This window comes from Bombina bombina, chromosome 4, assembly GCF_027579735.1.
Source record: "Bombina bombina isolate aBomBom1 chromosome 4, aBomBom1.pri, whole genome shotgun sequence".
Classification (NCBI taxonomy): domain Eukaryota; kingdom Metazoa; phylum Chordata; class Amphibia; order Anura; family Bombinatoridae; genus Bombina; species Bombina bombina.
Genome location: NC_069502.1, coordinates 320,043,000 through 320,187,178, shown reverse-complemented (window position 1 = coordinate 320,187,178; position 144,179 = coordinate 320,043,000). Strand labels below are relative to the sequence as shown.

The following is a 144,179-nucleotide window of genomic DNA, read 5'->3' as shown; positions in this document are numbered from 1 at the left end:
ATACCAGAGCTATTTAAAAGGTGCGGCCAGAAAAAAGCCAGCGTTAGCTACGCGGGTCGTTACCGACAAAACTCTAAATCTAGCCGTTATGTTCTTAAATGATTAATAAAACAAGCAAGAATAGGCTAAACTATTAGTTGCCTACTCACTACTGAATAACAACTATGTGGACCAATATATATATATATATATATATATATATATATATATAGGCAGGCGAGTTTGGGACACCAAGGGCCTGATATTCAAAACCTCTCTGGAATAGAGAAAAATCACACAAAATCTTTGGTATTTGTTTTAGACGTATTGTAATGTAAGAGTTTCTGTTTCACATAAAGTAAACTAGATAGCAACTTACATTTTTAAAGAGAAAATTTGTTTCTAATTTTATTTAAAGGGATAGAAATGTCAAAATTAAACTTGCATGATTCTGATAGAACATGATAAACATAATTTTAAGACACTTTTAAATTGAATTCTATTTTCAAATGTGCTTTGTTTTCTTGGTATCTCTTGTTGAAAATGAATACGCACATATACTACACTAGTGGGAGCTGCTGCTGATTGGTGCCTGCACACATTTGTCTCTTATAGGCTAACTAGATGTGTTCAGCTTGCTGCCAGTACAGCAAATATGTTCCTTCAGCAAAGGATAACAAGAGAATGAAGCAAATTTGATAATAGAAGTAAATAGGAAAGTTGTTTAAAATTGTATGTTCAATCCAAATCATGAAAGAACATTTTGGAGTTTCCTATCCCTTTAAGTGCCTTACCATACCAACAGGACTTCTTAAAATATTCACTCCTGAGCTCTTATGAGACTACCTAGTTTTACTCTTCAATAAAAGATACCAAGAGAACTAAGCAAATTTGATAACAGAAGTAAACTGGAAAGTTGATTAAAATTGCATGCTCTATCTGAATCATAAAAGTTTATTTTTGACTTTACTGTAGTTTTAACTATTGAATTCTAAAGTGGCACATGTACCCACTGTTTCTTCCCATGCAACCATGTATTCTGCTGGCCTTACTTCCGAAATTTAAGCCATTTAAAATAATTCTCAAGTCTTGTTCTTTATTTGATTTACTGTCAATAAAATGTAATTGAGTCTATATTTGACTTTTTTTTTCTTCCTAAATGTATACTTATACTTATTATGGTTAGATATTTTAGGTGTATCATCCGTAAGAAGATCTATGTTTCCCTGAAATCAAGTACTTTTATCTCTGTTAAATATGAAGGGCCAGATTACAAGTGGCACATATTACAAGCTGAAAGTAAATGAGTTTGATCAAGCGCAATTCAATTAAACGTGTGCCAGGATAGCATAACCTTAGAGCTCTGGTTAAGTCAAGTGTTACCCTTGAATAAAAAGTGTCATAAAATAATCAAATATACATTTCAAAGTACAATTACACTCATAATAACACTATATAAAAAATTATTATTTTTAAAAATTGCAATCAAAAGTTATAAGGGCTCAAAGATATCAAAGATATGAGGTCTCAGGTGTTAGAAAAAAAAAGGACTGCAAAGGGCATTAACATAGAGATACAATCATTGACATGTCTAAATATGTATATTTATTTATATGTATATATATATATATATATATATATATATATATATATATATATATATATATACTAGCTTGTGCCCACGGCTTCGCTTGCATGGATTTTGTGAATTATAAAAAATAGCAAAAAATGTGACCACTCGCAACGACGTATGCCCTCACGTGTGAGCCTGTTCAGGTTGCACACTCGCTAACATGAACTTCGCAAGTTTTAACTAATTCTCAGTGTTTCTCATACATGAGCACCAATCATATAAGTTGTGGGTGGGCGTCCGTATGGCACATCAAAAGTATGTTGTTATTATTATTCAGTTTACAATTACTTTAATATTAAATTGTAACTATATATTATGGCTCAACTGTCAGATGTGAAAAAGAGTATTATTTTTGTTAGTGATATCCATATCTTGAGAACTACTGATGTTAGGAACAATTTGGCATGTAAGCTTGCTTTATAATAAAGATTATAAGTTATCATTTTTACTTTTCGAACATCTTCCGTTTTTGAGATATATGTATCCTCATAAATCACCCCCCTTAAATGAATTTTTGGGAAATGGTAAAACATGTTGTCACAAATACCTCAGGATTTAGCTGCTAAGGGGTTAATTCTGTTTAGTTTGTGAACTAAAAACAGTTATTTGTTTTAAAGAAGAATTGTGCTTGTTTGTGATTGTGTTTTCTTTGAAGTGCCAGGAGCCTCATAAATGCTTTGTAGTATACACTAAATAGAGCTTTATGGCTCAAGCTGTCAGCTCCAGAGATACAACACAGTGCTTCTTCCCCATATCCTGAGGAGGTCAATAAAAGGACATTGGTATAATGTATATATGTGTTTAAAACTGTTATGACATTAAATTAGGCGAAGTATGACAACCCTGTCATATCTGGTATCAAACCATTGCTCACAATGTAAGGAAGAGATTGCCGGTCAGTATTTCTGAAAATAGATTTACCTAGCAGAAATTATAATGGGTTCTATAATTTCAGGTAAAAACTTAGTTTATTGAAGGTCATAAAGACAGGGGGGTTTCTTAGCCCGCCCAGGAGGGTGTGGTCAGGCAACTTGATCTCTGGAAAATAGGTATAAGAATCATACGCCCAGATTACGAGTTTTGTGGTAACAGGGGTGTGGTGCTAACAAGCAGTTTATGCCCACCGCTCACCTACAAACAATGCTGGTATTAAGGGTTTTTACAAACCCGGCGTTAGCCGCAGAAAAGTGAGCGGAGAGCAAAATTTAGCTCCACATCTCACCTCAATACCAGCGCTGCTTACGGTAGCGGTGAGCTGGCTAAACGGGCTCATGCACAATTTCCCCATAGGAATCAATGGGGGAGAGCCGGATGAAAAAAAAAACCTAACACCTGCAAAAAAGCAGTGTTCAGCTTCTAACGCAGCCCCATTGATTCCTATGGGGAAATACATTTTATGTCTACACCTAACACCCTAGCATGAACCCCGAGTCTAAACACCCCTAATCTTACACTTATTAACCCCTAATCTGCCGCCCCTGACATCGCCGACACCTGCATTATATTATTAACTCCTAATCTGCTGCCCCCAACCCTAACCCTAACCCCCCCTAACTTAAATATAATTTAAATAAATCTAGATAAAATTGCTACAATTAACTAAATTCCTATTTAAAACTAAATACTTACCTATAAAATAAACCCTAAGCTAGCTACAATATAACTAATAGTTACATTGTATCTAGCTTAGGGTTTACTTTTATTTTACAGGCAACTTTGTATTTATATTAACTAGGTACAATAGTCAATAAATAGTTATTAACTATTTAATAGCTTCCTAGTTAAAATAAAGACATAATAATCTGTAAAATAAAACCTAACCTGAGTTACAATTACACCTAACACTACACTATAATTAAATTAATTCCCTAAATTAACTACAATTAAATACAATTAAATACAATTATCTAAAGTACTAAAAAACAAACACTAAATTACAGAAAATAATAAAATAATTACAAGTTTTTTAAACTAATTACACCTAATCTAATCCCCATAATAAAATAAAAAAGCCGCCCAAAATAAAAAAAAATCTACCCTATACTAAATTACAAATAGCCCTTAAAAGGGCTTTTTGCAGGGCATTGCCCCAAAGTAATCAGCTCTTTTACCTGTAAAAAAAAGTACAACACCCCCCAACATTAAAACCCACCATCCACACACCCAATCCTACTCTAAAACCCACCCAAACCCCCTTAATAAAAACTAACACTAACCCCTTGAAGATCACCTTACCTTGAGAAGTCTTCACCCAACTGGGCCGAAGTCCTCAACGAAGCCGAGCGAAGTGGTCCTCCAGACGAGCAGAAGTCTTCATCCAAGCCGGGCAGAAGAGGTCCTCCAGATGGGCAGAAGTCTTCATCCAGATGGCATCTTCTATCTTCATCCATCTGGCGTGGAGCGGGTCCATCTTCAAGACATCCGACGTGGAGCATCCTCTTCTATCTTCATCCAACGACTAAATTAAGGTTCCTTTAAATGACATCATCCAAGAAGGCGTCCCTTCAATTCTGATTGGCTGATAGAATTCTATCAGCCAATTGGAAATAAGGTAGAAAAAATCTTATTGGCTGATGCAATCAGCCAATAGGATTGAAATTCAATCCTATTGGCTGATTGCAACAGTCAATAGGATTGAGCTCACATTCTATTGGCTGATTGGAACAGCCAATAGAATGTGAGCTAAATCCTATTGGCTTATTGCATCAGCCAATAGGATTTTTTCTACCTTAATTCCGATTGGCTGATAGAATATATTGAAGGGACGCCATCTTGGATGACGTCATTTAAAGGAGCCTTCATTCAGTCGTCGGATGAAGCTAGAAGAGGATACTCCGCTTCAGATGTCTTGAAGATGGACCCGCTCCGCTCCGGATGGATGAAGATAGAAGATGCCGTCTGGATGAAGACTTCTGCCCATCCGGAGGACCTCTTCTTCCCGGCTTGGATGAAGACTTCTGCCTGTCTGGAGGACCACTTCGCCCGGCTTCGTTGAGGACTTTGACCCGGTTGGGCAAAGACTTCTCAAGGTAAGGTGATCTTCAAGGGGTTAGTGTTAGGTTTTATTAAGGGGGGATTGGGTGGGTTTCAGAGTAGGGTTGGGTGTGTGGGTGGTGAGTTTTAATGTTGGGGGGTATTGTACTTTTTTTTTACAGGTAAAAGAGCTGATTACTTTGGGGCAATGCCCTGTAAAAGGTCCTTTTAAGGGCTATTTGTAATTTAGTATAGGGTAGGGCTTTTTATTATTTTGGGGGGCTTTTTTATTTCATTAGGGGGATTAGATTAGGTGCAATTAGTTTAAAAAACTTGTAATTATTTTATTATTTTCTGTAATTTAGTGGGGGGTTTTTCCGTACTTTAGATAATTGTATTTAATTGTAGTTAATTTAGGGAATTAATTTAATTATAGTGTAGTGTTAGGTGTAATTGTAACTTAGGTTAGTTTTTATTTTACAGGTAAATTTGTCTTTATTTTAACTAGGTAGCTATTAAATAGTTAATACCTAGTTAAAATAAATACAAACTTGCCTGTAAAATAAAAATAAACCCTGAGATAGCTACAATGTAACTATTAGTTATATTGTAGCTAGCTTAGGGTTTATTTTATAGGTAAGTAGTTTTAAATAGGAATTGCTTAGTTAATTGTAGAAATTTTCTTTAGATTTCTTAAAATTATATTTAAGTTAGGGGGGTGTTAGGGTTAGGGTTAGACTTAGATTTAGGGGTTAATACATTTAATATAGTGGCGGCGATGTTGGGGGCGGCAGATTAGGGGTTAATAAATGTAGTTTAGGTGTCGGCGATGTTAGAGACGGCAGATTAGGGGTTAATAAAAATGTAACTAGTGTTTGCGAGGCAGGAGTGCGGTGGTTTAGGGGTTAATATATTTATTATAGTGGCGGCGATGTCCAGTTCGGCAGATTAGTGTTTGCGATGTGGGGAGGGCCTCGGTTTAGGGGTTAATAGGTAGATTATGGGTATTAGTGTACTTTTTAGCACTTTAGTTAGGAGTTTTATACTGCGGCGTTAGCCCATAAAACTCTTAACTACTGACTTTAAAATGCGGTACCAGTCTTGACAGGAGGCTTGTCATCTTATAAATGTATAGTTAGTCCAATAAAAAAGTATCATTGCTCAATGTAATACTCTTGTTATTTTGATATCTAAATCTCTGGACTAACATGGCTACTCCAATCAACGTATATATATATACCGGTATATATATATATATATATATATATATATACACACAGGGAGTGCAGAATTATTAGGCAAATGAGTATTTTGACCACATCATCCTCTTTATGCATGTTGTCTTACTCCAAGCTGTATAGGCTCGAAAGCCTACTACCAATTAAGCATATTAGGTGATGTGCATCTCTGTAATGAGAAGGGGTGTGGTCTAATGACATCAACACCCTATATCAGGTGTGCATAATTATTAGGCAACTTCCTTTCCTTTGGCAAAATGGGTCAAAGAAGGACTTGACAGGTTCAGAAAAGTAAAAAATAGTGAGATAACTTGCAGAGGGATGCAGCACTCTTAAAATTGCAAAGCTTCTGAAGCGTGATCATCGAACAATCAAGCGTTTCATTCAAAATAGTCAACAGGGTCGCAAGAAGCGTGTGGAAAAACCAAGGCGCAAAATAACTGCCCATGAACTGAGAAAAGTCAAGCGTGCAGCTGCCAAGATGCCACTAGCCACCAGTTTGGCCATATTTCAGAGCTGCAACATCACTGGAGTGCCCAAAAGCACAAGGTGTGCAATACTCAGAGACATGGCCAAGGTAAGAAAGGCTGAAAGACGACCACCACTGAACAAGACACACAAGCTGAAACGTCAAGACTGGGCCAAGAAATATCTCAAGACTGATTTTTCTAAGGTTTTATGGACTGATGAAATGAGAGTGAGTCTTGATGGGCCAGATGGATGGGCCCGTGGCTGGATTGGTAAAGGGCAGAGAGCTCCAGTCCGACTCAGACGCCAGCAAGGTGGAGGTGGAGTACTGGTTTGGGCTGGTATCATCAAAGATGAGCTTGTGGGGCCTTTTCGGGTTGAGGATGGAGTCAAGCTCAACTCCCAGTTTCTGGAAGACACCTTCTTCAAGCAGTGGTACAGGAAGAAGTCTGCATCCTTCAAGAAAAACATGATTTTCATGCAGGACAATGCTCCATCACACGCGTCCAAGTACTCCACAGCGTGGCTGGCAAGAAAGGGTATAAAAGAAGAAAATCTAATGACATGGCCTCCTTGTTCACCTGATCTGAACCCCATTGAGAACCTGTGGTCCATCATCAAATGTGAGATTTACAAGGAGGGAAAACAGTACACCTCTCTGAACAGTGTCTGGGAGGCTGTGGTTGCTGCTGCACGCAATGTTGATGGTGAACAGATCAAAACACTGACAGAATCCATGGATGGCAGGCTTTTGAGTGTCCTTGCAAAGAAAGGTGGCTATATTGGTCACTGATTTGTTTTTGTTTTGTTTTTGAATGTCAGAAATGTATATTTGTGAATGTTGAGATGTTATATTGGTTTCACTGGTAAAAATAAATAATTGAAATGGGTATATATTTGTTTTTTGTTAAGTTGCCTAATAATTATGCACAGTAATAGTCACCTGCACACACAGATATCCCCCTAAAATAGCTATAACTAAAAACAAACTAAAAACTACTTCCAAAACTATTCAGCTTTGATATTAATGTTATTAATTAGTTTTTTGGGTTCATTGAGAACATGGTTGTTGTTCAATAATAAAATTAATCCTCAAAAATACAACTTGCCTAATAATTCTGCACTCCCTGTATATATATATATACACACATATATTTATGATTGTTAAAAATAACTTTTTAAATTATGGGTAGGTAAAAAGTGAGTTTAAAATCCTCCACTAAGCACAAAATATAAAGAAAATAACTCATTGTGTAGTTCATTTAACAAATCCAAAAAAGTCAGGAGGCTTGCTTTTCCCAGAAAACCTCTGGATACACTGTTTCCAATGGAGCAATGGATTCTGGGTAATATATGCAAATTAGGTTCAAAATGACTCACTTTTTTACTTCAGTCTGCTTTTACGTAAAAGTGGAGAAAGCAGCATTTGCTGCTTATAAAATCTCCCCCAAAGCCTCCACTCAGGGGCGTATTACCGCATAGGCCGACAAGACACGGGCCTAGCGCGGCAGTTTGGGGAGGGCGGCAGATTGGGGAGCCTAAATAGGAGTGGTGTTCCTATCCTTATTAAACGTATTCCGATAAAGCAAATTTGATATTACTGCGTGCGTGCATATCCAGCAGATTTTGCCAGGACGCCCTTTTTAAAAGAGTGCGAACATGTAGAGAACACACTCCCACCACCGGCAGATAAAATATGCTAATGAGCTATTCATCCGACCGTAAAAGCACTGAAGCTGTATCTTTCAGAATCTCACTCACAGCGTTTTCAAATCAGATCTCTTCTGCTAGTGTTAGATTATCTTGCAAATAAACAGCCTGCAATACACAGCACAGCACTAGCAGCTGCAGAAGAGATCTGATTTGAAAACGCTTTGTGTGAGATTCTGACAGACAGATACAGCTTCAGTACTTTTACGGTCGGCTTAATAATAGCTCATTGCAGACACAGCTCATTTGCATATTTTGTCTGCCGGGAGTGGGAGTGTGTGCTCTATGTTCGCACTGTCAGTGTCCATCCATTGTCATGCCTCATTGCTCTCTGGACTCCTCGCAACTGCTGGGAAGTTGGAACAAGGCACAAGCAGGCAGCAGCTTTTAAAATGCTCGGCATAGTTTTCACACGAGCAGTCAGGACTCAGCAGTGTAATCAGGAGATCCCATACCACATGTGTATAGCCAGCCCTGCCCAACAAACATAGCATGAGCAAGCAGGACACTGTAACTTGTAAGTAAAGATCTTAATGTATGTGTATATATGTATTTGTGTAATATATATATATATATATATATATATATATATATATATATATATATGTGTGTATGTACGTATATATATATATATATATATATATATATATATATATATATAAAATATAAAAAAAAAACTGAGTCTATGCACATATTTTGCAAGCCCTTATGAACATTTTCTTTGGCCATAGAAAAAATAAAATAAAAAGGTCACTTTACACCCTGCCTAAAAAATATGGAACGGTGTAAAAGCCGGAACGGAACGGAACAGGCCGGAACAGGCCTTTTATGAAGGAAATTGATTTAAAATATAATGGGATGTATTAGAGAGTCTTGAGAACAATTTTAGGAACAAGAATATTTGTGATATAATAATTAATTAACCCTTTAACTACCAGAATAGTGTCCGGAACCAAACATAACAGCCCGGAACAGCACCTTCCCAGAAAACCAGATACACCAAATTCACAAGTCACATTTGACTAAATGTAATAAGTGTAATCAGCCAAAAACCATCCACAGAAACCACGTTCCAATACCCGTTCCGGCCTGTAAAACGCTTTTTCATGAAAAGTGACGGAACAGCACCTTACCAGCAAACCAGATACACCAAATTCACCAGTCACACGTGACTTAATGTTATAAGTGTAATCAGCCACAAACCATCCACAGAAACCTCATTATGATATCTGTTAGGGCCTTTAATACACTTTTTTATAAAAAGTGACGGAACGGCGCCTACCCAGCAAAATATACAGACCAAATTCACCAGCCACAAATAACTAGATGTGGTAAGTGTAATCAACCACAAACCATCCACAGAAACCACGTTCCAATACCCGTTCCGGCTTGTAAAACGCTTTTTCATGAAAAGTGTCGGAACGGCACCTTACCAGCAAACCAGATACACCAAATTCACCAATTACACATAACTAAATGTTATAAGTTTAATCAGCCACAAACCACCCACAGAAACCACATTATGATATCTGTTCCGGCCTATAATACACTTTTTTATAAAAAGTGACGGAACGGCACATTTCCAGCAAAATATACAGACCAAATTCACCAGCCACACATAACTAGATGTGATAAGTGTAATCAACCACAAACCATCCACAGAAACCACGTTCCAATACCCGTTCCAGCCTGTAAAACACTTTTTCATGAAAAAGTGACGGAACAGCACCTTACCAGCAAACCAGATACACCAAATTAACCAGTCACACATGAGTAAATGTTATAAGTGTAATCAGCCACAAACCATCCACAGAAACCACATTATGATATCTGTTCCGGCCTTTAATACACTTTATTATAAAAAGTGATGGAACGGCACCTACCCAGCAAAATATACAGACCAAATTCACCAGCTACACATAACTAGATGTGATATGTGTAATCAACCACAAACCATCCACATAAACCACGTTCCAATATCCGTTCCGGCCTGTAAAATGCTTTTCATGAAAAGTGACGGAACAGCACCTCACCAGCAAACCAGATACACCAAATTCATCAGTCACACATGACTAAATGTTATAAGTGTAATCAGCCACAAACCAGCCACAGAAACCACATTATGATATCTGTTCCGGCCTTTAATACACTTTTTTATAAAAAGTGATGGAACGGCACCTTTCCAGCAAAATATACAGACCAAATTCACCAGCCACACATAACTAGATGTGATAAGTGTAATCAACCACAAACCATCCACAGAAACCACGTTCCAATACCCGTTTCAGCCTGTAAAACGCTTTTTCATGAAAAATTATGGAATGGCGCCTTACCAGCAAACCAGATACACCAAATTCATCAGTCACACATAACTAAATGTTATAAGTGTAATCAGCCACAAACCATCCACAGAAACCACATTATGATATCTGTTCCGGCCTTTAATACACTTTTTTTTATAAAAAGTGACGGAACGGCACCTTCCTAGCAACATATACAGACCAAATTCACCAGCTACACATAACTAGATGTGATAAGTGTAATAAACTACAAACCATCCACAGAAACCACGTTCCAATATCCGTTCCGGCCTGTAAAATGTTTTTTTCATGAAAAGTGACGGAACAGCACCTCACAAGGAAACCAGATACACCAAATTCACCAGTCACACATGACTAAATGTTATAAGTGTAATCAGCCACAAACCATCCACAGAAACCACATTATGAAATCTGTTCCTGCCTTTAATACACTTTTTTATAAAAAGTGACGGAACGGCACCTACCCAGCAAAATATACAGACCAAATTCACCAGCCACAAATAAGTAAATGTTATAAGTGTAATGAGCCACAAACCATGCACAGAAACCATATTATGATATCTGTTCCGGCCTTTAACACACTTTTTTTATAAAAAGTGACGGAACGGCACCTTCCTAGCAACATATACAGACTAAATTCACCAGCTACACATAACTAGATGTGATAAGTGTAATCAACCACAAACCATCCACAGAAACCACGTTCCAATATCCGTTCCGGCCTGTAAAATGCTTTTCATGAAAAGTGACGGAACAGCACCTCACCAGCAAACCAGATACACCAAATTCATCAGTCACACATGACTAAATGTTATAAGTGTAATCAGCCACAAACCATCCACAGAAACCACATTATGATATCTGTTCCGGCCTTTAATACACTTTTTTATAAAAAGTGACGGAACGGCACCTTTCCAGCAAAATATACAGACCAAATTCACCAGCCACACATAACTAGATGTGATAAGTGTAATCAACCACAAACCATCCACAGAAACCCCGTTCCAATACCTGTTCCGGCCTGTAAAATGCTTTTTCATGAAAAGTGACGGAACGGCACCTTACCAGCAAACCAGATACACCAAATTCACCAGTAACACATAACTAAATGTTATACGTGTAATCAGCCACAAACCATCCACAGAAACCACATTATAATATCTGTTCCGGCCTTTAATACACTTTTTTTTTTTTAAAAAGTGACTGAACGGCACCTTCCCAGCAAAATATACAGACCAAATTCACCAGCCACACATAACTAGATGTGATAAGTGTAATCAACCACAAACCATCCACAGAAACCACGTTCCAATACCCGTTCCGGCCTGTAAAACGCTTTTTCATGAAAAATGATGGAACGGCACCTAACCAGATACACCAAATTCACCAGTCACACATAACTAAATGTTATAAGTGTAATCAGTCACAAACCATCCACAGAAACCATATTATGATATCTGTTCCAGCCTTTAATACACTTTTTTTATAAAAAGTGACGGAACGGCACCTTCCTAGCAACATATACAGACCAAATTCACTAGCCACACATAACTAGATGTGATAAGTGTAATCAACCACAAACCATCCACATAAACCACGTTCCAATATCCGTTCTGGCCTGTAAAATGCTTTTTCATGAAAAGTGACAGAACAGCACCTCACCAGCAAACCAGATACACCAAATTCATCAGTCAAACATGACTAAATGTTATAAGTGTAATCAGCCACAAACCATCCACAGAAACCACATTATGATATCTGTTCCGGCCTTTAATACACTTTTTTTATAAAAAGTGACGGAACGGCACCTTCCTAGCAACATATACAGACCAAATTCACTAGCCACACATAACTAGATGTGATAAGTGTAATCAACCACAAACCATCCACAGAAACCACGTTCCAATAGCCGTTCCGGCCTGTAAAATGCTTTTTCATGAAAAGTGACGGAACAGCACCTCGCCGGCAAACCAGATACACCAAATTCATCAGTCACACATGACTAAATGTTATAAGTGTAATCAGCCACAAACCATCCACAGAAACCACATTATGATATCTGTTCCAGCCTTTAATAGACTTCATTATAAAAAGTGACGGAACGGCACCTACCCAGCAAAATATACAGACCAAATTCACCAGCCACACATAACTAGATGTGGTAAGTGTAATCAACCACAAACCATCCACAGAAACCACGTTCCAATACCTGTTCTGGCCTGTAAAACGCTTTTTCATGAAAAGTGTCGGAACGGCACCTTACCAGCAAACCAGATACACCAAATTCACCAGTTACACATAACTAAATGTTATAAGTGTAATCAGCCACAAACCATCCACAGAAACCACATTATGATATCTGTCCCGGCCTTTAATACACTTTTTTTTATAAAAAGTGATGGAACGGCACCTTCCTAGCAACATATACAGACCAAATTCACCAGCCACACATAACTAGATGTTGGAACGTGGTTTCTGTGGATGGTTTGTGGTTGATTACACCTATCACATCTAGTTATGTGTGGCTGGTGAATTTGGTCTGTATATTTTGCTGGGAAGGTGCCGTTCCGTCACTTTTTATAAAAAAAGTGTATTAAAGGCCGGAACAGATATCATAATGTGGTTTCTGTGGATGGTTTGTGGCTGATTACACTTATAACATTTAGTCATGTGTGACTGGTGAATTTGGTGTATCTTGTTTGCTGGTAAGGTGCCGTTCCGTCACTTTTCATGAAAAAGCATTTTACAGGCCGGAACGGGTATTGGAACATGGTTTCTGTGGATGGTTTGTGGTTGATTACACTTATCACATCTAGTTATGTGTGGCTAGTGAATTTGGTCTGTATATTTTGCTGGGAAGGTGCAGTTCCATCACTTTTTGTAAAAAAGTGTATTAAAGGCCGGAACAGATAATATAATGTGGTTTCTGTGGATGGTTTGTGGCTCACATATTACATTTAGTCACATGTGACTTGTGAATTTGGTGTATCTGGTTTTCTGGGAAGGTGCGGTTCCGGGCTGTTATGTTTGGTTCCGGACACTATTTTGGTAGTTAAAGGGTTAATTAATTATTATATCACAAATATTCTTGTTCCTAAAATTGTTCTCAAGAGTCTCTAACACGTCCCATTATATTTTAAATCAATTTCCTACATAAAAGGCCTGTTCCGGCCTGTTCTGTTCCGTTCCGGCTTTTACACCGTTCCAAAAAATATTATAACAAAAAAAAGGACTAAAGCCTAGGGGGTGAGGGGAGTGGGGGGGGGGCAGCAGAAGTTTAAGTGCCTAGGGCAGCACAAAACTTAAATACGCCACTGCCTCCACTAGTATCAAATGGGTATATTAAATCACCAAACCAATGTGATTCAGTGTAAAAAAACAAAGCCTATGGGGATTCGTTTATTAAAACTTTAAAAACAATAATAAAACACTGCAATGCATTTTCTACTAATATATGGTACTATGTATGTATATGATTTACTGTATATTTACTGTACATATTTCTTCACTTAATGCCCTTTTTATTCTTAAATACATATTTCTATATATGTCTTTATACCTATTCCTGCATATCTATCCATAATTTTCACATTGCATTTCTCAATTTAGATCTTAGCATATGAAAATGTTGTATTCTTAAGGCACGTTACTGAAATATTGCATATAAAATATTAAAAATTATTAAACATACTGTAAAATATATAGATATATTCTACAGATTATTTAGAATATTTCACAGAGTATTTAATTATTTTTAATAATTTAGATTATTTTTAAAAATATTTTATATATATTATTTCCAGAACGCATTTAAGAGTACTACGTTTTCATGTGTGCTAACCAGTCCAGATATTAAGATAATATTTGAGAAATGTGATACGCAAAACGCAAATTGTACATTCTCATGTTCTTCACATAGAAAATAATGTACTTTTTACTATTAAATATATGTTTCTATATATATATATACCTGATACTGTTCATGTAAAATACATATCTATACCTATATATCTATAGTAATAGATATGCAGGTATATGTATACACACACATACATATATATATATATATATAGATATATAGATAGATATATATATATATATAGATATATATATATATATATATATATATATATATATATATATATAAATGCAATGAATTTTTTTTGGTACATGTTAGCACCCAGGCGGATGACGCAGGAGGCTGGATTTACTATATGAGGGATTATATATATATATATATATATATATATATATATATATAAAACTATGTATTTACAAATAAAAAGGACATAAGTGAAGAATATTGAAATGTGAAATATGTACAGTAAATATACAGTAAAACACATAAATGCATATGTATATATATATATATATATATATATATATATATATAGATTCAGTATATTTTTATAGAAGAAAAATATTTATACATAGCAGAGCTGTATGAGAATACTATGTGTAAAGAAGGGGAATACAGCACTCAGCACAAAATACTCCTAATTGATCTGATATGCAGATTTAAGGCTGAAACATTAGTATGCAGACACAAAAAACATCTGACACACCTCGGTTAACTCAAAAAGCCGTGATATTTATTCCTTATAGAAACAAAGCTAGCATGCAATTGTCATAGCACATGTGGGGCCGGGGCCCCACTAAAGTGGATAAATAGACCACAGAATGTATGTGTATACAGATTACCGTAGGACATAATATGAGCCACAAAATAACAGAGATACATAGATACAAAGGTTAGCGGATAATGTCAACAAATAGTGACTGAGAACACTGAAAGATATATCAATCTTATTATGCAAAGTCCTGATGAAAAGACTTGATGTAGTATATTGCTTAGAGTCTCTTAGTCACTGATAAGGCATTAAACACTGCTGGTCGAAACTGACATTATCGAGGTAAGAGCATCCTCAAATATCATTTCGCCTGATATCTCCAATCTCAGCAATTTTCAGCTTGTTATCCTTGAGCAGCACATGTAATTGTAACAAATGCTTACGACCTTGTTTGTTGCAGCGTGATCCGGGTATGCTGGGCAAAGAGGCATTCAGGTAAGTGGACCGGGATTCCTCCTCTGACGTCCTTTCACTCCCAACAGGTAACGGTCTGTATCTTTGCTCCAGAGAACACAGGTCAGACTTGAAACTCCGTATGTTGGTAAGCTGATTTCTTACGCCTCTGCCACAGAAATTTTTCCGTCTCATTTTGAACATGCACTCGCCAATCTTTACAGGTGCATCTACTGCTGCTTCAATATGATTAGGTCGACGCTCGTTTCGCCCCACAATGCTGTGCGGTCGGGGCCTCGTCAGGACTGTCAGTCAGGAATGGAACTTGCTGCTTTTATTGATTGCTCACCTGCCAGTATAGAGAGGTGTGTTTATACCAGCCAATCATCTTTGTTAAAGGTGTGACACCTAGTTTTAAGAAAAGCTGTTCGTTTACCCTTCTACTTCACTTTAATATTTACCTATAAAAAACATCAACAGGCACAGGGTTGATATAGATAAAAGTACAGTGTGATATATCTCTGGCGGTTAAGCAAGGTTAGTAGCAAGTTAGGAAGGAAACAAAAAATCACGGCATTTAAAAGAAAACCGAAGTGTGCAGAGCTTGAAGCAAACTATGTCAAAATGACACACGAAGTGAAACTAATTATTTTCCTGTGTATCTAGACAAAAGGTCTAGAGTAAATTAATGATTAGACTATACAAAGTGTTAGAAAAATAATAATAGCGACTTGTTCGCATTATGCCTTAATTTAAGGAGTACCATTGTTACCACTTATAGTACTTAAATCCTATGGATTGGCTGAGATGCAGCTTGTAAGCTAAGGAAATTCTTTTCCACCTTGATTATTCCATTAATATTATTTATATAAATGGTAAAGATTGTGAATAAAATAGTATGAAGAAGTAATTATGTATTTAGCTATATAATACTATCTGTATTCGCTAGGAAAACTATTTTAGTTTAAGAAGGATCCATATTTTATTCTCTCATTCAGGCCAAGAGGGGACACTGTCTGAAGCACATATATCCATCTTGCTTCTTTTTTAAGAAGACATGCATTATTATCCCCACCTCTACCATTCATGATTCCCTGATCAATTGCTCCGAACTTTAAGGAGAAAGTATTACTATTGTGGACATCTTTGAAATTTCATGCTACACTAGTGTCTCTCTCATAAAGGATATCATTCCGGTGCTCCTGTATCCTGTCCTTGAACATGCGTTTGGTTTTACCTACATAGAACAGGGGACAGGAGCAGCTCAGGAGATATACCACACCAACGGTGTTACAATTAGAGAAGCATCTAATGTCAAAATGTTTCCCAGTATTTGCTGAAAATGTTTTACATTTGCGCATATAGGGACAGTATACGCAATGTCCACAGGGAAAGTTACCTTTTACTTGTTGGTGTCTATTCAACCAACATTTATCTGGTTCTGACCTCACAAATCTACTTTTGACTAACTTGTCCTTTAAGTTAGGAGATTTCTTTGCAGTCAAAAGAGGTTTGCTTCCAACTTTTTCTACAATTTTGTCATCAAGGGAAAGTAAATGCCAGTTGTGTGACAAAATCTCTCTTATATTTTGCCATTGGCAGTTGTAAGTGGTTATGAATCTAATATAGTTTTCATTCTTAACATTTTTCCTGCAATACAGCAGATCATTTCGCTTAAGTTTTCTTACTTTGTTTAAAGTCGATTTTATCAAATTATGTGAATATCCTCTATCTAGAACATTTTTACACATAATCTCTGCATGGTATTCAAATTTCATTTTTGAGGAACAATTCCTCTTCAGTCTTAGCAATTGGCCATAGGGGATTCCTTTCTTTAGGGACTCTGGGTGACCACTAGATGCCTCCAATAGGCTGTTAGTTGCCGTACTTTTACGATGGTTTTCAGTAGAAATGCTCAAGCCTTCTTTTTTAATGCAAATATCAAGGAACGGAAGCTCCTTTTCACTATATGCATATGTCAGTAAAATATTACGGTTGTTAATGTTGAGTGAATTGACAAATTCTTGTAGGCAGGCTTGCTACTAACCTTGCTTAACCGCCAGAGATATATTACACTGTACTTTTATCTATATCAAACCCAGCATTTCTTAAAACTAGGTGTCACACCTTTAACAAAGATGATTGGCTGTTATAAACACACCTCTCTATACTGGCAGGTGAGCAATCAATAAAAGCAGCAAGTTCCATTCCTGATTGACAGTCCTGACGAGGCCCCGACCGCACAGCATTGTGGGGTGAAACGCGCGTCAACCTAATCATATTGAAGCAGCAGTAGATGCACCTGTAAAGATTGGCGAGTGCATGTTCGAAAGGAGACGGAAAAGTTTCTGTGGCAGAGGCGTAAGAAATCAGCTTACCGACATACGGAGTTTCAAGTCTGACCTGTGTTCTCTGGAGCAAAGATACAGACTGTTACCTGTTGGGAGTGAAAGGACGTCAGAGGAGGAATCCCGGTCCACTTACCTGAATGCCTCTTTGCCCAGCATACCCGGATCACGCTGCAACAAACAAGGTAGTATGCATTTGTTACAATTACATGTGCTGCTCAAGGATAACGAGCTGAAAATTGCTGAGATTGGAGATATCAGGCGAAATGATATTTGAGGACGCTCTTACCTCGTTAATGTCAGTTTCGACCAGCAGTGTTTAATGCCTTATCAGTGACTAAGAGACTCTAAGCAATATACTACATCAAGTCTTTTCATCAGGACTTTGCATAATAAGATTGATATATCTTTCAGTGTTCTCAGTCACTATTTGTTGACATTATCCGCTAACCTTTGTATCTATGTATCTCTGTTATTTTGTGGCTCATATTATGTCCTACGGTAATCTGTATACACATACATTCTGTGGTCTATTTATCCACTTTAGTGGGGCCCCACATGTGCTATGACAATTGCATGCTAGCTTTGTTTCTATTAGGAATAAATATCATGGCTTTTTGAGTTAACCGAGGTGTGTCAGATGTTTTTGTGTCTGGATACTAATGTTTCAGCCTTTAATCTGCATATCAGATCAATTAGGAGTATTTTGTGCTGAGTGCTGTATTCCCCTTCTTTACACATAGTATTCTCATACAGCTCTGCTATGTATATATATTTTTCTTCTATAAAAATATACTGAATCTATATAATTTATTTTGGGGTCTGCACCAGGCCTATGTTCAGCTAAACACTGGCTAGGTATTAATTTCTGTTAGTTTCTTCTAATTTATAAACACTATTTACTAGGTGTTTTTGAAGAGTATAGTTTCTCTCCCTATTGCTATTTTTAGTTCTAATCAAATATAGGAGTATAAGAGAGCATTCTCAATATACTCCATTCCTTGGGATTGAGATACTATAATAACATATATTATAATTTATATATGTTGCTCCTTTTTGTTTAGGCTGAGACATTGTTCACAGACACTACAAACATGGCCTTTACCCTATCTGATGAAGTCTGGGAAGCTGAACTAAAAGAGTCACTAACTAATACAAATCTTGAAAGTGGTGATTTAGAAACCAATGTTTTCAACGCTTTCAAAAAATACAAAAATTGTATAGTAAAACAGGTTAAGGTTAGAGCTGAAAATTCAAGTTTAGCAAATTAAGTGGAGAAAAAAATTGTCCCAAGGGGCTTAAGGTTGTTTCTTGACCCAGGCTTTAATGCCAGAGAGGAAGACGGAGGTTTAGAGTTCATTGAAGAATGGAATGAGAAACTTTCAGTGTGTGCATTAGGAATGATTGAGATGCTAATTAAAAGAAATGATAAAAGATTGAATAAAATTAAGGAAGAAGTTGAAGAAGCATTACAGATAGTCAACAAGTTTGATCATGATCCCAATTTTGATAAATTAAATGAAGAAACCAAAACACATATATCTAGATTGCAAGCAGAAATTAAAATAAGAAAATGTAGAAAATTACATTGTGACCAAGAGGATTACCAAAATAAAAAGGTCTATGTATATAAGTTCGACAAGGGTTCCTATGATTCAGGAACAGATATGTCGGACTTAGATACGGATGACAGGATTTCAAAAAACGATGGAGCTACAGGCACCCAGAATTTGGGACAAGGCAATATAGGAGGAGACGAGGGGGGAGGAAGAGGAGGAGAGGCACAAACAACCCAACTAGGGAGGAGATATCCACAGCGAGAGCAGAGAGGGAGAGGGGACACTGTGAGACAGAGATCAAGAAACAGGGGAAGACCACGGAGAAGACCCTATCAGGGCTATTAAATCCTGCCCCTGCTAATGATGAACTGCAGATCATAAATTTGTCCTCCTTTAACCTCAATTTAACCCATATCCAAGTGCTTAGAAAAGGCCTTTCATTTTGCCCCACAAATAAGCTAAATAAGTTTGATCTTATTAAAGACTTACACATGTTCGCCAGAAAGCTTGTGTTACACCATACCCTTCATCAATTTTCAGAAAGTAAAAAAGAAAATGAAGCACAAAAGGCGTTAACATCACTCTTAGCTGACAGTGATGGACGTACTACATTCCGTGAAAGTGATAAAATTTTTAGAACCAAGCTAAAACCGAAATCCACATTCATGCCTTCAATTGCACAGGTTCCTGCTATTTCACTATTTGTAAAATCTGTTGAACAAGAAATTGAGCAATTACCTGATGATTGGATTTGGGTTGATAATTTATCCTTCAAGGAAAGGAATGCCCTTAAGGAACTCATGTCAGCTAAGGGAATTATTTACAAGCCGGCCGATAAGGGAGGAAATTTAGTCCTATTAGATGAAACTTACAACTTAAACGAGGCAAAAAGGCAACTTTTAGATAAGACCCAATATGAAAGACTTCAGAGAAATCCATTGACTTTGATGAAATCAAAACTCTATCACATTTTACAAAGTGCAAAAATGGAAGGGTTGATTTCTTTAGATGAGTTTAAATTCATGAATCCGGTTTGTCCAGTGATGCCCACCTTTTACATTATCCCGAAGATTCACAAGAATAAATCCCATCCACCTGGGAGACCAATTGTGTCGGGGATAGGGGGCATCAGTGAACATATCGGACAATATGTGGATTTTTTCCTAAGACCATTTCTTCTTTCCCTTCCTTCTTACGTAAAGGATACCCCAGATCTTTTGCGCAAATTGGACGATGTAACTGTCTCCCCCAATACAATCCTTGTATCCCTTGATGTGGAGAGCCTCTACTCATCAATTCCGCATGAGGCAGGAATTAAAGCCAGTGAACACTTTTTGAAAACCAGGGGTTCTGGAAGTGACCAACATACAACCTTTGTAATAGACCTATTAAGGTTTATTCTTGAGAATAATGTTTTTGAATTTGATGGTTCTATTTATAGGCAGGTCAGGGGGACAGCAATGGGAGCGGTATGTGCACCCACATATGCATGTCTGCATTTGGGAGCATGGGAGTTGGACATATTTGAGCAGTTTGAGGATGTGTTCAGCTCCTATGTGTCCCTTTGGATTAGATATGTGGACGATATCTTGATGTTTTGGGATGGCCCTCTGGCCTGCCTACAAGAATTTGTCAATTCACTCAACATTAACAACCGTAATATTTTACTGACATATGCATATAGTGAAAAGGAGCTTCCGTTCCTTGATATTTGCATTAAAAAAGAAGGCTTGAGCATTTCTACTGAAAACCATCGTAAAAGTACGGCAACTAACAGCCTATTGGAGGCATCTAGTGGTCACCCAGAGTCCCTAAAGAAAGGAATCCCCTATGGCCAATTGCTAAGACTGAAGAGGAATTGTTCCTCAAAAATGAAATTTGAATACCATGCAGAGATTATGTGTAAAAATGTTCTAGATAGAGGATATTCACATAATTTGATAAAATCGACTTTAAACAAAGTAAGAAAACTTAAGCGAAATGATCTGCTGTATTGCAGGAAAAATGTTAAGAATGAAAACTATATTAGATTCATAACCACTTACAACTGCCAATGGCAAAATATAAGAGAGATTTTGTCACACAACTGGCATTTACTTTCCCTTGATGACAAAATTGTAGAAAAAGTTGGAAGCAAACCTCTTTTGACTGCAAAGAAATCTCCTAACTTAAAGGACAAGTTAGTCAAAAGTAGATTTGTGAGGTCAGAACCAGATAAATGTTGGTTGAATAGACACCAACAAGTAAAAGGTAACTTTCCCTGTGGACATTGCGTATACTGTCCCTATATGCGCAAATGTAAAACATTTTCAGCAAATACTGGGAAACATTTTGACATTAGATGCTTCTCTAATTGTAACACCGTTGGTGTGGTATATCTCCTGAGCTGCTCCTGTCCCCTGTTCTATGTAGGTAAAACCAAACGCATGTTCAAGGACAGGATACAGGAGCACCGGAATGATATCCTTTATGAGAGAGACACTAGTGTAGCACGACATTTCAAAGATGTCCACAATAGTAATACTTCCTCCTTAAAGTTCGTAGCAATTGATCAGGGAATCATGAATGGTAGAGGTGGGGATAATAATGCATGTCTTCTTAAAAAAGAAGCAAGATGGATATATGTGCTTCAGACAGTGTCCCCTCTTGGCCTGAATGAGAGAATAGAATATGGATCCTTCTTAAACTAAAATAGTTTTCCTAGCGAATACAGATAGTATTATATAGCTAAATACATAATTACTTCTTCATACTATTTTATTCACAATCTTTACCATTTATATAAATAATATTAATGGAATAATCAAGGTGGAAAAGAATTTCCTTAGCTTACAAGCTGCATCTCAGCCAATCCATAGGATTTAAGTACTATAAGTGGTAACAATGGTACTCCTTAAATTAAGGCATAATGCGAACAAGTCGCTATTATTATTTTTCTAACACTTTGTATAGTCTAATCATTAATTTACTCTAGACCTTTTGTCTAGATACACAGGAAAATAATTAGTTTCACTTCGTGTGTCATTTTGACATAGTTTGCTTCAAGCTCTGCACACTTCGGTTTTCTTTTAAATGCCGTGATTTTTTGTTTCCTTCCTAACTTGCTACTAACCTTGCTTAACCGCCAGAGATATATCACACTGTACTTTTATCTATATCAACCCTGTGCCTGTTGATGTTTTTTATAGGTAAATATTAAAGTGAAGTAGAAGGGTAAACTAACAGCTTTTCTTAAAACTAGGTGTCACACCTTTAACAAAGATGATTGGCTGGTATAAACACACCTCTCTATACTGGCAGGTGAGCAATCAATAAAAGCAGCAAGTTCCATTCCTGATTGACAGTCCTGACGAGGCCCCGACCGCACAGCATTGTGGGGTGAAACGCGCGTCGACCTAATCATATTGAAGCAGCAGTAGATGCACCTGTAAAGATTGGCGGTGCATGTTCGAAAGGAGACAGAAAAGTTTCTGTGGCAGAGGCATAAGAAATCAGCTTACCGACATACAGAGTTTCAAGTCTGACCTGTGTTCTCTGGAGCAAAGATACAGACCGTTACCTGTTGGGAGTGAAAGGACGTCAGAGGAGGAATCCCGGTCCACTTACCTGAATGCCTCTTTGCCCAGCATACCCGGATCACGCTGCAACAAACAAGGTTGTATGAATTTGTTACAATTACATGTGCTGCTCAAGGATAACAAGCTGAAAATTGCTGAGATTGGAGATATCAGGCTTCTCTAATTGTATGTCAGGGATTCATCTCCGTTCATGCTATACCTTTAAGAAAGTGAACTCACTAGCTCTATTTAAGGCACCTCCCAACAGAACTCATTGCTTGGTAATTTGTTGCTCAGTGACAAGCTGCTTCTGAAGAGACCTTGCCGTTTATACAACTTTGTATTTCATTACATTGCTCTCTAAACTCACCCTGAGTTTCTGCCTGTTTGAATCTACCTGCTTGTGCTCTTTTGTGCTTGGAGATTTTCACCGTTTATTCCAGTCAGAGATCTCTCTGTCTCTCCTGTATTGAAGTTACTCCCTGCAGCGTGTGACGTCACGCCCGACATTCTCCCGCCGCGGCTCTGACTGAGGCTCGCTGTGGTACCGCTTGGACTGTTTGCTGTCTGGTAACAGTATTACTCTGCTCATTGCCATCTCCTGTAATACTGGTCTGTATATTTTGCATTATACGAACTGTGTGTACTACTGCAACTCCATTTATCTGCAAGCTTGCCATATTATCTGTGTAACGCACACCTGCTGGGGAATCATATATGCTACAGAAGACAAATATGCATTAATCTAATTTCTCTACTTACTAACTTGCATACAAACAACTGTGACAAAGATATATATTTCTACCATTCTTTCATAAACAGACTTCCTAAGCATGCATTGCTCTTAGTCACAGTTTACCCTCATATCTGTTTGCAAATGACTGTTTGTATAACTTCAACTTTATCTGTTTCAAGTGACCAACACAGCTTCTTATGCTTTCATTGAACAAGTTTGGATATAACTAACTTTCATTATCAAATTATGGATTATATAATGCTCTTAGCTTGATTAGTTCATTCAGATAACAAAGTGCTGTGTGATTGTTGGTGTGTTTGTTAAAGCTTGCTGTATAAACTTTATGTTTCACTGCTTGTGTGAGTGAATCAAAGCACCTGCAGTAATTAACTCTTTCACTACTGTTGAAGTTGCTTTCTCTTATGAATTACTCTCCTTTCTGCTGCTAGCAGTCATTGTTGCGTGAAGGTTCCGTATTCACTCAGCTACCCTGCTGTAGTAACCCTCAGATCAATAAGCATATCAGGGTTCCCTTAAGTTCAATCTGTGGGAATCTGAGGTAAGGTGTGAGACTGAGTGGTCCTACATTGGCAGTAAGCTGTTGAAGTAGTGTTTTCTATAATTACTTAGCAAATCCTAACATTGTAACACCGTTGGTGTGGTATATCTCCTGAGCTGCTCCTGTCCCCTGTTCTATGTAGGTAAAACCAAACGCATGTTCAAAGACAGGATACAGGAGCACCGGAATGATATCCTTTATGAGAGAGACACTAGTGTAGCATGAAATTTCAAAGATGTCCACAATAGTAATACTTCCTCCTTAAAGTTCGTAGCAATTGATCAGGGAATCATGAATGGTAGAGGTGGGGATAATAATGCATGTCTTCTTAAAAAAGAAGCAAGATGGATATATGTGCTTCAGACAGTGTCCCCTCTTGGCCTGAATGAGAGAATAGAATATGGATCCTTCTTAAACTAAAATAGTTTTCCTAGCGAATACAGATAGTATTATATAGCTAAATACATAATTACTTCTTCATACTATTTTATTCACAATCTTTACCATTTATATAAATAATATTAATGGAATAATCAAGGTGGAAAAGAATTTCCTTAGCTTACAAGGTGCATCTCAGCCAATCCATAGGATTTAAGTACTATAAGTGGTAACAATGGTACTCCTTAAATTAAGGCATAATGCGAACAAGTCGCTATTATTATTTTTCTAACACTTTGTATAGTCTAATCATTAATTTACTCTAGACCTTTTGTCTAGATACACAGGAAAATAATTAGTTTCACTTCGTGTGTCATTTTGACATAGTTTGCTTCAAGCTCTGCACACTTAGGTTTTCTTTTAAATGCTGTGATATTTTGTTTCCTTCCTAACTTGCTACTAACCTTGCTTAACCACCAGAGATATATCACACTGTACTTTTATCTATATCAACCCTGTGCCTGTTGATGTTTTTTATAGGTAAATATTAAAGTGAAGTAGAAGGGTAAACGAACAGCTTTTCTTAAAACTAGGTGTCACACCTTTAACAAAGATGATTGGCTGGTATAAACACACCTCTCTATACTGGCAGGTGAGCAATCAATAAAAGCAGCAAGTTCCATTCCTGATTGACAGTCCTGACGAGGCCCCGACCGCACAGCATTGTGGGGTGAAACGTGCGTCGACCTAATCATATTGAAGCAGTAGTAGATGCACCTGTAAAGATTGGCGAGTGCATGTTCGAAAGGAGACGGAAAAGTTTCTGTGGCAGAGGCATAAGAAATCAGCTTACCGACATACGGAGTTTCAAGTCTGACCTGTGTTCTCTGGAGCAAAGATACAGACTGTTACCTGTTGGGAGTGAAAGGACATCAGAGGAGGAATCCCGGTCCACTTACCTGAATGCCTCTTTGCCCAGCATACCCGGATCACGCTGCAACAAACAAGGTCGTAAGCATTTGTTACAATTACATGTGCTGCTCAAGGATAACGAGCTGAAAATTGCTGAGATTGGAGATATCAGGCGAAATGATATTTGAGGACGCTCTTACCTCGATAATGTCAGTTTCGACCAGCAGTGTTTAATGCCTTATCAGTGACTAAGAGACTCTAAGCAATATACTACATCAAGTCTTTTCATCAGGACTTTGCATAATAAGATTGATATATCTTTCAGTGTTCTCAGTCACTATTTGTTGACATTATCCGCTAACCTTTGTATCTATGTATCTCTGTTATTTTGTGGCTCATATTATGTCCTACGGTAATCTGTATACACATACATTCTGTGGTCTATTTATCCACTTTAGTGGGGCCCCACATGTGCTATGACAATTGCATGCTAGCTTTGTTTTTATAAGGAATAAATATCACGGCTTTTTGAGTTAACCGAGGTGTGTCAGATGTTTTTTGTGTCTGGATACTAATGTTTCAGCCTTTAATCTGCATATCAGATCAATTAGGAGTATTTTGTGCTGAGTGCTGTATTCCCCTTCTTTACACATAGTATTCTCATACAGCTCTGCTATGTATAAATATTTTTCTTCTATAAAAATATACTGAATCTATATAATTTATTTTGGGGTCTGCACCAGGCCTATGTTCAGCTAAACACTGGCTAGGTATTAATTTCTGTTAGTTTCTTCTAATTTATAAACACTATTTACTAGGTGTTTTTGAAGAGTATAGTTTCTCTCCCTATTGCTATTTTTAGTTCTAATATATATATATATATATATATATATATATATATATATATATATATATATATATATACATACATAAGTGCATAGGAGCCCTTTGCAGTTAACTAATTGGGACTATCACTCCTGCACAGGAGGCGGCAAAGAGCACCACAGCAAAGCTGTTAAAGGAACACTGAACCCAAATTTTTTCTTTCGTGATTCAGATAGAGCATGACATTTTAAGCAACTTTCTAATTTACTCCTATTATGAAATTTTCTTCATTCTCTTGGTATCTTTATTTGAAATGCAAGAATTTAAGTTTAGATGCCAGACCATTTTTGGAGAACAACCTGGGTTGTTTTTGCTGATTAGTGGATAAATTCATCCACCAATAAAAAATTGCTGCCCAGAGTTCTGAACCAAACAAAAAGCTTAGATGCCTTTTTGTTCAAATAAAGATACCAAGAGAACAAAGAAAAATTGATAATAGGAGTATATTAGAAAGTTGCTTAAAATTGCATGCTCTACCTGAATCACAAAATAAAAAAAATTGGGTTCAGGGTCCCTTTAAATATCACCTCCCGACTGGGAATGGAGATGGCAGCATAATTGAGCTGCTCCGTGCAGGACACTGATAAAGGTGGCTGAAAAAAAGTAACTAAGACTTAGCGAACTGACCTAGACTGTCAGCGGACATTAAGCTGACTGCCAGGGAGGAGGATGTGACTCATTTGCAGCTGGGTAAAGTGTTTGGTGTGGAGACATAGAAGTGAGGCTTTACCGGGCTCTGTGAGAGGAGGCACCATCTTGACAGCCCGCATGGGAGATAAATACGAAACAGACAAGTGAATTACTACGGAGCTCCTGATCGTAAGTTTACTCAAGACTTAAAATCATTTTTATTAGAGACCGGAACGCAGTGTGAATGTAAATTCAAGGCTGTCATCCAAGTTGCACATGCGAAAGGTCAATATCTATTACACATCAGATGCGGTCTGACATTGGTATAGACGCAGATTTTACCGCATAGTGAGGCAGTAATAAGCTTGCTAAATGAGATCCAGGCAGTGTTAAGTAGCGAAGAGGGGAAAATAGCACCCTTTGAGGGATCAGGCAGCCTGACAGGGTGAAGTCACTGCATGTTAAAGATTGAGAGACTCTAGTCGCGACCATGCAGGCCTGTCTGAAGTCCTTCAAGTATACAGCCCTAACTCCTGTAAATGTCCGGATAACTACATAGGGAAACTTAGGCTGTATATCAGGCTCCCCTCTACCCATGGACAGAGCTAACTACTAAAGAGATAAGTTGTGACCCTATACTCTGTGTTACTCTTGGATACTAAAGAGCTCAGAAATTATATATATGGAACAGCTAAGACATTAGCCCCATATTCAAAGTATTTGGTTGTCTACTGGTTCGTTATAATGTAAGACTGATATTCTGCATTCTGTTATTAGTAAGCTAATGCCTGCCATATTAAGAAGAGTTGAATATTTTGATATATACCGGGGAGACAGAAGGATTAAACAAAACAAGAGGCAATGGCAGCCAGAAAATTAAACAAACCTTCCGCTATAGGGAAAGCAGCAGCAGCCAACTTGTTTTCTAAAGGGGAGAAAACAGTGGAACCCCTGGATTCAGAACAAGTGGGGGACATGGAAGAAGATTTAGACTCTCAGACATGTGAAGCTGACTCAATCCCGGTTACCCGGGCTGATATTAAAATGATAGTCTCAAAGCAAGATATTGATAAGAATTTTGAAAAATTGTGGACTTAAATGGATTCCTTTCAGACCACCATTACCAACAGTCTCACAGAACTAAAGCATGAGATGCAGGATTTGGGAGCTAGAGTTTCCACGTTGGAAGATAATGAGAATAATATAGAGGAGAAAGTGACCGCTATGACCCAAAGATCACAAGACCATCAGCTAGAAATAGATTCTAAACAAGACAAGATGGAGGATTTGGAGAATCGCTTGCGGAGAAGCAATTTGAGGCTGATAGGAATCCCGGAGACCATTTCGCAGCCAGACCTTCAGTGCTACTTAAAGCAATTGTTCAGGGCGGTCACTGGATCCTCAGAAGAAGACAACTTTCAAATAGAGAGGGCTCATAGAGCCCTGAAAGCAAAACCAAAGGGTGATTTCCCGCCCAGAGATGTAATAGTGAAATTGCTTCGTTTCCCAGAAAAAGAGGCAATTCTTATGGCGGCCAGGAAGAACTCAACCTTCAAATATCAAGGAGTGGTAGTGCAGTTTTATCAAGATTTGTGTACACGCACATTGATGAGAAGAGGCTCACTCAGGCCCCTCACACAACTGCTCCAGAAGCAACAAATTAACTATCGATGGGGATTCCCCTTCGCCCTACATATCATGCATGAGGGGAAAACCCTCTCAATAAAAGAAAGGAAGGATATCCCGGATATCTGTGAATATCTTGGTCTGGAACCACCGGATCTTCCATCCACCCACAGCGACTCGGAAGCAGAACAACAACCACATAGAGATAACATCCACAAAAGAGCCAAATGGATCAAAGTCACCAAAAAGAAACCAAAATGACTTAATGCATAGCTGTTGTTTCTGGAACTCTAAGATGACACGAGGTCGGTCTTCACGGTCAGACAGGTGGCAGATGCGTATACAAAGTTAACTGTTTTACACTGTTTTCTTTTTAAGGTTAAGCTGCAATAGCAAAGACTCTGTTGATACGATTATAGACACTGTTTTACCTGGCACGCTGATGCATTGAACATTTTGAACTTTACCCAGTGACCAGGTCCTTGTATTGCTATAGATTAAAAATAAACCTTTATAGTTAGTTTAGCTGTATTTAAGATGTTTAGATTTCCTGCACGAAGCTATTTACCTAAAGTAGGTATCCCATTTTGGTGTTCTCTCCCTCTGAGTTTATTCCCTTTTGACATTTTTTTTCTTTACAGGGGTTAGATGAACAACAACTGTTATAATTGGGCAATGAGCCTGCACAATTATTATGTTATACTTAAAATGTTCAGTTTTTCATTTTTTTAGGTTATTCAGTCTGTGTGGTATAACGGGCTCTTTGGGTTGGCACAGGTTGCTATTGGTCCAGGCAAGTACACCACTAATATAACAAATGACACCTACACTCACAATCCTCTCGCATAATGTGAGAGGCTTAAATACAAATATTAAGCGCAAGACGGCAGTTAATCAATATTTGAGGCTAAAGGCGAAGATTGTTTTCCTTCAGGAGACACATTTTACCCAAGCATTGATTACCAAATTTTGGCACAGGCATTATCCAACACATTATCATACCACCACAAACCAAAGGGGAGTTTCAATCTTAATCCACTCATCTTTACACTTTATAAAAGAAGAAGTAATAACAGACCTGGAGGGGAGGTTTCTTATAGTGAGAGGGAGGATACATAATACGAGGGTAATGCTCTGTAATGTATACGCCCCGAATGAACAGCAACACTCATTTTTCAAACAGATTTCATATCACCTTACCCAATGGTCCCAGACTAGAACAATCATGGCTGGTGACTTTAATATCTCACTATCACCACATGTCAGAGACTTGACAAACAAAATATCTAAGAAATTGAATAGACAAAAATCAATAGCCAAATCAATAAGAGATTCATTGGCCTCACATAATCTAGTGGATACTTGGGAGACCCTTTACGGAGACCATTCTATGGTACAGGTGGAACTAAAGGGAATACTTAATTATCAAAGACAAAGATCCTGGACATATGACCCACAAACTATTGGTAATGCTCATGCCCTTGCTCAGATGAACAAACTACTTAAAGAATACTGGGAATTGAATAGGGGGTCCACATTAAATCAACTTTCCGCCTGGGCAGCACATAAGCCTTATATGAGAGGAATGTTTATACAAGAAAAGGCTAGGATTAGGAAACTTTCTCATAAGACTATAGACCAACTCCAAGAGGAAATCCATACACTAGAAACACAACATAAACAAACCTTATCGGTAGCCACTTTTAAATTATTACAGACTAAAAGAAAGCTATTAGCAAAGATTTTAAATGATTCGGCCACGAGAGCTATCCAAAAACTAAAGACCTCTTACTTTGTTTATTCAAATAAACCTGATAAATATTTAGCCAATAAATTGAGAGAAAGAGTGAAAATGCATTCTATCCCGACCATTCAGACTAAAGAAGGCACTAAAACATCGAATCCACAGGTGATCACGGATACTTTTGCAAACCCAAGTCAGGAAAATTTCCACCGCAAATAAAGAGAGTTTGAATGTAGAGATAACTTCCCAGGAAATCCTTAATGTTTTGAAGGATCTTAAGGTGGGTAAGGCAGCGGGCCCTGACGGCCTAACCAGTGAATATTATAAGGCCTTTAAAAACGAGTTAGTCCCACACTTAAAAACATTCTGTAATGATATCATGAAAGGAGTGGAGATCCCTATGGACTTACTAAGAGCCAAGATTGTAGTTATTCCCAAGCCTGGGAAAGATCCTACACAATGCAAAAACTACAGACCGATTTCATCAATTAACCAGGACATAAAAATACTAACAAAAATACTGGCTAACAGACTTAAGACAGTGCTCCCGGGGATTATTCACCCTGATCAGGTGGGGTTCATTCAAGGAAGGGAAGCTCCAGATAATGTCCGAAGAACAATAGACTTGACGGAATGTTTAAAAATAGGGGAAATGCCTTCTCTGCTCCTATCACTGGACACAGAGAAGGCGTTCGACAGAATTGATTGGTCATACATGTTGGAGGTCCTGACAAGTTATGGATTTGAGGGCAACTTTGTATAGGCAATTAAGGGAATCTACTCAACACCATCGGCAACAATAAGCGCTGCGGGATACCAATCTAGATCTATACCAATATTGAATGGTACCAGGCAGGGTTGTCCCCTGTCCCCACTACTGTTCGCTCTTTGTATCGAACCGCTAGCTTCCAGAATTAGGAGATCGGATGATATTAGTGGAGTTAAGATAGGGAAAAAAGAATATAAATTATAGTTGTTCGCAGATGACATCCTATTGACAATAACTAAACCTTTAAATTCCATGACGCATCTATACAAGATATTACAAGAATTTTCGGAAATATCTGGCTACCAGGTCAATATAGATAAGTGCGAGGCCTTGCCAATATCACTCCCCTCACACATAAAAAAGTTGTTAGAGATCAACTTTGATATCTCTTGGGTCAAGAAATTCCTTACATACTTGGGGATAAAGCTAGCAGACTCGTGCCATAAGCTCTATCAACTAAATGATATCCCTTTATATCACACAATTAGACAGGAATTACATAATTGGAAGAAAGGCAACTTCTCGTGGTATGGCCGTCTGTCATCAATAAAAATGAATATACTTCCCAGACTTCTGTACTTGTTTCGTGCCTTACCAATTAAGGTCCCCCATCAGGACCTAAAGAAACTACAAACGGATCTCCACTCCTTCTTGAGGGGAAATAGGGGAGCAAGAATTGCGTCACAGATTTTAGCTCAACATAGACAGAGAGAAGGGGTTGGTGTACCAAACTTAGCCGATTACTATCAAGCTGCAAGGACAGCTCAAACGACACTTTTAAGTAAACAGTCGAGTGAAGTAGTGTGGACTAAAATAGAGAGAGACCTGGTAGAACAAGAAAATTCGGATGGTATCTTATGGGATTCAGGTAAAGAGGGAAGATATCGCTTAGGTTTATTCCCTACCATACTAGAGTCACAAAGGTGTTGGAATCTGGCCATGAAATCCCAAACACTCCTACCTACTCACTCATGGATCAGGCCCATAAAGTATCTTCTACCGAAAGAGCTACATAGTTATGTAGGTAAATGGACAAACAAGGGATTATATAGGGTAGCCGACCTAGTGGTACAGGGAAATGTAGCAACCTATAACCATTTAAGTGACATACTACAGCCGATCAAACTGCATTGGTTTGCATATCTTCAGATTTCCTCAGCATTAAACAGCTACATTAAACTTCACAACAGACAACTTACCACTAGTTTAGAAAGAATATGCAAATCAGAGCTTAGAGAAAAAGGAGTAATTTCCAAGATATACATGGATATTCAAGCTGATAAGCTTAATACCAAATCCAACATCATTCTGAGGTGGGAGGCAGACTTAGGTCTTATACTCCCGAGGGAAGAGTGGGATCAGATATTCCACGAGTCCTGCAAAGGCCTGACAAGTGCAGATTTACAGGAAAACACTATAAAAACAATATTTAGATGGTACTTAATCCCGGCTAACACATCTCATTATTCAACTAATAAGAGCAAACTATGTTACAGAGGATGTGGAGAAAGGGGGTCTTATAGGCACATGTGGTGGGACTGTATAATAATTAGGAATACTTGGACTAGGTTAAATGATCTACTAAGCTATCTACTAGACGAACAAATAACATTTACCATGGACCAAGCACTTTTAAATAGAGACCTGCCAGGATTTATACCGTCAATAAAAAAGTTCTCTAAAATATTGTGTACAATAACTAGAATATGCATAGCCAAGTATTGGAAAATAGGTAACCCGACTTGGAAAGAAGTCACAGATAAGATTCAGGATATATACTCTTTCTCAGAGGGAGCTTCACGACTGCAAGGAAGTACGGGCCAATTTCAGAAAATATGGTATTACTGGATTCTAAAGGGGAACAACCCAAAGAGATAAGGGGGGGTTATGGGATAAGGGATACCCTCTGAGTGGAGATATCAATATAGAAAGAGGACCACCTTTTGAGTTAAGGGACCTTTATCATGGTGCTAACCCAATACCCACCTGACAATACTAATAAGCTACTATAAAATGTAAAATAACCACTCAGACAAATGTTTTTTCTTTTTTCTTTTTCCTATTTTATTTTTCAGTTTTTTTTTTTTCTTGTTTTTTTTTAGTTATGAACAAGTTAGTGGTTAGGTTATTTGTTTATTCAGTTGCAATGTTAAACAAGAATATGATAAAATTCATTTCCAGAGCACAAAGGAACTTAATTGCTATTAATCTCTCAGTCTCAAGATACAGTGACACTCAATATAGCTGTGGTCTATAAGAGAATGAGCAAAAATGTATTACGGAGTTGCATGCAGTGTCACAAAACAAAAAGGACTTGAGCAAAGACATGTAAAGCAATGATGATAAACTGAATGGTAATCTGTATAAGAAGTATAGACCTTTATTGACAATGTAACTGTCGGATGACAAGTATTTGTATTTGCTTTTGGAACTGAAATAAAAATTCTTTTAACATAAATATCACCTCCCTTCCCTCCAACCCCAGTAATTCGACCGAAGCAAAGGAGAGAAAGGAAGCAACAAGGTGCAGAGGTGTCTGAAGTTAATAACATACCAACAAACCCTGTCCAAAAAGAACAGGGTGGGCCGTGGACTCATTGTGTCAAGAAAGAAAGAAATTTAAAATGTAAGCATAAATTTTGTTTTCTTTCTAATGACACAATGAGTCCACGGATCATCTAATTACTATTGGGAATCAATACCCAAACTAGAGTACACAGATGATAAGGGAGGAACAAGACAGGGAACCTAAACAGAAGGCACCACTGCTTGAAGAACCTTTCTCCCAAAGGAGGCCTCAGCCAAAACAAAAGTGTCAAATTTATAGAAATTTGAAAAAGTGTGAAGAGAGGACCAAGTTACAGCCTTGCAAATCTGATCCACATAAGCTTCATTTTTGAATGCCCAGGAAGAGGAAACAGCCCTCATAGAATGAGCCGTAACTCTCTCAGGAGGCTGCTGTCCAGCAGTCTCATAGGCAAAGCGAATGATACTCTTCAGCCACAAAGAAAGAGAAGTAGCCATAGCTTTCTGCCTCTTACGTTTCCCAGAGAATACCACAAACAGAGCAGAAGACTGACGAAAATTCTTAGTCGCCTGTAAATAGAATTTTAATGCACGCACCACGTCCAGATTGTGTAAAAGTCATTCCTTCTGAGAAGAAGGATTATGACACAAGGAAGGAACAACAATCTCCTGATTAATGTTCCGATCTGAAACTACTTTAGGGAGAAACCCTAACTTAGTATGCAATACTACCTTATCCAAATGAAAAATAAGGTAAGGAGGCTCATACTGTAATGCCGAGAGCTCTGACACTCTACGAGCAGATGAAATAGCAACAAGAAACAAAACTTTCCAAGATAACAACTTAATAGCTAAGGAATGCATAGGCTCAAATGGAGCCCATTGAAGAACCTTAAGAACTAATATAAGACTCCAGGGAGGAGTAACTGGCTTGAACACAGGCCTGATCCTGACCAAGGCCTGTCAAAACGATTGCACGTCTGGGAAGTCCGCCAGACGTTTATGTAACAAAATAGACAGGCTATGATTACGGATGTTATCTGAAATGCGTAAGCCGTTCTAGGACTACACACCAGTATGTATGATGTGCTTGAAGGTTTTGGATGTACCCCCCTATTTGGTTTAAACCATAGACTAATACAATTTGAAGATTTTACCTTACAGATTGAATCATCCATTTTTTTGTTCTATAACTCTATGATAACACCATGGATGTATTCATTGGCTGAATGCTGGAGGTATGTGCCGGTGTATGTAACTAGCATAGGCAGAAGAAGGATCACATGTTGGTGACGTCACAGTGGATGTCGGAGGCACACAGAGGGACGCCAAACTACCCAAGAGCAATCGACTGACTGACGGAGGTTTTGCGGAGAGAGCATTATAGGAGAGTTCCTGCTTTCATCGGCTAAGTGGCTCAAGATATGGGGGTTCCAAGGTGGTTCATATAAGCAAATGTTGCATTGTGTGAATATATATTTCTAAAACTCTGGCATTGGATTCTGTGTAATATGTACTGCTTCACAATTGTTTGGTGAGGAGGAAAGCCTTGCATAGTTACCAAATACACTGTGAACTTATTTGATTTAAGATATTGGATTGCTGGGTATTTCTCATAATTTGTACGAAACAGACAAGATATTTGACCCCTTAGGGAACTTGCTGATAAACGCTTCTCCAAACCTTCTTGGAGAAAGGACAGAATTCTTGGAATCCTAGCTCTACTCCAAGAGTAGCCCTTGGATTCACACCAATACAGATATTTATGCCATATTTTATGGTAAATTTTCCTAGTCACAGGTTTACAAGCCTGAATCATGGTATCAATGACCGACTTCGAAAATCCATGATTGGATAAAATTAAGCATTCAATCTCCAAGCAGTCAGCTTCATTGAAACTAGATTTGGACGAAGGAAGGTCCCTTGAAGTAGAAGGTCCTTCCTCAATTGAAGTTTCCAAGGTGGAAGAGATGACATGTCCACCAGGTCTGCATACCAAATCCTGAGAGGCCACGCCAGAGCAATGAGGATCACCAATGCCCTCTCCTGCTCAATTTGAACAATGACCCGAGGTAGAAGAGCGAATGGAGGAAATAGGTATGCGAGACTGAAATTCCAAGGTACCACCAGGGCATCTATCAGTACAGCTTGAGGGTCCCTTGACCTCAACCTGTACCACAGAAGCTTGGCATTCTGCCGAGATGCCATGAGATCCAATTCTGGCTGACCCCATTTGAGAATCAGGCTGGAAAATACTTCTGGATGGAGTTCCCACTCATCCGGGTGAAAGGTCTGTCTGCTCAGGAAGTCCGTCTCCCAGTTGTCCACTCCTGGGATGTGGATTGCCGACAGATGGCAATTCTCGGTCTCCGCCCACTGAATTATCTTGACTACCTCTGTCATGGCCAAGGAACTCTTAGTTCCTCCCTGATGGTTGATGTAAGCCACCGAAGTTATGTTGTCTGACTGGAACCTGATGAACCGAGCCAAGGTTAACTGAGGCCAGGCCAGAAGAGAATTGAAGATTGCTCTCAGCTCCAGAATGTTTATTGGTCTAGAAAAACAAACCTCAGAAACTTGTGATGGTCCTTGTGGATGGGAACATGCAGGTATGTGTCTTTTAAATTGACTGTTGTCGTAAATTAACCCTCTTGAACCAAGAGAAGAATGGAACAAATAGTTTCCATCTTGAAGGATGGTACTCTGAGGAACTTGTTTAGGCTTTTGAAATCTAGAATTGGTCTGAAAGTTCCCTCTTTTTTGGGAACCACAAACAGATTGGAGTAAAATCCCAGACCCTGCTCCTGTCTCAGGACAGGAACTATCACTCCTAGGTCGGAAAGATCTTGAACACAGTGTAGGAACACCTCTCTTTTTGTCTGGTCTACAGATAATCTTGAGAGAAGGAACCTGCCCCTGGGAGGAAAGGTATTAAACTCTAGTTTGTATTCCTGGGACATGATGTCCACCGCCCAGGGATCCTGAATATCCTGAACCCAAGCCTGAGCAAAGAAAGAAAGTCTGCCCCCCCCCCCAGATCTGGTCCCGGATCGGGGGCAGACTCTTCATGCTGTCTTTGAGTCAATTGCAGGCTTCTTGGATTGTTTTCCCATGTTCCAAGATTGGTTAGGCCTCCCGGAATGCTTATACTGTTCCTGCTTGGGAGAAGGAGAGGAGGGCTTATTTTTGAAGTTTCGAAAGGAACAAAAATTGCTCTGATGTCCCTTCTGCTTATTTCTCTTGTCCTGAGGGAAGAAATGACCCTTTCCTCCCGTAATGTCAGAAATTATTTCTGCCAATCCCGGCCCAAACAAGGTCTTCCCCTTTTAGGGAATAGCCAAAAGCTTAGACTTAGATGACACATCCGCAGACCAAGATTTTAACCATAAGCACAGCAAAAGCAGATTTTTTTTGCTCCCAGTTTAATAACCTGTAGGGAAGCATCTGTAATAAAGGAATTGGCCAACTTAAGGGCCTTGATCCTATCATGGATCTCTTCAAGAGGGGTGTCTGTCCTAATAGAATCAGACAACGCATCAAACCAGTAGCACTATTGACAGTAGCAATGGTGTACATACATCTTCTTGAGTAACCCCTGTAATTTTTTGGCCATAGGATCCTTAAAAGAACAGCTATCCTCTATGGGAATAGTGGTCCTCTTAGCCAGAGTGGAAATTGCCCCTTCCACCTTGGGTACTGTCTGCCAAGACCCCTTAATAGAATCAGCTATAGGAAACATCTTTTCTCCTACATTGGTGTATCCGGTCCACGGCTTCATCCTTATTGTGGGATATTCTCAATCCCTACAGGAAGTGGCAAAGAGAGCACACAGCAGAGCTGTCCATATAACTCCCCTCAGGCTCCGCCCCCCCAGTCATTCTCTTTGCCGCTCTAACTAGTAGCATCTCCACGGGGGTGGTAAAGAGTATGTGGTGTTAGTTGTAGTTTTTTATTTCTTCTATCAAGAGTTTGTTATTTTAAAATAGTGCCGGCTTGTACTATTTAATCTGCAGCAGAAAGTGATGAAGATTTCTGCTGAGAGGAATATGATATTAGCACCAGTAACTAAAATCCATTGCTGTTCCCACGCAGGACTGTTGATTACCAGAGAACCTCAGTTGGGGGGAACAGTTTGCAGGCTTAACTGCTTCAGGTATGATCAGTCATTTTTCTAACAAGACCAAGTAATGCTAGAAGACTGTCAGAAATCCCCTCAGGGATAGGTAAGCCATTTTTCTTAGACTCTGTATAAAATGATGGCTTATATTAAGGGCTCTATGCTGGTTGACACTATTGTGGGCTAAATCAATTGCTTTTTAGCATGTTTTCAGTATAAATAATGTGTTTTTTCAGACTTTGAAACACTTATGGGGTTTAATATTGCGCCTGGCACTTATTTGGACACCTAATCTAGTCTAAAAGGCCCCTCCACTCTGGAATGAAGAGGGAGGAGGCCTCATTTTCGCGCCTTAATTGTGAAGTTGTTTTCACTAGGCAGTTCATGCAGCTTCACGTGGGGAGTCCAGAGACATCAGAAAGGACTTCAGAGAGGCTTATTTCCTACTTAAATAATCCCTAAGGAAGGTAAAAGCAATAGTAGAGGCTGTGGCATTGTACTGTAGTGTTTTTAACCGGTTAACTGCTGTTATTAGCTCCGGTTTGGGCATTTAGGGGTTAATTGGTCTGAAAATGTTTGTGCAATCTTTTCAAAGCATTAAGACACTGTGGTGAAAATTTCATTAAAATCGGATGTTTATTTGATGTTTTTTTGATGTTTCAGTAATAAAGTGTGCACTTTTATTATTTAAAGAGACAGTAACGTTTTTGTCAAAAATAATTTTTATTGCATTGAAGTTCTGTCTAAGTCTTTTAAACATGTCTGACCCTTCAGATAGCCTATGTTCTGTATGTTTAAAGGCCAAGGTGGTTCCCCCATTAAATTTATGTGTGAAGTGTGCCATAGCGTCCAAACAGCTTAAGGACCGTACAATCACGCTTAAAGATGTAGCCCAAGATGATTCTTTAGTTGAAGGTAGTGAGGATAGCCCGCTATCCCCCCTTCTGTGTCAACACTAGCTATGCCCGCGCAAGCGATGCCCAGTACATCTAGCGCTCCAATTGCTATTACTATGCAGCAGTTAGCAGCAGTAATGGATAATTCTCTTGCAGCATTTTTATCCAAACTGCCAGCTTTTCCAAGGAAGCGTGATTGCTCAGTTTTAAATACAGAAAATGAGCAAGCAGACGCAGAGGATAATTTATCTGTAGTGCCCTCACATCAATCTGACTTGGCGGTGAGGGAGGGCCTGTCTGAGGGAGAAATTTCTGACACAGGAAAGGTTTCTCAGCAGGCAGAGCCTGATACCATAGCATTTAAATTTAAGCTAGAACACCTCCGCGCCCTACTTAAGGAGGTCCTAGCTACACTTGATGATTGTGACCCCTTGGTGGTCCCAGAAAAATTGTGTAAAATGGACAAATTCTTAGAGGTCCCAGTACACACTGATGCGTTTCCGATACCTAAGAGGGTGGCGGATATCGTGAATAAGGAGTGGGAGAAGCCAGGTGTACCTTTTGTTCCCCCTCCTATATTTAAGAAAATGTTCCCAATTGTTGACCCCAGAAGGGATGCGTGGCAGACGGTCCCTAAGGTAGAGGGGGCAGTTTCAACGCTAGCTAAGCGCACGACTATACCAATAGAAGACAGTTGCGCTTTCAAAGATCCTATGGATAAAAAATTAGAAGGTTTACTTAAGAAAATTTTTGTTCAACAAGGTTTTCTTCTTCAACCAATTTCTTGCATTATTCCTGTAACCACTGCAGCGGCTTTTTGGTTTGAGGAACTAGAAAACTCACTCCAGAAGGAGACTTCTTATGATGAAGTCATGGACAGAATTCACGCCCTGAAGTTGGCTAATTCTTTCATTACAGATGCCGCTTTGCAGTTAGCTAAATTAGCGTCGAAAAATTCTGGTTTCGCAATCGTGGCGCGCAGAGCGCTTTGGCTAAAATCTTGGTCGGCGGATGTGTCGTCCAAAACAAAATTGCTTAATATTCCTTTCAAGGGTAAGACCCTATTCGGGCCAGAGTTGAAAGAAATTATTTCAGATATCACTGGGAGAAAGGGCCATGCCTTTCCACAGGATAGACCTTTCAAAGCTAAAAATAAGTCTAATTTTCGTTCCTTTCGCAATTTCAGGAACGGACCGGCTTCTACCTCTACAGCCACTAGGCAAGAGGGTAACGCATCCCAGCCCAAACCAGCATGGAAACCATTGCAAGGCTGGAACAAGGGTAAACAGGCCAAGAAGTCAGCATAAAGGGGTAGCCCCCGATCCAGGACAGGATCTAGTAGGGGGAAGACTTTCTCTCTTTGCTCAGGCTTGGGCAAGAGATGTTCCGGACCCCTGGGCACTAGAAATTGTCTCTCAGGGGTATCTTCTAGAATTCTAGGACTTTCCTCCAAAGGGAAGGTTCCACATGTCTCGCTTATCTTTAGACCAGATAAAGAGACAGGCATTCTTACATTGCGTAGAAGACCTTTTAAAAATGGGAGTGATACCCTCAGTTCCAACAGCAGAACAAGGACTGGGTTTTTACTCAAACCTGTTTGTAGTTCCCAAAAAGGAAGGAACTTTCAGGCCAATTCTGGATTTAAAAATCCTAAATAAATTCCTCAGAGTTCCATCATTCAAAATGGAAACCATTCGGACTATTTTACCAATGATCCAGGAGGGTCAATATATGACTACCGTGGACTTAAATGATGCGTACCTGCATATTCCTATCCACAAAGATCACCATCAGCTCCTAAGGTTCGCCTTTCTGGACAAGCATTACCAGTTCATGGCTCTTCCCTTCGGATTGGCCACTGCCCCCAGAATTTTCACAAAGGTGCTAGGGTCCCTTCTAGCGGTGCTAAGGCCAAGGGGCATTGCAGTAGCACCTTACCTAGACGACATCTTAATACAAGCGTCGTCCTTTCACAAAGCAAAGGCTCATACGGACATTGTTCTAGCCTTTCTAAGGTCTCACGGGTGGAAGGTGAACATAGAAAAGAGTTCTTTGTCCCCGTTCACAAGGGTTCCCTTCCTGGGAACAATAATAGACTCGGTAGAAATTAAGATCTTTCTGACGGAGGTCAGGAAGTTAAAACTTTTAAACACTTGTTGAGTTCTTCAATCCATTCCTCAACCCTCAATATCTCAGTGCATGGAGGTAATAGGACTAACGGTTGCGGCAATGAACGTGGTTCCCTTTGCTCGAATTCATTTAAGACCACTGCAACTGTGCATGTTCAAACAGTGGAATGGGGATTATGCAGATTTGTCTCCCCAGATACAAATGGACCAGAAAACCAGACACTCACTCCTCTGGTGGTTGTCTCAGGATCACCTGTCTCAGGGAATGAGTTTCCGCAGACCAGAGTGGATCATTGTCACGACTGACGCCAGCCTCTTAGGCTGGGGTGCGGTCTGGGAGTCCCTGAAAGCTCAGGGTCTTTGGTCTCGGGAAGAATCTCTTCTCCCGATAAACATTTTGGAATTGAGAGCCAGCCGTGCCAGATGTTCAGGCGTTCGTGCAGGCTTTAGTCAGAATCAAGCCTGTCTACAGACCTGTGGCTCCTCCATGGAGTCTAAATTTAGTTCTTTCAGTTCTTCAAGGGGTTCCGTTTGAACCTCTACATTCCATAGATATTAAGTTACTATCTTGGACAGTTTTGTTTTTGGTTGCTATTTCTTCTGCTAAAAGAGTTTCTGAATTGTCTGCTTTGCAGTGTGATTCACCCTATCTGGTGTTTCATACAGATAAGGTCGTTTTACGTACCAAGCCTGGTTTTCTTCCAAAAGTGGTTTCCAATAAGAATATTGACCAGGAAATAGTTGTTCCTTCTCTGTGTCCTAATCCAGTTTCTAACAAGGAACGTCTGTTACACAATCTTGATGTGGTTCGTGCTTTGAAGTTTTATCTAAAAGCAACTAAAGACTTCAGACAAACATCGTCCTTGTTTGTCATCTATTCTGGCAAGAGGAGAGGTCAAAAGGTGACTGCGACCTCTCTGTCTTTCTGGCTGAAAAGCATCATCCAGTTGGCTTATGAGACTGCTGGAAGGCAGCCTCCTGAACAAATTACAGCTCACTCTACTAGAGCTGTGGCTTCCACATGGGCTTTCAAAAATGAGGCTTCTGTTGAACAGATCTGTAAGGCAGCGACTTGGTCTTCACTGCATACATTTGCCAAATTTTACAAATTCTATACTTTTGCTTCTTTGGAGGCTATTTTTGGGAGAAAGGTTTTCCAAGCAGTGGTGCCTTCCGTTTAGGTTACCTGACTTGTTCCCTCCCTTCATCCGTGTCCTAAAGCTTTGGTATTGGTTCCCACAAGTAAGGATGAAGCCGTGGACCGGATACACCAATGTAGGAGAAAACAGAATTTATGTTTACCTGATAAATTTCTTTCTCCTACGGTGTATCCGGTCCACGGCCCACCCTGGCATTTGGTCAAGTTTAAATTTTATTTTTGTAAACTACAGTCACCACTGCACCCTATGGTTCTCCTTTTTCTCCTAACCGTCGGTCGAATGACTGGGGGGGCGAAGCCTGAGGGGAGCTATATGGACAGCTCTGCTTTGCGCTCTCTTTGCCACTTCCTGTAGGGATTGAGAATATCCCACAAATAAGGATGAAGCCGTGGACCGGATACACCGTAGGAGAAAGAAATTTATCAGGTAAACATAAATTATGTTTTTAAATATAGGGGATGGAGAAAAAGGGATACCCAGTCTCTCCCATTTCTTAGCAATAATCTCTGTAGCTCGATCTGGTACAGGAAAAACCTCCACCATGGATGGTACATCAAAATATTTGTTTAGCTTACTGGATTTCTTAGGATTGATTACGACCATGGTGTCACTGTCGTCCAGTGTAGCTAAACCTCCTTAAGTAACAGACAGAGGTATTCTAGCTTAAACCTGAAGGATACAACTTCAGTATCAGCAGAAAGAATTACACTGTCTGAGTCTGAGATTTCAGCCTCAGATGCTACCGAAGTATCCTCCTCCTCAGGCTTCTGGGAGGGGGCATTCGAAATAGCAACAACTGCATCAGTAACCTCACTTACTGATTGTTTACTGATTCCCTGCAGCATGGAAAAAGCAGATAATGCATCAGAAACTGCAGAGGACATGAGGGAAGCGAAGCCAGGTAAGAGTAAGAGAGGAAACGCAGGGCACTGGAAGAGTGGACAATAAATTTTGGGACATATGAGGAGAAAGCTGCGGCATATCTTCAACAATGTCAGAAGACTCCTGAACAGCATCCACCCGAGACAATGTTGGCTCAGAAAAAAGTCTATCCCTATAATGTAAAGTTCTCTCAATACATGAGGAACAGAAAGGGATTGGTGGTTCAACATTAGCATCAAAACATAAAGAACATGTAACATGTTGCAGGACCTACTGGTTCATCTTTATATACCAACCAAACTGAATAAATAGATAGATAACTGATATTTTATTAAAGGGACATAATACTCATATGCTAAATCACTTGAAACTGATGCAGTATAACTGTAAAAAGCTTACAGGAAAATATCACCTGAGCATCTCTATGTAAAAAAGGAAGATATTTTACCTCACAATCTCCTCAGCTCAGCAGAGTAAGTTCTGTGTAAAAAGTTATACTTAGCTGCTCCCAGCTGCAGGTAAAAATAAAAAAAATGAAGAAATGAACAGCAGCCAATCAGCAACAGCAGTGCTGAGGTTATGAACTCTTACTGTGATCTCATGAGATTTGACTTAACTCTCATGAAATTTCATAGTAAGCTTCCTTTACCTGATTGGTGAAATAATATGAGAGTTCACGAGGCTCATCCTTTCAGCTGTCCAAGGACATACACACTAAAATGCTGCTTAGAATTCCTTTACAATGGGAGGTGGCTACTGAGGAACTTTTGAGGTAAAATATATTTCTTTTTTTACATAGAGATGTTCAGGAGATATTTTCTAGTCAGCTTTTTACAGCTATGCTGCATCACTTTCATGTGTTTAAACATTTGGGTATTAGGGCCCTTTAAGAAAATACCTCACAAAAAAAACATTACTGTTCCTTTAAATTTTTAAAAATAAACTGCTTTATTTTTCAGCAAAAAAATAATCTAACATAAGGTAAAATTAAATACTCCGGACACCATTACACCTCAGCTTAACTTTGTTGAGGTGATTACCTGCCTGACAAACACCGGAGTGTATACACTGTTAGCTGATCCGGACTCAACCTCTTTATTTTTCAAATGGAGTCCGTACTACTGCCAAAAACTGTGACAAAGCTTTCCTTGCCACGGAACACAGGAAGTATGAGGGAGAAGTGTGCAACAAAAATTTGCTGCTTCCGGTAACCCCGCCCATCATGGGCGTTACAAGAAAAAACTTCCTTCTGACCAAAAGTAAAGTAATGCCCTTATATCATTACTAAAGTAAAAAACACCACCTCTAAGCCTGCTCCTCGTCCCCAGTGACTGCTATATTCTCCAAGTCATAGGAGAACTTTTCTTTTGTCCCAGAATTTAATTAATTTTATTTAGTGCCATCTTTTATTCTGAATAAAGTTCCCAGAAAATAAAAAGTCAGCACTTACCTTTATAAATTTGCCAGGCAGCAAGGCAGCTCACTAGGCTTGAGAGGCAAGATCCTTCACATGAACCTGTGGAAAAAAATGCAAAGGCTGAATCTTACTCAGGCTTTAGAAATAGGGCAGCATTAGTATATTTGAGGCGCAGTGATGATTATACCCCACAAGTTCCCATTGCTCTAAAGCCACCACTGCTCTACTGAAGAGACTGATATGGACTACGGCTACACCCTAGGACAAAGCCGCACAATCTTACACTACTTAAAAAATAATAAAATCTTGCTTGAAGAATCTTTTCTAACACCTAACTTTACCACTTCCTTGCGCTAACGTAGGCAAAGAGAATGACTGGGGTTGGAGGGAAGGGAGGTGATATTAACCAGCTTTCATGTGGTGCTCTTTGCCACCTCCTGATGGGCAGGAGTGATATTCCCAATAGTAATTAGATGATCCGTGGATTCATCGTGTCATTAGAAAGAAATAATTTTTATGCAATATTCATATTTAATAAAGTGTTTAACTTTGTATTTACAGTAAATAATTCACAGTCCAATGCTCTTCACATAGGGGAATATGTTCAATGTATTTATAAATATATATTCCTGTATATATCTTTATATATCTATACCTATATAATTCATGTTTAACATTTGCACTCCTTACCTGTGACCAACCTTCAGAACTGCAAACCGTAATCATAGACATTGTTTACAATATACAGTCTGTGTAATATACGGATGTTCTAATTGTAGTTGTTCTTTGTAAACCCCTGTGATTTTAACACATGTTTTAATTAATAGTTTTAACATTTATCTGTGTTCACTTCTATCTGCTCCTGCTCAAGACTCTCATTGCTTTTATATCTAGAGCTTGGTGTGAAGCTCTGCAGTATGTCAGTATACAACTTACTTATGAATTAACCCTTTAGTCTCACAGGACTTCACCATTTGCAGCATTGATCTGTTTTATTTGAGTTTAATCCTTGGAGTTCGACTGCAGTATTCATTTCCACTAAGATGTAATCCCTGGGATCACTTATGCACATTTGGAGTTGGGATTTAGTCTCCAATTTACTTTTTTGGACATATCCTTTTTTCACTAACACACATTCACCTAGATTCCGAGTCTTGCGTTAGCATTAAAAAGCAGCGTTGAGGGGTCCCAACGCTGCTTTTTTAATGCCCGCTGGTATTACGAGTCTTGCAGGTACAGGTGTACCGCTCACTTTTTTTCTACGATTTTAGCATACCGCAAATCCCCTTACCTCAATTGCGTATCCTATCTTTTTAATGGGATTTTCCTAACACTGGTATTACGATCGCTTGAAAAAGTGAGCGGTACACCCTCTACCTCCAAGACGCCTACCGCATTTTAAAGTCAGTAGTTAAGAGTTTTATGGGCTAACGCCGTAACATAAAACTCTTAACTAAAGTGCTAAAAAGTACACTAATACCCATAAACTACCTATTAACCCCTAAACTGAGCCCCCCCCCCCCACATCGCAAACACTAAAATTAAATTATTTAACCCCTAATCTGCCGACCGGACATCGCTGTCACTGTAATAAATGTATTAACCCCTAAACCGCCGCACTCCCGCCTTGTTAAATTTTAATAACCCCTAATCTGCCGTCCCTAACATAGCTGACACCTAACTACATTTATTAACCCCTAATCTGCCGCCCCCAACATCGCTGCTACTATATTAAATGTATTAACCCCTAAACCTAAGTCTAAACCTAACCCTAACCCCTTCTATCTTAAATATAATTTAAATACATCTAAATAAATTATTCCTATTTAAAACTAAAGACTTACCTATAAAATAAACCCTAACGCCTAGATTTAGAGTTCTGCGGCCAAAGGGGTGCATAGCTAACGCTGGCTTTTTTCTGGCCGCTCCTTTTAAATACCGCTGGTATTGAGAGTTCACAGAATGGCTGCGTTAGGCTCCAAAAAAGGAGCGTAGAGCATATTTAACGCAACTTCAACTCTCGATACCAGCGGTGCTTACGGACGCGGCCAGCTTCAAAAACGGGCTCGTGCACGATTCCCCCATAGAAAACAATGGGGCTTTTTGAGCTGAAAAAAACCTAACACCTGCAAAAAAGCCGCGTTCAGCTCCTAACGCAGCCCCATTGTTTGCTATGGGGAAACACTTCCTACGTCTGCACCTAACACTCTAACATGTACCCCGAGTCTAAACACCCCTAACCTTACACTTATTAACCCCTATTCTGCCGCCCCCGCTATTGCTGACACCTGCATATTTTTTTAACCCCTAATCTGCCGCTCCGTAAACCGCCGTTACTTACATTATCCCTATGTACCCCTAATCTGCTGCCCCTAACACCGCAGACCCCTATATTATATTTATTAACCCCTAATCTGCCCCCCACAACGTCACCTCCACCTGCCTACACTTATTAACCCCTAATCTGCCGAGCGGACCGCACCGCTATTATAATAAAGTTATTAACCCCTAATCCGCCTCACTAACCCTATAATAAATAGTATTAACCCCTAATCTGCCCTCCCTAACATCGCCGACACCTAACTTCAAACATTAACCCCTAATCTGCCGACTGGAGCTCACTGCTATTCTAATAAATGTATTAACCCCTAAAGCTAAGTCTAACCCTAACACTAACACCCCCCTAAGTTAAATATAATTTAAATCTAACGAAATTAATTAACTCTTATTAAATAAATTATTCCTATTTAAAGCTAAATACTTACCTGTAAAATAAATCCTAATATAACTACAATATAAATTATAATTATATTATAGCTATTTTAGGATTTATATTTATTTTACAGGCAACTTTGTATTTATTTTAACCAGGTACAATAGCTATTAAATAGTTAAGAACTATTTAATAGCTAAAATAGTTAAAATAATTACAAAATTACCTGTAAAATAAATTCTAACCTAAGTTACAATTAAACCTAACACTACACTATCAATAAATGTATTAAATAAAATACCTACAATTACCTACAAATAAATACAATTAAAGTACAAAAAATAAAAAAGAACTAAGTTACAAAAAATAAAAAAATATTTACAAACATCAGAAAAATATTACAACAATTTTAAACTAATTACACCTACTCTAAGCCCCCTAATAAAATAACAAAGCCCCCCAAAATAAAAAAATGCCCTACCCTATTCTAAATTACAAAAGTTCAAAGCTCTTTTACCTTACCAGCCCTGAACAGGGCCCTTTGCGGGGCATGCCCCAAAGAATTCAGCTCTTTTGCTGGAAAAAAAACACATACAATACCCCCCCCCAACATTACAACCCACCACCCACATACCCCTAATCTAACCCAAGCCCCCCTTAAATAAACCTAACACTAAGCCCCTGAAGATCTTCCTACCTTATCTTCACCATACCAGGTTCACCGATCGATCCAGAAGAGCTCCTCCGATGTCTTGATCCAAGCCCAAGCGGGGGGCTGAAGAGGTCCATGATCCGGCTGAAGTCTTCATCCAAGCGGCAGTTGAAGAGGTCCATGATCCGGCTGAAGTCTTCTATCAACGGCATCTTCAATCTTCTTTCTTCCGGAGCCATCATCTTCCAGCCGACGCGGAACATCCTCTTCTCCCGACGCCTACTCGCCGAATGACGGTTCCTTTAAATGACGTCATCCAAGATGGTGTCTGTCTAATTCCGATTGGCTGATAGGATTCTATCAGCCAATCGGAATTAAGGTAGGAAAATTCTGATTGGCTGATGGAATCAGCCAATCAGATTGAAGTTCAATCCGATTGGCTGATCCGATCAGCCAATCAGATTGAGCTCACATTCTATTGGCTGTTCCGATCAGCCAATAGAATGCGAGCTCAATCTGATTGGCTGATTCTATCAGTCAATCAGAATTTTCCTACCTTAATTCCGATTGGCTGATAGAATCCTATTCGCCGAATGACGGTTCCTTTAAATGACGTCATCCAAGATGGCGTCCGTTGAATTCCGATTGGCTGATAGGATTCTATCAGCCAATCGGAATTAAGGTAGGAAAATTCTGATTGACTGATAGAATCAGCCAATCAGATTGAGCTCGCATTCTATTGGCTGATCGGAACAGCCAATAGAATGTGAGCTCAATCTGATTGGCTGATCGGATCAGCCAATCGGATTGAACTTCAATCTGATTGGCTGATTCCATCAGCCAATCAGAATTTTCCTACCTTAATTCCGATTGGCTGATAGAATCCTATCAGCCAATCGGAATTAGACAGACACCATCTTGGATGACGTCATTTAAAGGAACCGTCATTCGGCGAGTAGGCGTCGGGAGAAGAGGATGTTCCGCGTCGGCTGGAAGATGATGGCTCCGGAAGAAAGAAGATTGAAGATGCCGTTGATAGAAGACTTCAGCCGGATCATGGACCAATAGAATGCAAGCTCAATCTGATTGGCTGATTGGATCAGCCAATCGGATTGAACTTGAATCTGATTGGCTGATTCCATCAGCCAATCAGAATTTTCCTACCTTAATTCCGATTGGCTGATAGAATCCTATCAGCCAATCGGAATTGAGGGGACGCCATCTTGGACGACGTCCCTTAAAGGAGCCGTCATTCGTCGTAGTCCGTCGGTGAAGATGGTGGTTCCGCGTCGGCGGAAGGAAGATTCAAGACCCGGCTTGGAAGATGACTTCGCCCGGATAGAAGACCTCTTCAGCACCTCTTTGAAGATGACATCGGCCGGATCGAAGACTTTTCTTCAGCGCCGCCTGGATGATGACTTCATCGGATGGAAGATTTCTTCAGCGCCGCTTGGAGGATTAACTTCTTCCGCTCCGGATGTCCTCTTCAGTTCCATCGGTGGCTCGGCTGAGTGAAGACAACTAAAGGTAGGATGATCTTAAGGGGATTAGTGTTAGGTTTTTGTAAGGGGGGTTTGGGTTAGATTAGGGGTATGTGGGTGGTGGATTTTAATGTTGGGGGGGTTGTATTTTTCTTTTACAGGCAAAAGAGCTGTTTTCTTTGGGGCATGCCCCCACAAATGGCCCTTTTAAGGGCTGGTAAGGTAAAAGAGCTTTGAAATTTATTTAATTTAGAATAGGGTAGGGCATTTTTTTATTTTGGGGGGGGTTTGTTATTTTATTAGGGGGCTTAGATTAGGTGTAAGTAGCTTAAAATTGTTGTAATATTTTTAACATGTTTGTAACTTATTTTTTTATTTTTTGTAACTTAGCTTTTTTTATTTTTTGTACTTTAGTTAGTTTATGTAATTGTATTTAATTGTAGTTATTTGTAGGTAGTTTATTTAATTAATTTAATGATAGTGTAGTATTTGGTTTAATTGTAACTTAAGTTAGGATTTATTTTACAGGTAATTTTGTATTTCTTTTAGCTAGGTAGTTATTAAATAGTTAATAACTATTTAATAACTATTCTAACTAGCTAAAATAAATACAAAGTTACCTGTAAAATAAATATAAATCCTAAGATAGCTATAATATAATTATTAATTATATTGTAGCTATCTTCGGGTTTATTTTACAGGTAAGTATTTATTTTTAAATAGGAATAATTTATTAAAGTATAGTGTAGTGTTAGGTGTAATTGTAACTTAGGTTAGGATTTATTTAACAGGTACATTTCTCTTTATTTTAGCTAGGTAAGCTATTAAATAGTTAATAACTATTTAATAGCTATTGTACCTAGTTAAAATAAATTGAAAGGTACCTGTAAAATAAATATAAATCCTAAAATAGCTAGAATATAATTATTATTTATATTGTAGCTATATTAGGGTTTATTTTAAAGGTAAGTATTTAGTTTTAAATAGGATTCATTTAGTTAATAAGAGTTAATTTATTTAGATTTATTTAATTAATATTTAAGTAAGGGGGGCGTTAGGGTTAGACTTAGGTTTAGGGGTTAATAATTTTATTACAGTGGCGGCGGCATAGTGGGGGGCAGGATAGGGGTTAATAAATTTATTATAGGTGGCGACGGTGTAGGGGGGGCAGATTAGGGGTTAATAAATTTATTATAGGTGGCAACGGTGTAGGGGGGGCAGGATAGGGGTTAATACATTTAATATAGGTTGCGGCGGGTTCAGGGAGCGGCGGTTTAGGGGTTAATACATTTATTATAGTTGCGGTGGGCTCCGGGAGCGGCGGTTTAGGGGTTAATATGTATAGAGTAGCTTGCGGTGGGCTCCGGGAGCGGCGGTTTAGGGGGTAATAACTTTATTTAGTTGTGGCGGTGTAGGGGGGACAGATTAGTGGTGTTTAGACTCGGGGTACATGTTAGGGTGTTAGGTGTAGACAGCTCCCATAGAAATCAATGGGATGTCTGTCAGCAGCGAACTTGTACTTTCGCTATGGTCAGACTCCCATTGATTCCTATGGGATCCGCCGCCTCCAGGGGTGGCGGATTGAAAACCAGGTATGCTGGGCCGTAAAAGTGCCGAGTGTACCTGCTAGTTTTTTGATAACTAGCAAAAGTAGTGAGAATGTGCCGCACTTGTGTGCGGAACATCTGGAGTGACGTAAGAATCGATCTGTGTCGGACTGAGTCCGGCAGATCGATGCTTACGTCACAAAATTCTACTTTTGCTGGTCTCGAGCCTTTGATAATTAAGGTGTATCAGCCTCGCCACAAATACGATGCGGAATTCCAGCGTATTTGAGGTTGACGGCTTGATAACTAGGCCCCTTAGCCAGCTCACCGCTGACTTAAGCAACGCTGGTATTGAGGTGAGATGTGGAGCTAAATTTTTCTCAACACTCACTTTTCTGAGGCTAACGCCGTGTTGCAGAAAACTCGTAATACCAGCGCTGTCTTAAGTGAGGTGAGAAAAAAGGCTTGTTAGCCTCGCACACCATTAGCGACAAAAACTTGTAATCTAGGCGATTGTTTTTGGTTTGTATTAACGTTTTGGGCTTTCATTGGAAACCTGGTGTAAATTATCAATTAACGGCTTCTAATACTTTTATGGGACACAAAAATATTTTTGTCGTCCGACCAATATTGTGGTATAACGCGCCATTGAAAGCACTTGATACACGAAATTGCTTGCATTAGCATATTTATTGGTTGTGATCTTGCACAAACCGAATTAAGTCTAAGTGGAAATGAGCCCTTAGATGGGACCCACTACACCTCTATATTAAGAGGTTTATCTGTTTTACATATCTATTTATACAAGACTGCTTCACAGCCCTAGGCAACACATATAAATATTTAGCTCATAGCCTCCTAAAAAATACTGCATAGTAGGTAAAATGGTGGGTGGGGACCTTCCACTGATTTGTAACAGCCAGGGCCGTCTTCAATATTGACTGGACCCTGGGCAAACATTTTCTTGCCCCCCCCCCCCCATGCAATTTCGCTCTCCACACCAACATCCCAAAAAATAACTACATCAATTTATTTTGTAAAAATGTTTTAAATTATTAGCCCAGCAGTGGATCATCCACTGCTGGGCTAATAATTAAAAATAATGAAATAAATGGCAATATGTGAAACTGGACCTAAGCAGTACTAATAAGTAAATACATATATAAATTCCTCCACTGTGGATTAATTTAATATGCTTTTGAATGTGATTCTGCTGTGAGGTTAGCTGGTTAAAGAGATTTAGGGCAGCCAACAGGAGCAAAGCAAGGTAAAGACTGAGGAGGAAGCATGGAGGTGCAGCCAAATATAAGTTTACTGACTGGAGCAGCAGAACTACTATGGGAAGATGTAAAATCTGAGAAAGAGAGAAAAAAATATATAAAAATAAACTTTACCTTAATGTGTGAAGTATCAGCATGACACTTAACATCAGTCACAGCAGCACATGTCACTTGTTTGCTAGGAACAAGTTCCCTCTCACCCTGCACTAGACAATGCTGCATGGGGGTGGGACGTGTGTGCACTCACTTATTCTTCCCATTGAAACCTTTCTACAAAGCACTGTTCCCCCTAACAAACTTTAGTTAGTTGATCTTAGGGCCACAGCAGAAAGAGCAGGGCTAAGGGGACCAGCTGACTGGATGCTGTCTTCCCAAGGCTGCATGGATACAGTGTGAGATGAGTCACACAGAATCAAGACTGAAGAGAGCAGTGTTTTCAGCTGCACAGATGCTCAAATCCTCACGTGCCTGCCACTACAGCTTTCTGCTGCATGCGCCTATAGTCAGCCCTACCCTGAACACTACCCACCACCAGAACAGTTACCTGGTAACAGTGGTAACCCCAGAAGGACCTTTTCTGATGCAGTGTGATTGACTGAATGCCGAGTTAGGGCTTAGCATTCAGTGCAGCACATTGCACATCTGAAATAGCACATGGCACTAGCTTGGCATGTCACATGACACCGGCACGGTCTGGCACAGTTTCTCACAAATAAATATAAGCAGAGAACGTTTGACTGTGACAGTATTAGGAGTGACTGTGTGTGTGTCTGATGTCACATGACATCAGCAGTCTGGCAAAAAAAAATATATATATTTTTTAGGACTCTTGGGCCCCTCATCAAAGACTGGGCCCTGGGCAGCTGCCCCTTTTGCCCTGTGTTAAAAATGGCCATGGTAAAAGCATGTGCTTCAGCCTGTTCTTTTACTGAATTTAACATGTAGGGACATTTACACTACTAGGCATACTTAGGTGGCCTTTATGTTTATCATAGATCGCAAGGTCAGTTCAGATATAAATGAGTAAGCCAACACACTTTTTCTATTGTTTCTCTTTTAGAGGGCTCAAGTGTAGCTTTCACAGTTCTTGAGAAGGACAATAAGAAATGGAGGTATAGCTAATTTTATCTTCTGCTTTAAATGTTTAATACTAGCAAGTCAACTCCTTATATATATAGTTTAAATGCTGAATATTGAGGTCCATCCTATTGTTGTTATGTCATTATTGAATGTTCCTCCTCTGTGAAAAGCACCATTAGGCTAAAAGAGGCTGCTCCTAGGTGGTAACTCACCATGGAATAAGCTACTGAGCTGTTATTCGTTCCTAGTAGAGCGCATCTCTTTCTGTATTTATTTGCAACATTACCTTTGGAAAGTCTCCCTAAGGGTGATGGGGGAAGCCATTTTATTGTTCACCTGTTTGATATCAATTTCACTCCTCCTCGCAGATGCTCATAAGTATGGCGAGGTCTAAGAGTGGCCTCATAAATATTAGATGGATTCCTAGAAGTAGCATAGGGGCTGATTCTGTAAAGCTCTCTGGACTTATGAGATTCTATAAGAAATCTTTCCAGTACTATGAAGTTCCTAATTCTATTAAGGCAGTTTTTACCTTTGTAGACACAAAGGGTCTCTCTAAGGGTTGTTCCCTGCAATTAGGCATGTGAAGGGATGCATACATTACAAAAGGTATCAAAAAGAAATGTGATTTAAAAATGATAAAAAAACATATCATGCGTATAAATGAATTATTGAAATTAAATTATATAGAAAAAAATTATATTGTTTAATCCCATTAAAAACAAGTTTTATTAAAAATATCGTATTTTAAGAAAAAAAATAAATTTGTTTTGAAATTTTGAAGAACAGCAATTTAATTAATGAATTAATTAAATTGTAATATCTACACTGCACATAAGTATTTATAATAAGAAATTCAAAACATATTCCTTATTCTAAAATGAGTTTGCCACCTCTGCCAGTGGGCTGAACAGGGGCGTTTCATGGGTGTAGCTAAGATTTCTCCACTAGGTCTGTCATATTCTGTAAACTTTTTCTCCTGCAGTGCTCACTGGTTTTTTTTCATCCAAAATATTTTATTGAATTTGTTCATGAATATAACAAGAAACAAGTGTTCAACATTGCACACAGGGAATACAGTAATAGCAGTTCTGCAATTAAACATAGTCATTTTGCATATAGTATATATATGTTGGCACTTGTGCATTTATCAATCATAACTATTTAAACAAAATCAAGCAATGAGGTCTACCACTTTTTTTCCTATTCATTAAGGCATATTTATTCTGCACCTTCTTTTGTTGCTGCATATTTATTAAATGTCCGTCGGACCTGATCCGACAGTGCGGATCAGGTCCGACAGACATCGCTGAATGCGGAGAGCAATACCAGCCACCAGCAGGGGGTTTCAATCAACCCGATCGTACTCGGTCTTTGTGACCTCTGCTTTATAACTACTGTTTCTGGCGAGTCTGAAGACTCGCTAGAAACACGGGCCCTCAAGCTCCATTCGGAGCTTGATAGATAGGCCCCATTGTCTCATGGTAGGTATGGTTTTGATGATATGACCTTTTCAGGTTTTAGGAAAGCGGTAAGAGACGCTTTACCTATTATATTATATTATTTAGTAATCCCACGCTAGAGATCACGGGTTCTGAGCAACATGAACAAGGGAATATCTGTTTTTAGTGTTGCTTTTTTGTATCACTCCTTTAGGGTGCATAGTGAAGGGGAGGAGTGAAGAGAAGGGGGAGGTTACCAAGTTATCAGGGATGAGGTTGTTACTCCTAAAAATACAGAGTTGCCTGGGTGTTTTTAAGTGAATAAGCTAACACTGCATTCTATTGCACTATATTTTTATTTAGTAGAAAAGTCTCCCAGGGTTCCCATATCAGGCAATAGGTGTCTGTCTGCTTCCTAGTTCTGTAGACATAGTCTTCCATGCTTTTTACATAATTAATACAATCTACCACTTCCTGCCATCTAGGGGGATTTGTTTTTTTTTCAATTCCTTGCTATTAGCATTTTGGCTGAGGTTATTATATACAGAAGCAGAGATTGTTTATGTGCAGAGAGCTTCTTGAAGCCTAGATGAAGTAAGGCCTGGGCCGGGAGAGTGCTCACTGTTTTTATCTTGCATGGTGAGATTGTGTTAAAATACGCAAAACACTTATTACTGTAAAAACAAAATGTACTGTATATAAAAAAACATAATTTATGTAAGAACTTACCTGATAAATTAATTTCTTTCATATTAGCAAGAGTCCATGAGCTAGTGACGTATGGGATATACATTCCTACCAGGAGGGGCAAAGTTTCCCAAACCTCAAAATGCCTATAAATACACCCCTCACCACACCCACAATTCAGTTTAACGAATAACCAGGAATTGGGGTGATAAGAAAGAAGTGAAAGCATCAAAAATAAGGAATTGGAATAATTGTGCTTTATACAAAAAAATCATAACCACCACAAAAAAGGGTGGGTCTCATGGACTCTTGCTAATTTGAAAGAAATGAATTTATCAGGTAAGTTCTTACATAAATTATGTTTTCTTTCATGTAATTAGCAAGAGTCCATGAGCTAGTGACGTATGGGATAGCAGATATCCAAGATGTGGAACTTCCACGCAAGAGTCACTAGAGAGGGAGGGATAAAATAAAGACAGCCAATTCCACTGAAAAAATAATCCACAACCCAAATCAAAAGTTTTAATCTTAATAATGAAAAAAAATGAAATTATAAGCAGAAGAATCAAACTTAAACAGCTGCCTGAAGTACTTTTCTACCAAAAACTGCTTCAGAAAAAGAGAAAACATCAAAATGGTAGAATTTAGTAAAAGTATGCAAAGAAGACCAAGTTGCTGCTTTGCAAATCTGATCAACAGAAGCTTCATTCCTAAAAGCCCAGGAAGTAGAAACTGACCTAGTAGAATGAGCCGTAATCCTTTGAGGCGGGGACTTACCCGACTCCACATAAGCATGATGAATCAAAGACTTTAACCAAGACACCAAAGAAATGGCAGAAGCTTTCTGACCTTTCCTGGAAACAGAAAAGATAACAAATAGACTAGAAGTCTTTCTAAAATCTTTAGTAGCTTCAACATAATATTTCAAAGCTCTTACTACATCCAAAGAATGTAAAGATCTCTCCAGAGAATTCTTAGGATTAGGACACAATGAAGGGACAACAATTTCTCTGCTAATGTTGTTAGAATTCACAACCTTAGGTAAAAATTGAAATGAAGTCCGCAACACCGCCTTATCCTGATGAAAAATCAGAAAAGGAGATTCACAAGAAAGAGCAGATAACTCAGAAACTCTTCTAGCAGAAGAGATGGCCAAAAGGAACAAAACTTTCCAAGAAAGTAATTTAATATCCAGAGAATGCATAGGTTCAAACGGAGGAGCCTGTAAAGCCCTCAGAACCAAATTAAGACTCCAAGGAGGAGAGATTGACTTAATGACAGGTTTGATACGAACCAAAGCCTGTACAAAACAATGAATATCAGGAAGATTAGCAATCTTTCTGTGAAAAAGAACAGAAAGAGCAGAGATTTGTCCTTTGAAAGAACTTGCAGACAAACCTTTATCCAAACCATCCTGAAGAAACTGTAAAATTCTAGGAATTCTAAAAGAATGCCAGGGGAATTTATGAGAAGAAAACCAAGAAATGTAAGTCTTCCAGACTCAATAATAAATCTTCCTAGACACAGATTTACGAGCCTGTAACATAGTATTAATTACTGAGTCAGAGAAACCTCTATGACTAAGAATCAAGCGTTCAATTTCCATACCTTCAAATTTAATGATTTGAGATCATGATTGAAAAATGGGCCTTGAGATAGAAGGTCTGGTCTTAACGGAATTGTCCAAGGTTGGCAACTGGCCATCCGAATGAGATCCGCATACCAAAAGCTGTGAGGCCATGCTGGAGCCACCAGCAGTACAAACGAACGTTCCATTAGAATTTTGGAAATCACTTTTGGAAGAAGAACTAGAGGCGGAAAGATAGAGGCAGGATGATAATTTCAAGGAAGCGACAACACGTCCACTGCTTCCGCCTGAGGATCCCTGGATCTGGACAGATACCTGGGAAGTTTCTTGTTTAGATGAGAGGCCATCAGATCTATTTCTGGAAGTCCCCAGATTTGAACAATCTTAAGAAATACCTCTGGGTGAAGAGACCATTCGCCCGGATGTAACGTCTGGCGACTGAGATAATCCGCTTCCCAATTGTCTACACCTGGGATGTGAACCGCAGAAATTAGACAGGAGCTGGATTCCGCTCATACAAGTATCCGAGATACTTCTTTCATAGCTTGAGGACTGTGAGTCCCACCTTGATAATTGACATATGCCACGGTTGTGACATTGTCTGTCTGAAAACAAATAAACGATTCTCTCTTCAGAAGAGGCCAGAACTGAAGAGCTCTGAAAATCGCACGGAGTTCCAAAATGTTGATTGGTAGTCTCGCCTCCTGAGCTTCCCAAACCCCCTGCACTGTCAGAGATCCCCATACAGCTCCCCAACCTGAAAGACTTTCATCTGTTGAGATTACAGTCCTGGTTGGACGAACAAAAGAGGCCCCTTGAATTAGACGATGGTGATTCAATCACCAAGTCAGAGAAGATCGAACATTGGGATTTAAGGATATTATTTGTGATATCTTTGTATAATCCCTGCACCACTGGTTCAGCATACAAAGCTGAAGAGGTCTCATGTGAAAACGAGCAAAGGGGATCGCGTCCGATGCAGCAGTCATGAGACCTAGAATTTCCATGCACAAAGCTACCAAAGGTTTCGACAAGCTGAAACCAACTTCAGACGTCTCTTTTCTGTTAGAGACAAAGTCATGGACACTGAATCTATTTGAAAGCCCAAAAAGGTTACCTTTGTCTGAGGAATCAAAGAACTCTTTGGTAAATTGATCCTCCAACCATGTCTTTGAAGAAACGACACAATTTGATTCGTATGAGATTCTGCAGAATGTAAAGACTGAGCAAGTACCAAGATATCGTCCAAATAAGGAAATACCGCAATACCCTGTTCTCTGATTACAGAGAGAAGGGCACCGTGAACCTTTGAAAAGATCCTTGGAGCTGTTGCTAGGCCAAATGGAAGGGCAACAAACTGGTAATGCTTGTCTAGAAAAGAGAATCTCAGAAACTGATAGTGATCTGGATGAATTGGAATATGAAGTTATGCATCCTGTAAATCTATTGTGGACATATAATGCCCTTGCTGAACAAAAGGCAGAATAGTCCTTATAGTCACCATTTTGAATGTTGGTATCCTTACATAACGATTCAATATTTTTAGATCCAGAACTGGTCTGAAGGAATTCTCCTTCTTTGGTACAATGAATAGATTTGAGTAAAACCCCAGACCCCGTTCCAGAACTGGAACTGGCACAATTACCCCAGCCAACTCTAGATCTGAAACACATTTCAGAAATGCCTGAGCCTTCACTGGGTTTACTGGAATGCGAGAGAGAAAAAATCTTCTCACAGGTGGTCTTACCTTGAAACCTATTCTGTACCCTTGAGAAACAATGTTCTGAATCAAAAGACTGTGAATCGAATTGATCCAAATATCTTTGAAAAATCATAACCTGCCCCATACCAGCTGTGCTGGAATGAGGGCTGCACCTTCATGCGGATTTGGGAGCTGGTTTTTACTTTCTAAAAGGCTTGGATTTATTCCAGACTGGAGAAGGTTTCCAAACGGAAACCGTTCCTTTAGGGGAAGGGTCAGGCTTCTGTTCCTTATTCTGACGAAAGGAACGAAAACGATTAGCAGCCCTGTATTTACCTTTAGATTTTTTGTCCTGAAGCAAAAAGGTTCCTTTCCCCCCAGTAACAGTTGAAATAATAACTTTTTTTTTTAAAAGCAGGAGGCAGGCACTACAACGAGGAATCCATAAAAATTATAAATCCTTTATTGGTCAAAGTTAAAAAGAACACAGCAACATACACTGTATAACACGCACATAGACAAAAACAGGAGAGCTGTAGACACATAGAATTGTCTATGTCTACAGCTCTCCTGTTTTTGTCTATGTGCGTGTTATACAGCGTATGTTGCTGTGTTCTTTTTAACTTTGACCAATAAAGGATTTATAATTTTTATGGATTTAAAAAAAAAATAATTTTTAAGCAAATTAGTTAAGTTCAATTGTTTGTTTTTTTTCGTATCCTTTCGTTTTTTCGTATCCATTCTTTATTCATATTCATTATTCTATTCTGAAGTTTAGAATAGAATAATGCATATGAATAAAGAATGGATCCAAACAAACAGAAGGATCCGAAAAAACTATTTAATTTAACATAACTAATATGCCGGTGATTGCTGAAACAAAATTATTTAAATCAGCAGCGGTCACCCACATCGCCAACATTACCTAAACACTAAATAAAGCTATTAACCCCTAAACTGCCATTCCCTGACATCGCCAACACTAACTAAACACTAAATAATCCTATTAACCCCTAAACCGCTGTTCCCAAACATCGGCAACACTAACTAAACCCATTAACCCCTAAACCGCAGTTCCTAAACATCGCCAATACTAACTAAACCTATTAACCCCTAAACTGCAGTTCCCAAACATCGCCAAAACTAAATAAACCTATTAACCCCTAAACCGCTTTTCCCAAACATCGTCAACACTAACTAAACCTATTAACCCCTAAACCGCAGTTCCCAAACATCGCCGACACTAACTAAACGTAATATATATATATATATATATATATAAATATATATATATATATATACTATAATTGCGTTTGTAATGTCCGTCGCCATCGGCAGTTGCGCACGCATCCTCAATGGAATGTTGGCAGCGTGAGGACAACATCATTCACCTGGATGCAGCGAAGCCACCGGGATGCAGCAAAGGCAAACGGAGCATTACAAAAGCAACAACTAATCGCCCACATTAAAGTATTTTTCTTAAAAAACTAACCGTCTGCATCAAGTATTTAAAAAAAATAAATAAATAACCGCCCGCATCAAGAATTAAAAAAAAAAAACACCGCCCGCATGAAATATAACAAAAAAATCCTACACAAAGTATTAACCCCTAAACCGCAAAACCCCCACATCGCAGTAAACCTATTTACCCTATTAACCCCTAAACCCCTACATCGCAATAAACCTATTTACCCTATTAACCCCTAAACCCCACATTGCAATAAACCTATTTCACTTATTAACCCTTAAAACCACCACAACCCACAACGCAAATAACTATTTAAATAACTAAGTACAATATACTAACCTAATACCCCCTAACCTAACACCCCCTAACCTAACAACCCCCAACCTAACAACCCCTAACCTAACATCCCCTAACCTAACAACCCCTAACCTAACACCCCATTAAATAAACCCATAGTACCTAAACTAATACATTCTAAAGTTACAAAAAAAGTTTACAAAAAAATAAAAAAGCTAACATTACAGAAAATAAAAAAATCAAATTACCAAATTTAACAAAATTAAACCTAATCCCTATGAAAATAAAAAAGACCCCCCAAAATAAAAACACCCCCTACTCTAAGAATAAATTACCAGTAGACCTTAAAAGGGCTTTTTTCAGGGCATTGCCCCAAGATAATCAGCTCTTTTTCAAGAAAATACACAAAGCCCCCCCTAACAGTAAAACCCCTCCACCCACCAAAACCCCCCAAATAAAATAACCTAACACTAAAAATCCTAAACTACCCATTGCCCTGAAAAGGGCATTTGTTTGGGCATTGCCCTTAAAAGGGCATTTAGCTCTTTTTCTCCCCATCCCTAATCTAAATAAAACAAATCCCCCCAAAAAACCTTAAAAAATCCTAAGTTTAACCCCCAGGTTGGTACTCACGGTTCCTGAAGTCCGGCGGAGAAGGTCCTGTTCCAGGCGGTGAAGTCTTCTTCCAAGTGCAACCTCTTCTTCTTCCAGGAACATCCTGCGCGGAGCGGAGATGAAGACTGAAGACCACGGAGCTGAAGACCGGCGACCCTGGAACTGAAGACAGGCGACCGCAGAGCCATGGAGCGTGGAGGATCCTCTTCGTACGATTTCCGCCGTACACTGAATAGTGAATTCAAGGCACACGATTAAAGATGGCGTCCCTTGGATTCCTATTGGCTGATTTGAATCTTCCAATTCAAATCAGCCAATAGGATGAAAGCTACTCATTGGCTGTTTAAATTAGCCAATAGCATAAGAGCAAGTGAAATTATATTGGCTGATTTGAATAGCCAATAAAATTTCACTTGCTCTCATCCTATTGGCTAATTTAAACAACCAATAGGATTTGAGTAGCTTTCATCCTATTGGCTGATTTGAATTGGAAGAATCAAATCAGCCAATAGGAATTCAAGAGACGCCATCTTTAATCGCGTACCTTGAATTCACTATTCAGTGTACGGCGGAGATCGTACGAAGAGATCCTCCATGCTCCATGGCTCCGAGGTCGCCATTCTTCAGTTCCAGAGTCGCCAGACTTCAGCTCTACGGTCTTCAGCTCCACTCTGCGAAGGATGTTCCTTGAAGAAGAAGAGGTTGTGCTTGGAAGAAGACTTCACCGCCTGGAACACAACCTTCTCCGCTGGACTTCAGGAACAGTGAGTACCAATCTGGGGGTTAGATTTAGGATTTTTAAAGGTTTTTTGGGGGATTTGTTTTATTTAGATTAGGGATGGGCAGAAAAAGAGCTAACTTCCCTTTTAAGAGCAATGCCCAAACAAATGTCCTTTTCAGGGCAATGGGTAGTTTTGTTTTTTTAGTGTTAGGTTATTTTTGGGGGGGTTTGGTGGGTGGGGGGATTTTACTGTTAGGGGGAGCTTTGTGTATTTTCTTAAAAACAAGCTGATTATCTTGGGGCAATGCTGGTAATATATTCTTAGAGTAGGGGTGTTTTTATTTTGGGGGGTCTTTTTTATTTTCATAGGGATTTGGTTTAATTTTGTTAAATTTGGTAATTTGATTTTTTTATTACTGTAATGTTATCCTTTTTTATAGCTATTTAAAGTGTTGCTATAACAATATCATTATAACAAAAATAAATATTATTTCTACATCAGTAGCCTTATTATCTATACTATATTTGGCATATATTTAGGACAACAGTCCATCCAGATAAGGTTGTCACTGTACCTGTTGGTTATATATATATACCTTGTAAGTTTGAGGACGGGCAGTTTATTGCCCGAAAACGTTCACTAATTAAAGGTGACATTATTTGAAAGTCTTCTGGAGTGCTTCTTGTTTTTTGATATATCCTATTTTTGCTAGCACCCGAAGCGGCTGACTGTTTGAATCTGGAGTGCACTTTGCTTGTACATATATATATATATATATATATATATATATATATATATATATATATATATATATATATATATATATATATATGTATATATATATAAATATATATATATATATATATTTATATAAATAAATATATATATATTTTTTTTTTTTTATTTTTTTTTTCAATAAGTTTGGCAAATAGGGTTTGGCTAAACTGGTATATTTATTATATATATATATTATTCATGTGGCGGATAAGGGAGGTTCCATTGTAGTTCAAAATTATACTGACTATAGAGAGGAAGCCTTTAGACAGCTGACTGATACTCGTATCTATTGTAAACTTAGAGGGAACCCAAAGAATACATTTAAGAAGGAATTGGATCTTATACTGAAATGTGGGCTGGAATCAGGTATGATTGATGAAAATGAATTTGAATATATGACTACTACATTTCTGGTTATTCCGGTATTATATCTGTTGCCCAAAGTACACAAGACTCTGGTCAAACCGCCTGGCAGACCCATTGTGTCTGCCCGGGATTCTTTGTGTTCTAATGTGGCCATTTTCATAGATCACTTCCTGCAGCCAGTTGTAAAGGAATCATATTCCTTTATACTTGATTTTCCCTCACTCATTCGTAGGTTACTTGCTTGGAATGACCTTGGTCCGGATGATCTACTGGTTACAATGGATGTTGATAGCCTGTACACCATCATCCCACATGATGGTGGTGTACAGGCAGTCAGATCCATGTTAAGTGAATCATTGGCGTATGCGGGACCACCCATTGAGTTCCTACTGGAACTACTGAAGTTTTGTTTGGAAAAAAACTTTTTCAAATTTGAAAAGGAGTTCTTCTTACAAGTGTCAGGAACTGCAATGGGTTCAAATATGGCTCCCGCATACGCCAATCTATATATGTCCTGGTATGAGACTATGGTTATGCGAATTCGTGCAATTGATAACATTAAATTGTATGTCAGAAATTCATTATTGCTATCCACAAGTTTTCACCCTGAGCATCAGAAAAAGAGTGTTGTCTCCTCTCAACTCACGCGGGTGGCCCGCAATAACACGCTAAGGCCTAGATTTAGAGTTTAGCGGTAGCCGTCAAAACCAGCGTTAGAGGCTCCTATCGCTGGTTTTAGGCTACTGCCGGTATTTGGAGTCAGTCAGGAAAGGGTCTAACGCTCACTTTTCAGCCGCGACTTTTCCATACCGCAGATCCACTTATGTCAATTGCGTATCCTATCTTTTCAATGGGATCTTTCTAACTCCGGTATTTAGAGTCGTGGCTGAAGTGAGCGTTAGAAATCTAAACTCCAGCCGCAGAAAAAAGTCAGTAGTTAAGAGCTTTCTGGGCTAACGCCGGTTTATAAAGCTCCTAACTACTGTACTCTAAAGTACACTAACACCCATAAACTACCTATGTACCCCTAAACCGAAGTCCCCCCACATCGCCGCCACTCGATTACATTTTTTTAACCCCTAATCTTCCGACCGCCACCTACGTTATACTTATGTACCCCTAATCTGCTGCCCCTAACATCGCCGACCCATATATTATATTTATTAACCCCTAAGCTGCCCCCCTCAACGTCGCCTCCACCTGCCTACACTTATTAACCCCTAATCTGCCGAGCGGATCTCACCGCTACTATAATAAAGTTATTAACCCCTAATCCGCCTCACTCCTGCCTCAATAACCCTATAATAAATAGTATTAACCCTTAATCTGCCCTCCCTAACATCGCCAACACCTAACTTCAAGTATTAACCCCTAATCTGCCGATCGGAGCTCACCGCTACTCTAATAAACTTTTTAACCCCTAAAGCTAATTTTAACCCTAACCCTAACACCCCCCTAAGTTAAATATAATTTTATTCTAACGAAATAAATTAACTCTTATTAAATAAATTATTCCTATTTAAAGCTAAATACTTACCTGTAAAATAAACCCTAATATAGCTACAACATAAAATATAATTATATTATAGCTATTTTAGGATTAATATTTATTTTACATGCAACTTTGTATTTATTTTAACCAGGTACAATAGCTATTAAATAGTTAAGAACTATTTAATAGCTAAAATAGTTAAAATAATTACAAAATTACCTGTAAAATAAATCCTAACCTAAGTTACAATTAAACCTAACACTACACTATCAATAAATAAATTAAATAAACTACCTACAATTATCTACAATTAAACCTAACACTACACTATCAATAAATTAATTAAATACAATACCTACAATTATCTACAATTAAACCATAACACTACACTATCAATAAATTATTTAAATAAAATATCTACAAATAATTCCGATCAGCCAATAGAATACTAGCTCAATCTGATTGGCTGATTGGATCAGCCAATCGGATTGAACTTGAATCTGATTGGCTGATTCCATCAGCCAATCAGAATATTCCTACCTTAATTCCGATTGGTTGATAGAATCCTATCAGCCAATCGGACTTCGAGGGACGCCATCTTGGATGACGTAATTTAAAGGAACCGTCATTCGGCGAGTAGGCATCGGTTGAAGAGAATGTTCTGCGTCGTTTGGAAAGAAGATGGCTCCGCTCCGCTCCAGAAGAAAGAAGATTGAAGATGCGGCTTGATAGAAGACTTTATCCCGATGATGGACTTCCGACTTCAGCCCGATGATGGATTTCTTCAGCCGCCGCTTGGATCCAGACTTCAGCCCGAGGATGGATGTCACTCTTCAGCCCCCCGCTTGGGCTTGGATCAACACTTCCGAGGACCGATCGGTGAACCTGGTATGGTGAAGATAAGGTAGGAAGATCTTCAGGGGCTTAGTGTTAGGTTTATTTAAGGGGGGTTTGGGTTAGATTACGGGTATGTGGGTGGTGGGTTGTAATGTTGGGGGGGGTATTGTATGTGTTTTTTTGCAGGCAAAAGAGCTGAATTTCTTGGGGCATGCCCCGCAAAAGGCCCTGTTCAGGGCTGGTAAGTTAAAAGAGCTTTGAACTTTTTTAATTTAGAATAGGGTAGGGCATTTTTTATTTTGGGGGGCTTTGTTATTTTATTAGGGGGCTTAGAGTAGGTGTAATTAGTTTAAAATTGTTGTAATATTTTTCTAATGTTTGTAAATATTTTTTTATTTTTTGTAACTTAGTTCTTTTTTATTTTTTGTACTTTAGTTAGTTTATTTCATTGTAGTTATTTGTAGATATTTTATTTAAATAATTTATTGATAGTGTAGTGTTAAGTTTAATTGTAGATAATTGTAGGTAGTTTATTTAATTTATTTTTTGATAGTGTAGTGTTAGGTTTAATTGTAACTTAGGTTAGGATTTATTTTACAGGTAATTTTGTAATTATTTTAACTATTTTAGCTATTAAATAGTTCTTAACTATTTAATAGCTATTGTACCTGGTTAAAATAAATACAAAGTTGCCTGTAAAATAAATATTAATCCTAAAATAGCTATAATATAATTATAATTTATGTTGTAGCTATATTAGGGTTTATTTTACAGGTAAGTATTTAGCTTTAAATAGGAATAATTTATTTAATAAGAGTTAATTTATTTCGTTAGAATAAAATTATATTTAATTTAGGGGGGTGTTAGTTTTAGGGTTAGACTTAGCTTTAGGGGTTAATATATTTATTAGAATAGCGGTGAGCTCCAGTCGGCAGATTAGGGGTTAATGTTTGAAGTTAGGTGTCGGCGATGTTAGGGAGGGCAGATTAGGGGTTAATACTATTTATTATAGGGTTAGTGAGGCGGATTAGGGGTTAATAACTTTATTATAATAGCGGTGCGGTCCGCTCTGCAGATTAGGGGTTAATAGGTGTAGGCAGGTGGAGGCGACGTTGTGGGGGGCAGATTAGGGGTTAATAAATATAATATAGTGGTCGGCGGTGTTAGGGGCAGCAGATTAGGGGTACATAGGGATAATGTAAGTAGCGGCGGTTTACGGAGCAGCAGATTAGGGGTTAAAAAAAATATGCAGGGGTCAGCGATAGCGGGGGCAGCAGAATAGGGGTTAATAAGTGTAAGGTTAGGGGTGTTTAGACTCGGGGTACATGTTAGAGTGTTAGGTGCAGACGTAGGAAGTGTTTCCCCATAGACAACAATGGGGCTGCGTTAGGAGCTGAACGCGGCTTTTTTGCAGGTGTTAGATTTATTTTCAGCTCAAACAGCCCCATTGTTTTCTATGGGGGAATCGTGCACGAGCACGTTTTTGAAGCTGGCCGCGTCCGTAAGCACTGCTGATATCGAGAGTTGAATTTGCGTTAAATATGCTCTACGCTCCTTTTTTGGAGCCTAACGCAGCCATTCTGTGAACTCTCAATACCAGCGGTATTTAAAAGGTGCGGCCAGAAAAAAAGCCAGCATTAGCTACGCACCCCTTTGGCCGCAAAACTCTAAATCTAGGCGTTAGAGAGACGAGAAGAATACAGGAGGATGAAATGATTATGAAATTGGAACAGCGAGGATACACAAAGAAATTGATAACACAGGTGAAAACCAACTTGGCCCAGGATGATCAAATGACTTTGTTATAACCACGTGATCCGATTGACAAGGTGGAAAACAATGGTGATATCATTAATTTTGTAACCACTTTCAACCCCGTATCCAAGATACTGTCTGAGTCTGTCAAGAAGAATTGGGACATTATTAGTAGTGACAAAACACTACCATTCTTGCATACAACTGCCCCACGGATGGCTTATAAAAGAGCACCCAATCTGAAGGATCTCCTGGTCCATAATGATCCTGTAAAGTGCTACGAAAAAAGCACATGGCTGGACACCAGGAGGAAAGTTGGCTGCTACAGATGTGAGAATTGCACGACGTGCAATAGTATGCTAACAGGGATGTTTTTTTCACCAACCACATACTGGGAGAAAGTACAAGATTTTGCACAGATTGTCATGTATGAGCACCTATGTGGTTTACATACTAATGTGCCCATGCTCGCTAGTATACGTGGGTAAGACCTCCACTACATTTCGCGAGAGGATGGCTAATCATCGCCATGCGTTTAGACAGGCGATAGATAAGAAATCAACTGACCAACCAGTTGCTAGTCATTTTCTCCAGGCAGGACATACAGTGGCTAGTTTGAGAACTATACTCATTGACCATGTGCCCCCCTTACGGAGGGGAGGTGATAGGAATACGAAATTACTACAGGTTGAGACCTCCTGGATCTACCGTCTGGATACAGTGGCTCCTAAGGGACTAAATATGTAATTGGACTTTAATGTCTTTCTCTGAATGAGATGTCCATGATTAATCGGTCTAGGTCATCAATATCTAAGAAGATGGACTTGTCCATACTACATATATATATTCATAAAGTCTCTGAATGAACTGTGTTCAGTGTATTTCTGTGGCCTCAATAAAGTTTCCTACTATACTCCATTAGACATGAAAGATCTATATGAGTTACTGATGATTATAACTTGTTACATCTATTTAGAAAATTCGACACTAATGACATTATTGATTTAGCCATTAATGGGTTATCTAGTAATATACCTGAGAATGTAAAGTGTTTGAATAATATAGCTTTGATGATATAGGTATAAGGTCTGTTTTGAGACCTCAAGTAATGTGAAATTTTTAACATTTTTAATATGGTTAAGGTATTTTATTTTGTTTTTTCACTTTGGTGATTATATTAGTTGTACTTGTATTAGTTAGTCCGATGTTATCGGAACTTCCGCCACCCAGACATGCACAGTTGCTAGAGTGGTTATGCGCAGTTGAAGCGCAAACGTCATTACGTCATTGAGCATGCAAATTAGCCATATGGCTAGTGAGTGGCTGGACACATGCGCGTGGTGGGCGGCTTCCGATACACCAGAAGTGACAGAGACGCATTACAGGTACTTATAGGTGAGTGGTTTTGGGTTAGTTTTAGGAACCTTCTTTTGGGATAAATATGTTTTGATTGCCCATTGACAAAGATACCAACTGGTATCGAAACGTTTGGGGGATTTTTTGATTGATGCTGGATACCTAAAAAAGGAACTTTGCCAAGACCGGAGAGTGAAGCATTTTCTCTACCTTCTGGGGTTGATTGATATTGCCATATGTTTTCTATGCAGCACCCCGGCGGATGCCTTAAGTCACAGTGAGTGCACTTGTTGTGGATACTTATAAATATATATATATATATATATATATATATATATATATATATATATATATATATATATATGTATATATATATGTATATATATATATATATATATATATAGGACAGTTGAACATAAAAAAGGCTGTCACTACACCTGTAGAAATATTTATATAGATTAAAGCAGTTTTCACAATACATTTTTGCTACTTTGGTAGCTTTATTATATATTATGTTGTTTTATTAGAAATTTAATATTTTTATATATTTAAGACAGTAGTCCATTCAAATAAGGGTGTCGTTACACCTGTAGCTTAAACACTTAGATAAATGAAGAGTTACAAAATAGGTTGTTTCTACATCTGTAGCTTAAAAAATAATTAGACTGTCCTGTGGGCAGGCTTATTGACTAGTGTATATATATATATATATATATATATATATATATATATAGGGGGCGCCCTTGGTCAAACACAAGTTATTAGTCAAAAATACCAATAATAAAAGCAATAAACATAAGAACTATTACTGTATAGTTATTTGAAATCAGTATAGTACAGTATATTATGATATAAGTATATCACAACAAGAGATTCTAGAGTACTAGGATAAGGAGGATTATCTGAAGAATAAAAAATAAAAAAAATCAGGAGTGGTTGTGATAACAGGTCCAGGCAGCTGTCTGTAGGTGGATCAAGGCTGCGATCCAAGGTCAGTTCTCTGTAGACAATATAAGAAGACAGAAGCGCCATATGGCCTAGTATTGTATGTATAGGTAATGAAAAATATGTGATATATCACACTCACATTTGGTGAAGCACCCCTATTGGTGCAGATAAGGCAGGCTGGACTCAAACAGTCACCCAGCAGACTGACCTCTGGTGTTTATACAGCAGTCTATAGAAGGTATAAAGAGGCAAACAAAAGTGTCAATATGGCCTAGTATTGCATGATAAATGAGAAATGGTATCAAATAAGGTTTCACTCACATTTGATGGAGCACCTCTCATGGTGCATTGGGAGAAGGCAGAGGATCAGGAAACAAATAGTCCAGAGTTACAGTTTATCGATCCAATTAATAAAATAAAATAATATAAAAGAAGTATTGCAGCAAGCCGTAAGTTTATAAACTTACTTTATTAAAATAAATGAAAACAAGCAAGGCGTTTCTCAACCAGTGGCTGTTTTCATCAGGCCATTTTTTTTATTTTTGGGGTGTATTTTTTTTTTTAGATTAAGCATTTTGTAATTTTAATGAACTGAAATAGAGCTGAACACCCCAAAATAAAAAAACCCTAATATAAGCATTGCCCTGAAAAGGACATTTATATGGGCATTGCCCTTAAAAGGGCATTCAGCTCTTTTTTGGCCCATTAAAAATAAAAAATGCCTAATCTAAAAAAAAGAAAAACACCTCAAAAATAAAAAAAATCCCATTACAAAAAATAACAATCGAAATTATCCAAAATAATAAATATTATTCCTCCGAAAATAAAAAAACCCTAATCTATAATAAACTACCAATAGCCCTTTAAGGGCCTTTTGTAGGGCATTGTCCTAAAGTTAAACAGCACTTTTGCTAAAAAATTAAACAAACACCCCCTAACATTACAAACCCCCCCCAACCCACAAAATAAAAAAAAATGAACTAAAGAAAACCTAATCTACCCATTGCCCTGAAAAGGGCATATGTATGGGTATTGCCATTAAAAGGGCAGTCAGCACTTTTTCAGCCCATTAAAAGCCCTAATCTAAAAAAAAGGAACGCCACCAAAAAAAAAAAAAAAAACTAACACTAACTCCAAAATCGGTACCCACAGTTGTTGAAGTCCGGTGAAAGATTTTCATCCCAGCAGCAAAGCATCTTCATCCAGACGGCTCCATCTTCATCCATCATGGGACCGGCATCTTCTTCATCCATTGGAAGGTAGAGCAGTTGATACTCAGAGGTGGAGGTTCATCGGTCTGACGTGGAGGTCCTCTTCATGTGATCATCCGTCGCACACTGAGGATTCAATGCAAGGTACTCCTTTTATATTGGGGTACCGTTGCATTCCTTTTGGCTGAAAAATTAAAATCAGCCAATAGGAATTAGAGCTGCTCAAATCCTATTGGCTGATTTAAACAGCCAATATGATTTAAGCACCTCTCATTTCTATTGGCTGCCGATCGCATGAAGAGGACCTCCACGTCAGACCGATGGACCTCCGCATGGACCTCCATCTCCGCGCATCGACCGCTCCACCTCTGCAGGGATGAAGAAGATGCTGATCCTGCGATGGATGTAGATGGAGCCACCTAGATGAAGATGCTTTGCCATTGGGATGAAGATCTTTCGCCGGACTTCAGCAACTATGATTACCGATTTTATGGTTAGTGTGGTTTTTTTTAGTAAGGTTTTTTTTATTTTGTGGGTTTGGGGGGTGGGGGTTTGTAATGTTAGGGAGTGTCTGTTGACTTTAGGGTAATGCCCTACAAAAGGCCTTTTTAAGGGCCCTTGGTAGTTTATTATAGATTAGTTTTTTTTATTTTGGGGTGTTTATTTTTTTATTATTTTTAAACATGGTATTAGAATAGGAATAGTGATGTCCCGAACTGTTCGCCCGCGAACGGTTCCCATCGAACATAGCTTGTTTCGCGTTCGCTGCTGTGGGCGAACACATGGCGATGTTCGATCCGCCCCTATGTGTCATCATTGAGGAAACTTTGACCCTGTATGTCACAGCCGTCTGACACATTAGAGCCAATCAACATCAGACACTCCCTCACAGACCCTCCCAGCTACTCGGAATCCTCCATTTTAGACTCATAACGACCTTGCTTTCTTAATGAAAGTACGTGTTGTGTTTTTGCTCCTGACATTAATAGGAAATACATAGCTAGGCTAGTGTATTTAGTGTCCACTACAGTCCAGAAGGACTCCATTCATTTCTGCTGCAAGGAGAGCACCCCAAAAAGCCCTTTTAGGGCTTTATTTCGTGCCGTTTTTTTTTTTTTCCGTATTTTTATTAACATTTGCCTGGCTTTCAGCCTGTGTGTTTAAGGCTCACAGCATATGCTGTGATTACTGCCACCACTGATATCTCCCTAACAACATTAGTTTAAATTTAACTAACCAAAAATATTAATTATTTTGCTAGTGTAATTTTTTTCATTTTCTATCAGGCCTGTGTCACACAGCATATACTCTGGTTCATTGCTCTGTGTCAGCCACCAGTGTTAATATCCGTTTATAACATAATTTTAAATTAAAAAATTAATAATAATTTTGCTAGTGTAATCTAATTACATTTTCTATCAGGCCTGTGTCTGCCAGGCTCACTCAGCATTAATATACCTCATTTTTTTAAGTCTTTTGGTTAATTGGTCTGTGCCAGGCAGCCACCACTCATATCTTCTTCACCTTAATTTAAATATAAAAAAAAAAAGTTTAAAATGTTTTGATAGTGTAATCTAATATCATTTTCTATCAGGCCTATGTGTTTTGCTGACATACAGAGCCTACTGTGTTTACTTGCTGCCCTCCCTAGTCTATGAGCCACAACCTTTTTTTAATTCCCCCCCCAAAAAAATAATTTAAATCATTTTTCTAGTGTAATCTATCTAATAGTATTTTCTATCAGGCGTGTGTGTATCTGACGTACAGAGCCTACTGTTTTTAATAGCTGCCGTTCCAAGGCTATCAGCCACGACTCATATGTATGTGCTTAACCTTTTTCTTTAAATTCCCCCAAAAAAGTCTTTAAATCATTATGCTAGTGTAATCTAATTTTATTTTCTATTAGGCCTGTGTCTAACTGTCTATCTGACTTACACAGCATACTGTTGTTAATTGCTGCCCTACGTAGCAGCCAGCCAGTGCTACCACTCATATGTGCATTGCACTTCTTAACATAATTTTAATATTAAAATCTAAAAATTTTAAATATTTTGCTAGTGTAATCTAACTTAATTTTCTATCAGGCCTGTGTTTTTGTCACTTACACAGCATACTGTGTTAAATTGCTGCCCTATCTACCATCCACGACTCATATCTGCCAGCCTGTGTGCCAGGCCCAACTAGCCAATTAGTGGCACCAATCATAATTCTTGTTACAGTATCAAAAAAATTAAAAATCCTAATTTTTTGGACTGCAAATATTCAGTCTACTAGTGCCATTGAATTGCAGTTTCCTCCTGCCTGGCAGCCTGTGTGCCAGGCACAAACTAGCCAATTAGTGCCACCAATCCTAGTTGTTGTAAAAGTATTGTTAATCTTTAAAATTCCAAATTGATCGCTTGTGATTCATCAGTTTGCTCGTGCCATTGAATTACACTTTCCTCCTGCCTGCCAGCGTGTTTTCCAGGCCCAACTAGCCAATAAGTGGAACCAATCATAATTCTTGTAACAGTATATAAAAAAATAAAAATCATAATTTCTTGGACTGCAAATATTCAGTCTCCTAGTGCCATTGAATTGCATTTTACTCCTGCCTGGCAGCCTGTGTGCCAGGCCTACTTGAAAAATATTTACACCAATCATATTTGTTGTCACAGTATTCTTAATAATTAAAAATTAAAATTTTTGGTAAGTGTTGTTCAGAATCCTCAGTTTGCTCGTGCTATTGAATTGCACTTTCCTCCTGCCTTGCAGCCTGTGTGCCAGGCCCACCTAGCCAATTATTCCCAGCAATCATATTTTTTTTAACAGTATTGCAAAAATTGTCAATCATCACTGTTTTGACTGTCAGTATTCAGTCTCCTAGTGTCCTTGAATTGCATTTACCTCCTGCCTTGCAGCCTGTGTGCCAGGCCGTCTTGCCAACTATTGACACCAATCATAATTGTTGTCACAGTATTGTTACTAATTAAAATTAAAAGTTTTTTTATTCTTGTTCTTAATCCTCAGTTTGCTCGTGCCATTGAATTGCACTTTTCTCCTGCCTGGCAGCCTGTGTGCCAGGCCGACTTTCAAAATATTTACACCAATCATATATGTTGTCACAGTATTCTTAATAATTAAAAAATAAAATTATTGGTAATAGTTGTTCTCAATCTTCAGTTTGCTCGTGCCATTGAATTGCACTTTCCTCCTGCCTTGCAGCCTGTGTGCCAGGCCCACCTAGCCAATTATTCCCAGCAATCATATTTCTTTTAACAGTATTGCAAAAATTGTCAATCATCACTTTTTTGACTGTCAGTATTCAGTCTCCTAGTGTCCTTGAATTGCATTTACCTCCTGTCTTGCAGCCTGTGTGCCAGGCCGTCTTGCCAACTATTTACACCAATCATAATTGTTGTCACAGTATTGTTACTAATTAAAATGAAAAGTTACTAATTAAAATTAATCATGCAGGCCATATAGAGCTGCCTGCATTCAGTGTTGTATCATCTATTAAACTTATAAGAACAGAACTACCAAAATACAGCCTATGAAGGGCCTTATGAAGACTGAACAAAGGTTGTATTGTAGTATTTGGTTTGGCTAATCATGATGGCCATGTAGACCACCACCGAGAGGCCTGGAAGTAACAGGGATGACATGAAAGTGCTAAGAATAGTACTACTTGAAACAACCGAGTTAGCCATGGGTGTTAATCCAAGACCGCTTGGCTTTTTTTTGGGTTTGGGTGCGGCTAATCATGAAGGCCAGATAGACCTGCCACCATTCGGTGTTGTAACAGGTATTAAACTGCTAAGAACAGTACTACTGAACACAACCTAGTTAGTTACCATGGGTCCCAGAGCATATGTTTTGTTATTATATTTTGTAAGGGTAATCATGCAGGCCATATAGAACTCCACCAATAGGGTGAGTAACAGGTATTGAAATGCTAAGAACAGTACTACTTAACACAAAGTTAACATGGGTCCTAGAGCATATGTCTTATTATTATATTTTGTTAGGGTAATCATGCAAGCCATATAGACCTCCCCCGATAGGGTGAGTAACAGGTAGTAAAATGCTAAGAAGAGTACTACTTTACACAACCTAGTTACCATGGGTGCCAGACCGCATGTCTTGTTATTCTATTTTGTAAGGGTAATCATGCAGGCCATATAGACCTCCACCGATAGGGTGAGTAACAGGTATTAAAATGCTAAGAACAGTACTAATTAACACAAGCTAGTTACCATAAGTCCCACACCGCGTGTCTTGATGTTATACTTTGTCAGGGTAATCATTCAGGCCATATAGACCTCCTCCAAAAGGGTGTAACAGGTAGTAAAATGCTAAGAACAGTACAAATTAACACAACCTAGTTACCATGGGTCACAGACCCAGAGCAGATGTCTTTTTATATTTTGTATGGATAATCATGCAGGCCGTATAGACCTCCCACGATAGGGTGAGTAACAGGTATTAAAATGCTAAGAAGAGTAATACTTAACACAACCTAGTTACCATGGGTCCCAGACCGCATGTTTTGTTATTATACTTTGTAAGGGTAATCATGCAGGCCATATAGACCTCCCCTAACAGGTATTAAAATGCAAAGGAAATTACTACTTAAAACAAACTAGTTACCATGGGTCCCAGACCGCATGTTTTGTTATTATATTTTGTAAGGGTAATCATGCAGGCCATATAGACCGCCACCGATAGGGTGAGTAACAGCTATTAAAATGCTAAGGACATTACTACTTAACACAACATAGTTAACATGGGTCCAAGACCCAGAGCAGATATCTTATTATTATATTTTGTATGGGTAATCATCCAGGCCGTATAGACCTCCCCAAATAGGGGGAGTTACAGAGATTAGAGTGCTAAGAATGGTACTACTTAAAACACAACCTAGTTAACATGGGTCCCAGACCGCATGTCTTATTATTATATTTTTTCAGGGTAATCAGGCAGGCCATATAGACCTCCCCCGATAGGGGGGGTAACAGGGATTAAAGTGCTAAGAAAAGTACTAATTAACACAAGCTAGTTACCATGGGTCCAACACCGTGTGTCTTGTTGTTATACTTTGTCAGGGTAAACATGCAGGCCATATAGACTGCCCTTGATAGGGGGAGTAACAGGGATTACAGTTCTAAGAATAGTACTACACAACATAGTTAACATGGGTCCAAGACCCAGAGCAGATGTCTTATTATTATATTTTGTATGGGTAATCATCCAGGCCGTATAGACCTCCCCAAATAGGGGGAGTTACAGAGATTAGAGTGCTAAGAATGGTACTACTTAAAACACAACCTAGTTACCATGGGTCCCAGACCAGATGTTTTCTTATTATACTTTGTCAGGGTAATCATGCAGGCCATATAGAACTCCAACAAAAGGGTGGGTAAGAGGGATTCAAGTGATAAGAAAAGTTTTACTTAACACAACAAAATTACCATGGGTTCCAGAACGCGTGTCTTGTTATACTTTGTCAGGGTAATCATAACCGCCATATAGACCTCCACCAATAGGGGGAGTTACAGGGCTGAAAGTGCAAAGAATAGTACTACTTAACACAACCTAGTTGGGTCCAAGACCGCTTGTTTAATTATTAGACTTTATCATGGTAATTATATATCTAAAAAATCTATCTATTTTTCTTCTGTCGATTCTATCTAACTATCAATCTATGTATATCTATCTATCCTATCTATCTATCTATCTATCTATCTTCTGTCCTGACTGTTTGGAGACAGCCACTTGTGTTTCTGACAAATTTGAAGTAGGAGGACAGAACAATCATCTTCTTCCATCTCCCAGTTCAAAAAATGAAGGCCATATAGACCTCAACCGATTGGGGGAGTAACAGGTTGTAGTAAAATGTTAAGAATAGTACTACTTTACACACTACGGGTCACAGACCACATGTCTTATTGTTATACTCTGTCAGGGAAATTATATATATTTCAAATCCATTTATTTATATATCAAATCAATCGAACTAACAAACGTATCGATCAAATGTACATTGCATCTTTTGATCGATGTAATTCGTATCTATAAAATGTATATTACATATTTTGGTTGATGTCATTCGTATCTATAAAATGTATATTGCATCTTTGATTCGATAACATTCGTATCTATCAAATGTATATTGTATCTATTGATCAATGTAATGCGTATCTATCAAATGTATATTGCATCTATTGAGCTATGTACAGTGTATCGATCGTATGTATATTGCATCGATTGAGCTATGTAATCTATGTATCTATCTATCTATCTATCAAATCTACCTATCTCGTGGTTCCGCAAGTGGACTGTTTGCAGTTGATTGCGGTTCGTTACACTTGGAGTTTGCTCTGTCACTGTGATGCGGCCGTAACCCTTACACTACCTGATAGATACGACATCATTACTGATGTTTTAAAGCACGTTATTGCAAACAATTTGGGAATGTTAGGTGATTTAGGCCCTTTATGGGTTAAAAGCAGACTCTGCATAAACTATGTAATTTTACATGGGAGTTTTGCCAGGGATCCCCCTCCAGCATGCCACAGTCCAGGTGTTAGTAACCTTGAAACAACTTTTCCATCACTATTGTGGCCAGAAAAAGTCCTTGTAGATTTTAAAATTTGCCTGCCTATTGAATTCAACGGCGGTTCGCGGGTTCGCGAACAATACCGGAAGTTCGAGTCCGCCATTCGCGAACCGAAAATTTTAAGTTCGCGACATCACTAAATAGGAATAATTTTTATTATTTTGGATCATTTTGTTTGTTATTTTTTGTAATGTTAGGTTTTTTATTTTTGTAATGTTAGTTTTTTTTATTTTTAGTAATGTTAGGTTTTAGTGTAAGCTTAGGTTTTATTTTTATTTCACAGGTAAGTTTGTATTTATTTTTAAATAAGTAGTTAGTTAATAATTGTAACTTTAATTTAGGTCTATTTTAATTATGTTTCAGTTAGGGGTGTTAGTTTTTGAGGTTAATATAGTATAATTTAGGTTGTTGCGATGTGGGGGCCGGTGGTTTAGGGGTTAATAGGTTTATTTAGTGTTGGCGATGTGGGTGTATGGCGGTTTAGGGGTTAATTGGTTTAGTTAGTGTCGGCAATGTAGTGGGAATGCTGTTTATGGGTTAATAGATTTAGTTAGTGTCGGCGATGTCAGGGAACTGCGGTTTAGGGGTTAAAAGGTTTAAGTAGTGTCGCCGATGTTTGGGAACTGCGGTTAGGTGTTAAAAGGTTTATTTTGTGTTGGCGTTGTCTGGGAACTGCAGTTTAGGGGTTAATAGGTTTAGTTTGTGTCGGCGTTATCTGGGAACTGCGGTTTAGGGGTTAATAGGTTTAGTTTGTGTCAACGATGTCGGGGAACTGCGGTTTAGGGGTTAATAGGTTTAGTTAGTTTTGACGATGTTTAAGAATGGTGGTTTAGGGGTTAATAGGTTTAGTTAATTTAGGCGATGTCGGGAAACAGCGGTTTAGGGGTTAATAGGATTATTTAGTGATTTAGTTAGTGTCGGCGATGTCGGGGAACTGCGGTTTAGATTAGAACAATGAAACATTCCGAATATGAATAAAGAATGGACCTGAAAATTCAGAAACTGATTTATTAATTTTCGGAAATTTTCAGGATTTTAGTTATGGTATCGATTCGGAAATTCGGATGCATTAGAATTTCAGAATCAGCCAAAATTTGGCCGAAACGAAATGCACATGTCTTGTCTGTACCTTAATTAAAAAAAATAGAACTGTTGGGGATAAAGATTTGATTTGAGGCAGCAGACTCCCCAGTGCCTAGGGCAGCACAAAAAAATTAAATAATGCACCACTGTTTGGAGTGATTTCAAATTACAATACAGAGGATACATTTAAAAGTTTAATTTTGGTTAAATACATTTGTACTTCAAACAAAAAATAAAGAAATACTTTCTAACAAGTGAGGGTCAATAGAAAGTGTTAAAGATTCAGTAAAACTGACATTTTTATTTTACGTTTGCATATAATTCAAGAAATACAACAAGCAAATAAAGGGACCTCCTAGATACATTTTAAATGAAGTGCTATTTAAATACTGTTATAAATATTTATGAAATATACTTTCACTAGCCGTGTTACTGGTGGAGAATACAGTGCATGTTCTGCAGGTCATGTCCACAGTAAACATTCTAACATAAGCAGTGATAGCTCTTTGCTAGAAACAAAAAAAGAATATAAAATGTGTTTTTAAAATTCCACCAGAATGTCCCTTTCACACAAAGCAAAGGACGACTATGCAAATGGAAAAAAATAAATGGATAAATATATTAGAATGTTAAAATCTAAAATATGAAAAGTGATCAAAAGAGATGATGGGAAAAAAACAACTGATTTTTATATAATGTCCCTCTGTTTACACAAGGGAGTAACTGGTGTTTAGGATAATTAAGGAATATAGAAATGCAACACTCATTTTACATGGTCCTATCACACAGTTTTTCTCCCTAAACACATCACATCAGCAGGCACCAAGACAACATCACATGGTGTGGGGGCAGGGAAGGCTGCAGGTCAGCTGCTGGGGCTCCCTCTGAGTTCAGGAGTTTTTTAGGAGGTAAAGAAATCTGATCTAAAAACCTTTTGCTGACTGTCTGAGACATTCCCCCCTAGAGCTGAAAACAGCAGAGTCAGCCTCCGGCATACTTTGTTTTCATTCAGTTTGTCTGCTGTGGAGCAGATTATGGATGGCATATGTGGCATGTGATTTACAGTGTGTAGGGCTGATGACCTAAGGATGAATACTGTTATGGAAGGCTGAAAATAATATGTTATTCTTAGTTAATTAACCACAAGATTTATTAAATAAATTGTTATAGCCATGGTTATATTTTAGTTTGTTTAGCTTTCTGTCATTTGTTTTTCTTTATGAGAATTGGCATCCTTGTTATGTGGAATGGGCCATGTTTTAGTGATTGTTTTAATATGTGTGCTACCAGGGGTACAACTATATTGTGAAATATATTCCAATAGACGCCTCAACATGATGATACATGCACTTACTGCTATATTTCTATTTTTAATATAAAACCTGTATAACAATGTTTTGAATGTTTCTTTCATTAGAGGTAGGTACTGCAGTTTTAGATTAACTTTGCCCAGGTGGACATAGACTTGATCAACACAAAAAGTAAAAAAAAAAAACATCAACTATACAACAAAAATGCAAGTATTAAAAATAAAACTCTCTGTAATACTAATAATATAATTGATTAATTAGCCCATATATTTTTCAAGGCTCTTAAATAGCAAATTATTCTGTTCTGGACGACAAAAAAAAGATATATATATATTTTTTTTTTTACAACATTTATTTGCATGAAATCAATAGAAATACAATATTTACAATGTGTATATGCTTTTTAATAATATAGAAATAAAAAATAAAAAAGCTACAAACTGAAAATAGGACACCAATAAAGAATATGATAGATTATATATATATATATATATATATATATATATATATATATATATATATATATATATATATATATATATATACATATACATATAGAGTAAAGAGATACTTTGATTTAAAATACCATGAAAAATTAATTTATTATTTTTACAAAGATAAAATTAAATTAAGTAAAATCAAATAAAATGCTTAAAAAAATCAAACACACCTTAGATAGTACAGGAAACTCAGCATAATACATGCATGGGAACCCCAAATTATTTTACAAAATCTGTTTAATGTTTCTTACAAAAACAAACATAGTTGCTGTCATAAAAAAAACCATTAAAACTAATTTCACAGGATACATTTACAATATCCCTTTGTTGCTGCCAAAGCTACAAAATAAGAACACACAGTAATTTAATTGTTTAGCAAATATAAAATATAGGGTGTTCTAATCTTCACTAGAAAAAAAGTGTGAAAACCCATAAAGTAACTATTGCATTCTGGGAGGGTGGAATGAAGATTTCAAGGCATAGTTGTTGTATGATGTGTACTAAAGTATTTCAACTTTTGATTTAGAAATTCACAGGTTGACTTGCACATTTTATAAATTGTCATCAAGCCAAGCTAAGTATTTGTTTGTAATGTGATGTGCTAAAGAGAAATCAAAAGGCCAGGTATTTAGTAGCATAATACCATGGAATGTATTGTCATAATGAGCATGTTCAACTTGGACTCCAGCTTTTTTCAGTCTTGCAGCATACATGACACCATCATCTCGTAAGACATCATACATACATGTAATTATATAAGTTATTGGGAGACCTTTTAACTTTTCATCTTCTACTAAAAGGGGTGATGCTCTCACGTCTAAAAGTCCTGGGTATTTTTTAACAAAATTCGAATGACCTTGAGCAGGTACTGAGTAGACATGATTCTTTTTCAAATTTTCAGGCAGCAAAGTGCTCCAGTTTACAAATTTAAACACATCTGCTTCATCTGGTGATATGTGACTATTGGACATCATTGCTGTGTTTAAAGCTTTATCATTAGTGAAATATTCACTCCAGAAACGCACCATAAGCTCCCTGGAAAGTAGAGGCATGTTCCCGTTATCTTGATAAGATGGTGTGTTTAAATCAATGTTCTGTAAAACTGGGTAGATTAACCCTTGAATTTTGATTTTAACATTGACTTCAGAGTCTTGGAGCAACTGAAAGAAAATCAAATAAAGGCTTTAGTAAGCAATAAAAAACAGTGATTCTGGTTAAATGAACAATAATTCCAAATTGTGTAAAATAAATTAATGGGATAGTAAGCATTTTCATATAAAATGTTTAGCTATGTTTAATGAACTTTGCAATATACTTTTATTTGTAAAATGACTATGAGCTCTGGTCAAAGGTATCAGCATTTTTAATATAACTTGAAATTTTAGCTGTTTGTGCTCTGTACCACTGAGCAGGGTTTAGCTCCCTCTGAGATTAGAACTACCATGTATTGCTTAAAGGGACAGTGTATTGTAAACATGTTTCCTCTTTAAAGGGACAGTATACACTCATTTTCATATAACTGCATGCAATTGACACTATTATAAAGATTAAGATGCACAGATACTGATTTACAAATCCAGTATAAAACTGTTTAAAAACTTACTTAGAAGCTGTCAGTTTGGCTCTCAAAAACTGAGCTTCTTATTTTCCACCCTTCTTCCAAAATCTCCACCCCCCCATATCCCTAAAACTGTTGATAACTCCATCATTACTCCAACCTCACACGCTCAATGTCTTGGGGTCACACTTGACTCAGATCTTTCTTTCACTCCTCACATTCAGTCCTTGGCTAAAGCCTGCCTTAAAAACATCGCTAAAATCAGACATTTCCTTACACCAGACACAACTAAGATTTTAATCCACTCTCTCATCCTTTCCCACCTTGACTACTGCAACTCGATCCTCTCTGGTCTCCCAAGCTGTCGCCTAGCTACTTTACAATCCATAATGAATTCCTCTGCCAGGCTCATCTTCCTTACACATTGCTCTTCATTTGCCGCACCTCTCTGCCAATCCCTTCACTGGTTTCCTCTTGCCTCAAGGATTAAACACAAAATTCTCACTCTGACACACAAAGCCCTCAATTACATTGCTCCCCCCTACATCTCAGACCTTGTCTCTAGATACTCTCCCTCCCGACCCCTTCGCTCCGCTCATGATCTCCTACTCTCCTCCTCTCTTGTTACTTCCTCACATTCCCATTTACAAGATTTCTCCAGACTAGCTCCCATCTTATGGAACTCTCTGCCTTGCTCCACAAGACTCTCCCCTAATTTTAAAAGCTTCAAGTGCTCCCTGAAGACTCTAGTATTCAGGGATGCATAGAACCTACACTAACCTTCCTATCTCCACTGCTATCCCCTTAAACCCCATAGAATGTAAGCCTATTAGCCCAGCTGTTTGCAGTCCACCTTCATAAGAGCTGAGTACAACAGTGCAACTCTCGGCAGGACCCTCTACCCATTTGATCCCTGTAATTGTTTTTTATATACCACCTATGTTCATAGCGCTGCGGAACCTGTTAGCGTTCTACAAATACCTGATAAAAATAATAATTATGATAATACTAAGTTCCCTCCCTTACAGATACAACTGCAACCTCTGAGCATGGGTTGTTCCTCTCCTTGAAAATTAACCTGCCTAAACACAATTCCCAATCCATAATTAATTAAAAGCACATATAAACTATGGCATATCAAGTATATGCTTGTATTTTCGTCCTATGCAATAAAATATGAAGGGTATTCATAACTGGAGTTTAGAAATATAGCAATTGTGGATTTATAGCTCAACAATCTCACATGTATGGTACATTTAATTAGCTCATATACACAAAATAGGACGAATTAAAGGGACACTGAACCCATACTTTTTCTTTTGTGATTCAGATAGAGCATGCAATTTTAAGCAACTTTTTTAATTTACTCCTATTATCAATTTTTCTTCGTTCTCTTGCTATCTTTATTTGAAAAAGAAGGCATCTAGGGGTTTTTTTGGTTCAGCACTCTGGACAGCACTTTTTTTATTTGTGGATGAATTTATCCACCAATCAGCAAGAACAACCCAGGTTGTTCAACAAAAATGGGCCAGAATCTAAACTTACATTCTTGCATTTCAAATAAAGATACCAAGAGAATGAAGAAAATGTGATAATAGGAGTAAATTGGAAAGTTGCTTAAAATTTCATGCTCTATCTGAATCATGAAAGAAAAAAATTGGGCTCAATGTCCCTTTAAGCTTAATTATGGTTACAACTTTATATGACTGTTTCAGCTTTACAATATCATTGGCCATAAACAATGTCAAAAAAGTTAATTATATTGGCTATGGATACATCTTTTTAAGAAATGTTGTTTATACAATACATTTAATAATGTATATAAATTTATAAAACATAACATTGGGAGTGATATATTATGGATTGTTTACTAAACTCTCTTCTTTCTTTTATTTAAAGAATTCTGATTTGTTAAATGTACTCAAGGATGATTGGTCTATATTGCCGTCAATAATACTTAGTTTCACCTGATTGGATAAATCATATAGTGGATTCCTTATTTGTAAACAAGTTGGCTTCTTATCAAAATGCCACAGTCTTGAGAGGTCTATTAATATTATATCCAATAATGTAAATGAAAAGATCATGTGATTAATATCAAATAATTGAATATTAATTATAATAGCAGTTAGTCTTACCTGTTGTGTTACTGCAGCAGCTAGGTTCCCCCCTGCACTGTCTCCTGATATAGAAACTCGCTTTGGATCCACAGAATATTTTGCAAGAATTTCTTTATCTAGGAAATATTTAACTACATCATACACATCTTCAAATTGTGTTGGGAAGTGAACCTTAGGTGCCAATCGATAGCTTGAAAATGGATAAAGAAAGACTCATTATTTCATAAAATTCAGCTGTTTATTATTTGTAGTTATTAAAGTAATAACTGAAACAAATCTTTAAAATATTGTATACAATTGTAAATATTTTAAAAAAATTTATAACACATTAATTCCAAGTTTTCAGCTCCCATTAAAGTTAAGAGGAGCAAACAAAAGATAATTTGCTCTTAGCTTACATTGAGCTCATTGATAAAGCCTGTTGTATGTTGTTGGTAATAGTTTTGGGCTTTCTCTACTAGACATTTAGGGCCTCAATGACCTTAGAGTGATAGTAAAGTCAAATGTTCATGATTTAGATTGACCATGCAATTTTAAACATTTTAATGTATTTCTATTATCACATGTGCTTTGCAAATCTAGTTAGGCTGCTAGGTGCTTAAGAGTGTTCACGTGTCTTTAGCATTCTATGGCAGCAGTGTCTGCAACTATGTATAACATTGCTATAAATATTGTTGCAAACTGCTGCTAGGTGGCTAAAGACACACACTTCTGAGCTCACCTAGGATTTCTCTGTAACAAAAGAATACCAAAAACACTAAGCAAAATGAATTACAGAAGCAAACTGGTAAGTTGTTTAAAACGGTATGCTCCGTACAACCAATTTAAAGGAATAGAATGGTCACAAATAAAATGTGAATGGGTGACTTTCAGTTTTAAATAGAAGCATTTTGCAATATATGTCCATTACCAAACATGCATCTAATAAATGTTATTACTGTTTTTCAGCAGCATATGCACATATGCTGTGGGGGGGGGGGTCGAGTAATAACATTTACTAGGAGCACTTTTGCTAATGTAAGTAGATCTCACAAAATATCTATCTATCATATTATTGAATGGGGGAGGGGTTACACTTAAAGGGATAGTAAACATTTTGTAATTACACAACATTTCTGTTACTATAGAATAACATATCAGCCAAATCTTAAAATGTTTACAATAAATTGACATATATTTTACTGCAATTAACCAAACTCCACCCACCTGATAGGTGGGGATATAGCGCCAAAAGGGATAGTCCCACCTGTGGCTCTGACCGTCGGCTATCTAGCTAGCCCAAAGAAGTGAATTGGATGTATGTGAGAGTGATAGTACAGAGCGCCTCAAATCGGGCTGGGTGGAGGGAGAGCTTGTGAGAATTAAAATGTTCAAGCTGTTATTACAGTGGATAAAAGCTTTATAGAATAAAACTGGACAAATAAATAAATAACAATAGCAAATAAATGCACATATAGTTAAAAAATTGTGGATCCACAATGTACAGTGTACAAAATTACAGATGGATACAATATGTTCTTGAAATTGACCAATGTATACTCTTAATTGGGGTGCCTGGAGCTATGGGCCGTTAGGGCTGTGTCCTTTGGCCAATTGCAGTGGATACAATGTGGACATTTAGACCTGTAGACCAACTTCAATGGATGAAGTATAGGCTGACTATGGATATGGTGTAAAAATGATCTATACTGTTAAAACAATTGATACCGTGGCTACTTTAGTGTCAAATGTGTCATTGTGGTGTAAACTCAATATACAATGGTATTGATTGTGGCATCAAATAATGTTTGTGGCATCAAATAATGTTGGAATAATGTTTGGGATATTGATTGCGCAGTGTGGTAATAGTTTAGGGTCTGGCAATAATTGAGGATGCCTTTGACTCTTGTGGACAAGTGAATAAAAATGAGGAATTGTGCAAACAGGGACACTTGGCAATAATGTGACACAGTGAATATATACACACAGTGAATCTAAACCCTTGATAGGTTAGGAAAAAAAAATCTGATTGTGTCTCAAAAAGTCAAATATAAAAATGAAAAATTGCAAAAACAAAAAATAGTGAAAGCAATGCTTTTGTGCACAAAAAAATATAATAAAAATGTAATCCAATAGTCTGTTATGTAGGTTGAGGATAGAAATACAGTTTTGGTTAAAAAAAAATTGGATGGAAATGACCTTGTTTTAGATGGTGAGAATCCCTTTTCAGTCCTGATGGTGAGAACCACAATATATATTCCCAAGCTTCACCCAAGGAGCTGGTAAGCATATTTTCATTTTTTATAACTGTTTGAAACAAATGACACTAAGGAAATGTATCCCCATCAGGAGAATTAAACATTCACCTTTGGGTGAAGCTTGGGAATATATATTGTGGTCATTTGCATCCAATTTTTTTAACCAAAACTGTATTTCTATCCTCAACCTACAAAAGCATTGCTTTCACTATTTTTTGTTTTTGCAATTTTTCATTTTTATTTTTCATCCATTGTTACGGTCACATTTGTGACATTTTATATTGTATTTTACTGCACCATTAAACTATGGTATTTTAACTCTTTGCTGAGAGCCTGAGCTTGATTGAAATCTACCCTGGAGTGATTTGTTACACTGCCTTGGTCAGTGAACTGGGACACTGTGAACTCCCAGTTTGCCTCTATAAGCACAACAGAGTGCTGCTTTACTTGTGAGTATAAAATCTGTATTCACCTATTTTTACATTTGTCCAAACTATATCACACGAGGAGGCGCCCTTTTCTTTGTGATTTTCTTTGCACAGAGAGAGTATTTACCCCGACTGGTTTTGTGACAAGGAGCTGACTTCTGGATCTAAGGGAGAATCTTATATATGTGCTACCCAGGAGGACTAATTAACCTCTGAAGTGCCCTCCTAATCTTGGGACTGCCTGAGCATCAATATCATATACAGATAAGAACTTATTAGAGACTTAATACTATTTATTTATTATATATTGTTTTAAGCTGCATTTTCTGTTTATATTGATCACATCACATTTGATGAGAGTCCATGTCTCATTTTTTCTGTAATTGTCATTATTATTTTGTCTTTATACATTATTATCTGATCATTTTATATTATTTTTAAGTTTTTATTGTTTTTACTATACTTCAGTATTATCCTACAGATTGTTTTATATATTTCTTCTAGCGCCCCCTAGAGTTACGCTTGCATAGTGTAACAGGTATTCCAGTTTTTATTCTATAAAGCTTTTATCCACTGTAATAACAGCTTGAACATTTTAATTCTCACGAGCTCTCCCTCCACCCAGCCTGATTTGAGGCGCTCTGTACTATCACACTCACATACATCAAACTCCACCCACCATTTGCCTTATTTGGAGGAGCCAATCAGGGCCTTGGTCCATAGACAACTAGGCTAGCGACTGTCATAAAATTAGAATTAAAATTAGTTGTTATCTGATACAGCCTGTTAGGGACATATATGTAGCAGAGTTAGCCTTGAGAAGTTATTATACATTTCAAATTCTGAGCATTGGAAATTGCTCAGTATTCAAAGCTAAAATACATGTAAAGGGGCAAAATAAATAATTTAATTGTATTGCAAAGTTGTTTTATAATACATACATAAACATTTTATTCACAAATCTAAAGGTGTTACTCCTTTAACATCTGACAAAACATTTGTGCACCTAATATCAAAAGTTAGCTCACAGCCTGGTTCACTTAAAACACTTGTACTAAATAGCACTAGTAAAGCATGAGTGTAGTAAATAATAACAACATTCTATGAATCCCATGAAAGAGTGTGCACTGTTCTAACAACAGATTAATAAAACTATTTTGTGCACCTGTAAAACAGAATACATCTACAGCAAAATTGAAACTGAAAGCACTTTTCACAAGGGTTAATAATTTGAAGCTTAGTTTTTGTATCAGAAATGTAAGCTCAGCCATAGATTTTTTTCTGTCATGATTAAGATAGATCTCTCCAATATACTTCCATTATTAAAATGTGCACATTCTTTATATATGCACACTTTGTGAAGCTCCAGCTCATACATACTAAACATGTGCAAAATGCACAGCATATACATATATGCATTTTGTTATTGGCTGATGACTGTCACATAGTACAGGAGAGGGAAATTTGGATTAAAGAGGAAAAAAAAATAGTCCAAAATAAACTTTCATGGTTTAGATAGGACATGTCATTTTAAACAACTTTCCAATTTACTTTTATCACACATTTTGCTTGGTTCTCTTGGTATTCTAAGTTGAAAGCAGGTTAATATGCCAATTTCTGCCTCTTATCTGAATGCATTTTGACAGTTTTGTTACCACTAGAGGGTGTGAGTTCATGTTTGTCATATAGATAACACTATGCTGATGCACATGGAGTTAATAGGAATCAGCACTGATTGGCTAAAATGCAAGTCTGTCAAAAGAACTGAAAGAAGGGGGCAGGTTGCAGCGGATTAAATACAAGGTAATCACAGAGGTAACACATATATTAATATAATTGTGTTGGTTATGCAAAACTGGAGAATGGAAAATAAAAGCATTATCTTTCTTTTATAAAAATAAAAATTATGGTGTAGGCTGTCCCTTTAACTTAGAAATTTGACAGAGAATATTCTACTGCTCATTTTAAATTAAAAATATGTGCTATTACATATATTTTTTTTTAATTTGACAGTTATTAAATTCTACTGTATTTAGTTGTCCTTTTATATATATTTTCCTAGTAGAAGGATGAAGTAGAGGAGAAATATAAATTTGGAGCCAACAAGAGAGACAAATCCGAGCGTTTAACAATCAATTCAAACACTCAATAAAAATAAAGTTGAGTTTAAGTGATCAATTATTAAAAAAGTGTGCTAAACTCACCCTGACTGCAGGCCCGGACTGGCCATAGGGCATACCGGGCATATGCCCGGTGGGCCGCCCTGAGTGCTGGGCCGCCCTGAGTGCTGTGCCTGTGACTAGCTTCTGTCTTAGCTTTGTTTGCCCCAAAATTTTATTGTGACTCTGTGCGTGTGCAACATAATATACAGTGCGGCGTGCCAGTGCCGCAGCTGCTCACTGTCTGAGACTGACTCTGAGTACTCTACTGAGCTCAGCCCTAACACACAGACACGGCCGCACTAGTGTAATGTTGCCTGCCGATGCTGGGGGCCCAAATCTGACTGCGCTGCGGCCGCACGCTGACTACCGGTCTTTCTGTCTGAGGTCATGAGTCTGACAGTGTGAGGTGGAGCTGCTGCACTCTGCAGTGTTAATGGCGCGAAACACTTTACAGCTGCGCAGGCCAGGCAGCACAGCCGCAGCTAGGTCTTGTCTCTCCATCCTTGGCAATGGCATGTTGCGGTCAGACATTTGCTGTAGTGGCGTAATGGCATTCCTCCTGATGTTCCTGGCTCCGTCCTGATGTTTATGGGGAAGGGGATAGGAGTACCAGCATATGCCATACCTGTATGTAGCCCTAGTAGAAAAGTCTGATAAGAAGCTGACATCGATCTGCGATCTCATGTATGTACTGTTACAGTTTAATGTGCATCTCAACAACTTTTTAATGTGCATCTCAACGACTTTATGTTTTTGTCTACTAGAAGTAATCCTGTACTTGAGAGGTTGTACTTTATTTGGAGTGTACGGCCCGGGTAGTTGGGAGCAGCACTGTGTGCTATGACCTGTTTGTCTTAGGTGCTGTTATAGTTAAACTTATGGGATAAACTAGGGGTGGTGATAGTAAGGGATTTATATGCTGTGGCAGCCAGGTCACAATTAGTATTTTGTCATGGGGAGGTATGGGGTACAGGGTGTTAGAATAGATCAGTTAAATAAATGTGGTGACTATGGGATAAGAGGCTAAGGCAATTGGAGGATCAAGGGGTTAAAGGCAGGTGTAATAAGGGGAGGTTGTATTTTGGTTTACTTGAGTGGTGTAGGGGTTAATTTCAGTTCATGGGCTCTGATGTTTGGTTAATGTGTTAGTGCTATTTACTGCTATTATCAATTTTACTTTGTTCCTTTGGTATAATTTTTTTTGAAAAGCAGGTAGGAAGGTCAAACAGGATAATTCTAATTATTTATTAATTTATTTATTTTTACATCTATTCATGCACCATTTTGTAACTGTAACTGAAATTAATATAATTTTTATTACTATATAAGTATCACTATAAATATAAATTTAAATATTTCCTCTCACAAGTATCTTCACAGAATGTAATCTATATGGCACACATGAACTAACACCCTCTAGCTGTGAACAACTGTCAAATGCATTCAGATAAGAGGTGGCCTTCAAGGTCTTAGAAATTAGCATATGAGCCTATCCAGGTTTAATTTTCAACTAAGAATACTAAGAGAACAAAGCAAATTTGATGATAAATGTAAATTGTAAAATTACATGCCCTATCCGAATCATGAAAGTTTAATTTTTACTAGACTGTTCCTTTAAATAAGAAATGGTGAGTGGGGGGGGGGGGGGGGGGGAGTGGGCCTCTTTGCCCTAAAATGCCCGGGCCTCTTTTTGGTCCCAGTCCGGCCCTGCCTGACTGTGACAGCACTCTTCTACCATTGAGGTGATATTTGCGCCTCTAAACCAATAGCCGTGCTAGCATACAAAACACTGTCAGCTGACACGCACAGCTATTGGTTTAGAGGCGCAAACGTCACCCCATTGAAGGAGAGCGCTGTCCCGTGGGCAGCCAGAAATGCTGAGTTTAGACACAGTCAGAGTGAGTTTAGCATCCTTTTTTTTTTATAATTAATCACTTAAAGGGACAGTCTACACCAGAATTTTTATTGTTTTAAAAGATAGATAATCCCTTTATTACCCATTTGCCAGTTTTGCATAACCAACACAGTTATAATATACTTTTAACCTCTGTGATTATCTTGTATCTAAGCCTCTGCAAACTGCCCCTTTTTTCAGTTATTTTGACAGACTTACAGTCTAGCCAATCAGTGCCTGCTCCCAGATAACTTCACGTGCACGGGCACAGTGTTATCTATATGAAATACGTGAACTAACACCCTCTAGTGGTGAAAAACTGTTAAAATGCAATCTGAAAGAGGTGGGCTTCAAGGTCTAAGAAATTAGCATATGAACCTCCTAGGTTAAGCTTTCATCTAAGAATGCCAAGAGAACAAAGCAAAATTGGTGATAAAAGTAAATTGGAAAATTGTTTAAAATTACATGCTCTATCTGAATCATGAAAGTTTATTTTGGCCTAGACTGTCCCTTTAAACTCAGCTATATTTTTAGTGATGTTAAATCCTAGCGTTTGTTAAACGCTCAAATTTACCATCACTTTAATATGAACTTTAATTCTAACCGTTAAGATAAATAAAATACATCAGTTTTTAAAGCACAGTCCTTAAATGGCTACAGGCTATTACCAAAAACATGTCAAGGACATCAGTGTTATCATTTGCCTAACAAACATCTCTTACTCTATTGATACAACCACTCCATTAAGCTTTTGCGCTGTCATTCTTGCCAAGAGATCATAGGGCTTCATGGCTGCAAGAGAATAATTAAACAGGTTTTTAATTGTTGAAATAATTTAGCTCAAATCAGTACAATTACATACATTGTAGAGAAAACAATATATCTAGGGCTTTGTGATCTTGGTAACATAGAACAATATGACAATTTTAGAAATTCAGCATAAAGCCCTGCTTAAAGGGACAGGTAGCCCCACATTTTTATTTAATGATTTGGATACAACATACAATTTTAAACAACTTTCCAATTTACTTTTAATATCAAATTTGCTTCATTCTCTTGTTATCCTTTGCTAATGGAACAGCATGTATGTATGGGGTACTTGTAAAGCGTGGCTAATCACTTTTAAGGGTCTCAAGGCGCTGCTCATTTTATCGACCTCGGAAGGATGAAAGGCTGAGTGGACCCTATTGGGGATCGAACTTGCAACCCTTGGGTTGCTACAGAGCTCAGCCACAGTGCCTTAGCATGCTTGATGTTTTAGCATATGTAGATACTTTAGCCTTTTTGGCTCTCCCTCCTACCTTCATATCTATTCTCTTTGGGAATTTGTTGATGATTGGTGGCTGCACATATAAGCCTCTTGTTGTTATTGGCTCACCAGATGTGTTCAGTTAACTAATAGTGCCTTGCTGCTCCTTCAACAAATGATACAAAGAGAATGAAACATATTTGATAATAGAAGAAATCGGAAAGTTGTTTAGAATTGTATGCTCTGTCAGAATCATGAAAGAAAACATTTGGGATTCATGTCCCTTACACAACTATATATGTTAATGACACTAATGCTCAATAGCAAAATACTAGAAATGATAGGTGAAAAAAGCTTTAATGATTAGCCTTAGCAACAAAGGCCTTCAGCCGCTACCTTACATCCATGAATATAATCCAGTGACTTGGGTAATGCCGCCTCTTACTGATCATATTTAAAAAAAGATATATATATATATAAAGCATCAATGAGAGCAAGTTAAAGACTGTAAAATAGATTGAGTTTCATTTAAAATAAGCAAAAACAAGGCATTCATATTTTATATGACACCCTTATTAAAGGGATAGGGAAGTCCTAATTAAACTTGCATGATTCAGATAGAACATGTCAAACTAAGACACTTTTTAAATTCGCTTCTATTTTCAAATGTGCATCTTTCTCTTGATATCCCTTGTTGAAAATGAATATACACATATCCTGCACAAGTGGGAGCTAGCTGCATTTGTCTCTTGGCTAGCTAGATGAGTTCAGCTAGCTGCCAGTAGTGCAATGTATTTATAACAAAAAATACATATAATAGGGTACCCTATACACAAATCAAAAGGAATAAAGGCAATAGTTTAGGAGTAAGTTAGTCCTCAAGATACGTGTCCTTAAATTGGTGAGTAAATGTTATAACCAGTAATAACTGTGGCTATAAATGTGTCCAAAAAATAAGTGTCCAAAAGATGCAATGGATATGGGTGTTCTCTGTAAGTATCCAAAAATGTCCATTGTGTCCAAAATGAATCCTAATTACGTGATAGTGATCCCAGAAAAATAAAATAAAAATATACAAAAATAGTGAACCAAAAATTAATGAACCAAAAATTGATGAACCAAGATTCCAATAAAGTTGATACCTGTAAAAACAAAAGCACTATGTGAATTTTGTTTTTACAGGTGTCAACTTTTTTGGACACATTTATAGCAACAGTTATTACTGGTTATAACATTTACTCACCAATTTAAGGACACATCATGAGGACTAACTTAGTCCTAAACTATTGCTTTTATTCCTTTTGATTTGTGTATAGGGTACCCTATTATATGTAATTATTTTTGTAATAAATGCATTTTTTTTAACTATATATTTCTAACCTTGATATTTTAGTATATGTAGATACTTTAGCCTTTTTGGCGCTCCCTCCTACCTTCATATCTATTCTTTTATAGGGATCTCATTTTGGGAGCTTGTATCTTTTTATGTTGGCGCTGTATATAATTTAATTTTATTGTAGCAACAAGCTCCCAGTAGTGCATTGGCACTCCTAAGCCTACATAGGTATGATTTTCAAAAAATGATACAAAGAGAACAAAGCAAATTAGATCATAGGACCACATTAGAAAGTTGTTTAAAATATGTTCTTTCTGAATCATGAAAGAAAGAAAAAAAACATAATTTATGTAAGAACTTACCTGATAAATTCATTTCTTTCATATTAGCAAGAGTCCATGAGCTAGTGACGTATGGGATATACATTCCTACCAGGAGGGGCAAAGTTTCCCAAACCTCAAAATGCCTATAAATACACCCCTCACCACACCCACAAATCAGTTTAACGTATAGCCAAGAAGTGGGGTGATAAGAAAAAAGTGCGAAAGCATAAAAAATAAGGAATTGGAAGAATTGTGCTTTATACAAAAAAATCATAACCACCACAAAAAAGGGTGGGCCTCGTGAACTCTTGCTAATATGAAAGAAATGAATTTATCAGGTAAGTTATTACATAAATTATGTTTTCTTTCATGTGATTAGCAAGAGTCCATGAGCTAGTGACGTATGGGATAATGACTACCCAAGATGTGGATCTTCCACGCAAGAGTCACTAGAGAGGGATAAAATAAAGACAGCCAATTCCGCTGAAAAAAATCCACACCCAAAATAAAGTTTAAATCTTATAATGAAAAAAACTGAAATTATAAGCAGAAGAATCAAACTGAAACAGCTGCCTGAAGTACTTTTCTACCAAAAACTGCTTCAGAAGAAGAAAACACATCAAAATGGTAGAATTTAGTAAAAGTATGCAAAGAAGACGCTGCTTTGCAAATCTGATCAACTGAAGCTTCATTCCTATATGCCCAGGAAGTAGAAACTGACCTAGTAGAATTAGCTGTAATCCTTTGAGGTGGAGTTTTACCCGACTCGACATAGGCATGATGAAACAAAGATTTTAACCAAGATGCCAAAGAAATGGCAGAAGCCTTCTGACCTTTCCTAGAACCGGAAAAGATAACAAATAGACTAGAAGTCTTTCGGAAATCCTTAGAAGCTTCAACATAATATTTCAAAGCTCTAACTACATCCAAAGAATGCAACGACTTTTCCTTAGAATTCTTAGGATTAGGACACAATGAAAGAACCACAATTTCTCTACTAATGTTGTTAGAATTCACAACCTTAGGTAAAAATTTAAAAGAAGTTCGCAACACCGCCTTATCCTGATGAAGAATCAGAAAAGGAGACTCACAAGAAAGAGCAGATAATTCAGAAACTCTTCTAGCAGAAGAGATGGCCAAAAGAAACAAAACTTTCCAAGAAAGTAATTTAATGTCCAGAGAATGCATAGGTTCAAATGGAGGAGCTTGAAGAGCCCCCAGAACCAAATTCAAACTCCAAGGAGGAGAAATTGACTTAATAACAGGTTTTATACGAGCCAAAGCTTGTACAAAACAATAAATATCAGGAAGACTAGCAATCTTTCTGTGAAAAAGAACAGAAAGAGCAGAGATTTGACCTTTCAAGGAACTTGTAGACAAACCTTATCCAAACCATTCTGAAGAAACTGTAAAATTCTAGGAATTCTAAAAGAATGCCAAGAAAAATGATGAGAAAAACACCAAGAAATGTAAATCTTCCAGACTCGATAATATATCTTCCTTGATACAGTTTTATGAGCCTGTAACATAGTATTAATCACAGAGTCAGAGAAACCTCTATGACTGAGAATCAAGCGTTCAATCTCCATACCTTCAAATTTAAGGATTTGAGAACCTGATGGAAAAAAGGACCTTGCGAAAGAAGGTCTGGTCTTAACGGAAGAGTCCACAGTTGGCAAGTGGCCATCCGGACAAGATCCGCATACCAAAACCTGAGAGGTCATGCTGGAGCCACCAGCAGAATAAACGAACGTTCCTTTAGAATCTTGGAAAAAGAACTATAGGCGGAAAGATATAAGCAGGATGATACTTCCAAGGAAGTGACAATGCATCCACTGCTTCCGCCTGAGGATCCCTGAATCTGGACAGATACCTGGGAAGCTTCTTGTTTAGATGAGAAGCCATCAGATCTATATCTGGAAGTCCCCATATTTGAACAATCTGAAGAAATACCTCTGGGTGAAGAAACCATTCGCCCGGATGTAGCATTTGGCGACTGAGATAATCCGCTTCCCAATTGTCTATACCTGGGATATGAACCGCAGAAATTAGACAGGAGCTGGATTCTGCCCATACAAGTATTCGAGAGACTTCTTTCATAGCCAGAGGACTGTGAGTTCCTCCTTTATGATTGACATATGCCACGGTTGTGACATCGTCCGTCTAGAAACAAATGAACGAATCTCTCTTTAGAAGAGGCCACGTCTGAAGAGCTCTGAAAATTGCACGGAGTTCCAAAAATGTTGATTGGTAATCTCGCCTCCTGAGATTCCCAAACCCCTTGTGCTGTCAGAAACCCCCATACAGCTCCCCAACCTGTCAGACTTGCATCTGTTGAGATCACAGTCTAGGTTGGAAGAACAAAAGAAGCCCCCTGAACTAAACGATGGTGGTCTGTCCACCACGTCAGAGAATGTCGAACAATCGGTTTTAAAGATATTAATTGAGATATCTTTGTATAATCCCTGCACCACTGGTTCAGCATACAGAGCTGAAGAGGTTGCATGTGAAAACGAGCAAAGGGGATCGCGTCCAATGCAGCAATCATAAGACCTAGAATTTCCATGCATAAGGCTACCGAAGGGAAAGATTGAGACTGAAGATTTCGATAAGCTGAAACCAATTTCAGACGCCTCTTGTCCGTCAGAGACAGAATCAAGAACACTGAATCTATCAGGAAACCTAAAAAGGTTACCCTTGTCTGAGGAATCAAACGAACTTTTTGGTAAATTGATCCTCCAACCATGTTCTTGAAGAAACAACACTTATAAAAGACTGGAAAGGTTCTTTCTAGGGAAAATGAGCAAAGGGAATTGAATCCAATGCTGTGGCCATAAGACCTAAAACTTCTATGCATATAGCAACTGAAGGAAATAATAGAGACTAAAGGTACCGATAGACGGAACCCAATAACATTATCCCTTGTCTGATAGAGACAAGGACAGTGACACAAACTATCTGGAAACCTAAAAAAGGTGACCCTTGTGTGGGGAATCAAGAGCTTTTGAAAAGAAGATCCTCTAACTATGTCCTGAAGAGTAAGTGAATCATATGAGATTCCGCATCCTCAGAAAATAATCTGAATGAAAACAGAAAAATGAAAATATGCATTTATTGTATCTAATGAAAACAAATAATGCTATCAATGACCATAAAAAGGCAAAATAGTTTGAATAAAACTCCAAAACCCGGTTCCTCAAAAGGAACTGGAAGAAATACCCCAGAAGATTCCAGGTCTGAGCAGCGCTTGAACCCCATGGGTGCCCAGCCATGCTTCAACAGTACCCAAAATATATAGGACAGAAACACAGTTAAAGAAAGTGTTAGCCATACTGGAATAAAATCAAAGAAATTTGGACAAAATAAATTTCAAAGAAGCCTTAACCTGCCCCTTACCAGCCAAGCTGGAATACGGCACATACATCGCAAAATTAGGGAGCTGATTTCAAACTCCAATTATAGACATGTTACTTGGGAAAGAACTCAGGAATTCGTTCCTTAATAAGAACAACCAAACCAGTATAAGCTTAAAGTTTTAGTCTTAGAACTCAACCTTGAAGCCCAGAGTAACAAATAATTGATTATCTTAAAACGAAAGAAATATGGATTTTTTTTTTATTTTTTTATTAAAAATCACAAAATTCTTCTAGCTAAAAAAGCTAAAGACATAGATTAACCCTCATTTGCGAAAATATTCAATAAAATGAAGACACAAATGAAATTATTAGCATGATAGTCCAGTTTAAAGGACCAGCCAATACAGTGGACTTGCATAATCAATAAATGCAAAACAACAAGACAAATGCAACAGCACCTAGTCTAGTAAATGTTGTCCCTTAACAATGCTAAAATAAATCATAATCTGATACTTGATCTTAAAGTAAACAGAGAAAATAAAGCAATTGCAATATCCAAATAAATCACAGGACCAAGAAAAGTACCTGAAACTAAATAATTTTCCATAAATAAGATACAACTATCTAAAGGAAAATAAATACTATTTTGCTATAGAAACAATAGCATAATTAGTAGAATTAGAGATAGCCCCAATAAATTGGAGAACCCTCCAAATTGAGTTTAACTGCTGGCAAAGAATATAGTTTAAAACCTTTGAAGAAGGAATAAAAGAAAATTCTCAGCCTATTCCATTCCCTAGTATAGGGAATTTGGAAAGAAAACCACTGAAAACACAGAAGAAATAAATAGGCAGAAATAATGTCAGCTAGTCTTAAAGAACTAGTTACCTTAATATCCAAAATAATCAACACCTTTTCAACAAAGAACAAATGTACTTTAATAATAGAAAAATAATAAAAAAGTAGATTTGTTAGTGTCAATATCTGATGAAGAAAATTTCTGAAAGAGAAAAAAACATCATCAGAGAAGGATAAATCAGTATGTTGTTGGTCATTTGAAACTTCAATAATTAAAAAAGAAGTAAAAAAAGACCTAAAAATGTTATTAGAAGGCACGAAGTCAGACAAAGCCTTTAACATAGAATCAGAAAAATATTTCTTATAAGTCTTCTAAATATTTCTTGTAAGAAAAGAAAATATATAAAGCATAAATACTAATGGATTCCGCATGTAAAAGTATAACAAAATAACTTATTACAAACCATAGCTAAAGATAAACATTTATAACATTAAAATAAATGAACTTAGCTTTGGTAGAACTGAAACTCAGTTAAGCGTTTTTCCAGAAGTGGCTTCTGATTCAGAGTCCATCTGAGACATCTTGCCATATGTAATAGAAAAAACAACATATAAAGCAAAATTGATCAATTTCCTTAAATGACAGTTTCAGGAATGGGAAAAAAATGCCAATGAACAAGCTTCTAGCAACCAGAAGCAATAAATAATGAGACTTAAATATTGTGGAGACAACAATGACGTTCAAATTTTTTAGCGCCAAAAAGCCGCCCACATTATTTGGCGCCTAAATGCCTTTGGCGCCAAAAATGGCGCCACATCCGGTAACGCCGACATTTTTTTGGCGCAAAAACGTCAAAAAAAGGATGCAACTTCCGGCGACACGTATGACGCCGGAAATGACAAGAAAATTTTTGCGCCAAGAAAGTCCGCGCCAAGAACGACGCAATAAAATGAAGCATTTTCAGCCCCCGCGAGCCTAACAGCCCACAGGAAAAAAGTCAAATTTTAAGGTAAGAAAAAATTGAATTATTCATATGCATTATCCCAAATATGAAACTGACTGTCTGAAAATAAGGAACGTTGAACATCCTGAATCAAGGCAAATAAATGTTTAAACACATATATTTAGAACTTTATATAAAAGTGCCCAACCATAGCTTAGAGTGTCACAGAAAATAAGACTTACTTACCCCAGGACACTCATCTACATGTAGTAGAAAGCCAAACCAGTACTGAAACGAGAATCAGTAGAGGTAATGGTATACTGTATATAAGAGTATATCGTTGATCTGAAAAGGGAGGTAAGAGATGAATCTCTACGACCGATAACAGAGAACCTATGAAATAGACCCCATAGAAGGAGATCATTGAATTCAAATAGGCAATACTCACTTCACATCCCTCTGATATTCACTGCACGCTGAGAGGAAAACCGGGCTCCAACCTGCTGCGGAGCGCATATCAACGTAGAATCTAGCACAAACTTACTTCACCACCTCCACAGGAGGCAAAGTTTGTAAAAAACTGATTTGTGGGTGTGGTGAGGGGTGTATTTATAGGCATTTTGAGGTTTGGGAAACTTTGCCCCTCCTGGTAGGAATGTATATCCCATACGTCACTAGCTCATGGACTCTTGCTAATTACATGAAAGAAAGTGGTATTAATATCCATTTAAAAGTCTACCTAATTTACTTAGATGAACTTTACAAAATAAATCATTACATTTTTGGCACAACAGTTTTGTGTTATTCTTGTTTACAACACTTTAATGGGAATCTGACATTCTCATCTGCAAACAGAAAAATAAAATTAAAAATAAATCTTTTTATGGTGTCATTCTTTCATCTGAGTACTGTGTATTTGAGGTGGAGTGCAGAATTTATTCACAGTAACCTATGATGCACTTTCCATTAAATAAGGGATTTGGCAGCAATTAATTTAAATATTTGACACCAAAGTACACTTTTGATGAGAGCAAGGTGCCAACCCCTCCACCCTGCCTGTTAACATGTCACTATAGAAAAGTGCAGCAGGAAAGAACTTGTTGTTGTGAGCCAGTTATCAGAGAAAGGAAACTCAGTCACATTCAAAACATATTCCTTTCCAATTATTTTAGTGTGTGCTTATTTGTGCGTTTGTGTGTAGGTGTGTTGCGTGTGTGTTTTTGTGAATGTGTGTTTTTATGTGTGTGCATGTGTGTATATATGTGTGTGTGCATGTGTGCGTGTCTGCATAAGTGTGTATGTGTTTGTGTCTGTGTGTATTTATGTGTGTTTTTGTGTGTATGTATGTGTGTGTGTTTATGTTTCTGTATATGTGTGTATATGTGCGTGTGTGTGTTAGTGTATGTGTCTGTGTGTTTTTGTGTGTGTATGTATATGTGTGTGTGTTTATGTTTCTGTATATGTGTGTGTATGTGCGTGTGTGTGTTAGTGTATGTGTGTGTATCTGTGTGTGTGTCTGTCTGTGTGTATTTGTGTGTGTATGTGTGTTTATATTTCTGTATATGTGTGTGTATGTGCATGTGTGTTTGTGTGTGTGTTAGTGTGTCTGTGTTTATGTTTCTTTATATGTATGTGCGTGTCTGTATTTGCGTGTGTGTGTATATGTATGTATGTGTGTCTGCATGTATGTGTGTGTGCAAAATTAAATTCAGAACACAACAATTTCTATGCCCTGGCTGGCTCATAACCATAGACAATCAGTCAAAAACAAAGATAGCCCCTAAAGAGGGATGAAGGGAACTAGGTTCCTCCAGGCAAGGAGGAGAAGTACTTTGGGGTTTAGTTCATATCTGGTGATTATTAAATTTCCAAGCTAGATTAACTGTCCTATCAGCTATCATCTACCACGGTAATAAAATATACCAAAGCATCACAAAGCAATAAAACATGTTTAGTGTGTTCTCTTTTATAGCGGAAGTAGCACTATTTTAATGTATAGCGCATAGAGCACTATTTTATTGCATAACACATGGAGCACTATTGACGTTATATGTCATGCTTCAGCCCAATCCAAAATACCGCTGCAAAATTTTGTGCTTTTCAATATCTGAAGTAAACAATTATTATTAATAATGTAGCAAAGAACTAAGCTAATAGTAGCCTTAGCCTACTATTAGCCTAGTGCACCATCAGCTTAGCATACCCCTAGTGCACCATCAGCTTCCTGTACCATTAGCCTAATGCACTGTTGGCTTACCGTACCATTAGCCTAGTGCACCATCAGCTTACCGTACCATTAGCCTAGTGCACCATTGGCTTAGCCTACTATTAGCCTAGGGCACCATCAGCTTACTGTACCATTAGCCTAATGCACTGTTGGCTTACCGTACCATTATCCTAGTGCACCATCAGCTTACCATACCATTAGCCTAGTGCACCATTGGCTTAGCCTACTATTAGCCTAGGGCACCATCAGCTTACTGTACCATTAGCCTAATGCACTGTTGGCTTACCATACCATTAGCCTAGTGCACCATCAGCTTACCGTACCATTAGCCTAGTGCACCATTGACTTAGCCTACTATTAGCCTAGGGCACCATCAGCTTACTGTACCATTAGCCTAATGCACTGTTGGCTTACCGTACCATTAGCCTAGTGCACCATCAGTTTACCATGCCATTAGCCTAGTGCACCATTGGCTTTCCATACCATTAGCCTAGGGCACCATCAGCTTATCATGCCATCAGCCTAGTGCACCATCAACTTACCGTTGCATTAGCCTAGTGCACCATCAGCTTAGCATGCCATTAGGGTGCACCATGGTCTTAGCATACCGTTAGTCTAGTGCACCATTGGGTTAGCTTACAATTAGCCTAGTGCACCATCAGGTTAGCATATCATTAGCCTAGTGCACCATTGGCTTAGCATACCATTAGCCTAGTGGACCATTGGCTTAATGTACCATTCGCCTAGTTCACCATGAGCTTACCATATAAATTAGCCTAGTGCACCATTGTCTTAGCAAACCATTAGCCTAGTGCATTATCAGCATAGCGTACCATTAGCCTAGTGCACCATCATTTTAGCATACCATTAGCCTAGAGCACCATCTGCTTAACATACCATTAGCCTAGAGCACCATTGGCTTACCGTACCATTAGCCTAGTGCACCATTGGCTTAACATTCGAGCTATGTCCAACATTAATTTTACAGGGCACCCCAACAGAAGTCTATTATGGAGATGCATTTACTAGCTCACCCTTGACCATAACTTTAGTAATAAAAAATAACTTTGAACTTGTAATATGAAAAAAAAGAAGCGTTATAGTGTTTGAACATTGTTACCTCCAACAAGTGGCGATAGTTTTACTCTTCTTTTCCCTTTATTAATTATGTAATGGACTTTGTCATATGTAAGTGATATATACATTTTACATGACATATTTTGGATACTTTTGTCACTTACCTGAGCTTCCTAAACACCATCCACCACCGTGAATGTAGATATTTGCTCTCATTAATTTCTCAGTCTTTTTTTTGGATATAAAGAGCCGCACTGGAACATTGTTAAATATTGTGTCAGTGACACTGACATGTTCATCAGATGTTACTTCAGTATGTTCAGCAAGTGTTAAAAGCATCATAACATCCATATAGTGCTTTATCCCAAGCAGCTCAGCCAGATTAGCCTAATAATGACACAAACAAATAATAATCTAGAATACCAATACAGTTTTAGATTTAAGCACTTTTAAATTATTTCCTATCATTTTATAAAACACAAAACTACAAATATGAGATCATATGTTTTTACTTCCTTCCATGTAGTAAGGGACATGTTATTGTCTACTGACTGACAAAGAAGTCCACTGTGGCTACAACAGTAGCATTTTTGCACAGTAAATTCCAGAGGTTACAATAAATAAATATCACAGTTGTATAGTCTGTCACAAAGTATAACCTATTTGTCATCTCTTTCACTGGATTTAAGCTTTCATTACCCCCAGTTGCCACCTGGGAACTGGAAAATGGCTGTGGATGAAATGGGCAGGAGGTTCTTGCAGAGAGGGTACCCAAAACAGATGGTAGAGGATAGTGCACACCTCTAGAAACAGAATAAATCAGGCTATGAATTGTGAATCTACATATGTTGTTTATGTTATCAAGTGCCAATGTGGAGAACTGTATGGCAGTACACAGGTCCAACAGACAGGCTTTGGATTCAGGCAAAGCAGACCAACCTGTTGCACAGCATTTTTTAGATCACAATCACCCAGTTTCCTGCTTGAGATGTAGTCCTATTGACCAGATTCCAAGATTAAAGGCTTAACGGCCAGCGTCGTACAGAGAACTGTGCTGGTCGTTAAGGGGTTAACAGTCCTGGTGTCACCATATTAAAGCTAACATTTCCAGCATCTCCATGTATTTTCTATTAAAGGGACATGATACTCAATTATTTAAGCACTTGAAAGCAATTTAGCATAGCTATAAAAAGCTGTCTAGAGAATATCACCTGAACATCTCTATGAAACAAATGAAGATATTTTACCTCAACATTTCCTCAGTAGCCACATCACATTGTAACGGGATTTTAAGCAGCCAGTCAGGATGCTAGTCATGGGACTTGCAAGGGAGCCCGCATCTGGCATGTGCATGCACAGTCCTGTTATTTCCTTCCACAGTTAAAGGAAGTTTACTATGAAATCTCATGAGATTTCAGTGAAATCTAATGAGATGACAGTAAAGCAAACAGTGACATCAGCACTGATGAGGCTGCTTGACTGTTATTTTTTCAACATGCAGTTGATAGTAGCTGAAGTAAAACTGTTCACAGAGCACATACTATTGAGAGCTGAAGAAATGTTCAGGGAAAATATCTTCCTTTTTAACATAGAGATGTTCACGTGATATTTTTTTGGCAACTTTTTACAGTTATGCTGCATCACTTTGAAGTGATTTAGCATATGGGCATATGACCCTTTAAAGCCTGGGACCACAGAGTTCACATCTGTTTTTTTTATTAATCTCATGAGAACTGTGGGATGAAAACTTTGTGAGGTGTACTTGCTGCTAGAAGGAAATTCATCAGATGGAGGTTAGTAATAAAATACTAATTAGTGAATGAATAATTAGTATAATTAACAAGAGTTCCAATCTCGCTTTCTCTTTGTAAACCTAATTATAATTTAGTTGATCTGTTCCTGTTTCCCAGGATGTATTTAAATACCAATAGATTATTCATTGGGTTATTGATATTGTGCCGCAGGTTTTGTGTGTCAGTTTTTGAAAAGTGTTTTTTAAAACTCGGTCTACGGGAAATTCTTTATGTTGTTATTTATTGGCTCGAAAAAGTGCTCTTTAGTTCTAGCCAAGAAAACTTGTTTATATTGTGCTATAGAATTTTCAGTTTTTCATTCAACACAAAGATATTCAAGTAACCATGACAAGTTATATTCATCTAAAACTGACTAATCAGTAACTTTGTTTTCGCTACACAGTATGTAGCAATCCCTTTCCTGTTAAGGATAAAATAGTAGTTATGCCAAGAATCGCTCTATTATAAAAAAAACTGCCTTAAATGAACTTTTGCCCAGTGCATTCAAACCATAGTTTACATTGGGTTGGGTAAAATGTATCAAAGATGAAGGTTCTTTAATAACAGGTACAGGCAATAAACACTTAAGTCAAAATTAAATTTGCATTATTTAGACAAAGCATACAATTCAAAAAACGTTTCCAATTCCCTTCCATTATCTAAAAGTGCTCAGTCTTTCTATACACACCCTTTCTGAGGCTCCAGCTCCTATTGAACATGTGCAAGAATTCACAGTATATGCATCTTGTGATTGGCTGATGGCTGTTACGTGATGCAATGGGAAGGAAAATGTAACTATTTGCCAGAAAAATATCTACTTCAAACTTAATTTAAACTGTGCACTTATTATTATTATTATTATTATTATGTATTTCTTGATTAGACAATTCTATTGTGTTTAATGATCCTTTAAGGAAGGTAAAATGAACACTACTGTATGTATTGACTTTAAAGGCAGTATAAAGTTGCAAAAGGTCCACTACGCGCTATATATCCCTTTCATGAAAGCGAGATTAGCGCGCCACTGTGTAATACCAGCGCACGCTAATGTGCACTGGTATTACAAGTTAACAGCAATGCAAGCACAAGCTCATGTTCACATTGCATCACAAGAGCGTGCTTCCATAGGCTCCAATAGGAGTCAGCTCCAATAGGAGTCAGAGATGACATCCCAACCTTGCACAGTGAAGGGGTAAGTAGCGCAGCGATGGCAGCAATTTGTAAATATAAATGTATATGACTATATATATATATATATATATATATTAATGTGTTAATATGTGTATATACATATATTAACACATAAATATATATGTATATAATAATATACATATACATTTACCGGGAAAACACATTACCTATAGACTGCAATGTAAAGGTACTTTTCAGTGCCATTTTTTTCTAACACCCTACACCAGTCAACTTTAGCCCCCAAAATACTACCTAGTGCAGATGTTTTTAATTAAAAAAAAATGTTGTTTTTTTAATTAAAAACATCTGCACTAGGCAGTGTTTTTGGGGGCTAAAATTACAATGCCCTATATTATAAGAACTTTTAGGGCACTTTTAAAAAATTAACTAGAGATCGGAACTATAGTTAATTTTATAAACTCTAATTATTACTGCGAGCTTGCGCCTACAAACTAGCAAATTTGCCCTTTTGCACATGAGCGATGATTTAACCCTCCTCTTGTAATCCAGCCCTTTATATTTACAGTTAAAGGGCCATGATACCCAAATGTTGAAATACTTCAAAGTGATGCAGCATAGCTGTAAAAATCTGACTAGAAAATATCACCTTAACATCTCTATGTAAAAAAGAAAGATATTTTACCTCAAAATGTCCTAAGTATTCACATCCCATTATATAGGACTTTAAGCAGCAAATCAGTATGTCTGTCCCGGGACAGGCAAGGGAGCGAGCTTCATGCACACTCATGTTATTTACCTATTCAGTTTAAGGAAGCTTACTATGAAATTTCATGAGAGTTAAGTGAAATTGCATGAGATTTCTAACAATACAAAGCACCAGCAATGTCCTTATATATAAAGTGCACATAGAAGCAGAGGTTCACTGCAATGCCTCAAAGGTGTCCAAGTATACAGAGTAGTTTCCCAGCACAAAAACAGTAACACTGTTGCAAAATCAACTCTAGTATTTTATTGGCAGAATGCAGATCCAACTGGAATACAGCAATGTTTCAGGCTCTCAACCCTTAGTCATGCTATACATTGTATCCATTCCTAATGCCCTTATATACCATCATTTCTATCAACAAGTACATTACATCAAAATCTCTTCATTATGCCACCTAGTGGCTCAAAGAATATCTTACATTAGTAGCATTATTAATACATTGTTCCTATGTTGAGTACATCCTATATAATAAAAGGCCAGGTATGTTTGTCAGATGCAGTCATGCTCAGTAGAGACTGCGGGGCCTAGTTATCAAGCCGTCAACCTCAAATACGCTGGAATTCCGCAGCGTATTTGTGGCGCGGCTGATTCGCCTTAGTTATCAAAGGCTCGAGACCGGCAAAAGTAGAATTTTGTGACGTAAACTTCGATCCGCCGGACTCAGTCCGACACAGATCGATTCTTACGTCACTCCAGATGTTCCGCACACAAGTGCGGCACAATCTCACTTTTGCTAGTTATCAAAAAACTAGCAGGTACGCTCGGCACTTTTACGGCCCAGCGTACCTGGTTTTCAAAGCGCCAGCCTGGAGGCGGCGGATCCCATAGGAATCAATGGGAGTCTGACCATAGCGAAAGTATAAGTTCGCTGCTGACAGACATCCCATTGATTCCTATGGGAGATGTCTACACCTAACACCCTAACATGTACCCCGAGTCTAAACACCGCTAATCTGACATTTAATATAGGTTGCGGCGGGTTCAGGGAGCGGCGGTTTAGGGGTTAATACATTTATTATAGTTGCGGTGGGCTCCGGGAGCGGCGGTTTAGGGGTTAATATGTATAGAGTAGCTTGCGGTGGGCTCCGGGAGCGGCGGTTTAAGGGGTAATAACTTTATTTAGTTGCGGCGGTGTAGGGGGGCACCGCCGCAACTAAATAAAGTTATTACCCCTTAAACCGCCGCTCCCGGAGCCCACCGCAAGCTACTCTATACATATTAACCCCTAAACCGCCGCTCCCGGAGCCCACCGCAACTATAATAAATGTATTAACCCCTAAACCGCCGCTCCCTGAACCCGCCGCAACCTATATTAAATGTATTAACCCCTATCCTGCCCCCCCTACACCGTCGCCACCTATAATACATTTATTAACCCCTAATCTGCCCCCCCTACACCGTCGCCACCTATAATAAATTTATTAACCCCTATCCTACCCCCCACTACGCCGCCGCCACTGAAATAAAATTATTAACCCCTAAACCTAAGTCTAACCCTAACGCCCCCCTAACTTAAATATTAATTAAATAAATCTAAATAAATTAACTCTTATTAACTAAATGAATCCTATTTAAAACTAAATACTTACCTTTAAAATAAACCCTAATATAGCTACAATATAAATAATAATTATATTCTAGCTATCTTAGGATTTATATTTATTTTACAGGTAACTTTGTATTTATTTTAGCTAGTTAGAATAGTTATTAAATAGTTATTAACTATTTAATAACTACCTAGCTAAAAGAAATACAAAATTACCTGTAAAATAAATCCTAACCTAAGTTACAATTAAACCTAATACTACACTATCATTAAATTAACTAAATAAACTACATACAAATAACTACAATTAAATACAATTACATAAACTAACTAAAGTACAACAAATAAAAAAAGCTAAGTTACAAAAAATAAAAAAATAAGTTACAAACATGTTAAAAATATTACAACAATTTAAGCCCCCTAATAAAATAACAAACCCCCCCAAAATAAAAAAAATCCCTACCCTATTCTAAATTAAATAAATTTCTAAGCTCTTTTACCTTACCAGCCCTTAAAAGGGCCATTTGTGGGGGCATGCCCCAAAATGTTCAGCTCTTTTGCCTGTAAAAGAAAAATACAACCCCCCCCCCAACATTAAAACCCACCACCCACATACCCCTAATCTAACCCAAACCCCCCTTACAAAAACCTAACACTAATCCCCTGAAGATCATCCTACCTTGAGTCGTCTTCACTCAGCCGAGCCACCGATGGAACTAAAGAGGACATCCGGAGCGGAAGAAGTTAATCCTCCAAGCGGCGCTGAAGAAATCTTCCATCCGATGAAGTCATCATCCAGGCGGCGCTGAAGAAGTCTTCGATCCGGCCGATGTCATCTTCAAAGAGGCGCTGAAGAGGTCTTCTATCCGGGCGAAGTCATCTTCCAAGCCGGGTCTTGAATCATCCTTCCGCCGACGCGGAACCACCTTCTTCACCGACGGACTACGACGAATGACGGCTCCTTTAAGGGACGTCATCCAAGATGGCGTCCCCTCAATTCCGATTGGCTGATAGGTAGGAAAATCTGATTGGCTGATGGAATCAGCCAATCAGATTCAAGTTCAATCCGATTGGCTGATGGAATCAGCCAATCAGATTGAGCTTGCATTCTATTGGCTGTTCCGATCAGCCAATAGAATGCAAGCTCAATCTGATTGGCTGATTCCATCAGCCAATCAGATTTTCCTACCTTAATTCCGATTGGCTGATAGAATCCTATCAGCCAATCGGAATTGAGGGGACGCCATCTTGGATGACGTCCCTTAAAGGAGCCGTCATTCGTCGTAGTCCGTCGGTGAAGAAGGTGGTTCCGCGTCGGCGGAAGGAAGATTCAAGACCCGGCTTGGAAGATGACATCGCCCGGATAGAAGACCTCTTCAGCGCCTCTTTGAAGATGACATCGGCCGGATCGAAGACTTCTTCAGCGCCGCCTGGATGATGACTTCATCGGATGGAAGATTTCTTCAGCGCCGCTTGGAGGATTAACTTCTTCCGCTCCGGAAGTCCTCTTCAGTTCCATCGGTGGCTCGGCTGAGTGAAGACGACTCAAGGTAGGATGATCTTCAGGGGATTAGTGTTAGGTTTTTGTAAGGGGGGTTTGGGTTAGATTAGGGGTATGTGGGTGGTGGGTTTTAATGTTGGGGGGGGTTGTATTTTTCTTTTACAGGCAAAAGAGCTGAACATTTTGGGGCATGCCCCCACAAATGGCCCTTTTAAGGGCTGGTAAGGTAAAAGAGCTTAGAAATTTATTTAATTTAGAATAGGGTAGGGATTTTTTTTATTTTGGGGGGGGTTTGTTATTTTATTAGGGGGCTTAGATTAGGTGTAAGTAGCTTAAAATTGTTGTAATATTTTTAACATGTTTGTAACTTATTTTTTTATTTTTTGTAACTTAGCTTTTTTTATTTGTTGTACTTTAGTTAGTTTATGTAATTGTATTTAATTGTAGTTATTTGTATGTAGTTTATTTAGTTAATTTAATGATAGTGTAGTATTAGGTTTAATTGTAACTTAGGTTAGGATTTATTTTACAGGTAATTTTGTATTTCTTTTAGCTATGTAGTTATTAAATAGTTAATAACTATTTAATAACTATTCTAACTAGCTAAAATAAATACAAAGTTACCTGTAAAATAAATATAAATCCTAAGATAGCTAGAATATAATTATTAATTACATTGTAGCTATCTTAGGGTTTATTTTACAGGTAAGTATTTAGTTTTAAATAGGAATAATTTATTAAAGTATAGTGTAGTGTTAGGTGCAATTATAACTTAGGTTAGGATTTATTTCACAGGTACATTTCTCTTTATTTTAGCTAGGTAAGCTATTAAATAGTTAATAACTATTTAATAGTTATTGTACCTGGTTAAAATAAATTGAAAGTTACCTGTAAAATAAATATAAATCCTAAGATAGCTAGAGTATAATTATTATTTATATTGTAGCTATATTAGGGTTTATTTTAAAGGTAAGTATTTAGTTTTAAATAGGATTCATTTTGTTAATTTATTTAGATTTATTTAATTAATATTTAAGTTAGGGGGGCGTTAGGGTTAGACTTAGGTTTAGGGGTTAATAATTTTATTACAGTGGCGGCGGCAAAGTGGGGGGCAGGATAGGGGTTAATAAATTTATTATAGGTGGCGACGGTGTAGGGGGGGCAGATTAGGGGTTAATAAATGTATTATAGGTGGCGACGGTGTAGGGGGGGCAGGATAGGGGTTACTAGGTATACTGTAGGTGGCAGCGGTGTCCGGGAGCGGCGGTTTAGGGGTTAATACATTTATAAGACTTGCGGCGGGGTCTAGGAGCGGCAGTTTAGGGGTTAATACATTTATAAGACTTGCGGCGGGGTCTAGGAGCGGCGGTTTAGGGGTTAATACATTTATAAGACTTGCGGCGGGGTCTAGGAGCGGCGGTTTAGGGGTTAGTAACTTTATTTAGTTGCGGGGGGCTCCGGGGGCGCCGGTATAGGGGGTAGAACAGTGTAGTTTAGTGTGAGTGCTTAGTGACAGGCTAGCAATAAAGCTGGGAAAAAGCCGAAGGGCAGCGAGATCGGATGAGTGATAACTGTCACAGTCCGCTGCTCATCGCCCCGCGGCTTTTTGACAGCTTTATTTGATAACTTAGGCGAACGTATTCAAGGTCCGCGGCGGCGAAGGTAGGCGAGCTTAGGGGGACGTATTGGGCCGGCGAAGCCAGAAAAGTAGACGGCTTGATAACTACCCCCCTGCATGAGGACAAACATACCTGGCCTTGAGCAGCAGAGAAGGTGTGCAAAAGCTGCTGTGGTAGGGGCGTGGCCAGACGGGAGCGCCATTATGGGGGCATGGCTGTGCGTGCCGTGATGGGGCCGTGGCCGAGCGTGCCGTGATGGGGGCATGGTCAAGTGAGAGAGAGCGAAAAATAGAGGGGAGAGAGCAAAACAGAGGGGAGAAAGCAAAAGAGAGGAGGGAGAGAGAGAGAGAGCAAAAGAGATGGGGGAGAGAGAGCAAAAGAGTGGAGAGAGAGTGCAAAAGAGAGGGGGGAGAGAGCAAGTGCAAAAGAGAGGGGGGGAGAGAGGGAGATCAATGGGTGGGACCGTGGTACATATAGACAGGCTTTAGGACTAGCATCTTATACTTACCCAGAAGCCAACTGATTAGGATCAAAAGGATTGTAAACAAATTTAGGATTTTATGTGTTTTGTGCAATTTTTTTTTACTTGCGTAACAGTTAAGCAGATCTCTGAGGTTACACTATCCAGATGCGCGTTAAATTCAATTGCCCTCTAGCGATTACATTTTCTTTCAACCTGTAATACACGCGCTACCTCCGTTGTGCACAAACAGCAGCAATAAACAAAATATTGCTAGCGTGCAACAGTTAGCACTCCACTCATAATCTAGCCCTAAATGGACAGTGTACTGTAAAATTGGTTTCCCCTTAATGTGTTTCAAATAACTTATTATGCCAGCTACCAAGTTTAAAATGTATGGGAAATTGATCATTTAGGTCTTATTTTGTATATGAAATAGTTATTTCTGCCTATTGAAACCATAACCCAATAAAGGTTATGAGTGGAGCAGTAATTACCGCTCCCGCTCACACGCTAACTCTGCTCAACTCAAGTTGAAAGTAAAACTTTATCGCTTGCGCTCTAATCCCTATGTGTTCAAAGAGGAGAAATTAGAATATTGTGACCAAGTTAACGTACTCTCCCATAGACTTCAATGGAGAGAGAAAAGTTGAAAAAAAAAATACTATTGCGCTAATTGGAATCACCATTAGCCCCCTACTCTAATAACCCCTAATAGACTGCATAGCCCACTGCAAACTACGCTATTAACCTCTAACCTGCTGCTTAGCTTACTACAAAGTAACCCACTACACTATTAACCCCTAAACCCCTAAACAACCACCTCCACAAAATAACCCACTATTCTATTAACCCCTAAACTACTACAGCCCCCACCGGGGCCGATCCGGCCGATGTCATCTTCAAAGAGGCGCTGAAGAGGTCTTCTATCCGGGCGAAGTCATCTTCCAAGCCGGGTCTTGAATCATCCTTCCGCCGACGCGGAACCACCTTCTTCACCGACGGACTACGACGAATGACGGCTCCTTTAAGGGACGTCATCCAAGATGGCGTCCCCTCAATTCCGATTGGCTGATAGGTAGGAAAATCTGATTGGCTGATGGAATCAGCCAATCAGATTCAAGTTCAATCCGATTGGCTGATGGAATCAGCCAATCAGATTGAGCTTGCATTCTATTGGCTGTTCCGATCAGCCAATAGAATGCAAGCTCAATCTGATTGGCTGATTCCATCAGCCAATCAGATTTTCCTACCTTAATTCCGATTGGCTGATAGAATCCTATCAGCCAATCGGAATTGAGGGGACGCCATCTTGGATGACGTCCCTTAAAGGAGCCGTCATTCGTCGTAGTCCGTCGGTGAAGAAGGTGGTTCCGCGTCGGCGGAAGGAAGATTCAAGACCCGGCTTGGAAGATGACATCGCCCGGATAGAAGACCTCTTCAGCGCCTCTTTGAAGATGACATCGGCCGGATCGAAGACTTCTTCAGCGCCGCCTGGATGATGACTTCATCGGATGGAAGATTTCTTCAGCGCCGCTTGGAGGATTAACTTCTTCCGCTCCGGAAGTCCTCTTCAGTTCCATCGGTGGCTCGGCTGAGTGAAGACGACTCAAGGTAGGATGATCTTCAGGGGATTAGTGTTAGGTTTTTGTAAGGGGGGTTTGGGTTAGATTAGGGGTATGTGGGTGGTGGGTTTTAATGTTGGGGGGGGTTGTATTTTTCTTTTACAGGCAAAAGAGCTGAACATTTTGGGGCATGCCCCCACAAATGGCCCTTTTAAGGGCTGGTAAGGTAAAAGAGCTTAGAAATTTATTTAATTTAGAATAGGGTAGGGATTTTTTTTATTTTGGGGGGGGTTTGTTATTTTATTAGGGGGCTTAGATTAGGTGTAAGTAGCTTAAAATTGTTGTAATATTTTTAACATGTTTGTAACTTATTTTTTTATTTTTTGTAACTTAGCTTTTTTTATTTGTTGTACTTTAGTTAGTTTATGTAATTGTATTTAATTGTAGTTATTTGTATGTAGTTTATTTAGTTAATTTAATGATAGTGTAGTATTAGGTTTAATTGTAACTTAGGTTAGGATTTATTTTACAGGTAATTTTGTATTTCTTTTAGCTATGTAGTTATTAAATAGTTAATAACTATTTAATAACTATTCTAACTAGCTAAAATAAATACAAAGTTACCTGTAAAATAAATATAAATCCTAAGATAGCTAGAATATAATTATTAATTACATTGTAGCTATCTTAGGGTTTATTTTACAGGTAAGTATTTAGTTTTAAATAGGAATAATTTATTAAAGTATAGTGTAGTGTTAGGTGCAATTATAACTTAGGTTAGGATTTATTTCACAGGTACATTTCTCTTTATTTTAGCTAGGTAAGCTATTAAATAGTTAATAACTATTTAATAGTTATTGTACCTGGTTAAAATAAATTGAAAGTTACCTGTAAAATAAATATAAATCCTAAGATAGCTAGAGTATAATTATTATTTATATTGTAGCTATATTAGGGTTTATTTTAAAGGTAAGTATTTAGTTTTAAATAGGATTCATTTTGTTAATTTATTTAGATTTATTTAATTAATATTTAAGTTAGGGGGGCGTTAGGGTTAGACTTAGGTTTAGGGGTTAATAATTTTATTACAGTGGCGGCGGCATAGTGGGGGGCAGGATAGGGGTTAATAAATTTATTATAGGTGGCGACGGTGTAGGGGGGGCAGATTAGGGGTTAATAAATGTATTATAGGTGGCGACGGTGTAGGGGGGGCAGGATAGGGGTTACTAGGTATACTGTAGGTGGCAGCGGTGTCCGGGAGCGGCGGTTTAGGGGTTAATACATTTATAAGACTTGCGGCGGGGTCTAGGAGCGGCAGTTTAGGGGTTAATACATTTATAAGACTTGCGGCGGGGTCTAGGAGCGGCGGTTTAGGGGTTAATACATTTATAAGACTTGCGGCGGGGTCTAGGAGCGGCGGTTTAGGGGTTAGTAACTTTATTTAGTTGCGGGGGGCTCCGGGGGCGCCGGTATAGGGGGTAGAACAGTGTAGTTTAGTGTGAGTGCTTAGTGACAGGCTAGCAATAAAGCTGGGAAAAAGCCGAAGGGCAGCGAGATCGGATGAGTGATAACTGTCACAGTCCGCTGCTCATCGCCCCGCGGCTTTTTGACAGCTTTATTTGATAACTTAGGCGAACGTATTCAAGGTCCGCGGCGGCGAAGGTAGGCGAGCTTAGGGGGACGTATTGGGCCGGCGAAGCCAGAAAAGTAGACGGCTTGATAACTACCCCCCTGCATGAGGACAAACATACCTGGCCTTGAGCAGCAGAGAAGGTGTGCAAAAGCTGCTGTGGTAGGGGCGTGGCCAGACGGGAGCGCCATTATGGGGGCATGGCTGTGCGTGCCGTGATGGGGCCGTGGCCGAGCGTGCCGTGATGGGGGCATGGTCAAGTGAGAGAGAGCGAAAAATAGAGGGGAGAGAGCAAAACAGAGGGGAGAAAGCAAAAGAGAGGAGGGAGAGAGAGAGAGAGCAAAAGAGATGGGGGAGAGAGAGCAAAAGAGTGGAGAGAGAGTGCAAAAGAGAGGGGGGAGAGAGCACAAAAGAGAGGGGGGAGAGAGGGAGATCAATGGGTGGGACCGTGGTACATATAGACAGGCTTTAGGACTAGCATCTTATACTTACCCAGAAGCCAACTGATTAGGATCAAAAGGATTGTAAACAAATTTAGGATTTTATGTGTTTTGTGCAATTTTTTTTTACTTGCGTAACAGTTAAGCAGATCTCTGAGGTTACACTATCCAGATGCGCGTTAAATTCAATTGCCCTCTAGCGATTACATTTTCTTTCAACCTGTAATACACGCGCTACCTCCGTTGTGCACAAACAGCAGCAATAAACAAAATATTGCTAGCGTGCAACAGTTAGCACTCCACTCATAATCTAGCCCTAAATGGACAGTGTACTGTAAAATTGGTTTCCCCTTAATGTGTTTCAAATAACTTATTATGCCAGCTACCAAGTTTAAAATGTATGGGAAATTGATCATTTAGGTCTTATTTTGTATATGAAATAGTTATTTCTGCCTATTGAAACCATAACCCAATAAAGGTTATGAGTGGAGCAGTAATTACCGCTCCCGCTCACACGCTAACTCTGCTCAACTCAAGTTGAAAGTAAAACTTTATCGCTTGCGCTCTAATCCCTATGTGTTCAAAGAGGAGAAATTAGAATATTGTGACCAAGTTAACGTACTCTCCCATAGACTTCAATGGAGAGAGAAAAGTTGAAAAAAAAAATACTATTGCGCTAATTGGAATCACCATTAGCCCCCTACTCTAATAACCCCTAATAGACTGCATAGCCCACTGCAAACTACGCTATTAACCTCTAACCTGCTGCTTAGCTTACTACAAAGTAACCCACTACACTATTAACCCCTAAACCCCTAAACAACCACCTCCACAAAATAACCCACTATTCTATTAACCCCTAAACTACTACAGCCCCCACCGGAAATTAACTCACTACACTATTAACCCCTAAACTGCCACTACCCCCACCTCAAAGTAACCCACTACACTATTAACCCCTAAACCAGCCCCAACCCCCATTGCAGAGAAAGTGATAATAGCAATTCCCAACTAAATACCTAGACAGACTAGCATTCAGGTGAAAGAAGATGTACTCTTTATTGAGGAAACACATCTTGCTTATATACACACACACACAGGTCTTATCTCACTCCCAAAGCTCCCACCATTCCCGTCCCTCCAGACAGACTGGTGCCTGCCACAGCAGCTGCAGTCCCCCAGAGTCCCAAAACCCAGAGGTGTTGGTTTTGGGGTGATCCCGGGGGAGCGGCGGCACTTCCAGGGTTTGACCGGAGTTACAGCCCGGTAAAGATAGGGGGGTAGGGGTGTCCAAAGCCCTAGGGGTGTCCAAAACCCCCAGTTTCCAAAGGAACTCCCCTCCGGCAATTCTCCCAACTCTTGTCCTCCCTAGGGGTTACCAAGCCCCAAAAGAGCGGAGCTGTGGGGCAAAGGGTCGCTGGAGCGACCAGGGGTAAAGTTATCGGGCGTCCGGCCAAGATGCGGTCGACTGGAGTTCCAGGAGCCTGGCCACCCGGAGAGGTGTTAGGCAGGTATCTGTTGTGGTGCGACTGGCCGGCAGTTCCAGGAGCCCGGCCAGCCTAAAAGTGTATTCCCGGGCATAGATCAGCTCTTCTCTGACAAGATTAAAAGAAAATAGTACAGACTCAGCATACAATATTTATAAGGAATGTAACAAAGCATGCAAAAAAGCAATCAAATTAGCCAAAATTGAAAATGAAAAATTAATTGCTAAGGATTCTAAGTCTAACCCTAAAAGGTTCTTTAAGTACATAAATAGCAAAAAATCTAAGAAGGATAATATAGGTACATTAAAATGTGTGGAGGGTAGCATGATAAATAATGACAGGGAGAAGGCTGAGGTACTAAACCAGTTTTTTTCTTCAGTATACACAAGAGAAGAACCATTGAATGATACTTTTGAACATAATAGAACATGCCAGTCCATACCACTAACTGGGTTTTGTTTAGAGGATATCAGGAAAAAACTGGAAAATATTAAGGTAAATAAAACTCCAGGCCCAGATGGAATACACCCAAGGGTGTTGAGGGAACTTAGCACTGTTATAGACAAACCTTTACTCTTAATTTTTCAAGACTCATTATCCTCAGGCATGGTACCCCAGGATTGGCGTAAAGCTGATGTGGTGCCACTCTTCAAAAAGGGAAGCAGGGATGATCCAGGAAGCTATAGACCAGTTAGTCTGACATCAATAGTGGGGAAGATATTTGAAGGGATTATAAGGGATTATATTGATGAGCATATTCGTGTAAACAAGATTATGAGTTCTAATCAGCATGGCTTTAGGAGAAATAGATCATGTCAAACTAATCTGATTAGATTCTACGAGGAAGTAAGTCAAAATATAGATAAAGGGGAATCAGTGGATGTGATATACTTAGATTTTGCAAAGGCATTTGATACAGTGCCACATGAGAGATTAATGCACAAAATTAAGGGACTGGGAATAGCTGAAAATGTTAGCTCATGGATAAATAACTGGATAAAAGATAGGGAGCAACGAGTAGTAGTAAATGGATCATACTCAGATTGGACAAAGGTAATCAGTGGCGTCCCCCAGGGATCAGTACTGGGCCCTGTTCTTTTTAATATTTTTATAAATGACTTGGAGCAAGGATTAAATAGCGACATCTCTATTTTTGCAGATGATACTAAGTTAAGTAAGGTCATAAGGTCAGAGCAGGACGAACTGTCTTTACAAAGGGATTTGCTAAAATTAGAACTATGGGCAAGTGAATGGAAAATGAGATTTAATACGGAAAAATGCAAGGTTCTACATTTTGGAAGTAAAAATAAGCAGGCTACGTATTTTTTAAATGGGACAAGACTTAGCCAAACACAGGAGGAAAGGGATTTGGGAGTAGTAATAGATAACAAGCTAAAGATGGGTGCACAATGCAGGGCAGCAGCTTCAAAGGCTAATAAGATACTAGCATGTATTAAAAGAGGTATTGATTCAAGGGAGGAAAGCATAATTCTGTCATTATATAAAGCCCTGGTAAGACCTCACCTTGAGTTTGGAGTGCAGTTCTGGGGACCAATTGCTAAAAAAGATATTGCAGAACTAGAAAAAGTTCAGAGAAGGGCCACAAAGCTAATAAGGGGATTGGAGAAATTAACCTATGAGGAGAGGCTAGCCAAACTGGGTCTGTTTTCTTTAGAAAAAAGGCGCTTGAGAGGTGACATGATTACTTTATATAAATATATTCAAGGCCCATATACAGAGATGGCAGAAGCTCTGTTTATTCCAAGAAAATTGTTTCTGACAAGAGGTCATAATTTAAGGTTGGAGGAAAGGAGATTTAATCTCCTGCAACGGAAACGTTTTTTCACTGTGAGAGCAATAAAATTGTGGAACTCATTACCAAAGGAGGTAGTGAATGCCAATACCATAGATACATTTAAAAATAGTCTGGATAAGTTTCTGTATACTAACAAAATTCATGGATATGATATGGGTCACATTTTAATGGGGTTATTTAAGCTTAACTGGAACTTTTTGTAAGTATTTTAGATTTGTATAGGTTGAACTCGATGGACTTCAGTCTTTTTTTCAACCTTATCTACTATGTAAGATACAACATAGCAAAACAACATATAGCAAGAGTCAGTGAGCTCCCGTAAGCCATGAAATGGCCAAATCTGATGTAAAAAGGAGTCAGCCAGGCAGAAGGGGAGGTGGGAGTAGCCTTGGTGGTCTGGTATCCATGATATCTCCCCCCTTTTAGTCTGGCAGACTCGGCTAGACCCCAACGGATTGGCCTGGGGCTGTCCATCGGTGGCCCTCCACTTGTCGGTTGCTGGATCCCGTCCCTCCTGGGTTTGTGGTATCTTTGTTGGTCCCTGCAGGCCTTCAAGTAACCATGACAAGTTATATTCATCTAAAACTGACTAATCAGTAACTTTGTTTTCGCTACACAGTATGTAGCAATCCCTTTCCTGTTAACGATAAAATAGTAGTTATGCCAAGAATTGCTCTATTATAAAAAAAACTGCCTTAAATGAACTTTTGCCCAGTGCATTCAAACCATAGTTTACATTGGGTTGGGTAAAATGTATCAAAGATGAAGGTTCTTTAGTAACAGGTACAGGCAATATCTTCTTTTATATTATTAAAGGAACACTTAAGTCAAAATTTAATTTGCATTATTTAGACAAAGCATACAATTCAAAAAACGTTTCCAATTCCCTTCCATTATCTAAAAGTGCTCAGTCTTTCTATACACACCCTTTCTGAGGCTCCAGCTCCTACTGAACATGTGCAAGAATTCACAGTATATGCATCTTGTGATTGGCTGATGGCTGTCACGTGATGCAATGGGAAGGAAAATTTAACTATTTGCCAGAAAAACATCTACTTCAAACTTAATTTAAACTGTGCACTTATTATTATTATTATTATTATTATTATGTATTTCTTGATTAGACAATTCTATTGTGTTTAATGATCCTTTAAGGAAGGTAAAATGAACGCTACTGTATGTATTGACTTTAAAGGCAGTATAAAGTTGCAAAAGGTCCACTACATTTTGGGCTAAATTACAAGTGGAGCGCTATATATCCCTTTCATGAAAGCGAGATTAGCGCGCCAATGTGTAATACCAGCGCACGCTAATGTGCACTGGTATTACAAGTTAACAGCAATGCAAGCACAAGCTCATGTTCACATTGCTCACAAGAGCGTGCTTCCATAGGCTCCAATGGGAGTCAGAGATGACATCCCAACCTTGCACAGTGAAGGGGTAAGTAGCGCAGCGATGGCAGCAATTTGTAAATATAAATGTATATGACTATATATATATATATATATATATATTAATGTGTTAATATGTGTATATACATATATTAACACATAAATATATATGTATATAATAATATACATATACATTTACCGGGAAAACACATTACCCATAGACTGCAATGTAAAGGTACTTTTCAGTGCCGTTTTTTTCTAACACCCTACACCAGTCAACTTTAGCCCCCAAAATACTACCTAGTGCAGATGTCTCCACTCCCTGGAAGGGGTTCAGCTGCTGGGGAGAGAGGTCGGCTACCTCCTCTCCCTGGAAGGGGTTCTGCCACTGGGGAGGGAGACCGGCTGTCTCCACTCCCCGGAAAGGGTTCAGCCACTGGGGAGGGAGACCGGCTGTCTCTGCTCCCTGGAAGGGGTTCAGCCACTGGGGAGAGATGTCGGCCACCTTTCCTGGAAGGGGTTCTGCCGCTGGGGAGGGAGACCGACTGTCACCGCTCCCTGGTAGGGGTTTGGCCACTGGGGAGAGAGGTCTACCACCACCTCTCCCTGGAAGGATTTCTGCAGCTGGGGAGGGAGACCGGCTGTCTCCACTCCTTGGAATTGGTTCAGCCACTGGGGAAAGAGAAGTACCCCCTCCTCTCCCTGGAAGGTGTTTTGCCGCTTGGGAGGAAGACCGACTGTCTCCACTCCCTGGAAGGGGTTCTGCCACTGGGGAGGGAGGTCAGTAACCTCTGCTCCCTGGCGGTGGCTTTGCCGCTGGGGAGAGAGACCGGCTGTCTCCTCTCCCTGGTACTGGTTCTGCTGCTGGGGAGAGAAGCCGACTGTCTCCTCTCCTTGGAAGGGGTTCTGTCACTGGGGAGTTAGGGCGACTACCTCCACTCCCCGCAGATGGTTCTGCCACTGGGGAGAGAGGCCAGCTGCCTCCTCTCCCTGGCTATGCCACTGGGGAGAGAGACTGACTGTCTCCTTTCCCGGAAAGGAGTTCTGTCACTGGGTAGAGAGGTTGGCGACCTCCGCTCCCGGGGGATGGCTCTGCTGCTGGGGAGAGAGACCGACTGTCTCCTCTCCCTGTACCTGGCTCTGCCGCTGGGGAGGGATACCGATTGTCTCCTCTCCCTGTACCAGGCTCTGCCACTGGAGAGAGAGACCAACTGTCTCCTCTCCCTGGCTCTGCCGCTGGGGAGAGAGATCGGCTGTCTCCTCTCCTGGAAAAGAAATCTGCCGTTGTGGATGGAGGATGACTACATCCGCTCCCTGGGGATGGCTCTTCCACTGGGGGGAGAGGCCGACTGCCTCCTCTCCCTTGAGCTGCGGCTGGGGAGAGAGACTGTCTGTCTCCTCTCCTTGGACCTGGCTCTGTCGCTGGGGAGAGAGACCAACTGTCTCCTCTCCCGGGAAGGGGTTCTGTTAGTGGGGAGAGAGGTTGGTGACCTCCACTCCCTTGTTTCCTGGAGCTGCTGCAGGTGCTGGGCAGAGGTCAGTGGCTCTCTGAGCTGTTGCCAGTGCTTCTGCTGGTGTGGCACCCTGGTCCAAGACCATAAGCTTGGGGTCAGGCTGCTGATAGGAATCTAGCAGCTCTTGGTTGCTTATTCCTTGTTGCTACTCCTCGGAGGCCAACCTCTACGAATCCGACTGCTGTGCCACAGTTCCGTGCAAAATCCATGGAATGCTGCTGAACGAGGTCTAGCAGCCGCTTGTATGCCACTTCCAGCTCCCATTCCTGGCCACATATATAATCCATATTGGCTTGCAGCCAGGGTACCCCCCAGAGATTCATCAGTCTCTCTCAGTACTCACAAATGTCATCCAGTCTCCACTCTACTTCACAATAGTAATCCAGGGCCACCATAGCCAAAGCCCTCTGTGGGGGTGCCTTCCTCCAGCCATGGCCGCACTTGCATAGCATGCCATTGGAGGGCCCAGTAGCCATGATCCAGCACCCCTCATCCTGGATCAATCTATCCAATTCAGACAGCCTTTCACTCTTAAGTCCCACTAGAGGCAGTACTCTTCCTCCCAAGTGTGGGGGGGTTGTTATCCGATAGCCCTGCTCGTGTTAAAGAGCCTCCCTCCAGATTTGCTGGCAGAAAAAGTCCTCAGCAGGTCCCAATAAGAACTAGGACCATCCAGCTGGGCCAGGCCCTCCTGTACTCTCCTTAGGAGCTCGGCTTCCATAGTTATTGGCTACTGTTACACTTCTCCTCTGTTAGCAGGGACCATGTGGAAGAAGCTGATCTCACCGCTGCCAGCCAATGTGATGAATACCCCGGCTACCCCAACTGGGTAGCTCCACCAAAAGGGTCCTTATTCCTCCCTGCCGACTGTAGCTGTGTAGCCACCAAGTGATTACAGCCAGTAGCCCACCCTGAGCACTAGTATTCAGGATCCCACCCGGTGATAGACTCCGGCTACCCCGACTGGATAGCTCTGCCAGACGGTCCTTCCTATACCTGACAACAGGCCGCTATGTAGCAGAGAAAGTGATTATAGCAATTCCCACCCAAATAACTAGACAGACTAGCATTCAGCTGAAACAAGAAGTACTCTTTATTGAGGAAACACATCCTGCTTATATACACACAGGTCTTATCTCACTCCCAAATCTCCTGCCATTCTCACCCCTCCAGACAGGCTGGCACCTGCCATAGCAGCCACAGTCCCACAGAGTCCAGGGATCCAGAGGTAGTGGTTTTGGGGTGAAAGCTCTCAGTCCCCAGATGCCACAGTCCAAAAAGCAGCGTGATTCGTTACTGGGTACCGGAGTTACAGCCTGGTAAAGGTAGGGGTGTCCAAAAACCCCGGTTCCTAAAGGAGCTCCCCTCCGGCAATTCCCCCACCTCTTGCTCTCCCTAGGAGATACCAATCCCAAAAAGAGCAGAGCTCTGGGGCAAAGGACCACTGGAGCGACCAGTGGAAAAGTTAGCGGGTGTCCTGCCATTATGCGGCCGACCAGGAGTTCCAGGAGCCTGGCCAGCTGGAGAGGGGTTAGGCGGGCTGACATTTCCAGGAGCCCTGCCAGCCTAGAAGGGTTTTCCCGGCCATAGATCAGTTCTTATCTGACAAGATACAACATAGCAAAACAACATATAGAAAGAGTCAGTGAGATCCTGTAAGCCATGAAATGGCCAAATCTGATGTAAAAAGGAGTAAGCCAGGCAGAAGGGGAGGTGGGGGTAGCCTTGGTGGTCTGGTATTCGTGACCCCCCCCCTTCCCCTTCCTCTGCATATGAAAAGACTCTTTACACAAATAGGAGCAAGCTGGAGTAGGTATACATTAGTATTCTCCTAAAACTTGGGGCTTGGTTAGGAGCATGAAAATCAGCGCAATGTTATTTAAAAATAAGCAAAAATATAGTTTTTTTTAAAAACATCTACAAAACATTTATGCAAAGAAAAATCTAGTTTAAAATTAAAATAACATAATTACTGAAAGAAAACAAAAAACCTACCATTACACAAAAAAACTACTATTACAGAAAACAACAAATAAATAAAAAAATTAAAATCAGTTATACCTATTCAAAAACCCCACTTAAAATAAAACAAAACCCACCCCAAAATAAAAAGTCTATATTAACACTAAACTACAGCAATAGCCCTTAAAAGGGCATTTTGTAGAGAATTGCCCTAAAGTGATTTAGCTCTTTTTAAAATAAAGCACTACACAAATCTACAAGTAACCCCCACCAACCCCCAAAAAAAGGCTATCTAAAAAAAAAGCTACTCTAAAAACTGTACTCAAAGATGGTACTCACCAAAGTTGAATCTGTGCAGCAGCGCTCCATCTTCATCCCAGCGGTGGTCCACCTTCATCCCGGCAGCGATCTTCTTATCTTCATCCCGGCAGCGATCTTCTTATCTTCACCTCTGCAACAATCTTAGCGGTCTTCTTAGCTTCATACCTGAGTCCATGTCTGGTTGCCCCTTTTTCCTTTAGGGAGACATAATACACACAGAGAGAAGCACTCTCTCAGTAATGAACAACCAACTCAATAATATGTTAGCTTGTTCTATGGTAATTTACCACCTGGGTGCAGCTTCTTTTTTAGCCCAGTAATTTTTTTCACAGAGTATAACTTTTTTTGTAGAATATGAGTCTGATCCCGCCTATCAAGATCAGCCCAGCACCAAAATGTCAAGCGATTTCTCTCTGAACAAGGAACACAGCAACCCCAGACGATTGATTTCGCCTTCAATGGTGCAACCATATTCCACTAAGCATATTGAGCAAGATTTCCACTTCTGGTTGCGCCTTTTTCCCTTATGGAGACATGGAGAAAAGTGCACTCTCAGGAACGAACAACCAGTTCAATAACTTTTTAGCTTATTATATGGCAATTTTATACCTGGGTCAGCTTTATATATATATATATATATATATATATATATATATATATATATATATATACCACATAGAAACACCCAGCACTCACCAGCTAGCTCACAGCTAAGATAAAATCACAACTGGAAAAGTTAGTCACCGCATCTGGCCAAATGGGAAAGCTCAGGCACCACGTCAAGGTCCTTTCCATTGCCTGATCCCTGGTATTTTCTATGGGTGATTACATCCACCTGTGCACCCCTTCTTTGTTCTCAGTCTGTTTGGCTTTGTGAGCTCGCATGATGGTGTGGCTGTGTTAGGGACTCAGGCAATGGAAAGGACCTTGACGTGGTGCCTGAGCTTTCCCATTTGGCCACATGCGGTGATTAACTTTTCCAGTTGTGATTTTATCTTAGCTGTGAGCTAGCTGGTGAGTGCTGGGTGTTTCTATGTGTTGTATTACTTTTTATTTGTAATCCCCTTTGTTTCTTGCACCCATTCCGGACTGGGGTTAACTGCCTGTGGCTCTAGTGACATCACAGCTTTTTTGGAGTGCTATTTAGCACCCAGGGCTGGATGTTGCTGAGTCACAGGATGTGTACCTGATCCGGTCTTGGAGTGCAGTTCCTTCCATGTTTTATATATATATATATATATATATATATATATATATATATATATATATATACACTGTGTGCAGAATTATTAGGCAAATGAGTATTATGACCACATCATCCTCTTTATGCATGTTGTCTTACTCCAAGCTGTATAGGCTCGAAAGCCTACTACCAATTAAGCATATTAGGTGATGTGCATCTCTGTAATGAGAAGGGGTGTGGTCTAATGACATCAACACCCTATATCAGGTGTGCATAATTATTAGGCAACTTCCTTTCCTTTGGCAAAATGGGTCAAAAGAAGGACTTGACAGGCTCAGAAAAGTAAAAAATAGTGAGATATCTTGCAGAGGGATGCAGCACTCTTAAAATTGCAAAGCTTCTGAAGCGTGATCATCGAACAATCAAGCGTTTCATTCAAAATAGTCAACAGGGTCGCAAGAAGCGTGTGGAAAAACCAAGGCGCAAAATAACTGCCCATGAACTGAGAAAAGTCAAGCGTGCAGCTGCCAAGATGCCACTTGCCACCAGTTTGGCCATATTTCAGAGCTGCAACATCACTGGAGTGCCCAAAAGCACAAGGTGTGCAATACTCAGATGCATGGCCAAGGTAAGAAAGGCTGAAAGACGACAACCACTGAACAAGACACACAAGCTGAAACATCAAGACTGGGCCAAGAAATATCTCAAGACTGATTTTTCTAAGGTTTTATGGACTGATGAAATGAGAGTGAGTCTTGATGGGCCAGATGGATGGGCCCGTGGCTGGATTGGTAAAGGGCAGAGAGCTCCAGTCCGACTCAGACGCCAGCAAGGTGGAGGTGGAGTACTGGTTTGGGCTGGTATCATCAAAGATGAGCTTGTGGGGCCTTTTCGGGTTGAGGATGGAGTCAAGCTCAACTCCCAGTCCTACTGCCAGTTTCTGGAAGACACCTTCTTCAAGCAGTGGTACAGGAAGAAGTCTGCATCCTTCAAGAAAAACATGATTTTCATGCAGGACAATGCTCCATCACACGCGTCCAAGTACTCCACAGCGTGGCTGGCAAGAAAGGGTATAAAAGAAGAAAATCTAATGACATGGCCTCCTTGTTCACCTGATCTGAACCCCATTGAGAACCTGTGGTCCATCATCAAATGTGAGATTTACAAGGAGGGAAAACAGTACACCTCTCTGAACAGTGTCTGGGAGGCTGTGGTTGCTGCTGCACGCAATGTTGATGGTGAACAGATCAAAACACTGACAGAATCCATGGATGGCAGGCTTTTGAGTGTCCTTGCAAAGAAAGGTGGCTATATTGGTCACTGATTTGTTTTTGTTTTGTTTTTGAATGTCAGAAATGTATATTTGTGAATGTTGAGATGTTATATTGGTTTCACTGGTAAAAATAAATAATTGAAATGGGTATATATTTGTTTTTTGCTAAGTTGCCTAATAATTATGCACAGCAATAGTCACCTGCACACACAGATATCCCCCTAAAATAGCTATAACTAAAAACAAACTAAAAACTACTTCCAAAATTATTCAGCTTTGATATTAATAAGTTTTTTGGGTTCATTGAGAACATGGTTGTTGTTCAATAATAAAATTAATCCTCAAAAATACAAAAATACAACTTGCCTAATAATTCTGCACTCCCTGTATATATATATATATATATATATATATATATATATATATATATATATATATATATATATATAATATGTGTGTGTGTGTGATAGAAGACAGCACTCACTGGTCTTGAGTAAAGAAAAAATATTGCTTTAATAAGTGCTGTTTTGGGGACAGATCCCCTTCATCAGACCAACAATCCAATAGTGAATAACAAACATTTATACCCTCTAAGGCCCTCCCCCAGTGAGCAAAAATTGTGCCAAAACGGTTGCCAAGGCAACCAACACTTGTTCAAAAAAACATAAATCAATAAATATACATGAATACATACAACAATATACATAAATATATATAGGAAATGTGTCCCATATATGGAGTGGACAATGTACACAATAAAGACAAAATATATACACAACTATGTTACAGCAATTTATCTAATACACAAATGGAATGTCGTATAAGAGCTAATATGTAACGCATAAGCATTCTTAAATATATGCAGTGCCAAAGATATATGTCCAACATCGTACGTGTAACTCCAAAACAGACCTATATAAATTGGATTACGATTCCTAACTAGGATCATGCAAATGCCTGAGCTGTACCACATGTAATTCTATGCTCCAAGGGAGTCAGTTCCGACACCTCCACAATAACAAACGCTTTATGATAAAACATCACCTGACTTGCATCACCAAGTTCGTCATTTATATGCTGAGCTGCATCTGTGGGCTCTTCTACATAGGTAAGACCTGTGATGATATAAAAAAACAAATGGCTAACCACAGGGCAGCAATCGATAAAGGTAAAAGTGACCAACCGGTTGCGAGACATTTCATGGAGCAAGGGCACACTGTTAAGGACCTTAGGTTTATGCTCATCGATCACATACCCCCCTGAGAAGGGGTGGGGACAGAGAGAAATTTTTGTTACTTAGAGAAGCAGAGTGGATTTACAAATTGGATACGATCCACCCCAGAGGATTGAACATGGGCAATGATTGGCATTGTTTTTTTGTAGAAACATTATCCACCAGTCACGCCTGTGGCTCTTGGGTACCACCATCGAAAAGCATATTTTTCCCGCGTCATGTCAATAAATGGGATTGGGATGTTACACATACCTGGATAGCCACACATTTATATGACTATGGACTAACTCTGTATCTTTATGCACTGTGCAACTAACTGTGATGTTAACCTCTGTGTCCCCTTGTTAGTATCAGCCTGTGTCTATGTATGCCCTGCTATATTGATATTGTGCTCTGTATGGCTAGCTCCTCTGTTTCCCCTTTATATACCTATTGTTTGCATACCCCCCGCTGTTACTGTGATGGGTATAGACATTAATCGGGGTGCCTCTTTGATTTAGTATTCCCAGTTGCCTACATACTGTGGGCATGTACATCCCGCCCCTCAAATTTTTTTGACTTCCCACTACTTGTCTACCTCCACACTGTAGTGTTTAGGTTTACAGGGGTACCTTAACAATGCCGTGGCATGTTTTACATAGCTGACCATTTCCTTACTGAGATTTCCCTACACAGCCGCTCCCTTTACGTTATCCCTTGCGCATAGGCACTTATTTATTTCATGGGCTCTAGTGCCAATAAGGACATTTGCTGGTTGTTACAGGAGGCGTGTCCCTCTTAGCCTATCAGACACAGTTTTCATATGTTACTCACGCAGGTTATGGATAGACTGATACACTTGTTTTTTTCTGACTGTCTTGGGGGTCTATGTCTGTGGGGTTTAGTTACATACATGGCCTTATGTGTATATTATATTGGGGATATTTGTCTCCCACCACTAGGATTGCTTTGTTGCTTTTATTGCTTTTTACCCCTGTTGGACTGTTTTTAGTTTGTTCCCCATTTTGCATCCCGGTGAATTACTTATTTAATTATTTTGCAGCTCGCACTTAGTGCCCTCTTCCCTGATCAATTATGCCCCTTTTCCACGTTCCTTCTGACACTGTTCAGGTAGGGGTACACAGGATCTACGTTGCATGTGATTAGACATTCCATAGGTTGATGGCCCAAGAGGCGCACCCTCTCTATCCTATCAGATTCCTGATTACCTGGTCTGTCTATTTCTAGGTAGATAGGCAAGCGCTCTTGCTGCCTTACAGGGTGCACTGTATCACTGGTGGCACTGCTGCAGGCATACACATGGCATTAGCTTGTCATACGGGTTAGTGAATACCCGAAACGTCACTTATTAAAGTTATTTTTTGCTTTGCTCAAGACCAGTGAGTGCTGTTTTCTATCACCTATATCATAACCTGTATTCAGCACCCTGGCAACTAGTCTCCTGTTCATGAGAGTGCACCTATCTCTGCAAGTATATATATATATATATATATATATATATTTATATACACCGGCCACTTTATTAGGTACACCTTGCTAGTGCCGGGTTGGACCCCCTGCCTTAATACTTTGTGGCATAGATTCAACAAGGTGTTGGAAACATTCCTCAGAGATTTTTGTCCATATTGACATGATATCATCACGCAGTTGCTGCAGATTTGTCGGCTGCACATCCATGATGCGAATCTCCCATTTCACCACATCCCAAAGGTGCTCTATTGGATTGAGATCTGGTGACTGTGGAGGACATTGGAGTACAGTGAACTCATTTGCATCTTCAAGAAACCAGTTTGAGATGATTTGAGCTTTGTGACATGGTGCATTATTATCAGAAGATGGGTACACTGTAGTCATAAAGGGATGGACATGGTCAACAACAATACTCTGGTAGGCTGTGGCATTTAAACAATGCTCAATTGGTACTAAGGGGCCCAAAGTGTGCCAAGAAAATAATCCCCACACCATTACACCACCACCAGCCTGAACTGTCGATACAAGGCAGGATGGATCCATGCTTTCATGTTGTTTACGTCAAATTCTGACCCTACCATCTGAATGTTGCAGCTGAAATCGAGACTCATCAGACCAGGCAACATTTTTCACATCTTCTATTGATCAATTTTGGTGAGCCTGTGTGAATTGTAGCCTCAGTTTCCTGTTATTAGCTGACAGGAGTGGCAATCAGTGTAGTCTTCTGCTGCTGTAGCCCACCTGCTTCAAGGTTCGACGTGTTTTGTGAACAGAGATGGTATTCTGCATACCTTGGTGGTAACGAATGGTTATTTGACTTACTGTTGCCTTTCTATTATCTCAAACCAGTCTGCCCATTCTCCTCTAACTTCTGACATCAACAAGGCATTGTCGTCCACACAACTGCTGCTTACTGGATATTTTCTCTTTTTTGGACCATTCTCTGTAAACCCTAGAGATGGTTGTGAAAATCCCAGTAGATCAGCAGTTTTTGAAATACTCACACCAACAACCATGCCACATTCAAAGTCACTTAAATCCCCTTTCTTCCCCATTCTGATGCTCGCTTTGAACTTTAGCAAGTCGTCTTCACCACGTCTAGATGCCTAAATGCATTGAGTTGCTGCCATGTGATTGGCTGATTAGCAATTTGTGTTACCAAACAATCGAACAGGTGTACCTAATAAAGTGGCCAGTGAGTGTGTGTGTGTATATATATATATATATATATATATATATATATATATATATATATATATACTGTATATGGGTTGCTAGAGAACACATGAATCCAGTAAACAGATTTAACATATCTCAAAACAGCTTTATAAATTCTGATATGGATTGGCTCCACCAAAAATCTTTTTCCTTTTAGTTCTGTCTGGGCAGGGCCTATGAGAGTGGCCTGTGTAGGGTGCCAGGTATTTTATAATAGGACCAGCAGTTGAGGAAGCTTTTCATTTTTACAGTAGCTCAGCTCTTCCTGCCATATTCACTTTATTGTGACTACTACTTTTTCTGCAGCTTGTTTTTCTTTATTGCAGGTTCCACTGAGTCTAGTTGAGATGAAAATGTTCTTTGTTATTAGCACTAGCAGGTAGTTTTAATTTGCTCTTCAGCTTGGTTGGGGTGGCTAGTAGTCAGTATGCCCCACAAGTAAGCCTTAGACACTGTAATGGTGTGGTTCCTGTGATCCTGGTGTTCCAAGAGGGACATAGGCAAGAATGGCAACACTGATTGGCTTGTTATGGCTATAGACATGTCAAACAGACTCCCTTTGTGGTCTGCTCATAGAATGTTAGTGGGACAGTTATTAGCATTCTTTGTGGTACAAGCCACTGAGGTTTAGGGACTGTGAGCCTACCATTAAATAAAGGTTAAAGGGACATTGTACTCTAAAATAATATCCCCTTTAATAATCTTGCAATGGTTCATTTTACCTTCTGGTATGTATTTAATTGTTTGTAAATGGTCCCACTACCTTTATTTCTTATTTTAAATAATTGCTTTTCCTGTTGTATCCCCACCTTTACTGAAAATATGAAAAACAAATGTTTTATCTGTAGAAAAACTAAGGCAGTAGCACTGATATCATCTTCTAGTGGGGTATGAGGAAAGATAGATTTTTTTTTATGTGAAATAGCTGGTTGTGCTTATTCAAACCATATCCTTAATTAGCATTTCAATAGCTAACATAAATAACATTAATGGTCTGCTTTATTGCAGGCTCAGACCATTTATATAGGCATCTCCTAGGCGATAGTTTTAATGAGAATTATTTTGAATATAGAAATAAATATAGAGGAACAATTAAACATAATTTTATATTCTGCATAGGTATAACAAGTCATTTGGAGCACCATTAGGGGAAATAATTATTATACAGCATTGTTCCTTTAAAGTTTAAAACCTATAAATTCCAGTGGTTGCTATATATGCTATCTTAGGGGTAAGTCCATGTAAGCCATAATAATACACTTCAAAGCCATAGAACGAGTTCCACTATGAAGGATACAGATATCACAAACTAGCTTTATGAATAAACCTTTGGTTGTTCAATACGGTAGAAATAAATGCACCTGCTAACATATGTTACGTTTGATTGACAGAGAATGTCACTTGCTGAACACCAAGCTAATCACTAATATTACATAGCAAAATAAAAACTGAAGTGTATCAATCATAAGTTGAAAGCTTAATATTTTATAAATGGGCAACATACATTAGCAACATGACTAACGCGCTTTGTGCCTCTCTTGCTTTAGTAAATTGGAAAGTATTTTAAAAATTGCACATCATCTGAATTATAAATATCTCATTTGAGTTGAATGTCTCTTTAAAAGGACAGTGTAGGGTTAAAATTGCATGCATTCATTAGTTAGCACATGTCATTTTTGTACCACTGAAAATTGAACTCTATGGGCTAGATTTATCTAGCCCTTTTCTCCACTTTGAATGCAGGTTTGTACAAAATGTATCACTGCTCCTTCCTAGCCCTGTTCTCCACCTCTTAGGTGGAGAATTTCTATCTTCATGGTGTCTTCCGACCGGGGAGATTGACAGCTCCTGCCATACATGATTGGCTGTGTGCAGGCAGGGAGTGGCTTGCACATGAGCACAAAGGAGAGCTTGTGTGCAATAGTAAATGCAGGCAGCGGATTGCTCCCCGCCAGAGGAGAAGCTGAGCAGACAGGGGCAAATTCCCCAGTCCGCCAGTGTTTGGAATATTGAGCCCTATGTGGTTAAGTCCAGCAAAAGTTTTAAACACCCAGCTAAAGTCTCACTTGAAACACAAGCAATGCAGCTAGTGATCTACACAGCTGTGTAACTGCTGCTGCTGATAGGTACACAGATATTTCATGCTTGGGCAAGCAGTTCTCTGTGGCTTACAAGTGGGACTTTATCTATGACATTAAACTAACAGCAACAAAGCCCTGCATTGCAAAATCAAGGTTTTAAAAGCATTCAAAAGTGACAGAAAATCTACATTTCATATGTAAAAATTTAAATTGCATGATCCATCAAAAATAATTATCAAAGCAAAGATTTGCATGGTACACAATACAAAATCAGTGTCAAAACCTGCTTTATTTACAAACCCACATTTTCAAAGTGCTGGGTCAGAAAATTATTTTATGCTCTGATTTAGAAGAGTTTGTACTTTTTTCCAAAGTTCAAACTTTGACACAGCATAATCACTTATGTTTATCTATCACACACATAGTATTTGACCCTTTATCTTTATGCAAAACTGTCTCAATGTTTCCTTTTTTCCTTCAGCAGAACATCTTAGTAAACATGCAAAATAAATAACGATCAGAATCACCACTACTACACACATAATAAGATTTTATTTACTTTTAAAACAAAACATTAAAGGGTTATTAAATCCAATGTTTTTCTTTTGGATTCAGATAGATAATACAATTTTAAACAGCATTCCATTTTGCTTCTATTGTCTAATTTGCTTAATTCTTTAGATATCCTTTGTTGAAGAAATAGCAATGCACATGGGTGAGCCAATCAAATGTGGCATCTATATATGCTTCTCAAGAAAGGATATCAAGAGAATATATATATATATATATATATATATATATATATATATATATATATATATATCACAAAAAAGAAAAGGGAAATGACAGAAAAAAGATAAAGAGTACAGAAAAGAAAAGGATTCCTTAGCCAGCACTTCTCATATAAAACACCATACAATTATATCAGACTTGTAATAACCAGCACTCACACTGAACCACACCCAAAAAAGCAAAGAATTGAAATACACTCAATTGATGCAATGAAGTGAACAATTTATTGACTAAACAAATATATTATACAAATATATACTGCTAACCACAGTGATTAAAAACATAAGCCATGGCCATGGCAATAAAAGTCAACAGCTTATATGATGCTAAATTAGTCACAATAATATTGCATATTTAAAGCTTAAAGGGATATGTGATACAATTTATCCACAAAATTACCCCTAAAAAATGCGGTATAAAATATCCACAGTAAATGCTATGTGCAACAAATAGAGACTGTATTCAATTAGCAAAAAAAGCCCCGGAGGTATAGTCAGTCCATCAATAATATGTAACCATGATTCTTAAATGCCGTATGCAGTGCAGTCAGTACTTCAGTTAAAAGCTCAATAACCAACAACTGTGAACAAAGCAAGCAGGGAAGCAGCAGTAAGCGTTTAAGCTGTAGCAAGATGTAAAATTAAATGCAATCCAGCATGATGTTCAATGCAATGTTAGCGCTTCAACAGTTTGAAAAAGATGCAGTTGTTAGTCACAGTATGCGTAATAACAGCAGAGGTTAAGCATGTAACATGTTAATGCTCAGCGGCATGCAGTGATGAAATAAACTGAAGATATGCAGTGATCAACATTAAGCTGGCATAGATTTTATAGCTTCAATATAGTGAAGCTATATAGTGTTAGCTGAAGTATCTTTTCTATGAACCTCCATTTCCAGCACACCATTCCTGGATGAAATGAGTAAATCCAGGAATGTTATGCTGGTGGAGCTGTAGTTATAGGTAAACTTTAAATTTAAATTGTTGTTATTAAGTTTTTCAACAAATTCCCTCAGTTCTTCTTCAGTGCCATTCCATAGGACCAGCACGTCATCAATGAAACGCACCCATAATTTCAGTTTTTCCTCATATTGTGATGCAATATCCAGTACGCAATCGGCCTCTCATTTGCCCAAGTATAGGCATGCATATGATGGGGCACAACTGGCCCTCATTGCTGTTCCTAAAATTTGACAATAAAATTTCTCATCAAAAATGAAATAATTATTGTTAAGGACAAAGTCCAAGAGTTCCAAGACAAATTTTGTATGGTTTTTATATTTAGGTCCTCTCTGTTCAAGGTAATGTTCACAGGCTTTTAGTTTAGACCTTGTTTGTGGGGAATCTAAGAATATAATGATTGTACATCAATCGCTACCAAAATGGTATTGTTCTCAATTGCTAGACCATCTAGTTTTTTCAAAACATCCCCTGTATCCTTTATATAGGAGGGCAAGGTTTACAGAAAGGGCTGTAAGCAGTAATCGATGTATTTGGATACATTCTCACCCAGGCTACCCTGTCCGGAAATAATGGGTCTTCCCGGTGGTGGAGTTTTGGTATGGTATAAAAAGTTGCTGTTCGCGGATTTTTAATATTCATAAAGTTAAATTCAGCTTTATTAATTATTCCATTCTTCATAGCCTATGTGAGTGTTTGCACATGACTCGGGAAAGGCCGCCAGAGTAAAGGAGGAGATTGCTGTTACAAGACATGGCCGGGTAGAAGTTACCGAACAGTAACTGGAGGATTTTGCACAGTCTGTCAGCATCGCACATTGGAGATAAGTGTCACGCATGGTGGAGTGGTAAAAATGAACGGAAGGCCCCTTAGATGAGAGTATATCTCTCTGTAGGACATCGCCTCAAATATTGATTCACCGCTATATATATGCATTTACAGTACTGTCTCCTTACAAGATATCTTGTCACCTATAAAATCTATGCCGGCTTAATGTTGGTTACTACATATCTTCAGTTTATTTCATCACTGCATGCCGCTGAGCATTAACATGTTACATGCTTAACCTCTGCTGTTATTACGCATACTGTGACTAACAACTGCATCTTTTTCAAACTGTTGAAGCGCTAACATTGCATTGAACATCATGCTGGATTGCATTTAATTCTACATCTTGCTACAGCTTAAACGCTTACTGCTGCTTCCCTGCTTGCTTTGTTCACAGTTGTTGGTTATTGAACTTTTTACTGAAGTACTGACTGCACTGCATACGGCATTTGAGAATCATGGTTACATATTATTGATGGACTGACTATACCTCCAGTGCTTTTTTTGCTAATTGAATACAGTCTCTATTTGTTGCGCATAGCATTTACTGTGGATATTTTATACCGCATTTTTAAGGGTAAATTTGTGGATAAATTATATCACATATCCCTTTAAGCTTTAAATATGCAATATTATTGTGACTAATTTAGCATCATATAAGCTGTTGATTTTTATTGCCATGGCCATGGCTTATGTTTTTAATCACTGTGGTTAGCAGTATATATTTGTATAATATATTTGTTTATTCAATAAATTGTTCACTTCATTGCATCAATTGAGTGTATTTCAATTCTTTGCTTTTTTGGGTGTGGTTCAGTGTGAGTGCTGGTTATTACAAGTCTGATATAATTGTATGGTGTTTTATATGAGAAGTGCTGGCTAAGGAATCCTTTTCTTTTCTGTACTCTTTATCTTTTTTCTGTCAATTCCCTTTTCTTTTTTTGTAAGATAATTAATAACCGATACCTCCTGTGCAGGCTCTGACATGTGATATTTTTGTCAGAGGTTTCTCTTCGCCATACCATTAATCCAAGTCTTTTTTCTTTGAGCTGGTTTGACCGACAAACAGATATATATATATATATATTGTATGAAAGATATTTAGGGGTTACTTTAAACATTTTATGATTTGCAATTTCCCTGTGGATATGAATGTTATTGTGGAAGAAAACCAAATGTGTGGGTGTTCTAGCTCTAAAAACTAAAGCAGTACATAACAGACTTTACAATCATAATCCTGCAAAATGTCTACCCATAACTGACTTCTGTTGAGATGATAAGCATAAAAACTGAAAAACAGCAAAGAAATTAAGATTATACTAACAAAATGACTGTGGTTAATTGTGTCTTCTGCAGTAACAAGTATAGATTGGATCATCTGAATATACAAGTTGTGGTTGTAGAAGACAAGGTCATTCAAAATGCATCTGTTATTTTACAAAATATTGTAACATGTTTACTGTCTCTTTAACTATATATATATATATATATATATATATATATATATATATATATATATATACTGTATATAGGGACATCAACAATTTCAGATTATGTGAAAAAAAACATTCACAAGAGTGATTTTTTTTATGTATAGACATTACATGACTAATACATTAAAATGTAATACAAAATATATTTCATTGCAAATTAGACATTTTGTAAGGAGATCAACAATAAATTCAAACAAGCTTATTTACATTTTGCAGACTGAAGTATTTCCACAGTGTTCCAGATTTAGTTTTTTTTGGGGGGGTTTTGTGTGAGATTTTGCTAAAAAAAATTTAAATAGTAATAATTGGTAATAGAAAAGAAATTCCAATTTATTTGGGAAACAGAATCTAAAATTAATCCGTTCACTGCATTCCATATTGTTACATAAGAAGGTGTGTACTGTGTTGTGTACATTGTACACATGGTTTGCTACAAAACTTTGTACTTCATTTTGCAAATTTAATAGTAAGAATATCCTTTTTTTGCTTAAAGGGATATGAAACCCAAAAGGTTTCTTTCATGATTCAGATAGAGAATACAATTTTAAACAACTTTCTAATTTACTTCATATACCACATTGTATTTCTTATCTTGGAATCTTTTGTTCAAAAGCAGTAGTGTGCACATCATGTCTAGAGCACTATATGGCTGCATGCTATACATTTGCAAGAGCACTAAATGGCAGCACTATTTCCTGTCATTTAGTGATCCAGACATCTACCTTTGCATCTCTTAAACAAAGAATACCATGTAAATGAAGAAATTTGATGATAGAAGTAAACTGAAAACTTTATAAAAATTGCTTGCTCTAACTCAATCACAAAACAATTTTTTGGGGTTTCATGTAATTACTCAAATCATGTAAAAATGGGGAATCAAAATAGCCAGGTAACCATTTATGAGAGTGTTTTTCAGTAGAGCCGATATTATATGAATACAATACAGTAGAATGCTATGCAAAATGTATTATATTCCAAATATCTAATTGTTAAATTACACATTTTTGCAAACTGAAGTATTTCTGTGTTCTAGTTTGTAAATAAAGTATTTGGCTAATATTTAAAACAAATAATAACGTAACTTTATTTAAAAATATATCCTTGTTTATTGAAAAGAAATGAAAGATTAATCTACTTGTTTGCTTAAGGTGTGTACTGTATTATGCACACTGTAAGCTACCTGCAGCTTGCTATAAAACTCTCTATCCAAACATACAGACTTAAAAAAAGTAAAAAATTTATTTACTTGAAGTACTTTACTTGGTTATTTAAATGTGCAAAAAACGTTTAAACTTAAGTTACGCAGGATATATTCATTAAACTGAGCAGTCACAGTCAGTGCTTAAAATGTAAAAAGCTTAAACGTAATTAATATTTAAGCACCCCCTATTCAGTGTTTCCATAAAGTGACTAATTCCTCTAACAGTTTTCTTATTTGCTTTAAAACCAAAAGCTTAAAAAATGAAATCAATGCATAAAAAATAAATCAGTGCATAAAAATTAAATCAATGCATGTACAAAAATTAGAAAATATATTAGATTTTTTTTTTAACTCACCATATGTCCAAGGCTTCTAAAAGTGGCATCTAATAATACAACTTTCCATTTTTCTTCAATATTATCTGGAATAGGTAAATAAAAATAATATGCCACCAGCCCAGTGGCAAAGAGAAAGCATAGTAGTTTGAGTGCCATGACTAGTAACTATCCACTACTCCCAGATCTGATTCAGCCTTCTCACTCTCTGTGTTACAAGTAAGCAGCAGACGCTGATAGGACAAAGTTAATCTGTTGGCCTTAAACCCTTGTGTCATCTGATCACCGTAATGCAGCATACACAGGCACAGTCACACACAGTTGGGAGAAGGCTTACTAACAAGCTGTAGCAATCTGATGAAAGCAGAAGGAATTCAGAAATATATCTCTTTTTTACGTAATTTAAATGAAGTGTCATCAGCAGCCTGCTTGGTCTGAAGCATGTAACCCTTACAGTTATTTACTTAATAAACTGATAGAACACCACAAAATCTAATAAACAACTGTGTAATCCAGCCCAAGAACTATGCTCATAAAATGTAGGAGGAGGGAATAGGGCATTCTTTTCATGAACCCTGTTGTGTGTGTGTGTGTGCATATACATATATATATATATATATATATATATATATATATATATATATATATATATATATATATATATATATATATATATATATACAGTTTTCTAAGCCCCTGTTTTAAAATTGAAATAGTTATATCAGATGTGAAAGGGACTCCAACCTAAACAAATGCATATTAAAAACAATATTTAAACAAAGAGAAAAAAAAATTAAAGCTGTTTATTTTTTTTTTTAAATATAAGAGGAAGTGCAGTGGTACTTGTGATGAAAGCTCACTGGCTGTTAAAGACAACTCCCACAGCTCTATTGGTGGATAGCGACACACACACACACACAAGGATAAAGTCATGTCTTTTGGAACTTTAAAATATATATAAATATTTAAAACAATAATATTTTTAAAAATACAATTTTTTTAATTGAACAAATTAAAAATTGTCTGTGCTTTCACATTAAAAAATAAGCTCCACGGAAAGTGCAGTTTTAGAGAGATTTTGTGATACATCTACTTTATAGCTGCATTTTAAAAAGTTAAAAAATTAAGGAAATCTTTAATGAAAATTTTGATGCATAAATTACCAGCTCTAAAGTTTTTTGAATCATAAAATAGGTCATCAGTAACTCATTTGTTTAAATGAAATAACATGTAGGAACCTTATAATAGTGGAGTATGAGAATAGGGACAAAATACAATACAAGAAGTCTCTTTTCTATAGGAGGTAAATAGGAAGATCGTAACAAGTAGCTTTATCTTGTGATGAGAAGCAAGATAATATTTGTGTATAACACTTAAGGGTATGGAGATGTACGGAGTAGATGTGAAGTGGGTACGAGAGGGGAAAGGGAGAGGGAGGGGATTAAAAAAAAAAAAAAAGGAAAGGGTGGTGGGAGGGAATACTTTAGCAGGGAGGCTTGGGACTTGAGTCCCACTTTGGAAATTTCGTAGTCCATGGGGACCAGATCGTGTGAAAGGAGTCTACCTTATCTAAAACTTTGTACGAGTACTGTTCCATTTGTCCGACAAAGTGTACAGTGGAGATTACTTGTGAAAGAGAGGGAGACTTTTCCTCTTTCCAAGCTCTGGCAAGAGCAAGTTTCGTAGCCATAAGGACATAGATTGTAAGAGCCTCCCCAGGGGGGGAGAGATTAGGCATTTGCATATGAAGGAGGGCTTCTTCTGGGGTATATGGGGGAGTGAGACCAAGTGACAGGAGAAGTGCATAGATTTTCCTCCATAGGGGTTGGATCACAGGGCATGCCCACCATATGTGAAGTGCTGTACCATTATCTCAGTTTCTCCAGCATTAAGGGGATTGGGACTGGTAAATCCTGTGTAATGTGACTGGGACCAGGTGCCATCGAACTAAAACCTTGTAAAGGAGTTCCCATAAAGTGGCGCAATGGAGGAGTTTTTTGGTTGTCATGATTCTGAGATGCCAAACATCTATTGTTACAGTGAACCCAATTTCTCTTTCCCAGGCGTGATGTTGAGGTATTTTATGAGGGGTGAGTGAGTTGATAAGAAGGTTGTAGTGAAAAGAAAGAAGATGTTTGAGGTTATGAGCCCCTTGACAAGCCCTCTCCCACACTGTGATTGGTCGTAATGAAAATTTCGGGTAGCCCCAGGTACGTAGGTGTGTGCTCAAACGAAATCCCTCAAAGCTGAATCTGGAGGGGAGTTGAAATTTAATGCAAATTGCGGGATGGGAAAGCCAGATGTCATTCTCATAAAAGTCCGTCACTAGAAGTGTTTGTAGTTGTGGCCACAAGTCATAGTGGGAGTCTGGAAGGCAAAACAGTGCAGCAGAAATTGGAAATAACTGGGTTGTGTCTTATCTGGACCCAGAATTGTAGAGAGTGTTTAAAGATGGGGTGTAGGGTGTTGATGTCTTGTCTGTGGTGAAGAGGGATCCAGAGAAGATCAGAGAGGTGTAGACCAGGGGGCAGCAATGAGGATTCGAGAGTAAACCAGCTTAGCTGTCTGTCAGGGTCATTCCAAAGAAGGATATGTGATAGTCTGGCTGCATTATAGTAGGAGATTATGTTTGGTAAAGCTAAAACTCCCTGCGGGATTGTTTTTTCTAAGGTGCGTCCAGATGTTCTGGGTCTTCGATCTTTCCATACATACGTGGTAATCAAACTTTGAAATCTATTTAGGAGCACTCTGGGAATGTTATATGGGATGGATCTAAGAAGATATGTGATCTTGGGGAGGAAGGACATCTTGATTGCGGCAATGCGACCTGTCCAAGAGATCTCTCTAAACTCTCAGGTCTCGAGGAGCCTCCTGAACTCTGAGAGTCTGTCTGAATAGTTTTGAGCTATAACCACGGAAGGTTCTGGGCTAAGATAAACCCCCAAGATCTTAAGAGAAGTAGTTTTCCATTGGAAATGGTATGCTGTCTGTAGTGGGGCGAGATCATCAGGGGGGATGTTTATGGGTAAGACCTCTGTTTTGGCAATGTCGAGCTTATAAAAGCTCAAGCCCCCGAACTGTTGTAGGGTAGTGAATACTGCAGAAAGAGAATCCTTAGGAGATGTCAAGAACAAGGTGATGTCATCTGCGTATAGGGAGATTTTATGGGTGAAGGTGCCGATGAGAAGCCCTCTAACTCTAGGGTCCTGCCTGATGGATTGGGCCAGGGGTTCTATGGCCAATGCAAACAGAAGAGGGGATTAAGGACAGCCCTGTCTAGTGCCATTTGAGATCCTGAACCTGGAAGATTGAAACCCAACCCCACGTACAATGGCCGAGGGATTGTTGTAAAGGGCTGCAATGAAAGCAGTGGGGAAACAGAAAGTTCTCATGGTTTCCCATAAGTAATCCCACCTGACCCTGTCAAACGCCTTTTCGGCATCTAGCGACAGGGCCAGGAAGGGAGTGGTGCCCCGAGTTGCAGCGTGAAGGACATCTAGAATTCTTCTGGTTGCATCTGAACCCTCCCTATTTGGGATAAATCCCACTTAGTCATTGACTATGAGCGGAGAGATTATTTTTGCGGCTCTACTGGCTAACAGTTTGGCGTATATTTTGGTGTCAATATTAATCAAGGAAATGGGACGGTAGCTACTGCAAAGGTCAGGAGGTTTACCAGGCTTCAAGATTGTGATTATAACTGCTTCTAGGAATTCTGCCTTGAAAGAGGCGCCAGAATATACCTCCTGGAAGAATCTGCAGAGAATGGGGGCTATGAGGGGATGGAAAGTTTTGTAGAATCTGGCTGTGAAGCCATCCGGGCCTGGAGCCTTAACCCAATTTCAAGTTTTGAATGATTTTCGAGATTTCCTCTATTGTTATTGGGGTGGTGAGGGAGGAAATGGCCTCTCTGGAGAGTGAGGGGAGAGAGAATTAAGGAAAGCGTAAATTTCTTCCGGGGTGCCCGCTGGGGTCTCTAGGTTATCTTCTATATTGTATAGAGATAGGTAGTATTGTTTAAAGGAGTTTCCAATGTCCGCAGGGGCTGACAAATTCGCCCCCGAGGGGGTTTGAATGGACCGTATTCTAGCTTGGGCTGTTCGGTGTCTAAGTTTAGAGGCTAAAAGGGTGGAGGCTTTATTGCTCTGGTGGTAATAGATTTTTAAAAAAAATTTCCATCATATTATGCACCTTTTTAAGTTCTAAAGTTTGAATTTGTTTCGAAATTTCAGATATTTCGTCATTTATAGTATGAGAATAGGTGCGGGAGAGATCTGCCTTTAGTTTACGAAGTTGGATAGTCAGGGTTCGTAAAGTGGCTTTACATTTCAAGCGGGCCTCATTCTCAAACTGCATAAAGTGACCCCACATTACTGACTTCAATGTGGCCCACAAGTTCTGTGAGGTGGTCTGGTTATCATCGTTAAGGGCAAGAAAGTCGGTTATGTGGTGCTGTATAGCTGTCTTGAGGAGAGGATCTGTGAGAGTCCAGTCTTGCATTCGCAATATTCGGGGGGAAGGGCCTAGGAGTGGGCCTAGGTGGAGGTGTATAGAATCATGGTCGGACCAAGAAACAGGAGTAATGAATATAGAGTGAATATTCTCAATAAAGTTTGCGGTAGTGAAAAAGTAGTCGATGCGTGTGTGTGACTTGTGTGGGGAGGAATAGAACTTGTATTCCCTATCTTGTGGGTGTAGGGCACGCCATGTGTCATATAAATCATATTGTGTCATCAGTAGTTGAAAGGCGGAGAAGAAGGAATGGATTGCTCTGTCATTAGTAGAGAGCGGAGGTCCCGTTCTGTCTAGCTTAACATCCCAAATCAAGTTACAGTCACCCAATAGAATAAAATCTCCTTGCTTGATTGCTGCTACTGCCTTGAGAAGCGTTCTAAAGAATTTTATTTGTTTAATGTTTGGGGCATAGACGTTGAGCAGGGGGAGTTTAGTTTACAAATAGCAATGATAAATCTGGCCTGAGGGTCAGATTCAATATAGATTGGGTCATAAGTGACATTTTTACCTATATAGATGGCCACACCTCTGGATTTAGAGGAGAACGTAGCTTCTAAGAGTGTGGGGAATTGTCTGGATGTGCGAGTGACCTCTGGTGCATAAGTCCAGTAGGTCTCCTGAATGAAGGCTATGTCTATGCGTTTTTTACGTAGGAAGGTGAATAGGAGACTGCGTTTGGTTGGGGAGTTTAGTCCTTGTACAGTCAGGGTAAGGAGATGGAGCCCCTCCATGATAAAGCAGAGGAGAAAAAAAAAAGGGGGGGGAGGGGAAAGGGTAGGATGAATATTAGATCAATGTCCGTTATCAATGACTTGAGTGGATTTGATTGAAGATTAGAGTAACAGATGTTCAAGCTACTTGCAGAAAGAATTAAGTATTGTTGTATTATGGGAAAGAAGTAAGAAAGCGGTCCAGAGCCGCTTCGGTTAAAAACTAAAAGGTAATAGGGTGGGAGGATTAATTTGGCATAAGAAAAATAGTGACATACAAAATAGTATCAGAAGAAGAAGGAGGTATGGTTGAGGGGTGGGGGGAGGAGGGGGCGGAGCCAGAAGTGTACCACCCACAAAGTGGGTGTAGGGGTTAACTACAGGGTGCAGAAGAGACAGTTGGGGGTTTCAGCAAAGAATATGTGGTGGGAGTAGGTAAGTTAGAGTTGAGGGAATGACGAGATGGAGGGTGTGGTGAAGGAGAGAGGTGGCATGCACAACACCCGCCCAGTCATGAGTAATAAGTTAGTTGGACAGGAGCAAAGAATTGTGGAACTGTATGTGTCCGCAAGAGAAAGTGGTAGAGGGGGAATCCCAGGTTAATTATCTAAAAGAGATAGCTAGGTATGTGGTATCCTGAAGAGAGTATATCAAAGGAGATCAATAATGGGGATAAGTAGTATGAATATGTGCATGGGACAGAATGACTCCTTACAATTTATCACAAACATTTTCTATAGAGAACATTACATTTTGGATTAACTAAGAATAAACCTGAAAATAAGAACAAATCTCAAGGTATTGATAACTTAATACATTCACAAACCAATACACCAATAAGTGTCCATCATGGTGCATATCTTCTCTGTCGTATAAGGTGCGCTGCAATTCTCAAGATTAACATAAAGAGAAAGCAAGAGATAAAACAATAATAACATTTAGAACCATATGTAAAGAAAGAGAATAAATCTGTGAACAGATGAACGTGAGGCCAAGAGCTAAAATGGGGTAAGATGAGTACCCGTGCGTGAGCTCTCGGCTTACCTGTTTGGAGACCGTCTGGTAAGGAGGTCTTGCTGAGGGAGAATGAGGTTAAAGGAGTGATAAGAGAGTAAGATACGTACCCGTTAGTGCACTCCAAACCTCGATACGTCTCCGGGTATATGATGCTACAGTCTGCCAGACAAAAGAGTGTTCAAAAAGAAGGGTCTAACAGGCTGTGGTGTGGGCAGAGGGTAATTAGCATTCCGTTAGGGCTGCTCTGTCTCCTGGCGTTGAGAAGTTAAGGTCTGTGGGCGCCATGTTGGGGCTGAGGCGTTAAGGCCGCTTATATTCCCTTGGTTCTTGGAGAATGGGTCAGGGACCCTCGATAGTTCCAGGGTGTTCAGAAGCTTCATGCCCTGATCTAGAGATGAAATTGTGTAAGAACGGTCCTGGAATTGGACAAAAAGCTTAACGGGGAATCCCCATCTGTATTTGATTTTGTGATATCTCAGTGCCGAAGTGAACTGGTGGAAAGTTCTCCTTTTGGCTAGTGTGTGTATAGATAGGTCCGGGAAGATTTGTAGATTTTGGTAGGGTTCCTTGAGAGGCTTGTTGGTGAAGGAGGCTCGCATGAGTTTCTCTTTGGTGGTATAGTAATGCAAGCGCAGAATGACATCTCTAGGGGAGTCTTCAGCGGAGTTGCGAGGGTGCGTGGCCCTATGTGCTCTGTCAATCATAAGGTCTTGGTCTGCCGTTGTATTTAAGAGAGCTTTAAAGAGTGAGGTCAGATAGTTCTGAAGTTCAGACGAGGAGATGTCTTCAGGGATGCCTCTAATCCTGAGATTATTGCAGCGAGACCTATCTTCTATGTCTGCTAATTTGGTCTCCAGATCTGAGATTTGCTACGCGAGGCTTTGTGAGTAAGACAGGAGGTTGGAGTGGTCAGTTGCTAAATCTTCGTGCTTTCTCTCCAAGATCTCTGTCCTCTCTCCAAGCGAGGAGATTTCTCGTTTCAGTTCGCTCACTGATTGGCGCAATTCTTGTCTGAGAGATGAGTAGTGAGTGTCCATTTTATCAGTCAGGATTTTGATGGATTCTAGAAACGTAGATTGTGATAGAGCTGCTTTATCTGTACAGGGGGGGGCCTCTTTTGGTATGTTCAGAGGCCAGGACTGTGGAGTCTCTGGAATCTTCTTCCAAGAGGTCTGGGTCTGACATCTGTTTGCTATGAAAGTGGTCAGTCAGAGTCCTCTTAGGATTGTCCTGATGCTTTGGTTTCCTTTTAACTGAGTGCGCCATAGTGTGAGGAGTCGGCTACCAGGTCTCTATAGATATGTGTTCCTGTTGCAATTGATAGCTGGGGGGGGTGACAGGCTAGCACCTCTATGGTATAATGCCCTAGCCCTCCATCATATCTCTAATCACTTGAAGGAGAATGAGTACCGATGTCAGGTTTCGGCTGGTAGGGTGAACGGGCGTGGAGTTCTGCAAAGCGTGTACAGTTCAGAGTGTTGGCTCAGAGCCTTGACTGTGGTTATGGGTTATAAA

General features: G+C 38.7%; 1 protein-coding gene across 1 annotated transcript; it reads right to left on the bottom strand.

Annotated features, from left to right (window-relative positions):
* Positions 1 to 79,902: 79,902 nt before the first annotated feature.
* On the bottom strand, positions 79,903 to 136,864 carry AADAC (arylacetamide deacetylase). The gene is made up of 5 exons (XM_053710044.1): positions 136,444 to 136,864; positions 101,557 to 101,779; positions 90,805 to 90,874; positions 83,380 to 83,551; positions 79,903 to 80,843 (listed from the first exon to the last, which is right to left on the bottom strand). Exons 1-5 carry the CDS (start codon positions 136,579 to 136,581, stop codon positions 80,235 to 80,237), a joined length of 1,212 nt encoding a protein of 403 aa, XP_053566019.1. The 5' UTR covers positions 136,582 to 136,864; the 3' UTR covers positions 79,903 to 80,234.
* Between the last annotated feature and the right edge of the window lie 7,315 nt (positions 136,865 to 144,179).

What these genes read in the sequence shown, in the direction of transcription:
- AADAC (XM_053710044.1), bottom strand. Translation starts at nt 136,581, where the DNA reads ATGGCACTCAAACTACTATGCTTTCTCTTTGCCACTGGGCTGGTGGCA. An exon ending in TTAGAAGCCTTGGACATATG is followed by an intron (nt 101,780 to 136,443) that starts GTGAGTTAAAAA and finishes TGTCATTATTAG; the next exon opens with GCTAATCTGGCTGAGCTGCT. An exon ending in CTGCTGCAGTAACACAACAG is followed by an intron (nt 80,844 to 83,379) that starts GTAAGACTAACT and finishes ATTTTCTTTCAG; the next exon opens with TTGCTCCAAGACTCTGAAGT.